This window comes from Pan paniscus, chromosome 1, assembly GCF_029289425.2.
Source record: "Pan paniscus chromosome 1, NHGRI_mPanPan1-v2.0_pri, whole genome shotgun sequence".
NCBI lineage: Eukaryota > Metazoa > Chordata > Mammalia > Primates > Hominidae > Pan > Pan paniscus.
Genome location: NC_073249.2, coordinates 102228437 through 102355117, shown reverse-complemented (window position 1 = coordinate 102355117; position 126681 = coordinate 102228437). Strand labels below are relative to the sequence as shown.

General features: G+C 38.5%; 3 pseudogenes; all 3 read left to right on the top strand.

The window, feature by feature from the left end:
* Positions 1-22766: 22766 nt before the first annotated feature.
* On the top strand, positions 22767-52943 carry LOC129397476 (olfactory receptor 5J3-like; annotated as a pseudogene).
* A 25670-nt stretch (positions 52944-78613) lies between these two features.
* LOC129397470 (olfactory receptor 5V1-like) lies at positions 78614-79163 on the top strand (annotated as a pseudogene).
* Positions 79164-97869: 18706 nt separating this feature from the next.
* Positions 97870-98650, top strand: LOC129397465 (olfactory receptor-like protein COR9; annotated as a pseudogene).
* Positions 98651-126681: the final 28031 nt, after the last annotated feature.

Below are 126681 nucleotides of genomic sequence, written 5' to 3'. Positions count from 1 at the left end.
TATCTTCCAGTAGTTATTCCTCTCTGGATATGGAATAAGAAGATTTTTCTCTTTGCATTTTACTACATTTTATTTACTACAATTAACATACACTGCTTTGTTTAACCCTTTTAAATTTATTTCTCTCTAACTGACATACACTACAGAAAAGAAACTGGAAGAGCCCAGGGTGGTAGTGATGGAATTGGCATTAGCAGGTGAGAAATTTCAACAAATTCATAGATGTGAGGAGTTTTGATCTAGAATAATCTATTTCCTGGTCCTTTTATATCAATAGCATTCAAAAATTTTTATTTGCAGACCACTTAAATAGGTCAAAATACGTGACATCCCATCCATCCCACTTTCTGAAGTAAAAAGAACTTGCTGATAGCAGATTTGAAAGGATCAAAGAAACATGCTGCCATAAACATTTTTAGCAGCATTATGAATCAAGTATTACTTACTTTATAAGTTATACTTATAACACAAGGCTCTAGAAATTTAAAAATCACCTAGAAATTATACTTACATTGAGTATATACTGTAACTTCCTTAAATGGCAGAAATGTATAGATAACGTATCATCAATGAGGATTTACTGTACTAGCTAATGATTTTGGATTATATATGTACTTATTTAACAATAAGGAAATGGGTAGTACACACTTCTCATTACTTTTAATATTGAAAAGTTGCTTTCATATGAAACATATATACAGATAGAAAAAGTTTAAACAAGGTTTATCAGAGTTTCATTTTAAAAAACCGTATCACAAAAATTCCAGAAATTGCAATGTTCTCCATGTCATTGTTTCTTCAGAGTAATTTGCAAGGGGTTTTCAAACATGTCTGCAGTCAAAATTTTTTCACTAAATTTCTTCAGAAAATTTGTCATACATTTTAATTGTTTTTGGTGAAAACTTTAAAAATTTGTGGTGGCTTGGGATTTTCAAGTTCCTGTGGGGTGTAGTTTGTATCTCCAACCCCTGTGGCATTATATATTCCCCGCATATAAACTGTAGAACCTAAATAAATAATAGTTGCTCTATCATTGTAATGACAGAAAAATAGAACTTGAGTTCTTCCTCGCTAAAAGAACCTGTGTGTATAACTAGGAGTTCTTTGAATTAACTGTTACGTAGAAGATAATGTTTATGAAAGGATAAAAACACGTTAACTGGAGGTTAATATATATTATGAAAAAGTAGTAATTACAGTGATTATTTAGATTATTAGATGCACAAAGGTTTTTTTTTTTCAGGAAAGAGTATTTTATCACTGGCATTTTTTACAATTCCTAACCCACAACAATAATAAAAAGCAGATGCATGTCCACTAATTTTATCACTGCTTTAAATTATCTGTAGTTAATATAGCCCCTTACTGCATATCACCAGGTTGGACCATTCTCACTGCCACAAAAATACGGAAATTAACACATTCAAACAACCAATGGATCAAAAAAGAAATCACAAGGAATATTAGAAAATACCTTGAGATGAAAGAGACTGAAAACATGAGATTCTAAAATTTATGGGATGCAGCAAAAGCAATGCTAAGAGAAAAATTTATAGCTGTAAATGAATACGCTTAAAAAGAAGAAATATATCAAATCAATAACCTAACTGTGCATCTCAGGAAACTAAGAAAAATAGCAAACTAAACCCAAATCTAGCAGAAGGGAGGAAATATTACCCAAAGTGATCTATAGGTTCAAAGCAGTTACTATCAAAATCCCAATGGTATTTTTTTCAGAAATAGAAAAACCAGTCCTGAAATTCATGTCAAATTGTGACGTGTCCCAAATAGCCAAAACAATCTGGAAAAAACAACAAAGTTAGAGGACTCATACTTTCTCATTTCAAAATTTACTACAAAGCTACAGTAATCAAGACAGTGTGATCCTGGAATAAGGACAGACATATGGAGCAATGCAATAAAATAGAGAGCCTAGAACTAAATCCTTGCAGATATGGTCAAATTATTTTTAATAAGTGTTCCAAGACCATTTAATAGGGGGAAAGATGTTTTTTCCAATAAATGATGTTAGAAAAACTGGATATCTACATGCAAAATAATGAAGACCAACTAACTCTTCGGGTAGTTAGAACAAGAACAAGAACAAACACTCGGTAGCCCTCATAGCCTTCTCAATAGTATTCAGAATTGCAAGCTCAAATATAACTAGCCACATGCATATTTTAGGAGGAAGAAAAGCTCACATTAAAATGTGAGCTCCTAAAAATGTGAGATTTACTGGTAGAGTTTATCAAAGACAGAGATAACTGTATTACCCCAGAATGAACTGGTCAACATAAATTATTTTTTAAACTTAAAAAATAAAAATAAACAAAAAATATTTTTAAACTTAAAACTAATTTAAAAATTTAAAATTTTTATTTTAAATTTCTAATATTTTTCTGAAAGATCTTCTAAAATAGTCTTAGATATTTCACTGCTTTCTTTAAAAAAGTAGGTTAAATACAATTTAATAATTTATTGATAGCTAAGAATTATCTTTTTGGGAAAAAAATGTATCCTTTTATAATACAGTGATCTCCATAACCACTGTTGAGGTGTGGAAAGTTTGGTCCTTTAATCCATCTTGAATTAATTTTTGTATAAGGTGTAAGGAAGGGATCCAGTTTCAGCTTCGTACATATGGTTAGCCAGTTTTCCCAGCACCATTTATTAAATAGGGAATCCTTTCCCCATTGCTTGTTTTTCTCAGGTTTGTCAAAGATCAGATAGTTGTAGATATGCGGCGTTATTTCTGAGGGCTCTGTTCTGTTCCATTGATCTGTATCTCTGTTTTGGTAACAGTACCATGCTGTTTTGGTTACTGTAGCCTTGTAGTATAGTTTGAAGTCAGGTAGCATGATGCCTCCAGCTTTGTTCTTTTGGCTGAGGATTGACTTGGCAATGCGGGCTCTTCTTAGGTTCCATATGAACTTTAAAGTAGTTTTTCCCAATTCTGTGAAGAAAGTCATTGGTAGCTTGATGGGGATGGCATTGAATCTATAAATTACCTTGGGCAGTATGGCCATTTTCACGATATTGATTCTTCCTACCCATGAGCATGGAATGTTCTTCCATTTCTTTGTATCCTCTTTTATTTCCTTGAGCAGTGGGGTTTGTAGTTCTCCTTGAAGAGGTCCTTCACATCCCTTGTAAGTTGGATTCCTAGGTATTTTATTCTCTTTGAAGCAATTGTGAATGGGAGTTCACTCATGATTTGGCTCTCTGTTTGTCTTTTATTGGTGTATAAGAATGCTTGTGATTTTTGTACATTGGTTTTGTATCCTGAGACTTTGCTGAAGTTGCTTATCAGCTTGAGGAGATTTTGGGCTGAGACAATGGGGTTTTCTAGATATACAATCATGTCATCTGCAAACAGGGACAATTTGACTTCCTCTTTTCCTAATTGAATACCTTTTATTTCCTTCTCCTGCCTAATTGCCCTGGCCAGAACTTCCAACACTATGTTGAATAGGAGTGGTGAGAGAGGGCATCCCTGTCTTGTGCCAGTTTTCAAAGGGAATGCTTCCAACGTTAGACCTAAAACCATAAAAACCCTAGAAGAAAACCTAGACATTACCATTCAGGACATAGGCATGGGCAAGGACTTCATGTCTAAAACACCAAAAGCAATGGCAACAAAAGACAAAATTGACAAATGGGATCTAATTAAACTAAAGAGCTTCTGCACAGCTAAAGAAACTACCATCAGAGTGAATAGGCAACCTACAAAATGGGAGAAAATTTTTGCAACCTGCTCATCTGACAAAGGGCTAATATCCAGAATCTACAATGTACTCAAACAAATTTACAAGAAAAAAACAAACAACCCCATCAAAAAGTGGGCAAAGGACATGAACAGACACTTCTCAAAAGAAGACATTTATGCAGCCAAAAAACGCATGAAAAAATGCTCACCGTCACTGGCCATCAGAGAAATGCAAATCAAAACCACAATGAGATACCATTTCACACCAGTTAGAATGGCAATCTTTAAAAAGTCAGGAAACAACAGGTGCTGGTGAGGATGTGAAGAAATAGGAACACTTTTACACTGTTGGTGGGACTGTAAACTAGTTCAACCATTGTGGAAGTCAGTGTGGCGATTCCTCAGGGATCTAGAACTAGAAATACCATTTGACCCAGCCATCCCATTACTGGGTATATACCCAAAGGACTATAAATCATGCTGCTATAAACACACATGCACACGTATGTTTATTGCGGCACTATTCACAATAGCAAAGACTTGGAACCAACCCAAATGTCCAACAATGATAGACTGGATTAAGAAAACGTGGCACATATACACCATGGAATACTATGCAGCCATAAAAAATGATGAGTTCATGTCCTTTGTAGGGACATGGATGAAATTGGAAATCATCATTCTCAGTAAACTATCGCAAGGACAAAAAACCAAACACAGCATGTTCTCACTCATAGGTGGGAATTGAACAATGAGAACACATGGACACAGGAAGGGGAACGTCACACTCTGGGGACTGTTGTGGGGTGGGGGGAGCGGAGAGGGACAGCATTAGGAGATATACCTAATGCTAGATGACGAGTTAATGGGTGCAGCACACCAGCATGGCACATGTATACATATGTAACAAACCTGCACGTTGTGCACATGTACCCTAAAACTTAAAGTATAATAATAATAAAATAAAAATAAAAAATATATAAAAAAGTTTGGTCCTTTGCCGAGTGGCTCATATTGCTGTACTTTTTGAAATAGTTGTCCTCAGTTTTTAAAGTTTTTTTGCTCTTACTTTGTTGTCATGCTGTCAGCTATCGCTGTGTCTGTGTGTGTACTGGCAACCAGCAGAGTTCTGCATTTCATGTCAGCTCTTAGCATCATTTCTTTGTTGGGGCGGGGGCGCGTGGGGTGATTGTGGTGGTTTGGTAATTTCATTGTCTTTTTTCTTTTTTTTTTTTTTTTTTTTGAGACGGGGTCTCGCTCTGTCGCCCAGGCTGGAGTGCAGTGGCGTGATCTCAGCTCACTGCAAGCTCCGCCTCCCGGGTTCACGCCATTCTCCTGCCTCAGCCTCCCGAGTAGCTGGGACTACAGGCGCCTGCCACAATGCCCGGCTAATTTTTTGTGTTGTTTGTAAAGATGGGGTTTCACCATGTTAGCTAGGATGGTCTCGATCTCCTGACCTCGTGATCCGCCCACCTCGGCCTCCCAAAGTGCTGGGATTACAGGCATGAGCCACTGCGCCCGGCCTCATTGTCTTTTTAAAAAATACTTCTTTTCTCAATTTTGTTATGGATATATGAGGCTGGGAAGCTGATCACCAGAGAAATAAAATGTAATTGAGATTCTATGATATTTGTTTCTTTTTTATCACAAGAAAAGTGATTAAAGAAATCCAGCTGTAAGTGGGATGTACAATACATATACATGGTACATATGTCTTGTACATATTATATATATTGTATCTTTTATAGCTTGCTACAAAAGGGGAAAAAACTTGAGGTACACCTTAGAGAAGCTGAAGAAACACACAGTGTCATGAGTGGAATGATTTTTCTAGTGATTTCCAGATGTCTTTTTAAGGGTAACATTGACTTGTCAGGAATAGGCACAAGCTGTGTATTCTAACAGAGACCACTGCCGTAGATGAGGCTGCAGGGGAGATGCCTATGCTAGGACACACACAATGTCAGTCAGAAGATGATTAGAGGGAAGGTTCCCTCTAATTTTTGTATGAATAATGCAGTTGTAAGGAAGATAAGCTGGCATTCAAATCCAGTCCTATCTGACCGCTAGGTTTGAGTGCTTTCTACAGAAACATGTGACCTCCACAAACAACATGCACATCCTACATGGGCCACTGTTTGCTTCCTGGGAGTTCAGTCCTGGGCTGAGCTGCCAAACATAAAACCTTCTTCCTCCAAGAGCCACAGAAGTGTGGCCAAGTCTCTTTCTTAGTAATACTATGGTTAAAAATGAATACACAGTGTTAGTGACAAAGCTGGTCTCCCAAAAGATGGGGTCTTTTTCTGTTCAGTGTCATGAAGCCAATACACAAAACTGAAAATGAATGTCAAGCAGTTCGGGCTTCATTTCACGGCCATGGAACGGAGAAGTGGGAACATGGCTCACAGATCAACTTCTCAACAAGTGATGGGTGAGGAGGTTAAAATATAGGATTTCTCTAATGAAGGGGTTGGATATTAAAAACAAGGAGAGGAATATTCCTTTCTTTTCCAGAAATGTGTAGTGAACTTTCTGGAGCTGGACTGCTGCCTTTCTTTTTGTCCTTTTATGGCTTCTTCTGGTCATTGTCATGTAATTGTCAACTGTCATAGCACTGCTGGGAGTGTCATTTAGCATGGAAATGAGATTATAATGAAGCCCGAGATCTTTCTGAAGTTGTTTGGTCAGCTATCTTGGTTCTAGCCAGACTCAGCTGGTCTGGTTACAAAGGGAACTTTCTATCGAAGGCATCCTGTTTCTTAAAGATAAGCAGAGTTAGGAAAGGGTAGAAATTCAGCTCTGTCATGTAGTAACAATAGCAACATCAGTGTGGATAACCTAAACTCAGGGGCAAAGATGACCAGCTTGGCTTGCAGCTTGGACTGAAAAACAAAACAAACAAAAGCCCTATTTCTATGGCTTCATCTGAGGAGCTTAAAAGCAGGAATTACCTCACCTAGTTGTTTTGTCTATAACCCTATATGTTTTTCCTCATTCCGTTGTACGCACTGAGAAGCTGGGTTAACATTAAGTCATAACAAATTCGGTGACAGTGAATTTTGAGAGACTTACTTCCAGATAATTTACTGCCAAATTAACACAGAGCAGTTAATCACTTTTAATGTCTCTTTTCATACATCTACTTTCATCAAAAAGGTCCTTTCTGTTTAATTACTCTGACCCAAATATTTAGAATAAATATTGCTGCCATCACAGATTCCCTCTAGGGAGGAATTTAATGGGAGTAAAAACCCTCACATGAAAAATAGCATTCAGAAATACAGAAGGAAAAATATATAAGTAAATGTGATATAATATTTATTTCACTCAGAAAGATCACTCAGGCAATTTGTATATATATCAGGACTCTAAAAAGTAATTTTCACTGTAACTCTTGGTCAAAACAGCCAGTACTATTTGCTTACATGATAATGGGATTAGGACTAACCATACATTATGACCTTCGCTGACTGTACAACTTTGCAAATACACCATTCTGGAAGACACACAAAGCTACACTTTCACACAGGACACCCAACCAATTTTCTGACACCAAATGGGTGTCCTGCAATTCAATTAAATTCCAACACTCTCTACCTGGAGTTAGCATCAGATCTCACAAGTTAAGGGCTGTCCCACAAATCTACCCCCACTTCAGACGCCAATCTCAAGCCTAGCTATAATTCAGGAGTTCCCGCAATCCCCTCCTTGGGTTCAATAATTTGCTAGAATAGCTCACAGAACTCAGGGAAACTCTTTATTGTATTTCTTTGGTGGGGGGTGGGGTGATTGTGGTGGTTTGGTATTTTCATTGTCTTTTTAAAAAATACTTCTTTTCTCAATTTTGTTATATGAGTTATATATGTTAACTAGTATATTATGTTAACCAATATATTATAAAGAATACAACTCAGGAACAGCTAGATGGAAGAGATCATAGGGCAAGGTATGCAGGGGAGCTTCTCCAGTGTGCCACCCCTGAGCACCTTGATGAGTTGACCAATGCAGAAGCTCATCAAGTCTCATTCTTCAAGAGTTTTTATAGAGCTTGATCATTAGCTCCACCACCTACTTTCAGGAGGTTGGTAGGTGGAGGTGAAAATTTCAACCTTCTAATTTCTTAACCTTTCTAATGACCATTCCCATCCTGAGTCTATCTTTTTCGCATAAACTCTATGACCCCACCTAAGTCATCTTATTAGCATAAACTCAGGTACGATCAAAACTACGTCATTATGAGTAACAAAAGACATTCCTATCACTCAGGAAATTCCGGGGTTTTAGGAGCTCTGTGCTAGGAATCTGGGACAAATATCAAATATATTTCTTATTATGCCACAAACATGTTGACAGGAAACTTAAATAGGGAACCCTTTTATAGAAGAGGCAACTCAAGACAACTTGAAAACTGATGATGCCCTAAGGAAAGTCAGAGGAGACTTGATTGCTTTCTTACAAAAAGTCACAGCTTTTGACATTTTGCACAACCTGATTCAAAGTTTCTGGTTCAATTGTACTGAATTCTAGTCAGTTCTCTTCCTCCTTCTGCTCCTCCTCTTTCTTACTTGATGCAATTGGACCTAGAAAACCTTAGGCCTAGAAGACACTTAGAACTAAATTTGAATGTTGGCTTTACCACTTACTAGTTGTGTGCTCTTATGAAGTTCTTTAAATTCTTTGATCCTCAATTTCCTTATCTATATACAGCCCTGCATTTCTTAACAACAGGGATGATTCTGAGAAATGCATTGTTAGGCGATTGTGCGCTATGATAACATCATAGAGTATAATCACACAAACCCAGAAGGTATGGCCTACTACACACCTAGGCTATATGATATCGTCTGTTGCTTCTAGGCTACAACCCTGTACAGCATGTCACTGTTCTGAATACTATAGGCAGTTATGACACAATAGCATTGGTATATCTAAACATATCTAAACATAGAAAAGGTACAGTAATAATATGGTATTTAAAATAAAAATTCACCTGTATAGGGCACTTACTATAAATAGAACTTACAGGACTGCAAGTTGCTCTGGGTGGGTCCCTGAGTGAGTGGTGAATGAATGTGAAGGCCTAGTACATTACTGTACACTATTGTAGACTTCGTAAATACTGTATACTTGAGCTCCACTAAATTTATTAAAATTTTTTTCTTCAATAATAAATTAAACTTATCTTACTATATCTTTTTTACTTTATAAATTTTAATTTTTTAACTTGTTGGCTTTTTTGTAATAACATAGCCTAACATGCAATATGGCTGTACAAAAATTTTTATTTATATCCTTATTCTACAAGTTTTTTTCTACTTTAGAAATTTTTTATTTTTATTTTTTACTTTTTAAAATTTTTTGTTAAAAACTAAGACACAGAACATATCTTGTCCCACTGGGAGGTCTTCAGGGGCAATAACACGCATGTAGCTGTCATCTCCTAGAATAACAATGCCTTCTTCTGAAATACCTCCTGAAGGACCTGCCTGAAGCTGTGTTACAGTCACCTTTTTTCTTTTCTTTTTTTTTTTTGAAACGGAGTCTTGCTCTGTCGCCCAGGCTGGAGTGCAGTGGCATGACTTCAGCTCACTGCAACCTCCACCTCCCGGGTTCAAGCAATTCTCTTCTTCAGCCTCCCGAGTAGCTGGGAGGCACCCGCCACCATGCTCGGCTAATTTTTGTATTTTTAGTAGAGATGGGGTTTCACCATCTTGGCCAGGCTGGTCTTGAACTCCTGACCTCGTGATCCACCTGCCTCGGCCTCCCAAAGTGCTGGGATTACAGGTATGAGCCACTGCGCCCGGCCACAGTGACCTTTTTTTCATAAGTAAAAGGAGTACACTCTAAAATAACAGTAAAAAACTATAGTATAGTAAATATTATATATAAAGCAGTAACATAGTCATTTGTTACCATTATCAAGTATTAGGTACTGTTTATAATTGTATGTGCTATGCTTTTATGTGACTGGCAATGCAGGAGATTTGTTTATATCATCACCACAAACATGACTAATGGGTTGTGCTACAACATTATGATGGCTACAACATTACAGATGATAGAAACTTCTCAGCTCCACTATAATCTTATGGGACTACTGTCTTAAATGCAGTCCATCACTGACTGAAACTATGTGGTGCATGACTATATATTGGGGAAAATAATAGTATCTACCACATAGTATTGTTGTTAGGATTAAGTGATATAAAGCATATATGAGTACACAAAGGCATACAGAGTGATATAATGGACTTTGGAGAATCAGAAGTGGGAGGTTGGAAGAGGTTCTCAGGATAAAAAAAAACTACCCATTAGGTACAACGTACACTACTTGGGTGACAGGTGCACTAAAATCTTCAAATTCACCACCGTATAATTCATCCACGCCACAAAAAACCACTTGTACCCCAAGAGCTACTGAAATAAAAATTTAAAAATATAAAGTACTTAGCATGAAGCCTGGTACATGGTAGGGGCATTATAAATATTAACTATTATTTGTATTATTAACAAATACGGATAATTAACTTTACCAATCTATGGTTCTTATAAGTGCCATTTTAGTTACCTTTTCAGATTGATTGCTGACTTCTGGAAACTGAGATAAGTACGATGAGCACTTGAGGAGGTCACTGTTCTGTCCTGATTTGTAGGATTTACATGTAGATGGTCCCAATGTCAGTCAGTAATACAAATTTATAGCAGTACAAGCTACAAAAATCTTGCTTACTGTGAATTAATCTTTCTTGCACATCTTACTTAGTAATGATAGTTTTCCTTGTCCTGAGTAAATATCAGTCAATAGCCAGATTAACTGTTCCTGCAATTAATTGCTCCCCAGATGTTATGGCTCTACCAAAAACAAGTTAAAAATATGTTAATTATTTTATTGATACATAATAGATGTACATATTTTGAGGGTACATGTGACAATTTAATACATCCATCCATATAGTTTGTAAAGATCAAATCAGTGTAATTGGAATACATGTGTTCATTTTTTATATACATCATATGCGTGCTGTAACAAGGTGCTCCGCAGGCTCATCTCAGGCCAGGAGGCTCATTGCTGAGTTTTCACATGAGACCCAGGTCCAGAAGGCTTTGCACCGTGGCTCCTTTACAATTCTCGGAAAAGTGCTCCTGTTACGTGCATGTGGACAGATCTTGACCTTGGTTGATGAACCCAGAGTAAGACTGAGGGCCAGCTTCAGAGAATAGTCCGCTCATTAAAGAGTTGAAACAAGGCTGGTATTCAAGAAAGCACACTGAATATTCTAGTTTCTCACACATCATAGAAAAAGAAGTTGATGAAAATATAAAGTTGGAAACAGGACATTTCTAGTTTCAGGAAAACAAAATTGTTGGGTTTGGGTAGTTACTAATAATCTCTAAAACCAATATGACCGACACCTGTGGCTTGAGAAGCTCCAAGAGAGTAAGAGAAGGGCGCTGTAATGGAACGTGATGATTCCCCACATTGTCTCTCTAGGTTGTGTCGCTCCCTCCCAGGTCACTGTCGTCACCAGTGGCCACTTTTTCAGTTCTGTGGGCCCCTTTTTCCATTGGTATTAATTCTATCATCAAATTTCCACACCTGTACTTGGCTGTGGGTTGAAAATTCTCAGGAGAGAATGTGATTATTTCTGTGCCCAAGGTAGGTATTCAATAACTGTCTATTAATAAGTTCTGAAAATGAGCAAACAAAAATCCCTTCCTATAGCCTTCTAAAACCCACAGAAACATGAAATTCTTTCTCTCTTTCTCTCTCTTGGTAAAGGGGTGCATACTGCAGGAAACAGTGGGTTAAGCTATATGGAGGAATTTATAGCCAAGACATTCTAAATACATTCAACTCAGTCTTATTCATCATCAATTGACAAAGCAGATGAAGGTATCTCTCTAAGACTAAATGACTTCTATCTGTGCATCTGTAAATTCCACAGGAATCCAAGGATGAAAATGGAAGATGTGGCCTACTTCTGCATCACGAGATCAGAGAATTACAGATGTGACCCTCACTTACAGGTGAGGCCCACTGGTGAATCTCCCCTCCGTACCAGGCAAGTTGAACAAAATTAGACAATTCAAGACTAAAACAGAAATAACCAATTTCCACTACAGCAACATGGACCCTGAATTCTTGGAGTGAATAAATAGGCAAATAAAGGAAATAAAATTCAGTGCATGTAAATTTCTTGGATTTTCAACCTAGAAAGACAGTGCAGGCAATTGTCACATTCCATTGTTGCTCTTCTGTTACTCTCTTAGAGCTTCTCAAGACATAGGTATTGGACATATTCGGTTTTAGGAATAATTAACTACCTGTACCCAACAACCTTGTTCTCCTAAAATCAGTATCTTTGGATACTCGTGTAATTATTCAAGATTGCTCAAGAATCCATTCTGGGGCAGAGTCTGTTGAATAGGTTTATAAATGATGATAAGGAAGGAGTACATAGTGAAGTCTCAGACTCCAAGATATACAAATCTCCCCAGAAAGAAGACACCCCAGAGAAGACAGACATTATAGAATAATCCTGAGATTCGTGTCAATGGGCAGAGCCTTAAGAGATGTTATAATGTGTGCGAGGAAAAAGTAATGAATTTATGAATAATCTAAAACACATCTATAAAATGAAAGACTATCCCTTAGATTCTGCTCAAGAAAAAGACCCAGAGTCATTAAATGTTGACCCCAGCATATGTACCAATATTCTGCATCAGGCAAAAAGACCTAGAAAATGAAGAAAATCATTAAGGACTGTACTGGAAAGCAAGCTTTATACTGGTATATCTCTGTTTGAAAAGATTTATGTAGTTCTTGCTGCTATGCCTCAAAACCAAGTTTGCCATAACTTGAAAAGATCCAGAGAGGACAAGCTCAAAATAATTGGAGATATTGAGAATTATAAAAAGAATTTTTTGTTTAAGGTTAGATTTGTACTTCCAATATGGAAATCTAATTAGAAGTAATTAAATCTACATAACCATAAATAGTACAAATAAAGTGAACAGAGATTTGCTTATTCAACAACTTTAAAGACCTGGGACAGGGAGATGGTAATTTTTGAAACTCATAAAATGAATGCATTAGCCAAAGAGGTAGGTGTGACAGGAAATAGAAATGCATTTCAAAACATTTGGACAAATTTTGGCTGATGCAGTTATCAATGACTTTGAAATTGATTCAACTCCTGGAATTAAGATGGCTTCAGAAGGGGCAGTAGAAGTATTTCCTTGACATTTTTGTGGGCAGGATAATTCAGATGTGGATTGACCATATGCTCAAATATTCCCAAACAGCTCATGAGTTATAAAAGTTTGAAAACTATTGATATAATCAAAATATTACCTTTAATCCATTCAGCATACCACTTTTTATCCTTCTTCCTTTTAATTTCAAGGAAGTTGAATACCCAGTACAGTGAAGACAAACCTTCAGTAGTGAACGCTTCCCTTTGATCGATGGCCAGAGGTCAGGACTCTCCAGCAATTCTGATGAATGTATGTAACTTCTTGGTTCTTTCTCTATTGTTTCATCTTAAATTCTGCAAAGGAGATGATGCAGATGAGCAATGCTGCAGTTCCTTCTCATTTGCATTTTACTAGCTTTATGACAGTTTCCTTCTTGCATGATATTACCTAATTACATCCTTCAAGGAAGCACTAACATACCACTCTCGACTTTCAATTACTCACTCCAACGAAGGAAATCATGAAACACCCATCCCTTCTCAGAAAATTCACCCAGCAACTGGGTCACTGTGGGACAAAGATCGTGTGAAGGAGTGGAACTACAATCTCAGTCAGGAGGTCCTAAGACAAGCCAAGCTTTGGCCCTGTTTCCCTTCAAGCCAACTTCCTAGCCATACAATAATACAAGTCTCAGACCCATATATGCCCAGATGGTACTACCCAACTTACTGCTCATGTACTTCAATGAATTTGTTCCAAAAACAGCTTATTTCAAATAACTTTGGGATGTTTCCAAAAATCATCCATTTACAAGAAATCATCTTTTCCCAATACTTCAAAAAAAAAAAGGGCTGTAATCTCTGAAAACCTTTGGAAAGAGAAAATCCAGACTAATGTTGAGCAGCTTGTGTTGCAGTTGGTGTGTAGCTTCCTAGGGGTTTGCTACACCTTTTACATATGGATGATCAGGCCTATGTAAACTTGTGAAGATGTGTCTTTGATGCCTGATTTTCCTTCCTTGACTCACTTTTATTTTTTTTTAAAGTTCTGGGGTACATGTGCAGGATGTGGAGGTTTGTTATGTACATAGGTAAACATGTGCCATGGTGGTTTGCTGCACCTATCAAACCATCACCTAGGTATTAAGTCCAGCATGCATGAGCTATTTTTCCTGATGCTTTCCCTCCACCTTCCCCATCACTGCCCTACAAGCCCCAATGTATATTGTTCCCCTCTATGTGTCCATGTGTTCTCACTGTTCAGCTTCCACTTATAAGTGAGAACAAATGGTATTTGGTTTTCTGTTCCTGTGTTAGTTTGCCGGGCATAATGGCTTCCAGTTCCATCCATGTCCCTGCAAAGGAAATGATCTCATTCCTGTTTATGGCTACATAGTATCCCATGGTATATATGTACCACATTTTCTTTATCCAGTCTATCATTAATGGGCATTTTGGTTGATTCCATGTATTTGCTATTGTGAACAGTGATGCAATTAACATATGCGTGCCTGTATCTTTATAACAGAATGACTTATATTCTTTTGGGTATATACCCAGTAATGGGACTGCTCAGTCTATTGGTATTTCTGTCTCTAAGTCTTTGAGGAATTGCCACACTGCCTGCCACAATGGTTGGGCTAATTTACATTCCCGCTAACCGTATAAAAGTGTTTCTATTTCTCCACAGCCTTTCCAGCATCTATTCTCAACCTCTTAATAATTGCCATTCTGATTGGCATGAGATGGTATCTCAATTTGGTTTTGATTTGTATTTCTCTAAGGATCAGTGATATTGAACTTTTTTTCACGTTTGTTGGCCACATAAATGTCTTCTTTTGAGAAGTGTCTGTTCATGTCCTTTGCCCAGTTTTTAATGGGGTTTTTTTTTTCTTGTAAATTTGTTTAAGTTCTTTGTGGACTCTGGATATTAAACCTCTGCCAGATGGACAGATTGCAAAAATTTTCTCCCATTCTGCAGGTTGTCTGTTTGCTCTGATGATAGTTTCTTTTGCTGTACAGAAGCTCTTTTGTTCAACTAGATCCCAATTTTTGATTTTTCTTTTGTTGCAATTGCTTTTGACTTTTTCATCATGAAATATTTGCCTGTGCCTATGTCCTGAATGGTATTGCCTAGATTTTCTTCTAGGCATTTTATAGCTTTGGATTTTACATTTAAGTGTTTAATCCATCTTGAGTTAATTTTTGTATAAGGTGTAAGGAAACAGTCCAGTTTCAATTTTCTGCATATGGCTAGCCAGTTTTCCCAGCACCATTTATTAAATAGGGAATCCTTTCCCCGTTGCTTGTTTTTGTCAGGTTTGTCAAAGATCAGATGGTTGTACATGTGCCATCTTATTTCTGAGATCTCTATTCTGTTCCATTGGTCTATGCGTCTTTGTACCAGTACCATGCTGTTTTGGTTACTGCAACCTTATAGTTATAGTTTGAAGTTGGGTAGCATGATGCCTCCAGCTTTGTTCTTTTTATCTTGATGGCATCTTTCTTTTATTCTGCTGTTCTCAACTCATAGGTCCTATTATACTGGACTCCCCTTTTGTTCTATTTAATTTCTACCTTATTCAGTTAATGTACTCTGGTTTTTGCAAGGAAATATTTATGGTTCAATTTTTCATTAATCTGTCTAACCCCCTTTCATTCTGTCAACCTACACTTCTCTTAAGTATTGCTTTATTGGGAGTAATGAATGTATAATCTGTTGTACTAAGTCAAGAGATAACTGTGAGTAGAGTAAAAAGCACACTGTAGCAGAAGATATGGCTCTGTTACTTGGTGATTGTATGATCCTATTAATTTAACTTCTATAAGCCCTAGTTTCCTTATTTGTAAATAAGGGTTACTAATGCTTAGTTTGTCTTCTTTACTAGGATTTCTTTAGGCCACAAATGTCAAATGAGTCTATGATCACTTTATCCATATGCTTCATGGTTTGATAGTTTTTAAATCATGTCTCACGGTTTGTCTCATGTCCGTCTCCTCATCCTCCAGCTCATTTTTCTTGTCCTTTACTTATTCCATTTTCTCAGCATTGAGGATCAGCAGTCAGAATGTAACACACTGTCCCAGGGGTTATAGTCTCTGAACATTCTGTATCTTATTTCCAGTTTCCTTTTCGTTGATGACCAATATTTTGTTTATTTCTTTCAAAAATCAAAGCAGTCCACAAAATGAGTCCTTAGAGAATAATGCCCAGTTGCTTCTGAAAACTTTTCTTGGCACATACGTAATATTAGAGACCCCTTCAAAAAGAGTAATATGCTGTTGACTCACCTGCATCCTGGCAAGAACCTGTGAAATGTTCCTGCAGTCTATTTTGAAATCTTGACTGATTCTTTACTTCCGGATAGAGTTTCATGCCATTATCAGACTTAGAGACACTTGTGCACCATTTATTGTGTTGTAGAATAAATCTAAAGCTATGAAATGAGATCAACCCAAACACGGGTTCTTGACAGATCCTCAATCAAAACTGCTACTTGCCAGGGCAGTGGCTCATGCCAGTAATCCTAGCACTTTGGGAGGCTGAGGTGGGCAGATTACTTGAGCCCAGGAGTTCGAGGCAAGTCTAATCAACATGGCAAAACTCATCTCTGCAAAAAATACAAAATTTAGCTGGGCGTAGTAGCAGGCACCTGTAGTCCCAACTACATGGGAGGCTGAGATAGGAGGATTGCTTAAGCCAGGGAGGTTGCAGTGAGCCAAGACTGTGTCACTACACTCCAGCCTGGGTGACAGAGAAAGACCCTGCTTCAAAACAAACAAACAAACAAATAGTTCCCTACTCTGAGAAGTTTCCTTTATTCATTCCTTGCCAATGTCAAAGTTCCAACAGTCCGAAGTAGTTCAGTTTTTAATAATCTTTAACTTAAAAAACTTTTCAAAGATACTTTTAGAATCGGAGTGGTTTCCAATGATCTAATTGCTAGGGACATATTAGATGATTAATATTCTTCTGAATCATGGGTTTCTCTAATCTACTTTCCTCATTCCTCACTCAGAGAATAATAAATTAGTAACACATTGTTTTTTCTGCAGAGATCATATTGCTCTTATTTCAATAGGTTACTTTTGTAAAAGTGTTGAGCAATTGAGATATGCTTACTTTAGAATGGCAAGGGAACAGCAATCTGAAATATATTGAGGTCTCACTGGAGTTTACTATACATGAAAATTATAGGCGCAACTCTCTAAATTCCTAACGCAGTTTAAGACAACAAATTATAGAAGTAGTCTAGAGATTCCTCAATTCCATTCTTCACAATCTGTAAAACATCAGTGTTGGAAATTTACCACTCTTTTTTTTCTTTGCCAATTTTCCATAGAATACAGTACTTACTCACTTTTTTTTTTTTTTTTGAACTCATGAGGTAACACTGGGCACATGTGATGAAATAAAGGTCATAGGAAAAGCTAAAGAGATCTAAGTTCCCAGGCAAAATGAGTATATCTCAACAGTGGCTTACCTGAGAGAAGCTTTAAACTTGGTTTTCTGATCTATTAGGAAAATTTAGGCAATATACGCATGTTGGTGAAGGAGATATTTAGGAGACTTTCTGCATTTCACATCATACAGTATGGATAAATATTTTCTCTATTTCCTTGTTCAGCCAGGCCTGTGTGCTTTTGTCTGGCCTAAGCCATGAATACAGTTTGTTTGGGCCTAGGTCTTTCATGCAAGCTTGTGCTACTCTGTATAAATTACTTACTTCCTCTAGTGATTCTTCCATGTTGACTCTTTCTCTGTCCCTGGACACTAAGGTGTTCCATGGCAAGATTGTTTTCTACTTTATGTGTATCACCATAGCAGCTGGTGCAGAGCTCAGATGTTTAGAATATTCATTATTTGCTAGATGACCATTATTTCTATTATCTCTACACCAGTCTTTTCAAGAATGCTTTAAAATACAAAGAAAGAACTTTATTTGTCTAATAGCTTTATTGAGGTGTAACTGAAATACAATAAACTGCACACATTTAAAGTGTACAAGTAGATGCATCTTGACATATTTATACACCAGTGAAACTATCACATCAAGATAGTGAATATTTCCATCACCCATAAAAGATTCCCTATACCCTTTTCCTTCCTGCTAATCCCTAGGAAACCACTAATCTCCTTTTCTTCCCACTATCTGTTAGTTTTTTTTTTATTTTTTTAGAATTTTATATAAGTGGAATCATATAGTACTCAAAAAAATCTGGCTTCCCACACTCAGCATAATTATTTTGAAATTCATTTATGTTGTTGCATATATCAATAGTTTGTACTGTTTTTTTTCTCTTTGTTTTTCATTTTAACATTCTATTGTATGGATATACCACAGTTTGTTTCACCATTTACCTGTTGATAAACATTTGAGTTATTTTCAGTTTGAGGCTTTACAAATAAAGATGTTATTAATATTAATGTACTAGTCTCTGAGTGGACCCATACTTTTCTTTCTCTTTGGTAAATACCTACAAGTGGGTTTACTAGGTCATATGGTAGGTATGTGTTTAACTTTTTAAGCTGCTGCCAAACTGTTTTCTAAAGAGATTTGTTATTTTACATTCCTAATAACAACATATGAAAGTTTCAGTTGTTCCATATCTTTGGCAACACTTGGTTTGGCCCTTTAAATTTTAGCCATTCTAGAGGAAGTTTACTGGTATCTTATTTTAGTTTTAATTTGTGTGGCCCTAATGAATAATGATGTTGAGCATATTTCATATACTTATTTGCTACTTATACATCTTCTTTGGTGAAATGTCTGTTCAAATTTAACTATTTTTAAATTTGGTTGTTTGTCTTATAGTTGAACTGTACATTTTTTTGTACTAGATACAAGTCCTTTTTTGGATATCTGTTAGCAGATATTTTCTCCCAATCTGTGGCTTTGCTTTTCACTTCCATTACAGTATCTTCTTGAAGAGCAAAAGTTTTTAAATTTTGATGATGGCAAATATATGAGTATTTTCTATCTCATGCTTTTAGTGTCTTATCTATGAAATCTTTGCCTCACCAATGTCATTAAAATTTCTCCTATATTTTTGTAGAACTTTAATAGTTTTAGATTTTATATTTAGGTCTATGATTGATTAGAAGACTATGTAGTACACAGAAATTTCATTAGCTATTCTAGGTTTTTCAAATTTCCACATAAATTTTAGTATCAAATTGTCATCTTTTAAAAAAAAAGAGAAAAACCCTGCTATTATTTTGAATGGTATTATATAGAATCTATAGAACAATTTGGAGATAAGTAACATGTTAATATGGAGTCTTCCTATACATGAACAAGTTCCCAGTTTTGTTTTTTTAAAATAGTTTCTGCTATTCTGAGTCTTTTGAGTTTTCACAGAATTTTTAGAATCTGCTTGTTTGTCTCCACACAAAATCTACTGGAATTTTGAATGGCACCAAACCCATAGATCAATTTGGAAAAAATTGCCATCTTAAACAATATTGAGTTTTCCAATCCAAAAACATTGAAAGTTTGTACATTTACTTAGAGTTAAAAAATTATCTCTACAAGGTCTTTTTTTTTTCTTTTTTCAACTTTTATTTTAGAATCAGGAAGTACATGTGCAGGTTTGTTATTATACAAAGGTATATTGCATGATGCTGACTCTACAATGTTTTGAAACTTTCCATGTACAAGACTTGCATACTGTCTATTAAATGTATTCCTACATGTTGTATTCTTTTTAATGCTTTTATAAATTCATAATTCCATTTTCAGATTGTTTATAGCAGGTAGACAGAAATACAACTGATTTTTGTATATTGATCACATATCTTGTGACCTTGCTAAATTCCCTTATTAATTCTAGGATTTGTTTTGTTGTTATTGTTGTTTCTTGCGTAGACTCCCTAGGGTTTTCTACATGGACCACTGTGTCATCTGCACATAGGTATAGTTGTTTTTTTTTTTTTCCTTTTGATCCATATGTCTTTTCTTTCCTTTTATTTTCTTTTTGCATGGGCTACAACCTCCCATAGAGGTTAGAATGAATCGAAGAGGTTAGAGTGAACATCCTTGCCTTTTACCCAATCTTAGATGGAAAGTCTTCAGCCTTTTATCATTAAGACTGATGTTTGCCATAGGTTTTTTTGTAGATGGCTTTCACCAGACTGAGAAAGCTATCTTTTATTCCAAGTCTTTTGAGATTTTTTTTTTTTTTTTTATTGATCATTCTTGGGTGTTTCTCGCAGAGGGGGATTTGGCAGGGTCACAGGACAATAGTGGAGGGAAGGTCAGCAGATAAACAAGTGAACAAAGGTCTCTGGTTTTCCTAGGCAGAGGACCCTGCGGCCTTCCGCAGTGTTCGTGTCCCTGGGTACTTGAGATTAGGGAGTGGCGATGACTCTTAACGAGCATGCTGCCTTCAAGCATCTGTTTAACAAAGCACATCTTGCACCACCCTTAATCCATTCAACCCTGAGTGGACACAGCACATGTTTCAGAAAGCACAGGGTTGGGGGTAAGGGCACAGATCAACAGGATCCCAAGGCAGAAGAATTTTTCTTAGTACAGAACAAAATGAAAAGTCTCCCATGTCTACCTCTTTCTACACAGACACGGCAACCATCCGATTTCTCAATCTTTTCCCCACCTTTCCCCCCTTTCTATTCCACAAAACCGCCATTGTCATCATGGCCTGTTCTCAATGAGCTGTTGAGTACACCTCCCAGACGGGGTGGTGGCCGGGCAGAGGGGCTCCTCACTTCCCAGTAGGGGCGGCCGGGCAGAGGCGCCCCCCGCCTCCCGGATGGGGCGGCTGGCTGGGCGGGGGGCTGACCCCCCCACCTCCCTCCCGGACAGGGCGGCTGGAGATTTTTTAAAATCATAAATAGGTATTGAATTTTGTCAAATATTTTTCTGCATATATTGAAATTATCATGTGGTTTTTGTCCTATATTATTTTAATATGATGTATTTCATTAATTGTTTTTTGGATGTTAAACAGCGTTGCACTCCTGGGATGCATCTTACCTAGTCATGGTGTATAATTCTTTTTCATATTCTTAGATTTCATTTTCTAATATTTCCATTTATATTCAGAAGAGATGTTGGTCTATAGTTTTCTTTTCTTGTAATATGCTTATCTTACTTTGGTATGAGGATAATATGGCCTCATAGAATGAGTTGGAAACTGTTCCTTCTGCCTCTATTTCCTGGAAGAGCTTGTGGAGCAGCAGTTTTATGTCTTTGTTAAGTGTTTGATGGAATTCACTTGCAAAGTCATGTAAGTCTGAGTTTGTATTTGTGAGAAGGTTTTAACTACAAATTTCTTTACAGATTTTGGATCTATTCAGATGTTTCATTTCTTCTTGAGTTAGTTTTGGTAGTTTATGGGGTTTTTTGAGAATTTGACTATTTCACCTAAGTTGTCTAATTTGTTGGCATAAAGTTCCTCATAATATTCCCTTATGATGCTTTTCATTTAATTTGAAATATTCTTTTTCTTTTCTAATATAGGCATTTAAAGTCATATGAATTTTTCTCTGTGTTGCTTTAGCTGCATCCCATAAATTGTAATATGTGTGGTTTTCATAGTGATTCAATTTAAAATACTTTCTAAATTTTTGGTAATTTCTCCCGATTCATTCATAACATAATTCATTCAGAAATATATTGCTTAATTTCCAAATATTTGTGGAGTTTCCAAATTTCATTTTGTTGTTGGTTTCTAATTTAATTCCACTGTGGCTGGGGAACATACTTTGTATTATTTAAATACTTTCATGGAAAGGGACAAAATGGCTGACTAGACACAGCCAGGAAATGCCTCTCCCACAAAGAGAATCCAGGATTTCAAGTAAAACATCATAGTTCAAACAGATCATTTGAGAGAAAACATAAAAAGTTGATAGAGAGGTGACAGAGACACTGAGGGTGAAGGAGGAGGAAGCTAGGCGCCTGCATGGAGTCACTCAGAGTGCCAAGACCAGCTGCTGAATCTGAGCAGGTCCTAGGGAAGGAGTGAGTGAAGGAACTCCCAGGCACCACACTCCCGCCACACACCTCTGGGATCCAGACTACAAGAGATCCCATGACCCCCACAGGCATTTGAACTGATAGAGGAAACTGCCTTGAAGCAGAACTGGAACCTGCATGGAGTCCAGAGCTACAGCAAAAATGTGACCATAGGCTCCCATTCCCCAAGGCTCTCCATTTTGTTCTGTGTGGCTCTAGCGCCTGCTGACTGCTGGGCTGGGAGAGAGCAGAGCTACCTTTCCCGTGGGACAGGGGCACATCTGATACACATGGCCCTTGTACACCAGCTCCTCCCAAGGCCACATGCCTGGCTGCTCCTGCAACAGGGAGCACAGAGCACAGCCTCCAGCCTCCACTGCTCCACCTGAGTATTTTTGCCAATAGCCTGGGAGCAGTTTGGCTCCCCGGAACACAGCCAGTGCTCAACCCCAAGAGGCCAGAGGGCAAAGCCATGGGCCTGGTCCCCAACCCCCAGGGATTGTGCACACTGCCCAGGGGCATCAAGCTGAGATCTGTGACCTGACCTCAAGCAAGGGAGAAGCCTCCACTCTCAGAACACTGAGAAGAGTGAGGCGTGAGTTTGTGGGCATGTGCTGGCGTGGGACTTGAGCATCTCTTCCTATGCAAAGCTGGCCTGGGAAGAGCCTAGCCTGTTGACCAGCTGCAGCTTCTGCCCAAGAGGGCCCCAAGGCTTGGAACACCTGGAACAACCCAGCGATCTGGATGCAGAATGCTTGAGATAAATCTAGCTGGTCAGGCCTCCTCCTGGGGCAAACACCTGAGGGAGGCTCAGTTGGGGGAGTGCAAGCTCAGTAGACCCCATAGCCATCTCCTGGGCAAAAATAAAAAACCCAGGCCATGGACGCCACACCAGCTGCACACTCGTGGCACTACCACCCTGCCCAGGGATCCTCCGCCCATGATCCACTGCATCACCAGGCCAACGCGGACATAGCCCACAACCCTCTCTGGCTCTGCCAAACACAGAGAATCAGCAGGTTCCCTGGAGTGGTGGGTCTCTTGTTGACCCAACCTGTGGATCTGACTGCCCCTAACGGAGGTGGGAGTGCAGGCCACCAGGACCCCCACTGGAACTAAGGAACATAGACACAGTGCTAGTGATTGGAGGGGGGTCCCTCAAGGCCCAGGAGCAGATACCACGAGGGAGACATCTCTTGCCCTCCCCTCTCCCTCTTCCCCTAAGCACTGCTGCTAATGCACATAGCTAACAGCATATCTGCTGGCTCTTACTCTTAAGTGCCATCTACTGGATCATGACATGAATTACACCACCAACCAAAAGTAAATTTGTAGGGCAGGCAAAGCCTGTGAAACCCAGTGCAGGAAACTAGCCACAATTAAGGAATGCCCACAGACCCTTTACCCTTTGAAAGCACCCAGAAATGAAGCCAATCGACTATACACAACATACACCACAGTCAAAACCTCAAGGGGAAAAAAGAATATAAAAACAAAAAGCCCCACTCAATCAACAGCAACTTTAAAAAGACAAAGAGACACCAGCCCTCTCAGATGAGAAGGAATCAGTGCAAGAACTCCAGCAATTCAAAAAGTCAGAGTGTTTCCTTACCTACAAAGTATCGCCCTAGCTCCCCAACAACGTGTCCTAACCAGACTGACATTTCTGAAATGACAGACATAGAATTTAGAATCTGAATGACAAGGAAGCTCAATGAGATTCAAGAGAAAGTTGAAACCCAAACTAAGAAAGGCAGTAAAATGATCCAAGAGTTGAAAGACAACATAGCTATTTTAAAAAGAATCAAACTGAGCCTCTGAAATTGAAAAATTCACTACAGGAATTTCAAAATACAATGGAAAGCCTTAACAACAGAGCAAACCAAGCTGAGAAAAGAATTTCATACCTCAACAACTCAACCAGCAAAAAAGAAAAAACTCCATTAAATAGTGGGCAAAGGATATGAACAGATACTTCTCAAAAGAAGACATACAAGTGGCCAAAAAACATATGAAAAAATGCTCAACATCAGTAATCATCAGAGAAATGCAAATCAAAACCACAACAAGGTACCATCTTACACTAGTCAGAATGGCTATTATTAAAAAGCCAAAAAGTAACAAATGCTGGTGAGGCTGTGGAGAAAAGAGGATGCTTATACACTGTTGGTGGGAATGTAAATTAGTTTGTCCTCTGTGAAAAGCAGTTTGAAGATTTCTCAAAAAACTTAAAAAAAACCAAAAAACAAAAAACGACCACTTAACCCAGCAATCCCATTACTGGTTATATACCCAAAAGAAAATAAATCATTCTACAAAAAAAAGACACATGCACTCGGATGTTCGTCACATCACTTTACAATAGCAAAGACATGGAATCAACGTAGGTACCCATCCATGGAGGACTGGATAAAAAAAATATGGTACATACACACCACGGAATACTACACAGCCATAAAAAAGAATGAAATCCTGTCCTTAGCAGCAAAAAGGATGCAACTGTAGGTCATCATCCTAAGTGAATTAACACAGAAACAGAAGACCAAACACTGCATGTTCTAAGTGAGCACTAAACATTGGGACTCATGGACATAAAGATGGGAATAATAGACACTGGAGACTACTACAGTCGGGAGGTAAGAAGGGAGGCAAGAGTTGAAAAACTATCGGATACTATGGTCATTACCTGAGTGTTTGCTATGGGTATTGCATGAAATCTGTGTCTTAATCTAAACCTAAAAAGTTCAGATTAATATTAACTTAATTCCCATTATAAACTCATTAACACAAATTTGTAAGTATTGTTTTATCTTTAAAACATTTTTTATTTGATTTTTTTGGGGGGGGGAGCAGTGGGGATGGAGGCTTACTTTGTCACCCAGGCTGGAGTGATGAGATCAATCATACACCAAACCTCAGCATCATAGAATATGCCCGTGTAACAAACCTGCACATGTACCCCTTGAATCTAAAGTAAATGCTGAAATTTTTTTTTTAAATAAAAATAAATAAACCCTTTAAATTCATTATTGCTTTGTGGTCCAGTATGTGATCTATCCTGGAGAATATTCCACATGTGCTTGAAAAGAATGTGTATTCTACTGTTGGATGGAGTATTTGATAGAGGTCTGTTAGATGAAGTTGGTTAATAGTGTCTTAAAGTCTTTTATATCTTTGCTGGTTTTCTGTCTATTCTATCCATTATTGACAGTGGAGTATTGAAACATCCAATTATTATTGTATTATCTATTTCACCCTTCAATTTTGTCAGTTTTTGTTTCATATCTTTGGATCTTTGTTCTTAAATGCATATATGTTTGTAATAATTAAAGCCTCCTTCTGAATTGACCTTTATGTCATTACAAAATCTCCCTCTTTGTCCGAAGTAAGCTTTTTTGTCTCAAAGTCTATTTTTTTCTGATATTAATATGGTCATTCCAGCTCCTTTACTGCTTGCACAGTGTATATTTTCCATCCTTTTACTTTCAATGTATTTGTACTTTTGAATTGAAAGTATGTCTCTTAAAGAAACACTTATCATATAATTGGATCCTGCCTTTTTTTTTTTTTGAGGTGGAGTCTCACTGTCACCCAGGCTGGAGTGCAGTGGCATGATCTCGGCTCACTGCAGCCTCTGCCTCCTGGGTTCAACTGATTTCTCCTGCCTCAGCCTCCCAAGTAGCTGAAATTACAGGCACCCACTATCATGCCCAGCTAATTTTTGTATTTTTAGTAGAGACAGGGTTTCATCACGTTGGCCAGGCTGGTCTCAAACTCCTCACCTCAGGTGATCTGCCTGACTTGGCCTCCCAAAGTGCTAGGATTACAGGCGTGAGCCACTGTGCCTGGCCTGGATCTTGCTTTTTAATCCAATCTGAATCCCTGCCTTTTATTTGTAGTGTTTAATCCACCTACATTTAATGTAGTTATTGAAATAATAGGAGTTACATCTGCTGTTTTGCAATTTGTTTTCTATATATTTTATGTATTTTTGTTCCTCTACTACTGCTATCTTTTATGGTATACAGAGATTTTCAAATGTAGCATTTAAACTCCCTTATTAGTTTTTTATTGTTTTGGTGACTCACGTTTAAACACAGACTTTTTTTTTTTTTTTTTTTTTTTTTGAGACGGAGTCTCGCTCAGTCGCCCAGGCTGGAGTGCAGTGGCGCGATCTCGGCTCACTGCAAGCTCCGCCTCCCGGGTTCACGCTATTCTCCTGCCTCAGCCTCCCGAGTAGCTGGGACTACAGGCGCCCGCTACCACGCCCGGCTAATTTTTTGTATTTTTAGTAGAGACGGGGTTTCACTGTGTTAGCCAGGATGGTCTCGATCTCCTGACCTTGTGATCCGCCCGCCTCGGCCTCCCAAAGTGCACAGACTTTAAGCCAGGTGTGGTGGCTCACCCCTGTAATCCCAGCACTTTGGGAGGCCAAGGCAGGCAGATTTCTTGAGGCCAGTAGTTGGAGACCAGCTTGGCCAACATGGCAAAATCCTGTCTCTACTAAAAATATAAAAGTTAGCCAGGCATGGCAGCACATGCCTGTAATGCCAGCTGCTCAGGAGGCTGAGGTAGGAGAATCACTTAAACCCGGGAGGCAGAGATTGCAGTGAGCCGAGATCATGACACTGCACTCCAGCCTGGGTGACAGAATAAGACTCCATCCTGAAATAAATAAATAAAAATAGACTTTATTTTTTAGAGCATTTTTAGGTTTACAGCAAAATTGTACAGAAGGTACAGAGATTTCCCATATACTAATGGTTTTCTACTATATATTTTAAAGTTTAAGTGTTTGCAATGGGTATTGCATGAAATCTGTGTCTTAATCTAAACCTAAAAGGTTCAGATTAATATTAATTCCAGTAGTTTATAAAAACTTTGCTTCTATATAACTCCCTTCCCATTATAAACTCATTAACACAAATTTGTAAGTATTATTTTATCTTTAAAACATTTTTTTATTTGATTTTTTTTTGGGCAGTGGGGATGGAGGCTTACTTTGTCACCCAGGCTGGAGTGCAGTGACACGATCTCAGCTCACTGCAACCTCCGCCTCCTGGGTTCAAGCGATTCTTCTGCCTCAGCCTCCCAAGTAGGTGGCATTACAGGTGCACACCACTGCGCCTGGCTAATTTTTGTATTTTTAGTAGAGACGGGGTTTCACCATGTTGGCCAGGCTGGTCTTGAACTCCTCACCTCAGGTGATCCATCTGCCTTGGCCTCCCAAAGTGCTGGGATTACAGATGTGAGCCACTGTGCCCAGCCATAAGTATTATTTTAAACAGTAGTCTTTAAAATCAGTTAAGAGAAGAAAAAATTTAAAATATAAGTTGGTAATGACTTTTATATTTACTCCACTTAATTACTTTTACTTGTGTTCTTTAATTTTTTCATGTACTTTTGGATTACTCTCTAATGTTCTTTCTTTCAAGCCTGAGGTAATACCCTTTAGTATTTCTTATAGGGCAGGACTGCTGGTAATTCATTATTTGTTATTGCTGAGTAGTATTCCATGATGGATGTACCATAGTTTGTTTAACTATTCATTAACTGGAGGACATACTGATGTTTCCAGTTTGGGGCTATATAATAAAATGTTATATATATATAGTTATATAAAATATAGCTTATATACCACTATATAATTTATTTTATGTAATAATGCTCATCTGAACAATCATGTACAAGCTTTAGTATGGATGTCAACATTTATTTCTCAGGGATAAATGGCCTGGTGAAAAGTTGATGGACTGTATAGCAGATGCACATTTAGTTTGTAAAGAAACTATCAAACTATTTCCCAGAGTACTTGTATTATTTTATATTCCCATTAGCATTGTGACAGAGATCCAGTTTCTCCATGTCCTTGCCAATATTTAGTAGTATTTATCTTTATTTGAGCTATTCTAATGATTATGTTGTATCTCATCATGGTCTTCTGTTGCTTTTCCCTAATGGCTAGTGATACTGAATATCATTGTTATCTATATAACTTATTTTATGAAATGTCTCCTTGTGTATATTGACAATTTTCTAATTTGATTTTTTATTGTTAAGTTTGAGACTTCTTTATAATTCTAGATGAGTCCTCTGTCAGATATATGGTTTGAAAATATTTTCTCCAGATCTGTATCTTGTTTTTTTGTCCTCTGATCTTCCACAGAGAAAAAGTTTTAAATTTTGGTGATGTCAATTTACTATTTTTTTCCTTTTATGGATCAAGCCTTTGGCATTATGTCTAAAATGTGTTCATCAAATCACTGGTCCACAAAATTTACTCCTATGCTTTTCCCTAAAAGTTTTATAGTTTTATGGTTTAAGTTTAAATATATGATGCATTTTGAGTTAATTTTAGTATAAACTGTAAGGTTGAGGTTTAGTTTTTTTAATATGGATATCTAAATTCTTCATCACCATTTACTTGAAAGACTAAATTGATTTTACACTTTCATCTTAAATTAGTTACCCATGCCGCATTGAGTCTACTTCTAGGTTGTTTATTCTGTTCCATTGATCCAAGTGTCTTATCCTTACACTAATACTACACAGTCTTGTTGTAAGGTACAGTACTTTTTCCCATTTTATTTTTTTAAAACATAATTGCTTTAGCTATTCTAGTTCCTTTACCTTTTCATTTAAATTTTGGAATAATCTTGTCTATATCTGTTAAAAAATCTTACTGGGATTTTGATGGAAAATGTATTAAACCTGTAAATATCAATTTGGAGAGAACTGATATGACTATATTAATCAATCCATGAACACATATGCTCTTCCACTTATTTTTAGATCTTCTTTGATTTCTTTCATGAGCATTTTGTAGTTTTCAGTGTACAAGTTGTGTGTATGTCCCATTACATTTATACCTAAGCATTTTTTTTAACAATTGTAAATGGTATTGTATTTAAAATTTTTGGTTTCCACATGATGCAAGATAGCTGAGCCCCACAACTGGGGCTTAGCCCGGGAGGGTTCTTAGCTTAACCCTGGAAATAATTCAAGGGTAAGCTGGTGGTGTCAGGCATCAATTTTTATTGAAGCAGCAGTGTACACCAGCAGTAGAGGTACTACTCCTTGCAGGGCAGGGCTGCCCAACAGGCAGTGAGCCCTGAGTAGTAGCTCAGGGCAGTTCTGCCATCACATTTATATCCACTTTTAATTATATGCAAATTAAGAGGCAGATTATGAAAATTTTTAAGAAAAATGGTGGTAACTTCCAGGTGTTCCCATGCCACTGGTAAACAGGTGGCACACTGGTGGGCATGTCTTAGGGGAAGGTGCTCCCACCCCATCCCTGTTTTAGTTAGTCCTCAATTTGCTCTGGTGTCTGAGCCCCACTTCCAGAGTTGAATCCCACCTCCAAAATCAAGTCCTGTCTCCTACTTCACACGTTCTCATTAATAGAATATACATGTACAGTTGATATTTTGTTTGCTAATCTGTGACCTTGCTGTACTCATTTACTGGTTCTATGATTTTTTTTGTAGGCATCTTAGGATTTTCCACATAGACCATTATATCATCTGCAAATAAGAACAGTTTTATTTCTTTTTTCCTGATCTACCTGCCTTTAAAAAATTTTCCTGCCTTATTGCACTGCCTAGAACTTACAGCACTACACTGAATTAAGAGTAGTCAGAGCAGACATCCTTGTCTTGTTCCTGATCTTTTACCACTAAATGCAATGTTAGATGTGGGTTTTTCTTGCAGACTCCCTTTATCAAGTTGAGAACAACCCCCTCTATTCCTATTTTTCTAAGAGTTTTGCCATGGTTGTGTATTGGATTTCGTCAAATGCTTTTTCTGCATTGATAATACCATCGGATGTTTGGCCCCTCCAAATCTTATGGTGAAATGTAATCCCCAGGGTTGGAGGTGGGCCCTGCTGGGAGGTGTTTGGGTCATGGGGCACATCCTTCATGAATGGCTTGGGCTATCCTCATGATAGTGGGTGAGTTCACAAGAGATCTGGTTGTTTAAAAGTGTGTGGCACCACCCATCTCTCTCTCTTGCTCCCACTCTCATCACATGATGTACTGGCTCCCCCTTTTTCTTTCACTGTGATTGGAAGCTTCCTGAAGCCCTCACCAGAAGCAGATGCCAGTACTATGCTTCAGGTACAGACTACAGAGCTATGATCCAATTAAACCTCTCTTCTTTATAAATTACCCAGCCTCAGGCATTTATTTACAGTAACACAAAAAATGATGTAATACAATTAATATAATCATGTGACTTTTCTTCTTCAGCCTATTAATATGCCAAATCACATTAATTAGTTCTTAATATTGAACCAGTCTTGCATTCCTGGAATAAATCCCATATGGTAGTGGTGTATAATTCTTATTACATATTGCTGAATTCTATATGCTGATTGGTTAAGAATTTTTGTACCTACACTTATGAATAATAATGATTTATAGTTTTCCTTCCTTTTGATGTCTTTGTCTAATTTTGGTATTGGAGTAATATTCACTTCATAAAATGATTTGGGAAGTTTTCCTTTTTCTTGTATTTTTTGGAAGAGATTATGTAAAATTGATGTTAATTCTTTAAAAGTTTGGTGGAATTCTCCAGTGGACCCATCTGGGCCTGGAAGTTTCTTATACTGAATTTTTAAAATGAAAAAGTTGATTTTCTTAATAGTTATGGATAGGGCTATTCAAATTATCTATTTTATATTAGGTAAGTTGTGACAGTTTGTGCTTTTCAAGAAATTGGTCCATTTTCATCTAAGTTGTCAAGTTTACATGTGTAGAATTATTTGTTGGATTTTCTTACTATCCATTTGTTATTGGCAGGGTCTCTAATGATATCCCCTGTTCATACTGATATCAGTATTTGTGTCATCTCTCTTTGTCAGTCTTACCAGATGTCTATCAATCTTACTGATATTTTCAAAGAACCAGATTTTTTCATAAACTTTCTCTATTATTTCCTGTTTTCAATTTCATTGATTTCTGCATCATTTTCCTTCCTTCTCTCCTTGCTTATTTTTCTCTTTTTTCTATGTGTGTGTGTGCGTTTGTGTGTGTGTGTACGTCTGTGTGTGGTGAGAGTTTAGACTAAGAATTCTAAACTCTTCCTCTTTCCTAATGTAATTTAGTGCTTTAAATTTTCCTCTCAGCACTGGGTTAGCTATATTCCAAAAATTTTGATATGTTGTATTTTTATTTTCATCCCATTCAATGTACTTATCAATTTCCCTTAAGGCTCTTTCTTTCACTCATGGACTATTTAAAAGTTGTTTGGTTTCCAAGTGTTTGGAGACTTAACTGTTATCTTCCTATACTGATTTCTAGTGTGATTCTATTATAATCAGATAATATACTCTGATAATTTTAATTCTTATATAATTTTTGATTTGTCAATTTTTCCTTTTAGCTCCCTCAACTTTTATTTAACACGTTTCAAAGCTCTGTTTTTTGGTGTTTATACATTTAGAATTACTTGGTCTTCTTGGTGGATTGACTCTTATCACTAAAGTTCCTCTCAATTCTCTGTTTTTAAATATGATATTAATATACCCACTCCTGCTGTACTTTTTTTTCAGGCTTTTACTTTCAGTATACCTTGATTGTTTTATTTAATGTAAATTTCTTGTAGATATATATAATTAGTGGGCCATTTTGTGGTTTTTGGTGGTGCTGGTGGTGGTTTGTTTTTTAAAATCTACCAATCTCTGTCTTCTACTTGACATGCTTAGACCATTTACATGTAATACGCTTGTTGATATATTAGGGTTTAGGTCTGCTGTTTTATTTTTGTTGTCTAGAACAAATAGCTCTTTCTGCTGTTAACTTCTCTGTAGTATTTTTTCCCTGCCTTCCTGGGGGTTACCTGAACATTTAATAAATTCTACTTTGATTTATTTGTAGTCTTTTGAGTTTATCTCAATGGAATATTTTTAGTGGCTGTTCTAGGTATTATACAGTCTACCTCTATAAACATTTTTTCAATTCAAGAGATGTGTAGAAAATTTACCTCCTTTTACATCTTTTTACTCTCTCCCATTTATTAAATCATTTATTAAATATTTGCTCTACATACACTGAGTGATACATGAGACAGTGTTATAATTTTGCCTTAATCATAAAACTTAGAAAACTCCAGAGGAAAAGGAAAGTCTATTGTATTTACCCATATTTATACTCTTTTCATTGCTTTTTCTTCCTTCCTGATGTTTCAACATTTCTTCTTTCATCATTTCCTTTTTCTTCAGAGAAGTTTTGTTTTAAAAGTTTTTTAATAGTAGATCTTCCGGTGACAGTCTTTTGGTGTTCCTTCATCTGAGAATATCTTAATTTTTTCTTCATTCCTAAAGGGTTATTTTTGCTGGATCTATTCACTGGAGTTAGAGTTACAGTTCTTTTCTTTCTGCACTTGAAAAATGTTGTACCACTTCCTTCTGGCCTCCATGGTTTCTGATGAGAAATCCACTATCAGTGAAGTTTTTTTTTCCCTCTTGTCAAGATATCATTTTCTTTCACTGCTTTCAAGATTTTTTTCTCTTTCGTTTTCTGTAGCTTGTCTATTGACTCTTGGCATGGATTTCAATGAGCTTATCCTACTTTGGCTTTGCACATCTTGATTGATAGGTTTATGTCTTTTGCCAGATTTGAGAGGTTTTCAGCTATTATTTCTTTGAATATTTTTAGCCCCACCCTCTCTCTCCTCCCCTGAGACTACAATATGAATGCTAGATCTTTTGTTATAATTCCACAGGTCCCTGAGGCTCTGTTCATTTGTTTTCAATCTGTTTTCTCTCTGGTGTGCAGATTATTTAATTTCTATTATTTTATTTACATGTCCTCTGATGCTTTCCTCTGTACCCTTTATTCAGCTTTTTAACACATCCACTGATTTTTTTCATTTTGGTTATTATATTTTTTTAAATTTCCACCTTTTTTAAGTCTTCTCTTTCTCTGCTGAGACGCTATTATTTTCATTTGTTTTGAGCATTTTATAATTTGTTGAAGCAGTTATATGGTGGCTACTTTAAAATCCTTGCCATAAAATTTTAGCATATATGTCATGTTGGTTTTGGTTTTTATTGACTGCCTTTTATCATTAAAATTGAGATCTTCCTATATTTTGGTATAACTGAACTTTTTATTAAAATCTGGACATTTGAGTATTATGAGACTCTAGATCTTTTTTAAACCTTCTGCTTCTACAAGCCTCCTCTTACACCACCCCAGCAAAGGATGGGGGATGGTGCTGCCTTATTACTGCCAGGTAGGGGTGGAAGTCCAGATTTCTCACTTGACATCCACTAACACCTGGTTATGGAGAAGAGAATCTTCATTACTGTTGGTGGGAATGGAAAATCTGGCTCCCTACTAGACTTCCATTGATACCACCCTGGCTGGGAAAGGCAGGCATGCCCCAGAACTGCTCTTCACATGAACTTCCCTGGCACGGTGGTGGGTGACCTTTTTACTGCTGGGTGATGGTGATAGTCCTGACTTGGCCTTCCCTAACACCACCCCAACAAGAATGGGAAAGTCTCATTACCGTTGAGTGGGGGTGGATGTCCAAGCTCCTCATGAGGTCTTCACTGATACTGCAGGGAATATGGTGAGGAATAGTCTCACTTGGGGATATCTATTCTCCCCACTTGGCCTTTGTTAACAGGTGTGGAGTTGGAGCTTGTTTTTTTCTGTGGTGTTTGGCTAAAGTAGAGCAGCTATTGTCTAAATGTTTTTCTGTCTTGCTATGCTGCCACCTTTCTGATCCTGTGGCTGAAGACAGCAGGCGTTTTCCCCCTTTGTCTGTACCCATTGGTATTTCTGGGTTGCCAGCATGTAGATATATAAGACAAAATTAAAACAGCTAACTCACTACCATGTTTTTCCATGCATCCAAAGTTCCAAGGTCCCTGACTCGTCTGCCTTCTTCACTCCACCTTTCAGAGTTTTCTCATGTTTTCTAATATAGAATGTCCAGAGTTTTGAGCTTTAGTTAGAGGAAGGCATAGAGAAAAGCATTTCTACTCTATCTTTCAGAAGAAGAAATACCTCTCTCTTTCATTTAGAAGATGGGATTCTTATTGTTTTATACAGATTTCTTGATTGACATTCTTTTTCTTTCAGCACACTGACCATGTTATCCCACTGCCTTCTGACCTCGATAGTTTCTGATGAAAAGTCAATTGTAGATATTTTTTATAAGAACCTGTATGTGATGAGTCATTTTCTCTTGCTGCTTTTATGTTTTTCTCTTTGTCTTTGGCTTTTTACAGTTTGACAATGACATATTGAGGTATGGATCTTTTAAATTTTCTTTTAATTGGAGTTTTTTGAGCTTTTTGGATATGTATGTGTTAATTTCCTACTGCTGCCATAGTAAATTACGACAAATAGTGATTTAAAATAGCTCTGGAGGTCAGAAGTCTAACGTGTTCACTGGGCTAAAATCAAGGTGTCAAAAGGGCCACATTCCTTCTAGAGGCTTTAGAAAAGAATTATTTTCTTGCTTTTTCAAGCTTTAAAAGACTGACTATATTTCTTGGCTTGTGGCCTCTTCCAACATTTTCAAGTCTAGCAATTGCCTCTCAAGTCTTAATCATACAGCACTTCCCTGATACTCCTTCCTCTGTCTTATAAAGGCCCTTGTGATTACACTGGGCTCATGCAGATAATCTAGGATAACCTTCTCATCTCAAGATCTCTAACAATTATATCTGCAGTTTCTTCTGGTAACATATTCACAAGTTTTGATGATTAGAATATGAACATCTTTGAAGGGTCACTGTTCTCCCTAACCACAGTATCAAATGTTTTTTAAAATCAAATTTGGGAAGTTTTAAAATATTTATTTGAAGGTGGAAAAATCAACTCAAGAAAAGGCGGATTAGTAAGAGAAAAAGCATATAACCTTATTAACATGTGCACAGAGAGAACCACAGGATGTCTTCCCACCTCCAAGGGGGTGCAGAAGTTTATATAACATCTGGAGGTTACAGAAAGAATGGGGGCTCAGAGTATGGCCAAAATCAGGTTTTGGTGATAAATCAGGTTATAGCAGCATCTGGTTATGGGAGGAAAAGAAGATACTTGGCTAGCAAAGATGATCTTATTATATAAATGAAACCTCACAAGCAGCAGCCCTCAGAGATACTAGATGGTAAATGTTACTTTCAGACATTTAGAGTGTGTCAGACCATCAGTTAATATTTTCTAGCTCCAGACAAGGGAAGTCCTGGCTGCATCAATGCAGATTCTCCACAGATATAAATTTTCTCCACAAAAGACAGATTTGCAGGACTACTTATGTTTGCTGGCTTTTTGACAGCCATCTCAAAATATGCTAAATAAATATATTTTGGGTTAAAATATTTTTATGTCTTTCAACTGGGTGGAGGGATAAGGAGAAGTTGGTTGAACGGTACAAAAATACACCTATTATAGATTGAAGGAACATGTTCTAATATTGGATAGTACAATAGGGAAATTATAGTTAATAATCACAGACTGGGGACCTCGGGGGGAGGAGCCAAGATGGTTGAATAGGAACAGCTCTGGTCTACAGCTCCCAGCGTGAGCGACGCAGAAAACAGGTGATTTCTGCATTTCCAACTGAGGTACTGGGTTCATCTCACTGGGGAGTGCCAGACAGTAGGTGCAGGACAGTGGGTGGAGCGCACTGCGCACGAGCAGAAGCAGGGCGAGGCATCACCTCACCCGGGAAGCGCAAGGGGTCAGGGAATTCCCTTTCCTAGTCAAAGAAAGGGGTGACACACGGCACCTGGAAAATCGGGTCACTCCCACCCTAATACTGTGCTTTTCCAACTGGCTTAAAAAATGGCACACGAGGAGATTATATCCTGCACCTGCCTTGGAGGGTCCTATGCCCATGGAGTCTCACTCATTGCTAGCACAGCAGTCCGAGATCAAACTGCAAGGTGGCAGAGAGGCTGGGGGAGGGGCGCCCGCCACTGCCGAGTTAGTTGTTTGATTAGGTAAACAAAGCGGCCAGGAAGCTCGAACTGGGTGGAGCCCACCACAGCTCAAGGAGGCCGGTCTGCCTCTGTAGGCTCCACCTCTGGGGGCAGGGCACAGACAAATGAAAAGACAGCACTAACCTCTGCAGACTTAAATGTCCCTCTCTCACAGCTTTGAAGAGAGTAGTGGTTCTCCCAGCACGCAGCTTGAGATCTGAGAGCGGGCAGACTGCCTCATTAAGTGGGTCCCTGACCCCCGAGTAGCCTAACTGGGAGGCACCCCCCAGCAGGGGCGGACTGACACCTCACATGGCCGGGTACTCCTCTGAGACAAAACTTCCAGAGGAACGATCAGGCAACAGCATTTGCAGTTCACCAGTATACTCTGTTCTGCAGCCACCGCTGCTGATACCCAGGCAAACAGGGTCTGGAGTGGACCTCTAGCAAACTCCAACAGACCTGCAGCTCAGGGTCCTGTCTGCTAGAAGGAAAACTAACAAACAGAAAGCACATCCATACCAAAAACCCATCTGTACATCACCATCATCAAAGACCAAAGGTACTTAAAACCACAAAGATGGGAGAAAAACAGAGCAGAAAAACTGGAAACTCTAAAAATCAGAGCACCTCTCCTCCTCCAAAGGAACACAGCTCCTCACCAGCAATGGAACAAAGCGGGACGGAGAATGACTTTGACGAGTTGAGAGAAGAAGGCTTCAGACGATCAAACTACTCCGAGCTACAGGAGGAAATTCAAACCAATGGCAAAGAAGTTAAAAGCTTTGAAAAAAAATTAGATGAATGGATAACTAGAATAACCAGTGCAGAGAAGTCCTTAAAGGACCTGATGGAGCTGAAAACCAAGGCACGAGAGCTACGTGACGAATGCAGAAGCCTCAGTAGCCGAGCGATCAACTGGAAGAAAGGGTATAGTGATGGAAGACGAAAGGAATGAAATGAAGGGAGAAGAGAAGTTTAGAGAAAAAAGAATGACAAGAAACAAAGCCTCCAAGAAACATGGGACTGTGTGAAAAGACGAAATCTACATCTGATTAGTGTACCTAAAAGTGATGGGGAGAATGGAATCAAGTTGGAAAACACTCTGCAGGATATTATCCAGGAGAACTTCCCCAATCTAGCAAGGCAGGCCAACACTCAAATTCAGGAAATACAGAGAACGCCACAAAGATACTCCTCGAGAAGAGCAACTCCAAGACACATAACTATCAGATTCACCAAAGTTGAAATGAAGGAAAAAATGTTAAGGGTAGCCAGAGAGAAAGGTTGGGTTACCCATGAAGGGAAGCCCATCAGACTAACAGCTGAACTCTCAGCAGAAACTCTACAAGCCAGAAGAGAGTGGGGACCAATATTCAACATTCTTAAAGAAAAGAATTTTCAACCCAGAATTTCACATCCAGCCAAACTAAGCTTCATCAGTGAAGGAGAAATAAAATACGTTACAGACAAACAAATGCTGAGAGATTTTGTGACCACCAGGCCTGCCCTAGAAGAGCTCCTGAAGGAAGCACTAAACATGGAAAGGAACCACTGGTACCAGCCACTGCAAAAACATGCCAAATTGTAAAGACCATCAAGGCTGGGAAGAAATTGCATCAACTAATGAACAAAATAACCAGCTAACATCATAATGACAGGATCAAATTCACACATAACAATATTAACTTTAAATGTAAATGGGATAAATGCTCCAATTAAAAGACACACACTGGCAAATCGGATACAGAGTCAAGACCCATCAGTGTGCTGTATTCAGGAAACCCAACTCACGTGCAGAGACACACATAGGCTCAAAATAAAGGGATGGAGGAAGATCTACCAAGCAAATGGAAAACAAAGAAAGGCAGGGGTTGCAATCCTAGTCTCTGATAAAACAGACTTTAAACCAACAAAGATCAAAAGAGACAAAGAAGGCCATTACATAATGGTAAAGGGATCAATTTAACAAGAAGAGCTAACTATCCTAAATATATATGCACCCAATACAGGAGCACCCAGATTCATAAAGCAAGTCCACAGTGACCTACAAAGAGACTTAGACTCCCAAACAATAATAATGGGAGACTTTAACACCCCACTGTCAACATTAGACAGATCGAGACAGAAAGTTAACAAGGATACCCAGGAATTGAACTCAGCTCTGCACCAAGCGGACCTAACAGACATCTACAGAACTCTCCACCACAAATCAACAGAATATACATTCTTTTCAGCACCACACCACACCTACTCCAAAACTGACCGCATAGTTGGAAGTAAAGCACTCCTCAGCAAATGTAAAAGAATAGAAATTATAACAAACTGTCTCTCAGACCACAGTGCAATCAAACTAGAACTCAGGATTAAGAATCTCACTCAAAACCGCTCAACTACATGGAAACTGAACAACCTGCTCCTGAACGACTACTGGATACATAACGAAATGAAGGCAGAAATAAAGATGTTCTTTGAAACCAACGAGAACAAAGACACAACATACCAGAATCCTGGGATGCATTGAAAGCACTGTGTAGAGGGAAATTTATAGCACTAAATGCTCACAAGAGAAAGCAGGAAAGATCTAAAATTGACACCCTAACATCACAATTAAAAGAACTAGAAAAGCAAGAGCAAACACATTCAAAAGCTAGCAGAAGGCAAGAAATAACTAAAATCAGAGCAGAACTGAAGGAAATAGAGACACAAAAAACCCTTCAATAAATTAGTGAATCCAGGAGCTGGTTTTTTGAAAGGATCAACAAAATTGATAAACTGCTAGCAAGACTAATAAAGAAAAAAAGAGAGAAGAATCAGATAGATGCAATAGAAAATGATAAAGGGGATATCACCACCGATCCCACAGAAATACAAACTGCCATCAGAGAATACTACAAACACCTCTATGCAAATAAACTAGAAAATCTAGAAGAAATGGATAAACTCCTCGACACATACACTCTCCCAAGACTAAACCAGGAAGAAGTTGAATCTCTGAACAGACCAATAACACGCTCTGAAATTGTGGCAATAATCAATAGCTTACCAACCAGAAAGAGTCCAGGACCAGATGGATTCACAGCTGAATTCTACCAGAGGTACAAGGAGGAACTGGTACCATTCCTTCTGAAACTATTCCAATCAATAGAAAAAGAGGGAATCTTCCCTAACTCATTTTATGAGGCCAGCATCATCCTGATACCAAAGCCGGGCAGAGACACAACCAAAAAAGAGAATTTTAGACCAATATCCTTGATAAACATTGATGCAAAAATCCTCAATAAAATACTGGCAAACTGAATCCAGCAGCACCTCAAAAAGCTTATCCACCATGATCAAGTGGGCTTCATCCCTGGGATGCAAGGCTGGTTCAATATACTCAAATCAATAAATGTAATCCAGCATATAAACAGAGCCAAAGACAAAAACCACATGATTATCTCAATAGATGCAGAAAAAGCCTTTGACAAAATTCAACAACCCTTCATGCTAAAAACTCTCAGTAAATTAGGTATTGATGGGACATATTTCAAAATAATAAGAGCTATCTATGACAAACCCACAGCCAATATCATACTGAATGGGCAAAAACTGGAAGCATTCCCTTTGAAAACTGGCACAAGACAGGGATGCCCTCTCTCACCACTCCTATTCAACATAGTGTTGGAAGTTCTGGCCAGGGCAATTAGGCAGGAGAAGGAAATAAAGGGTATTCAATTAGGAAAAGAGGAAGTCAAATTGTCCCTGTTTGCACATGACATGATTGTATATCTAGAAAACCCCATTGTCTCAGCCCAAAATCTCCTTAAGCTGATAAGCAACTTCAACAAAGTCTCAGGATACAAAATCAATGTAAAAAAATCACAAGCATTCTTATACACCAATAACAGACAAACAGAGAGCCAAATCATGAGTGAACTCTCATTCACAATTGCTTCAAAGAGAATAAAATACCTAGGAATCCAACTTACAAGGGACATGAACGACCTCCTCAGGGAGAACTACAAACCACTGCTCAAGGAAATAAAAGAGGATACAAACAAATGGAAGAACATTCCATGCTCATGGGTAGGAAGAATCAATATCGTGAAAATGGCCATACTGCCCAAGGTAATTTACAAATTCAATGCCATCCTCATCAAGCTACCAATGACTTTCTTCACAGAATTGGAAAGAACTGCTTTAAAGTTCATATGGAACCAAAAAAGAGCCCGCATCACCAAGTCAATCCTAAGCCAAAAGAACAAAGCTGGAGGCATCACGTTACCTGGCATCAAACTATACCACAAGGCTACAGTAACCAAAACAGCATGGTACTGGTACCAAAACAGAGATATAGACCAATAGAACAGAACAGAGCACTCAGAAATAATGCCGCATATCTACAACTATCTGATCTTTGACAAACCTGACAAAAACAAGCAATGGGGAAAGGATTCCCTATTTAATAAATGGTGCTGGGAAAACTGGCTAGCCATATGTAGAAAGCTGAAACTGGATCCCTTCCTTACACCTTATACAAAAATCAATTCAAGATGGATTAAAGACTTACATGTTAGACCTAAAACCATAAAAACCCTAGAAGAAAACCTAGGCAATACCATTCAGGACATAGTCATGGGCAAGGACTTCATGTCTAAAACACCAAAAGCAATGGCAACAAAAGACAAAATTGACAAATGGGATCTAATTAAACTAAAGAGCTTCTGCACAGCAAAAGAAACTACCATCAGCGTGAACAGGCAACCTACAGAATGGGAGAAAATTTTCGCAACCTACTCATCTGACACAGGGCTAATATCCAGAATCTACAATGAACTCAAACAAATTTACAAGAAAAAAACAAACAACCCCATCAAAAAGTGGGCAAAGGATATGAACAGACTCTTCTCAAAAGAAGACATTTATGCAGCCAAAAAACACATGAAAAAATGCTCATCATCACTGGCCATCAGAGAAATGCAAATCAAAACCACAATGAGATACCATCTCACACCAGTTAGAATGGTGATCATTAAAAAGTCAGGAAACAACAGGTGCTGGAGAGGATGTGGAGAAATAGGAACACTTTTACACTGTTGGTGGGACTGTAAACTAGTTCAACCATTGTGGAAGTCAGTGGGGCGATTCCTCAGGGATCTAGAACTAGAAATACCATTTGACCCAGCCATGCCATTACTGGGTATATACCCAAAGGATTATAAATCATGCTGCTATAAAGACATATACACACGTATGTTTATTGCGGCCCTATTCACAGTAGCAAAGACTTGGAACCAACCCAAATGTCCAACAACGATAGACTGGATTAAGAAAATGTGGCATATATACACCATGGAATACTATGCAGCCATAAAAAATGATGAGTTCATGTCCTTTGTAGGGACATGGATGAAACTGGAAACCATCATTCTCAGCAAACTATCACAAGGACAAAAAACCAAACACCACGTTCTCACTCATAGGTGGGAATGGAACAATGAGAACACATGGACACAGGAAGGGGAACATGACACACTGGGGCCTGTCGTGGGGTGGGGGGAGGGATAGCATTAGGAGATACACCTAATGCTAAATGACAAGTTAATGGGTGCGGCACACCCACATGGCACAAGTATACATATGTAACAAACCTGCACGTTGTGCACATGTACCCTAAAACTTAAAGTATAATAATAATAAAATTAAAAAAAATAAAAAAGAATCTGGGACCTCCCCATTCTCACTCTCTTGCTCTTGCTCTCACCATGTGACATGTTGGCTCCCCTTCACCTTCTGCCATGACTGTGAACTTTCTGAGGCCCTCATCAGGAGCTGAGCAGATGTTGGTGCCACGTTTATACAGCCTGCAGAACCATAAGCCAATTAAACCTCTTTTCTTTATAAATTACCCAGTCTCAGATATTCCCTTATAGTAATGCAAAAAAGGCCTAATACAGAGTTATTCAAGTCTCTTGAATAACTAGGAGTGGAATGGCTGGGATGTCTTGTAGGTACATGGAATTGTGTCATTTTTTATTCCCACAAGCAGTGTATGAGAGTGTTTATTTCCACATGTTAAGAACCAATTCATTGCAATTTTCTTTTTTTTAGTAGGACATAGGTTGAATGTTTTCAAAGGCTTTTTAAGCATCTGTGGAGGTAACCATGTGATTTTTTTCTTACTGCTATTAGTATTGTGCACTCTAATAGTAGGTTTCCTAACAGAATGCTAACAGGTTCTTGCATTCTTCGTATAAATATCAAGTCATGGTGTGGTGTTTTTTTTGAATGTTGCTTGGGAATCTATTTCTAAATTGTATTTCAGATTTTTGCATCAATTGTCATAAATGATATTGCTCTATACTTTTCTTTTTTGTGCTACCATTACCAGGATTAGGTGCTGATGTTATATTTATATCATTAAAATAATTTAAAAATTCAAAAAAAATAACTGACTGTATATGTCAAAATAGAATAGAACAAGTGTAATGTTTCCAGTGCAAAGAAATGATTAATGTTAGAGGTGATGGATACACCAGTTACCCTGATCTGATCATTACATATAGTATACAGGTATCAAATATCACATGTATTCAAAATATGTACAACTATTGTATACCAATAAAAATATTTTTATGTAGGCATGTAATTTTTGCATCCTTTTCTATATATTCTCTTTTTGGTACTTTCATTATGCAAATTTGTTATTTTTGTAGTGTTCCACAGGTCTCTGAGGCTCTGTTCATTTTTTCTCATTCTTTATTCTTTCTATTCCTCAGACTGCATAGTATCTATTGGCCTAGTTTCAAGTTTCCTGAACATTCTTCTGAAACTGCCTTTGCAAAAATTTTAGCAGTGAGAAAAATCTAATCTGACTCCATCTTGCTTCTAACCTCACAAGCTAATTGCCTCTGTTAACTTTAAAATAAAGATGTTAACAGTCCCTTCCTGAAACTAACCCCTTCCTTGCTAAGGGACAAAAACCACTTTTGTATGACTAACGAAAGGCCACAAAATTAGGACTATGGGAGTAGCTTGAATTCTGCTAAAATATACACATAGTTAATGATAACAAGCCATTGTTCCCTAGCTTGCCTTTCTATATAGTTGTTTACTGCTCTGGAGATCACAAGATTTGTAACTTCTCCAATTGTTCCTGTAGATAACATGACTATTGCCAAAACCTAAAATTGGTGGTTGAAATATTTTTCAGACTGCGTATTCTGGTGACAAACTGATTCCACCCAGACCCATGACTTACAACAAGGAACTGGCTCAACTAGTCATGTGAGCCCCCACCCAGAAACTGATTCAGCATGTGAAGATAGTTTGTACACTCCTATGATTTCATCTCCAACCAATCAGCAGTACCCATTCCCTAGAACCCTGCCTACCAAATTATCTTTAAAAACCCCAGCCTCTGAGCTTTTGGGGAGGCAGATTTGAGATTATCTCCTGTCTTCTCATTTGGCTGGTCCTGTGATAATTACACTTTTACTGCTGCAATACCACTGTCTCAGTGAGTTGGCTTTTCTGTTTAGCAGGCCAGAAGAACTCATTGGGTGGTTACACTTGTCTCTGCTAAAACTACTGGTTTAACTCATATAGTGAATTTTTCATTTTCGTTATTGTACTTTTCAACTCCAAAAATTCTATTTGGTGATTTTTATAACTTTTATCTCTTTATAGATACGCTCTATTTGGTGAAACATAGTTTTTACACTTTCCTTTAGCTATTTTAACATAGTATTTTCTTTTTTAACTTATTTTTAATAGCTGCTTTAAAGTCTTTGTCTACTAAATCCAACAGCTTGTCCCCCTCAAGAACCTTTCCAATCAAATGCAGTGTTTTTCCTATGTGTGGGCCATACTTCCTTATTTCTTTGCATGTCTGATTTTTTGTTTTTGTTAAAACTGGACATTTTAGAGGAGAAGATATTGTAGCAACTTTAGATTCAGATCCTCCATCTTCCAATTTTGTTGTTATTGCTTTGGGGTTTTTTAATTGACAAAGAGTATATATATTTATCATGGACAACATGATGTTTTGAAATATGTGTATGACATAAAATGGCTCAATCAAGCTAATTTTAAAAAATAAAATCCTGCTTGATGCTTGTTTTTTTCCATGACTTTTCTAAACCAATTCTGTAGATTTTGTATTTCCTGGAGTGTACAGCCACTGAGTTTTCTGATTACTTTTTAAAAATTCTCATTTTTACTTTCAAGCCTGTCTTTTTAGGGGTCACCTCTAGGTCAACATAGTTGCATTATCCAATGATTGGTCAGAAGATTTTCTTAATGCTTTGATCCAGGGTCTTCAACGTTTTGCCAAGGAGATTTGTATGTGAAGGCACATCTTCAAATCTAAAGGGGTTTATAAGTCAGCATTAACATTTACTTCTTGCTTGCACAGGGCTTCAAGTTTGCCCAAATATAAGTTACTGGATCCCTCTCTGGTTTTCCCTGGCCATGCACTTGGTCCTGTGCAGCATGTGCAGCCTTCTGGATCTCCAGGAATATGTCAGAGCTTTACAAAGTCCTCTGTTATCATATGACTTGTTCCCCAAGTCATCCTTTTAGATTTTTGGCCAGGCTCTTTTTTGTTATGGGCTGAATTGTGTTCCCCTCAAAATGGTGAAGTGCTCACCCCCACTGTCTTAGAACATGGCTGTTTTTGGAAACAGGGATTTAAAAAAGGTAATTAAGTTAAAATGAAGTCGTTAGAGTGAATTCTAATCCAATGTGACTGGTAATCTTACAGGAAAATGAAATTTGTACACAGATATGCACACAGGGAGGACAATGTGAAGACGGACAGAATGGCCATGTGCAAGTCAAGGAGAAATATTATAAAAATATTGACAGTGCTCTGAGGATGGGGGTTTTCACAAAGCTCAAAACAGGTCAAACTTCTTCACTGGCTGCCAGCTCTTCACAGCTACCACCCTGGTACTAGGGGTTGGGTACATGGGAATAGTTCCAAGTTAAAGCACCATAGACCCCACTGTTCTTATGAAGCTCGGCAGTTATATTTGAGTGAATGCTTTTCAGTGTGTTCTGTGCCTTTGGTTAATTTTCATAGTTTTAAAATGGTTGGTTTCTATTGGTGTTTTGCCAGTATTTTTGTTGCTTTTGTGGGAAGAGGATTCACTGAGGTCCTCACCCTGACATTCTGAAAGTGTTGTCCCTAACCTTGTTTTTGAAATATATTTATGTTGGTTAGACTTTTAGGTTGACAAGTTTGTTTCCTTTCAAGCCGTTGCTCCTTAAAACATTGGAAGGAAACAAATAAACAATACAGTCTTTTGGCTTGCATTGCTTGGATGAGAAGTCAGCTGTCATTCTCATCTCTATTCTTCTCCATGTAATGTGCATTTTTTCCTAGTTGCTTTTAAAATGTTCTATCACTAGTTTTGACCAATTTGATTATGATTTGCATGGTGTAGTTTTCTTTCTGTGCCTTGTTTGGGGTTTGTTAAGCTTCTTGAATTTGGGGGCTTAAAAATTTCATAAAATTGGAAATTTTGGCTACTGTTTTTCCACATTTTTTGTTCCCTTCTCTTTCTTGGGCTCCAATGCATATTAAGGCACTTGCTGTCCCCAAGCTCACTGATGTTCTGCTCATTTCTCTTCAGTCCCTTTTTTCTTTTTTTTTTTCTTTTTTATTTTTTGAGACAGAATCTCACTCTGTTGTCCAGGCTGGGGTGCAATGGCGTGATCACAGCTCACTGCAGCCTTGACCTCCAGGGCTCAAGCTATCCTCCTACCTCAGCCACCCAAGTAGCTGGAACTACAGGCACAGGCACGTGGCTGGTTAATTTTCATATTTTTTTGTACAGATAAGAGTCTTTCCATGTTGCCCAGGATGGTCTCAAACTCCTAGGTTTGAGCAATCTTCCCACCTCAGCCTCTCAAAGAGCTGAGATTACAGGCATGAGCCAATGTGCCCAACCTCTTATTTCATTTTGGATATTTTCTATTAGTATGACTTCACATTCACTAACCTTTTTCTATATCTAATTTGCTGTTAATCTCATCCTGTGTATACTGTATCTCAGACATTACATTTTTACTTTAGAATTTCAATATTTTAATATCTTCAATGTCTCTCCTTGTCATATACATAATTTCCTCTACTTTCTTGAACACATAAATGTATTTATAGTAGCTATTTTAACATCATTGATTTATAAGTCTATAATCTGTGTCATTACTGAGTCTTTTAAATTATATTTTCTTTTTAATATAGGTTGTATTTCCTTCCTGCTTCTTTGTATGCCTAAAAATTTTGGATTGACGCCAGACACTGTGAATTTTACATAGCTAAATGAAGAAGTTTTAGTATTCCTTTAAGGATTTTTGGACTTTGTTCTTGGACACAGTTAAATTACTCAGAAATAATTTGATCCTTTTAAGACTAGCTTTTAAGCTTTGTTAGGTGAGCTTAGAATAGCCTTTTGCCTAGTGTCAATTTTGCCTCTCTACTAAGGCACCTAATGAGTCTACTTTGTATGTGTTAGGATTTCTTTGCGCACTGATTGGTGCAAAGACTAACTATTCCCAGCCCTGCGTGAGCTCTCCAGATTATTCCAACTGATCCTCTCTAATCTTTTCCTTGGCTCTCATGTGCTGATTAGCATTCTGCTGAAGAGGGAATTCTGTGGATCTCTGAGACTCTCTTTTTATGTGCATCTCCTCTCCAGGGCTCTGCCACGCAAATTCTAGGTACCTTGATCTCCCCCAAACTCTGAATTTTCTCTTATTAATAAAGGGAGACTACTGGGCTCCACTTATGTACCCCCTCCTTGTGCTGTGGCCTGGACACCCTCTCCATGCAGTGAGCTGGTGCATTCATAGGGTTTACCTCATTTGTTTACCTTGTCTCAGTACTCTCTGTCCCATTCCACTCATTGTTTAATATCTGAAAACACATTTTGTTTTATCTTTTCCCCCAAGTTTTTAGTTATTAAGACAGAAAAGCAAATCTGGTTACTTTTATTCCATTATGGAAGAAGTTCCAAAACCTGATTTTTTTATTTTTTATTTATTTATTTATTTTTTTGAGAAGGTATCTCATTCTGTCACCCAGGCAGGAATGCAGTGGCATGATCTTGGCTCACTGCCACCTCCGCTTCCTGGGTTCAAGCAATTCTCTTGCCTCAGCCCCCCAAGTAGCTGGGATTACAGCCACATGCCACCATGCCCAGCTAATCTTTATATTTTTAGTAGAAACGGGGTTTCACCATGTTGGCTAGCCTGGCCTTGAACTCCTGGCCCCAAGTGATCTGCCTGCCTTGGCCTCCCAAAGTGCTGGAATTACAGGTGTGAGCCACTGCACCCGGCAAAAACCTAATTCTTAAAATGGACAGTTGAACGCTTGGATTGGCATTCAAGGGGCTTCAATTACAGGAAAGTAAAGAAGGGCCAGGAACATTGTTTGTTGCTCTTTAAATCAAATGAGGATTTAAGATTCAACCGTCCATCCAGATGTAATGTTCAGAAGTCCAAGCAGTAGGGAATATAGATAGAACTCAAATATGTCTCATGTATGATAGAGACTAAATATGTCCTGAGTACCCCAGCTGAGAAACTATAACAAATTATCACAAATTTAGCAGCTTTAAACACCACAAATTTTATTATCTCACAGTTCTCCAGGTCAGAAATCCAAGTACAGCATGGCTTGACTTATTCCTTGGCTTGGTTTCTCAAAAGACTACAATTAAGGTATTAGCAGGATTGCATTTCCTTCTGAAGGCTCTAGAAGAGAATCTTTTTCTAGGCTCATTCAGGTTGTCAGGAGAATTTAGTTCTATGTAGCAGAAGGACATGAGCCCTACTTGCTTTTCTGGCTGTCAATCATAGGTCATTCTCAGCTTCCAGAGGCTGCCAGGATTCCCCAGCTCATGGCTCCCTTCAAAGACAGCAACGGCACATTGTGTCCTTCGTGTTTTGGATCTCTCTGACTCTGCTTCTTCTGTTTCATCTCTTTTGCTGTATGTCTTCTCACTCTAGTTGGGAAAATGTGTCACTTTTAAATGCTCAAGTGATTAGATTTGGCTGACCCACATAACCCAGAATAATCTCCCCATATCAAGGTCCAAAGTCTTGAGTACATTTGCAAAGTCCACTTAACAGAAAACATTCTCAGGATCCAGGGTTTGGGGCATAGACCCCTCTCTGGGCATTGGAGGGGGTGGTGGTAGAATTATTTAGTCCACCACATCAGTGTACAAGATAAAATCCCCAACTTATCCTTGACCTTTATATCCCATGAAGACAAATGAATAAACAACTATAGTATCCCTGGGAGATCTTTGACTTTTTACCCTTGCTCTGTTACATGGTTTCATTTTGGAGACTGGGAAATATGTAAATACCAAATATCATCACAGAATATCAGAGGTGGAAGGAATGTCGTCAATCTTCTAGTCTAGCTCTGTTTTACAGATGAAGAAATTCATGTCCAGAGACAGAAAGATTCTTTGATGAGTTAATAGAGCTGAACATTTATTCTGGATCTCCATATCTTTGCCAATATGTGGTTTTATTAATTACATGACTATGGGCATTTACCTACCCTCTCTAAACTTCAGTTTACTCATATAAAATTAAGGATAATAATGGTACTTCTTAAAGGTGTTTTAAGCATTAAAGGAAATAAATATACGTAAAGGAAGCATGTAGTACAGTAACTGTACTTGGCATTTAGTAAGTACTGAAAATACCAGCTATTATTATCATTGTTATTATTATATTATTATTCTAAAGGTCAAAGCTGCATCAACACATAGACCCCTTCTTTTGACTGAATTGATTGGTTAATAATTTACTCCAAGCAATTGTGAATTTGAGGTTTTATGTTATGTCACCACTTTTTCCAACATGATGCTTTCTGCTTGACTGATTTGAACATTTAGATAGGTGAGAAAATCTATGCTACCATGACTGAACTTTTATTTTAAGGTGATAAAGTAATACAATATTTATTTTCCATTTTAATAAATCTGGTAATTCATTCATTCATAAAACCAATGTTTATTGAGTGTCAATTATCGGTCAGGCAGTGAACAAAGTAGTCATGATTCTTGTTCACTCAGCTTATTCACCAGGGAGAAACTGGTAGCCAATGAATAAACAAACACAAAAATAAATATTACTTTAAATTCTTTGAAGGAAAATAATAGGATGCTGCAAGAGATTTAATTAAAAAAACAACTATGCTAGATTAGTGATCACAAGGCTTCTCTGAGATATATTCAAGCTGAGACACAAAGAATGAGAAGGAATAAGCCATGTAGAGAATGTTCGTGTGTTTGACGATGGAGAGGGAAATAAATACATACATTTGAAATATACTTGAGACAGAGAATCAACAGGATTTGCTGAAAAAATAGATATAGGCAGGGGATGAAGGAAGGAAGGACTCAAAGATGACTCCCAGGTTTCTGACCAGGAGTTAGGGAATATTGTGAGAAGGAAGTTTAGAGGCAGTAGGTAATTTTATCAACCACTTGTTGTTATTTTTATCAAACACTTGGTAATTTTATCAAACACTTGGTGTTATTTGCATCCTCATGATATTCAGCTATTTTAATTTTTAGTTTCAGAGGAAATTTTATCTAAAAGTATTGACAAAATATACTTCCTTACAGAATTCCTGTAAAAATATGTTCAAAAATGTAATTATAAAACAAAAAAAAAGCAGATACAACTGTAAGGGTAGACCATAGTACTTATTTTATGAGAAATATGTGAATTCAATTATATACCAGTTGCTTAAAAGTGGATTTGGTAAAGTTGGTGAAAAAGAATTAGAGAAGGCAAGCCCATAAATAGAAAATAACGTCATATTCTTATCATAAATAGCATTTGAGTCAACATGAAGAAATATGCAGGGGAAATAACATTTCTGTTGTTGTTGTTCTTAAGTAATTTATTTTAAAATTTAAAAAATATGGAAAGCTTCACGAATTTGCATGAAACTTGAAATTTAAAGGGAAACTTGAAATGGGAGCAGTGGCATAATGGGGAGAATGTGTGTTGTAGATTAACTATGTTCACTGCTCTCTTACATATTACTTATTTAATCCAAACAAAACCTCTGTAATCCAAACATTCCATATTACACATGGTCAAACTAAGGCATATAGAAGCTAAATAACTTGCTCAAGGTCAAAGCTGACAAGTGACAAAGGCATGATTTAAACCCAAGTCTGTCAAACTCCCAAACCCAATTGCTTACACCAGGGGTTAGTAAACTTTTTCTGTAAAAGAACATAAAGTAAATGGTTTAGGCTTTGGGGGTCATATGTTCTCTTTATCAGCTACTCAATTCGGCCGTTGTAGTATGAAAGCAGTTATAGACGATACATGAATGAAAGGGTGTGGCTGTGTTCCAGTAAAACATATAGGTGGAGTGCTGGATTTTACTGCTGACCACTGGTTTACACTCAGGAAAAAAAGACAGCTTAGCAGTTTCTAAAGAAAACTGGGAATCCAAGATACACAAAGCTTCGTTTAAGGACAATCCACCAAGAAAATAATTTCAGATGCAAATGAATGAGCTCTCAAGATTCCTAGAATTTGGGATTGTTATGGCACAGTCTAGCATATGTTTGTTGTTTCTGGTAAAGAGGGGGAAAGAGATTAATTAAAATTTTTAAATAATCCAGAAATATCACTCTACTCAGTTCCAAATTTGTCTTTCTCCCAACCTTTTACTGGAGCTACTTACTGGGAAACTGAATAGTATAAGTTTGATGTTTTCTTTTGTATTCTATTTGTTCTCTGAGGGATAGAAGAAGCCACTGGCAGCACAAAGGAAAAGAGAGCAAAGACGAAGAGACGGATGCTCAAAGATTTGAGAGGGTATAGGATGAATTCACTTCTGATGCTTCTAGAGTGGTGTTCTGTCATAATTACCCCAAATGATCAGAAGTTTCTTACACAAAATGGGATGCTCGGTGTATTTGTTTTCTATTGCTACCATAACCAATTACCACAAACTTAGCAGTTTAAACAACCATTAATTATCTCACCATTCTGTGGTTCAGAAGGTCAGGTGTGGCATGGCTCAGCTGGGTCCTCTGCTAAAAACAAGGTGTCAGCTGGGTAGGACAGAGTGAGACTTTGCAGAAGATTCTACTTCCAAGTTTATTCAAGTTCCTGGCAAAATTCAGTTTCTTGTGATTGTAGGACCAAGGTTACCTTTTCTTTAACAGTGGCCCCCTCCATCTTCAAGCCAACAATGACATGTCAAGTTCTACTTGTGATGTGAAACTCTGACTTTATCTTCAGCCCAAGAAAGATCTCCGCTTTTAAGGGCTTATGTGATTATCCCTTAAAAGGGCCAGTCAAGGAGTTTGAGACCAGCCTGGCCAACATAGTGAAACCCTGTCTCTACTAAAAATACAAAAATTAGCCAGGCCTGGTGGCACATGCCTGTAATCCCAGCTACTCGGTAGGCTGAAGCAGGAGAATTGCTTGAACCCGGGAGGTGGAGGTTGCAGTGAGCCTAGATCATGCCATTGCACTCCAGCTTGGGCAACAGAGCGAGACTCCGTCTCAAAAAAAAAAAAAGAAAAAGAAAAAGAAAAAAGAAAGCCAGTCAAATAAGCCAAGATAATCTCTGTATTTTAAAGTCATGTGACTAGTAACTTGAGTTACAACTGCAATTTCTTTCTGTCATGTATTTGAATAACACTAGAGGGTAAAGATCATTGAGGCTACCACACACTTGGTAAGGTAGAATTTGGTATTGTGACTTTTCTCACGGAAGAGAGAAGCTGGGAGAAAAAGTTTGGGGCTCTGGTATAATTCACCAACTGTTGTTTTTGCAACATCAATGCTGACTAGATTTCCTTCCTTACATCTGAAAAAAATTTTCTGGAGAGCATATGGACTAAGGAGAGAGAAAAATTCCTAAGAGAATTTTTCTGGTGGAGGTGAAGCGCGGGCAAACAAGTTAATAGACAATAGTGATATGCATGACAAGAAGACAGGGCAGAGAATCAAGAGAATGAGGGGAATACAAAACGCTATTCTCAGAGTCAAGCTACACAATCCAGAAGAGATGTCATCTAATCCAAGAACTAAAGGATGAGTAAAAGTTAATCAGCTCTCCTGATGTCTGTCATCATATCACATTATTATTTTATTTATCTCCCAATATTCATTTCAGTTGAGAAAGAATTCAAAGTAGAAAATCAAATAGTGGTCACTGAATTCATCTTTTTAAATTTTTCCAAGCACCCTGCATTACAAATGGTTTTCTTCCTGTTCTCCTTGGTCATTTATCTGATATCTCTTCTGGGAAATGCAGTCAGGGTCAGTCCTGCCTTCTATACTCCAATGGGTTATTTTCTTAGCCACTTGAGCTTCCTGGATATCTGCTACATGTCTACCACCATCCTGGTCATGCTGGTGAACTTCTTCCAGGAGACTAAGACCATCTCCTATGAGGGCTGCCTTTCCCAGATCTTCTTCCTTGCATTATGAGCCAGCACTGAGGGGATTTTGCTGGCTGCCATAGCTTATGACCACTGTGTGGCTATTTGCCACCGTCTTCAATATAGGCTCCTAATGAGTGGAAAGGTCTACGTTTGTTTGGTGACTGGGTTTTGGATGTGTGGGCTACTCAATTCTGGGACACACACAGCACTGACAGCCACACTCACTGCGTGAACTCAACCCCATCAGCTACTTTCTCTGTGCCATCCCATTGCTCCTGAAGCTCTCCTGCTCAGACACCTGTCAGTGAGTCTGTGCTCCATGTTGTGAGGGCCACCACTGGCCTGAGCCCCTGCCTGTTTATGGCAACGTCCTACATATTCATCATCTCTACCATCATTAGGATTCCCTCTGCTCAGGGCAGGAGCAAGGCCTGCTCTACCTGTGCCTCCCTCCTCACCATGGTGGTGGTCATCTTTGGAACAGACCACTTCAACTATGACAGGCCCAGAGAAGGGTGCTCCCTGGACACAGACATCCTGGTCTCTGTGCTCTTTTGTATTGTGACCCCAGTGTTGAACCCCATCACCTACAGCCTGAGAAACAAGGAGATCAAGGGTGCAGTGATGAGGCTGACAGGAAAACATGAATTCTCTAGTGAGGTCACTGACTAGATAATGTTTCCCATTCTGGAAAATTTCTTAATTAGAGAAAAACATGAACATTCCAGTGACTATTATAAGAGGTTGCACTCCGTATAGCATCTCTTGACAATTTTGGTGCCCCAAACCAAAATTTATTTTGGTTTGTGCACCAGGACAAACAATTGCATCTGCGCTGAGAATTTCATACATTGCGATCTCATGTACATTGTGTTCTCTCCAATGAACTGATATTTTAGAACATTTCATCATCCACAAAAGAAGCCCCATACCCATTAGCAGCCACTAATAATTTTCCCTAGAAACCTCCAACTTTAGGCGACTATTATTTCTTAAGAAGAGTCAAGTGAAACAGTGGGAGTGGAGAAGGAACAAAGAAATCTCTACCTGGTTCTGATCAAGTAGTTATACACACCACTGCAATTGGAACAGCCATTAGGCAACTATTAATGTACTTTATGTCTCATGGATTTGCCTGTTCTGAACATTTAACATAAATGGAAATATACAATGTGGTGTCTTTTTAAGACTGGCTTCTTTCACTTAGCTTAGTGTTTTCAAGTTTCACCCATGTAGCAGCATGTTATCAGTACTTCATTCCTTTTCATGCCAAATAGGATTTCATTTTATGAGTATACCAAATTTTATTTGTCAGTTCATCAGTTAGTGGACAAATAAAAATACGTACAATATGTTATCAAACTTTTTTTTATTTTTGAGACAGAGTCTCGCTCTGTTGCCAGGCTGGAGTGCAGCGGCATGATCTTGGCTCACTGCAACCTCTGCCTCCCAGGTTCAAGTGATTTTCCTTCCTCAGCCTCCTGAGTAGCTGGGACTACAGGCACGTGCCACCATGCCTGGCTAATTTTTTGTATTTTTAGTAGAGACAGGGTTTGGCCATGTTGGCCAGGATGGCCTTGAACTCCTGGCCTCAGGTGTTCCATCTACCTTGGCCTCCCAAAGTGCTGGAATTACAGCTGTGAGTCACTGTGCCCAGCCATCGTATGCTTTTAAGGGGTAGATATATCCCGACACTGGGTACAGTTCTTCTCAATTGTGAGAAATAAATAAACTACTGGTAAATAAAGTTACCATACATTTATTCATGGTAAATAAATAAACTACTTACCACAAAGTCTCACTGAAAGGCTTGGATTTCTGGCTTTGGGGGGGTGGGGCTTGTGCTCCCCAAACTCCTATGGAAAGAATACTCTTTGATACAACTGGCTATTGACCTCCATGCATCATGAGGCAGACCTGCCCTTCCAGGAGCTGCCTACGGCGTAGTCATTGCCTAACGCAAAATCACTCCACAATTCATTCTTTTAGGGCCATCTATAAACACTTGGGGACTGTCCTTTTGGGAGTTGGTGTTTCCACTTTTTGTATATTATGAATAATGTTGCCAAGAATACTTGTGTACAAGTTCTTAGTGGACTTATATTTTCATTTCTTTGGGGTACGTACCTCGGAGTTGAATTGCTGGGTCATATGGCAACTTCCAATTTTTTCACATTCTCGTCAATATTTGGTATCTGTCTTTTTCATGATAGCCATCCTAGTGAGTAAAGTGGTATCTCATTGTTTTTGATTTGTATTTCCTGGATAGCTGCTGATTCCAAGGCCTTTAACAGGCACCATCTTTGGGCTTCTTCACATCTGGAAAAACCCATGTTGCTAAGGGATTTTTGAGCTTTAAACACATAACTCTTAACATTACGTAATGTTTTTATCTTAATTTTGGTGCAGGAAAATACTGCAAGATTTTCAGGCTTATACTTTCTCCACATCTGGGCCCTACAGAGCTGTTTGATGGCTCTGCCTTTTTCCCCTTCAGTAACTCCACAGCAAGCAGTGCCATCAGCAGGTCATGAGCAATGGCAGGACCAGAAATCAGGGGCCACGAAAGTCTAAGGGGTGCTTGTGGGAAAAAAGGGAAGCACTGCATGCAGGGGGCAGCCCTAACTAGGAACCGCTTGGAGCTGAGACAGCAGACGTGCTATAGTACCGTGGCTCCAGATACACGTCCCTCTGGTGGGGCATGTGGCATGAAGAGGCTAGGTCCAAGCAAAGCCCATGGCCATGGCCACCAGAACAAACAGAGAAAACTCCCTCATGTGTTGTAAAATCCAACCAAATAAGCCCACATCCATGCATACGCCTTCACTCACTAACTAGGAGGAGGACAAGGCTGTCTTTCAGGCTTTAGCCTCCACAACTCCTGACTCCATTCACAAATGTCCCCAAAGAGATAGAAAGCTGATCTCCTCATTGCGTGCTGGGAAAAGATGATTGCCACGACCTTAATGAATCCGAGAGAACTAATTGCTCTTCATTTCTACACTTTCTAATCAAGCTGTTGACCTTGAGTTGTGTTTGTATTTGGAGGAGTCCCAGAACATCTACTTAGAGAGAGATTAGATGGATACTCCCCAAAGGACAGTCCACAGGCGTTTATACATGGCCATCCTAGAAGAAGGAATCATGGAGTGATCAAAGGGGATTTTTGGTTCCTGCATTAAGCAATGACTACGCCGTCGGCAGCCCCTGGAATGGCAGGTCCCCCTCACAATGCATAAAGTTCAATAGCCAGTTGTACCAAAGAGTATTCTTTCCATAGTAGTGTGGGAAGCACAAGCCCCACCCCCAAAGACAGAAATTAAAGCCTTTCAGTGAGACTCAGTGGTAATAGTTTATTACCATAAATAAATGTATGGTAACTTTATTTACCAATCATTTATTTATTTCTCACAATTGAGAAAAACTGTATCCAGTATCAGAGTATATCTACCCCTTAAAAGCATAAGATATTGTGCATAACTTTATTACCATTTATTACCACTTACGTAATGACATAGGCTTACCATCATTTCCTGCATTATTCATTTCTGAAGTAGTAATGATAAAACCAGAGTTGAAATGACCTTAGAGATTATCTACTTGAAAGCCTGATAGATGCCTGAATTCCTCAAGTGGTATGGGTGGAAAATATATTTATAGTTAATAATATGCAGTATAATATAAAGTATTACTCCTACTCTAATTTTGACAATCAGGATAGTAGCAATAGCTTTCAGGGAAAAAGCACAGGGTTACATTTCTCCTTTGATACATTGTAGTATGACAGCAGGGGCACACAAAAATTTGTTTAAAGAAAATGTAATTAAATTTTCCTAACACTTTTATTTGGATACCTTTGTTCACTCTACTAGGGGTTCTTATCTTTACGTTGTAACACCTCAGTGCTTGCCAGGTGTGTTACAGGCCACTTTGGAATAATCAAGCTCTGAAGTTTGTGAATGATTTACTTCTCTCACAATCCCTTTTAAAAGAAACCTTGGGGGAGGAGCCAAGATGGCCGAATAGGAACAGCTCCGGTCTACATCTCCCAGCGTGAGCGACGCAGAAGACGGGTCATTTCTGCATTTCCATATGAGGTACCGGGTTCATCTCACTAGGGATTGCCAGACAGTGGGGGCAGGTCAGTGGGTGCATGCACCGTGCGCAAGCCAAAGCAGGGCGAGGCATTGCCTCACTTGGGAAGCGCAAGGGGTCAGGGAGTTCCCTTTTCTAGTCAAAGAAAGGGGTGACGGAGGCACCCGGAAAATCGGGTCACTCCCACCCGAATACTGCGCTTTTCCGACCAGCTTAAAAAACGGCCCACCACGAGATTATATCCCCCACCTGGCTCGGAGGGTCCTACGCCCACGGAGTCTCGCTGATTGCTAGCACAGCAGTCTGAGATCAAACTGCAAGGCAGCAGCGAGGCTGGGGGAGGGGCGCCCGCCATTGCCCAGGCTTGCTTAGGTAAACAAAGCAGCCAGGCAGCTCGAACTGGGTGGAGCCCACCACAGGTCAAGGAGGCCTGCCTGCCTCTGTAGGCTCCACCTCTGGGGGCAAGGCACAGACAAACAAAAACACAGCAGTAACCTCTGCAGACTTAAATGTCCCTGTCTGACAGCTTTGAAGAGAGCAGTGGTTCTCCCAGCACACAGCTGGAGATCTGAGAACGGGCAGACTGCCTCCTCAAATGGGTCCCTGACCCCTGACTCCCGAGCAGCCTAACTGGGAGGCACCCCCCAACAGGGGCACACTGACACCTCACATGGCAGGGTATTCCAACAGACCTGCAGCTGAGGGTCCTGTCTGTTAGAAGGAAAACTAACAAACAGAAAGGACATCCACACCAAAAACCCATCTGTACATCACCATCATCAAAGACCAAAAGTAGATAAAACCACAAAGATGGGGAAAAAACAGAACAGAAAAACTGGAAACTCTAAAAAGCAGAGTGCCTCTCCTCCTCCAAAGGGACGCAGTTCTTCACCAGCAACAGAACAAAGCTGGATGGAGAATGACTTTGACGAGCTGAGAGAAGAAGGCTTCAGATGATCAAATTACTCTGAGCTACGGGAGGACATTCAAACCAAAGGCAAAGAAGTTGAAAACTTTGAAAAAAATTTAGAAGAATGTATAACTAGAATAACCAATACAGAGAAGTGCTTAAAGGAGCTGATGCAGCTGAAAACCAAGGCTCGAGAACTATGTGAAGAATGCAGAAGCCTCAGGAGCTGATGCGATCAACTGGAAGAAAGGGTATCAGCAATGGAAGATGAAATGACTGAAATGAAGCGAGAAGGGAAGTTTAGAGAAAAAAGACTAAAAAGAAATGAGCAAAGCCTCCAAGAAATATGGGACTATGTGAAAAGACCAAATCTACGTCTGATTGGTGTACCTGAAAGCAACGGGGAGAATGGAACCAAGTTGGAAAACACTCTGCAGGATATTCTCCAGGAGAACTTCCCCAATCTAGCAAGGCAGGCCAACATTCAGATTCCGGAAATACAGAGAACGCCACAAAGATACTCCTCGAGAAGAGCAACTCCAAGACACATAATTGTCACATTCACCAAAGTTGAAATGAAGGAAAAAATGTTAAGGGCAGCCAGAGAGAAAGGTCGGGTTACCCTCAAAGGGAAGCCCATCAGACTAACAGCGGATCTCTCGGCAGGAACCCTACAAGCCAGAAGAGAGTGGGGGCCAATATTCAACATTCTTCAAGAAAAGAATTTTCAACCCAGAATTTCATATCCAGCCAAACTAAGCTTCATAAGCGAAGGAGAAATAAAATACGTTACAGACAAGCAAATGCTGAGAGATTTTGTCACCACCAGGCCTGCCCTAAAAGAGCTCCTGAAGGAAGCGCTAAACATGGAAAGGAACAACTGGTACCAGCCGCTGCAAAATCATGCCAAAATGTAAAGACCATCAAGACTAGGAAGAAACTGCATCAACTAATAAGCAAAATAACCAGCTAACAACATAATGACAGGATCAAATTCACACATAACAATATTAACTTTAAATGTAAATGGACTAAATGCTCCAATTAAAAGACACAGACTGGCAAATTGGATAAAGAGTCAAGACCCATCAGTGTGCTGTATTCAGGAAACCCATCTCACGTGCAGAGACACACATAGGCTCAAAATAAAAGGATGGAGGAAGATCTACCAAGCAAATGGAAAACAAAAAAAGGCAGGGGTTGCAATCCTAGTCTCTGATAAAACAGACTTTAAACCAATAAAGATCAAAAGAGACAAAGAAGGCCATTACATAATGGTAAAGGGATGAATTTAACAAGAAGAGCTAACTATCCTAAATATATATGCACCCAATACAGAAGCACCCAGATTCATAAAGCAAGTCCTTAGTGACCTACAAAGAGACTTAGACTCCCACACAATAATAATGGGAGACTTTAACACCCCACTGTCAACATTAGACAGATCGACAAGACAGAAAGTTAACAAGGATACCCAGGAATTGAACTCAGCTCTGCACCAAGCGGATCTAACAGACATCTACAGAACTCTCCACCCCAAATCAACAGAATACACATTTTTTTCAGCACCACACCACACCTATTCCAAAATTGACCACATACTTGGAAGTAAAGCTCTCCTCAGCAAATGTAAAAGAACAGAGATTATAACAAACTATCTCTCAGACCACAGTGCAATCAAACTAGAACTCAGGATTAAGAATCTCACTCAAAACCGCTCAACTACATGGAAACTGAACAACCTGTTCCTGAATGACTACTGGGTACATAACGAAATGAAGGCAGAAATAAAGAGGTTCTTTGAAACCGACGAGAACAAAGACACAACATACCAGAATGTGTGGGACGCATTCAAAGCAATGTGTAGAGGGAAATTTATAGCACTAAATGCCCATAAGAGAAAGCAGGAAAGATCCAAAATTGACACCCTAACATCACAATTAAAAGAACTAGAAAAGCAAGAGCAAACACATTCAAAAGCTAGCAGAAGGCAAGAAATAACTAAAATCAGAGCAGAACTGAAGGAAATAGAGACACAAAAAACCCTTCAAAAAATTAATGAATCCAGGAGCTGCTTTTTTGAAAGGATCAACAAAATTGATAAACTGCTAGGAAGACTAATAAAGAAAAAAAGAGAGAAGAATCAAATAGATGCAATAAAAAATGATAAAGGGGATATCACCACCGATCCCACAGAAATACAAACTGCCATCAGAGAATACTACGAACACCTCTACGCAAATAAACTAGAAAATCTAGAAGAAATGGATAGATTCCTCGACACATACACTCTCCCAAGACTAAACCAGGAAGAAGTTGAATCTCTGAATAGACCAATAACAGGATCTGAAATTGTGGCAATAATCAATAGCTTACCAACCAAAAAGAGTCCAGGACCAGATGGATTCACAGCTGAATTCTACTAGAGGTACAAGGAGGAACTGGTACCATTCCTTCTGAAACTATTCCAATCAATAGAAAAAGAGGGAATCCTCCCTAACTCATTTTATGAGGCCAGCATCATCCTGATACCAAAGCCGGGCAGAGACACAACCAAAAAAGAGAATTTTAGACCAATATCCTTGATGAACATTGATGCAAAAATCCTCAATAAAATACTGGCAAAACGAATCCAGCAGCACATCAAAAAGCTTATCCACCATGATCAAATGGGATTCATCCCTGGGATGCAAGGCTGGTTCAATATACTCAAATCAATAAATGTAATCCAGCATATAAACAGAGCCAAAGACAAAAACCACATGATTATCTCAATAGATGCAGAAAAAGCCTTTGACAAAATTCAACAACCCTTCATGCTAAAAACTCTCAATAAATTAGGTATTGATGGGACATATTTCAAAATAATAAGAGCTATCTATGACAAACCCAGAGCCAATATCGTACTGAATGGGCAAAAACTGGAAGCATTCCCTTTGAAAACTGGCACAAGACAGGGATGCCCTCTCTCACCACTCCTATTCAACATAGTGTTGGAAGTTCTGGCCAGGGCAATTAGGCAGGAGAAGGAAATAAAGGGTATTCAATTAGGAAAAGAGGAAGTCAAATTGTCCCTGTTTGCACATGACATGATTGTATATCTAGAAAACCCCATCGTCTCAGCCCAAAATCTCCTTAAGCTGATAAGCAACTTCAGCAATGTCTCAGGATACAAAATCAATGTACAAAAATCACAAGCATTCTTATACACCAACAACAGACAAACAGAAAGCCAAATCATGAGTGAACTCCCATTCACAATTGCTTCAAAGAGAATAAAATACCTAGGAATCCAACTTACAAGGGATGTGAAGGACCTCTTCAAAGAGAACTACAAACCACTGCTCAAGGAAATAAAAGAGGATACAAAGAAATGGAAGAACATTCCATGCTCATGGGTAGGAAGAATCAATATCATGAAAATGGCCATACTGCCCAAGGTAATTTACAGATTCAATGCCATCCCCATCAAGCTACCAATGACTTTCTTCACAGAATTGGAAAAAACTACTTTAAAGTTCATATGGAACCAAAAAAGAGCCCGCATCACCAAGTCAATCCTAAGCCAAAAGAACAAAGCTGGAGGCATCACGCTACCTGGCATCAAACTATCCTACAAGGCTACAATAACCAAAACAGCATGGTACTGGTACCGAAACAGAGATATAGATCAATGGAACAGAACAGAGCCCTCAGAAATAACGCCGCATATCTACAACTATCTGATCTTTGACAAACCTGACAAAAACAAGCAATGGGGAAAGGATTCCCTATTTAATAAATGGTGCTGGGAAAACTGGCTAGCCATATGTAGAAAGCTGAAACTGGATCCCTTCCTTACACCTTATACAAAAATCAATTCAAGATGGATTAAAGACTTAAATGTTAGACCTAAAACCATAAAAACCCTAGAAGAAAACCTAGGCATTACCATTCAGGACATAGGCATGGGCAAGGACTTCATGTCTAAAACACCAAAAGCAATGGCAACAAAAGCCAAAATTGACAAATGGGATCTAATTAAACTAAAGAGCTTCTGCACAGCAAAAGAAACTACCATCAGAGTGAACAGGCAACCTACAGAATGGGAGAAAATTTTCGCAACCTACTCATCTGACAAAGGGCTAATATCCAGAATCTACAATGAACTCAAACAAATTTACAAGAAAAAAACAAACAACCCCATCAAAAAGTGGGCGAAGGACATGAACAGACACTTCTCAAAAGATGACATTTATGCAGCCAAAAAACACATGAAAAAATGCTCATCATCACTGGCCATCAGAGAAATGCAAATCAAAACCACTATGAGATACCATCTCACACGAGTTAGAATGGCAATCATTAAAAAGTCAGGAAAGAACAGGTACTGGAGAGGATGTGGAGAAATAGGAACACTTTTACACTGTTGGTGGGACTGTAAACTAGTTCAACCATTGTGGAAGTCAGTGCGGTGATTCCTCAGGGATCTAGAACTAGAAATACCATTTGACCCAGCCATCCCATTACTGGGTATATACCCAAAGGACTATAAATCATGCTGCTATAAAGACACATGCACACGTATGTTTATTGCGGCATTATTCACAATAGCAAAGACTTGGAACCAACCCAAATGTCCAACAATGATAGACTGGATTAAGAAAATGTGGCACATATACACCATGGAATACTATGCAGCCATAAAAAATGACGAGTTCATGTCCTTTGTAGGGACATGGATGAAATTGGAAATCATCATTCTCAGTAAACTATCGCAAGAACAAAAAACCAAACACCACATATTCTCACTCATAGGTGGGAATTGAACAATGAGATCACATGGACACAGGAAGGGTAATATCACACTCTGGGGACTGTTGTGGGGTGGGGGAAGGGGAGAGGGATAGCATTGGGAGATATACCTAATGCTAGATGACGAGTTAGTGGGTACAGCGCACCAGCATGGCACATGTATACATATGTGACTAACCTGCACAATGTGCATATGTACCCTAAAACTTAAAGTATAATAAAAAATAAAATAAAATAAAATAAAATAAAAAATAAAAGAAACCTTGAGGTTATTCCTAAATAATTTTATTCCCAATCATTTGCCTTAGAGATTATTGATTGATTGGGAAAGAGGCAGGATTGCTGCTCTCTGGCTGGGAACTGAGCAGAACGTGCCACATGGTCTCCATTGCAACCATTGCTCTTACAGGGCCATGGTGCCACATTTATGCCCCAGCAGGCTCATCTTTTCCTCAGGTCTCTAAGATGTTTTCACCAGAACTGCTGAACAGAAATGCCCTTCAGAGGTCAGCTGAGATGTTCCTTCTTAATTTTCTTTCTCTGCAGGTCTGACTAAAGTGCTGGATTATTTTATCTTTCCTGTTCCCCTGACTTCCACCTGACTTGTTTGTGAACAGCGTTTGTGCCTCAAGCTTTGGGTCTCTATTCAGCTTCAGTAGCCAGGGAGTCTGGATGCCATTAGGAGTATCAAGCTCTGTGATGCCAGGGTCAAGGATGTGAGGCACCTCTCATAGGTAGGGCGTTGGAGGCCAGTCCTTCTCCACTCTGACATACATGTTCATGAGAAGGGGCTCAGAATTTGACAGTGGTTCTATGCTGTCAAGGTCACAGGCTGGATAAGAAGTGCAATTTTCTGTGAGACCCCTATAGAGTTACCCTCCTCTCCAAGCTGACACTAAGTACGCAGGTTAAGAAACACCAATCTATGTCATGTTCGAGGCAGAGACAGATGTTGAGAAATCCGTGCCTGATAAACACTACATACTATGATGCTGGGGCTCCCTTGGGGTAGGGACAATTGGTGGAAAAATAAAATAGCTAATCATTTAAATCATTTTTATAATTATAAATCCAAGAACTTGGTTTAACTGATCTTATGAGTAACTTCTTTTCATAGTGTGTGGCTTTTTTGGTGCGAATTTGCTTGAACTTTTAGGAAATTAAAAAGTTGTAGATATTTCCCTGATTTGCTCCTCTCTTTATTTCTTACTCCACAAAACATTTTTTTTGCAGGACAGTGAACTGGAAAAATTATGTTCTTCAATGTCAGATGGACAGGATTAAATTCTAGCATCTTGTAATTGCAGTTGTACAGCCTTAAGCATCAAATTCCTCACTTGCTAACCCTAATAAAATCTATATTATGATAGATAAGAGATAATGTGTTCAAAGCAGCCAGCATCAATAAACAGCAGCTACCGTTATACTTGGGCTATTGTTATCATCAATCCCAGGGCTTTTGAAGAGGGCTATGAAAGGATGCAAAGAATGTTGGAAGTGTTGGTGAAGCTGGCTTTTTTTATTTGCTTTGTCATAAATGCATGTAAACGAAGTACTGAATGGACATACACCAAACTGTGAATAGTGGTGCTGGGCAGATTTTGGTATGATGGTGAAGATACTTCATTTTCATTTGATATGTCTTTGACTCAGATAAATTTTTCAGTGAGTATGTGCTATTTAAAAATGTTTAAACCCCATAACAATTTTCATTTTAAAAATATGAGGGAACTTCCCTATATATTTCTTTATAACTTCCTGTGAATCTGTAAGTATTTCAAAATTTTCTAAAATGTAAATGATAAATAAAATGTTGAATCTATGTATTTATCTATCTGTGACAGACCAAGTAGGCGTGTGTGTGTGTGTGTGTGTGTGTGTGACAGAGTCGCACTTTGTCACCCTGGCATGATCTTGGCTCACTGCAGCTTCAGCCTCCCCGGTTCAAGAAATTCTCATGCCTCAGCCTCCCGAGTAGCTGTGATGACAGGCGCCCACCACCATGCTTGGCTAATTTTTGCATTTTTGGTAGAGACAGGGTTTCACCATATTGGCGAGGCTGGTCTCGAGCTTCTGGCCTCAAGTGATCTGCCCGCCTCGACCTCCCAAAGCCAAGGAGGCTTTCAGTCATGTGAAATATTTACCATTCCAGAATATGTTCATAGATACTAAAAAGGGATTTTCTCAAGTTGGATGAATACAAAGGAGGGCATTTATATGTTAGGTTTGATCCAGTCATATGAAACATGAAATTTTCATGATCTTAATAATGCCAAGTTTTTGCCTGTGTAATGACATGGATAGAACAATGGAATCTCAGGGCTGAAAAAAAAAACAGTAAGAATTAACTCAAATGATCTTCACTTGAGACTTGAGTCAGTCTTTTTGGTAGGTGATCTAGCTAACATTTGAGCAACTGCAGTAATGGAATCCCATTACTCTCTCAATATTGTAAAATGCTTGCTTATCTAGCTTACATTCAGTTAGTGAACCAGAAGTTTCAAGGCTAAAAAAGACAAAAGAAGAATAGATATCAGGCCAATTAGGCCCAAGGGAAATTTCAGTTCAAGTTGATTTTTGACAATTTGGCCAAGTGAATTTCCAAGAAGTACTTGGAATGAAACAAGTATGTAGAGTTGTGAGCAGGTAACCTGATATTCATACAGCAGGAAGTGGGAGGTGGTATTGCTCAGTGGTCAAAATCAAGGCTCTGAATTTAGGCTACCAGTGCATCCTCTTGAAGCCTCTGTTTTCTTATCTGCAAAACAGGACTAATAACAGTACTAACCCTATCAAGTTTCTTTGAGAATGAATGGGGCAATCCATGAAGAGTTCCTGGCACATACATCATGTTCATCAAGTATTAAATAGGAGGCACAGTGATGGTGTTAGCAATATGTGCCGGTGGATAGGAGAACACAGTGCCCTACTTTTAGGCGGCCTTGACTGTGTAATCACAAATTTTGTAGGAAGTTTTCCAAAGCTGAATGGGTGAGAACAAGGTAAACCTTAACGTCATTAGTATAGACTGTTTGAGATGAAAGGGACCTCAATCCATCTCACTTCACGAAAATACTCTTGATTTGCACACATATCAAGGTTTGAGAAATACACGTCTATTTGATAACCTCTGAATATTTCATGTGGTCCTTCTTGCCCATATTATGTGGAAGTGTACAAATAGTAACCTGGGGCAAAGAAGAGCTTATATTCCATAGCCACAGATTAACTTTGCCACAAACACCTCAAATCTTCTGGACTTGCTATTAGAAAAATTCTCCTGAATGCTATTATTAATTGTTGAGAGAGAGAGAGAGAAAGAGAGAGACAGTGTTTGTTTTTGTTTGCGTGTGTGTGTGTGTGTGTGTCTGTGTGTGTGTCCATGTTTTAAGTATATAGGCAATTTACTAGGCTACATGAAAATTAGATTTAAATTTTTTAATTATTGCCTTGTATTACTGAAATCAAATAAGAATAGATATGCTGTTTTTCTTATGTGTTATCAGGATTTTCATAATTACATCAACTACCCTGGTTTATTTTATGCCCATCCTGTTTCCTTTAAGAGAGTAAATTACTAAGGTTAGTCAACAAAACATTCCCTAAAGGTTAGCTTTTATTATATAATGTGTATTTCTATTTATTATTTAGTTTGAAAAATCCCAATTGAATTGAGGTATGTAAAAATGTTGTTTCTTTTCAAAGTAACTCATTGAGTTTTGTTTTGTTTTGTTTTTTGATTGGATAGGTTATCATAAAGCTATCTTCATCTTTAAAGAAAAACACTTCCTTTAAACTAAATTCAGCAAGATTTCTTTCAAGCTAGACAATTTTGTGTATAGAATCAGCCAAAGAAAACTTATTCTCCATCTATTTTTCCTATGAAATCTATCCTCACTCATCAGTGGGAAAAAAGATCATTACTATAAGGCAGAGGGTTTGAGATTGAGGTTGCCTATTCATATACAGTATGTATAAATCCCAAGAGGCAAGAATCTAGAGTATCACATAAGCTATTATGTATAAGTGGCACTTGTTAATAATGGATTTTGATGATGATGATGATGGTGATAATTCACCATTGTTGTCCTATGCAAACAGTATGAGCATGAAAAATATGGAAAATAAAATAGACATCACTCCTCACTTCATCCTCCTGGCCCACAAAAAGACTAGCCAATCAGAAGAAAAAAGTTTAGTACAGTTCTGATTCTACGTAATATATATATTATATTCTACGAGTATGTTTCTCAGGAATGGGCTTCAAGTCATATTTAAAACATGTAAAATAAGCAGTGTGTGCAGCTTCAGAAACCATATTTTTAAAAATCCCTAAACATTTAAAAATCACTTTTACAATTTGGTTATACACAGATCAGTCCTTGTTTTCTTTTTGTGTGGCTACCTTTCATGAAGAATTTTATTTCTTTCTATGAATAAATCTAGAGATCTGCCTATAAAAGAGATTGTTGTGTCAACCTTTTCCATATCATGAGTTAAATGCATGTCACCGTGTAATTGATGAAGAAAACAAACAATAGTACACACATTACATACAAATTTTCTGAGAGGACATGCAGATTCCCAGCCCAAACAAAATGTTGCTTTACTGTTAAGCAATGCCTACAGCTAACCTAGAGAAGTGCTGAGTATCAGTAAACCTACTTCTTGGATGCATCTTACACCATACTTCCTATAAACTTCAAGGATCACAAGTCCCACCTTAGCCCTCTCTTCTCACTCCATTATTCTCCTTGGTGGATTCCATGTACATCTATGGCTTCAACAGCCTTTAAGGCAATGACACCTTTAAGGCAATGACTCTCAAATCTATACCTAGAATAGGTATATCCTGTCTCCTGAGGACAAGTCCTGGATTTTTGACTGCCTGTTGAGACTCTCCACATGGATATCCCATAGGTACCTAACACTCAACATTACTTAAATCTCCACTGTCTTCTATCCCAAAACTGTTGCACCTCATTTATTTCCTGTTTTAATTAATGATCCCACCATCCACTCAGGCTGCCCAAACTGATTTGGTGTCCTCACCACCCATAGACTTTAATGTGCTTCAAACTTGGCCCCTTTTCCACAAACTATTGCTTTAGTGGTTTTCTCCAAGCTCCAAAGCCATCTTTACGTCTGTACATCTTCAATTACAGACCATTTTACTTGATCTGGTGTTAGCTCTCAAACTACTCCTTGAACTAAACAAAGACGTTTTAACCTGAGGAACATGGACTATAAGGGACTTATTATATGACCCCTTTGAAATCACAGATACTCCTCGACTTATAATGGGGTTACATCCCAATAAACCCCTCAAAAGCAGTAAATACCGTAAGTCAAACATGCATTTAACATACCTAACCTACTGAACATCATAGCTTAGCCTAGCCTACCTTAAACATGCTCGGAACACTTACATTAGCTTACAGTTGAGTAAAATCATCTAACACAAAGCTTATTCTATAATAAAGTGCTGAATATCTCATGTAATTTATTGAACACTGTACTGAAAGTGAAAAACAGAATGGCTGTATGTATGGGTACACAAAATATGGTTTTTACTGAATGCATACAGCTTTTGCGCCATCACAAAGTCGAAAAATTCTGAATCAAGCCATTATACGTCAGGCACCATCTGCACATTGAAGATTCCGTGCATGGGTACACATGCATTTCTGGATCTGTAGATTCTTATCAGTTTCTCAGAGCTACTGATTTTCTAAAACCCAGGCATCTACCTCCATATACTCCCTGCTTCTAATCTGCCCTTACCTAAAATGTAATTTACGGGCCATTGTTGATACTCTGCAGTCATCCTGGTCCATTCTCACACCAAAGCCTGGCTTCCTGCTGCCTCATGAGGGGAGGGATTATTTTCTGAAGCCCCTGTTGAAGGACTACTCAGCTGTTTTTTTTCTAAGGACTTTGCTCAGAGGGCAGACCTGACATAGCCCTCACATCTCAGTCTTATTCCCCAAAGGCAGCTGATTCTCTGCTACCTCTTCTGGGGTAGCTAATGAGCTTGTGCTTGAAATGAAAATAATCAGGCTCTTTAGGATTAGTCATGGGGTTTGGTGGAACCACCCAGGGCTGACCTACTAGCTCTCTGCAACTAGCAGAAATCTCCAGGGACTGGGGACACAGCTGTAGGTGACGGGGTTGCCAGCAAAGCTCAGAACTCTGCAGTTTTCCTTCCTCTAACAGAAACAAAGCTCTCAGCAAAGTTCACTAGGATCTTGAGGCCTACTGGATGCTTTCTCCTACAAACATGAGAACAACATGAGTCTTTTGAGTTTTCTTGCCCTTGGCTGGACAGATGCCTATTTTATTTGAAATTTCTGCCACCAATATTGCCTGGGATGCTGACCTGCCATCTTTTTGCTTATGGAAAAGAGTTTTCACACATGCTTACCTCCACAATAAAACACACATCCACACACACACACACACACACACATTGTGAGCATGGCTTTTCATCTGTGTTCCAGGGTTCATAGGACCACCAACCAGGCTGACTCCCCCAAATTAATCATTATGAGGAGAATGAATTGTATTTGCATATGCATGAAGGGGCAAGGCTGTAGGCAGGGAAACAATTTAAAGGCAGTTGCAATAACTCAGATAAAAGGTGATAAAGTATTGAACTATAATTCTGGTAGAGAGGAAGTAGAAAGATGAGAAAAAGGGAAAAATATTTAGGAGGTCCCGTAATTTATTGGACTTAGGTCTGACCAATCCTAAAATAATCATTGTGTGAAAAACGCCTCTTGCTTTTATCTTCCTCCTTATTTTATTTTTAAAAAGTGAATTCTATTTAACATATAGTAAAATGCAAAAATCTTCAGTGTACAAGCTGATGAATTTTTACCTATATATGCAACAATGTAACCACTACCCAAATGAAGATATAGAACATTTCTGTCAGTTTAGAAAATTTCTTCAGGCTCCTTTTCAAACAATGTCATTCAGAAGGGTAATTACTATAAACCAAAAACAAAATCCTAAGTCCCCAACCAACTGAACAGACACCCTCTGGGCCAAGGGGATCCCATAGAACATGAAAAACTGAATTCCCAGCCATTATGGGAAGGGAGGTTGGACACATCTCATTATACTCCCTCCTTTTTGGAGTTTAGGCACAACTGACCAGCATTAACATTAAGATGGAGATCATAAGACTGACAAAATAGACTATTGCAATAAGATACCAAATTCCAACATGACTCTGGGACAGCATCATGTGACAGATAACAGTCCCTGAAGGAAATAAAAATATTTTACTGCAAAATATATTTCTTTGAAATATTTTGAAATGACCCTGCAAAGCCATCTTTTGTGGGGAAAAAAATGCATTCTTAGAGAATCTCCATTACCGCAGCCAGGCCTTTCATGGATCTAGGAAAGATTGATTAAGAGTCTGACACCTTTTAAGGTCTGAAAAGAGACATTTGCCATCTATTCTCTCTGAATGCTGCTGCCTGGAGGCTTCATCTATATAACAAGAACCTTGGTCTCCACAAACCCCCTCCCCCTTATCTTAACTCAAGCATTTCTTTCTACTGTCTTCAAGTCTTCAGTCAAAACTTACCTCTTTCAACCAATTACCAATTAGAAACTCTTTGAATCCACCTATTACCTATAAGCCCCAAGTTCAAGATATCCTGCCTCTTTAGGCTGAACCAGTACATCTTTCATGTATTGATTTATGATTTTACCTACAATCCCTGGCCCATGGTCACTCATATGGGCTCAGAATAAACCTCCTTACGTATTTTACAGAGTTTGGTTTTCGTGTTTACACTACTATGCTTGCTTTATCACCAGAGATTAATTTTGCCTATTTTTGAACTTCCTTTAAATAGAAACTACAGTACAAATTCTTTTATGTCTAACTTCTTTCATTTAAAAGAATATATTTTAGGTTTGCTATCCAAAACACCACCAGGATGACTAAACAGTAGAAAGGAGAGCTTTATTGGTAGTAATTGTTTGCAAGCTGGGAAGAGAAAGTCTCCATCGTGGACTGAAGGTCTCTCTCTCCAAAGAGGGTAGGGACAGGTTGGGTTTTATGCCTTACAGGGCCTCTGTCATAGATATTCAGCAGGTTTGGAAGAAAAGTTATACATATTTATGATGGGAGTTGAGTGCATGCATAATGGATAAATACACATGTAACATATACCCCATGTTCACTTTGGGGGCAGGGCTTTAGCATTAAAATGAGATGAAATTTGACTCTACATCGAAAGGTAAACTGTAGGGCACAAAGGCAGTCTGTGTGCAGCCTCTATAAGCTGGGTGAAATTGGCTTTGGGCCTGCAGTTGCTTATCAGAGAAGAACGTTTGTTAAGGCCAGTTTTCTATCCAATCGGAGTTGTAGTGGTCTGGGCTGTAAATCAGAGCTGATTGCTCTGATTTGTTAGAGAGTTTAGCCGTAAGAATTTAGAAATTTGTGAGGCCAGCCAGGCCCAGAGCTTGACTAGTAAGGAAACTAACTTTGTTTTCCTAACCCTTGGGTCATCCTAATTGATAAAGGGGCATCTATTTTGGTGTCTTAGATCACAGATTTATCAATGTTTTCAAATGTATCAATATTTTAATTAACCGTATAGTATTTCCATATGTATATACCATACTTTTGTATCCATTCTCCTATTGATAAGCATACCACTGATTTCTAGTTTGTGCTTTATGAAGAAATTTGTTTTGAACAGTTTTATACAAGTCCTTTTGTATGCATATACACTTACTTTTCTTGGGTATATACCTAGAAGTGGAATTTCTGAATCACAGAGTAACTATGTTTGACTCTTAGAAACTGCCAAATAATTTTCAAAAGAGGCTGAATTGATTTCCAGTTTTGACTCGTAGGTTTAGATAGCTGGAAGAATGTTGCTCCCAGCATTATAGCAACAAAGCTGGACATAATGTGAATTCATGACTTTTCTTGAACCCATCAGGGAAGTGAGATTGCAAGGCAAATGACTAAATAGAAAACTGGGGAGATTAGAAGCATGTAGGGAGAAACGGCCTAAACATTTTTTAACCTGAGGTAGTAGCCATCAGATGCCATAGAACTGGTAAGAAGACTCAAAGCTTTTTTGTGAATTTAATTAATTGCTAAGGAGTGAGCAAAGTCCCTGGGGGCCACAGACATAAGGTTTGCACCCTTTTGCTTTTCCACCATGAACTCCACCAGATGCTCACAGTGAAGACCAAGCAGTATTCTGAGAAAGCTTCCCTAATGCTGCAGCGTGGTAAGGGTGGGGGAGGAGCAGTCACTGCCAAAACTTCTCCGTGACCCATTTCCCATATTTTTCCTGCAGAACAAAAGCCACAATCCGCAGAGCAAAACCAGAAAGCTGTCACCTCAGGACACTGTGGAAACTCATTCTAGCTGGGAAAGGGACAGGGACCAAAAAGTCTGACCCATCAGGGAGGGGCAGAAATGTGTGCTAGGCCCACACTACAGCTGGAAGAAGGGCAGGATCACTGTGAAAATCATGCCCCAAGGCCCAGTCACAATACCTAAGACTGACGCTTACCCAGAACACGACAGAACACCTTCGCCCTCCTCCCTGGTAGCCAGGCTAACAAGCGATGAGTAAAATTAATAGTGGAATACATCTCGAAATGTTTAAGAAAAGTGTTATCTCTGGGGTTAGCCATGTAAAGGTCCGAAGACCCAAAGACAAGCAGGGAGTAGAAATTAAAACAAACAAACAAAAACCTCTGGCAAACTTTCCTATGGCCTAAGCACAAGGTATCACTGGAGAAATTTGAAGTCTGTAGCGCACTGAGGGTAAACACCTCAACACAAACTCCAAATTCAGCCCACCCCCTGACTAGATTAGCACATGCTCCAACATTAGAGGTCTAGCAGAAGAAGAGACATACTCATCTCTAAGCAAAAAAAAAAAATGTTTTTACCTAATTCTCTACTGTCCTATATAACATTTGTAATTTCAGCAAAAAGTTATGAAGCATACAAAAAGGTAAGAAAATAACAGTCTGAAGAGACAAAGCAAACATCAGACCAGACTAAGATGTTAAAGAGATATGAAAACTATGAGACAGGGAATTTTAAATTACTATGATTAACAGGTTAAGGAATGTGGAGGAAAAGTAAGCAACATGCAAGATCAGACAGGTAATTTCAGCAGAGAGATGGAAACAATGAGAAAGATCAAATGAAAATGCTAAAATAATAAAAAAACAGAAATAAAGATGAACACCTTTTATGGGTTCATCAGCTAAAAAAAGAATCAGTAAACTTGAAAATATGTTAAAGAAATCATCAGACCAAAACACAAAGACAAATAATAGTAAAAAAAAAAAACAAAAAGAAAATCCCAGAGTATCAGACAGCTATTGTACAATATCTAACACATACACAAGTTGAGTCCCAGAAGTAGGATTATAAGAAAATATATCTCAAAAGATCCAGAAAAATCACTTAACAAAATTTAATACCTATTCACAATAAAAACTCTTAGTAAAGAAGAGATAGATAGTAACTTCTTTAACTTTTAAGGAACATCTAGGTCTTTGAGGAATCGCCACACTGTCTTCCACAATGGATGAATTAATTTACACTCCCACCAATAGTGTTTGTTTTTCTCTACAACCTTGCCAGCATCTGTTATTTTTTGACTTTTTAATAACAGCCATTCTGACTGGTGTGAGATGGTATCTCACTGTGGTTTTGGTTTGCATTTCTCTAATGATTAGGGATGTCGAGCCTTTTTTTCATGATTGTTGGCCGCATATAAAACAGAAATACCATTTAACCCAGCAATCCCATTACTGGGTATATACCCAAAGGAATATAAATCATTATATTATAAAGACACATGCATGCATATGTCCATTGCAGCACTATTCACAATAGCAAAGACATAAAATCAACCTAAATGCCCATCAATAATAGACTGCATAAAGAAAATGTGATCCATATTCACCATGGAATACTATGAAACTATAAAAAGAATGAGATCATGTTCTTTGCAGGAACATGGATGGAGCTGGAGACCATTATCCTTAGCAAACTAACACAGGAACAGAAAACCAAATACCACATGTTCTCACTTCTAAGTGAGAGCTAAATGATGAGGACACATGGACACATAGATGGGAACAACAGACACTGGGGCCTATTGGAGAGTGGAGGGTGGGAAGAGAAAGAAGATCAGGAAAAAAGAGGATCCGTACTAAAGGATACTAGGCTTAATACCTGGGTGACAAAATACTCTCTACAACAAGCCCCCATGACACGAGTTTACCTATGTAACAAACTTGCACATGTATCCCTGAACTTAAAATAAAAGTTAAACTTAAAAAATAAAATAAAATAACATCTGAACAAAACTCTACAGCTAGTAAAATAGTAAAATACTGAATGCTTTCCTGAGATCAGGAATGAGGTAAGGATATCCTAAGTGCTCCTATTTCACATCGTTTAAATTTGCATTTACCTGATGTTGATGCATCTTTTCCTAAGTTATTGGCATTTAAATATATTATTTTGTGAAGTCCCTGTTCATGTCTGTTGCAGGAGTCTGGGCAAGACAAAATGGTGACTTGGACTGGGGTATCACTAGTGATGGTGGTGAGAAATGACAGTATTTGTAAAATTTGGAAGGTAGAGTCGAACAAAATATTTTATCCTGAAATATTTTACATGGACTACAAAATAATAGCATTGACAGCTTCAGTTGATTGAATACCTCTAAGTACCAGGTACATTATTTATTTTATATCACATTACTTCTTCCAACAACTCTGATATAGGCATGAATAAGATCAGAATACAATGAACAAACTGAAGAACCAGGAAGTCAGCTAACTTATCCACCATCTACACCTAGTAAGCAGTAGAAGTAGGATTTAAAAATCCCCATCTATCTGATTCAAGAGCCCACTCTTTCCAACATATCACCTCCTCTCTAAGATTGAAAAAGATGAGAAAATTACAGTTCATAAAAATGGTTGTGAGCTTATTAGAATGGATAGCTTAATAGAAAGTGGGTAATTCTATCAATTTTTTTCAAGAAATATGTGATGTTGGGCTGAGGATAAATCTTGGATTAATACAATTTAATAAGGTAACATATCTAAGTACATGTTTAAAATTTTTATACCTTTTAAACTCTGAAAAGATAAATGACCCAAGTGATTTTTTAAAATTAGTATATTTCAAAACAGAGTCTTAAATTTTTATTCTGAAGAGATAATCAGAGATGCTTACATTTATGTGCGAAATTACAGCATTCATAGGGAATGGAGACAACCTGAATGTTTAACCAGAAAGGAGATATGAAGTTTATTTCATATAATGAAATACAATGCATCCCTAAGAAATGAAGCTCATAACTTTTTGTCATTTATTTTTAATTGTGGTAAAATACATATGTTTATTAGTTGACCATTTATAAGTGTACAATTTTATGGCATGAAATACATTCACAATATTGTATAACCATCACTGTTATCTATAACCAAAACTCTTTCATCGTCCTCAACATAAACTCTGTACCTATTAAATGGTAACTCCCCATTTCAACTCACCTTCAAGCCCCTGGTAACCTCTATTCTATTTTCCGTCTCCATTAATTTGCATGTTCCAGGTATTTCATGTAAGTGGAGTACAAATACAATATTTATCTTTCTATATCTGGCTTATTTTACTTAGCATAATATCTTCAAGGTCTATCCATGTTGTAGTATATATCAAAATTTCATTCCTTTTTATGGCTAAATAACAATTCGTTGTATGTATACACATTTTATATTTGCTGATGGACACTGGGGTTATTTCTGGCAATTGTGAACAAGGATGCTATGAACTGGGATGTACAAATATCTGTTTGAGTACCTGCTTTCAATTCTTTCAGATGTAGTCCTAGGAGTAGAATTGCTGGATCATATGGTAGTTCTATGTTTAACTTTTTGAGGAACTGTCAAAATGTTTTCTAAAGCAGGTGCACCATCTTATATTAACATCAGCAATTCACGAGGGTTAAAATTTATCCACATTGTTGCCAACATTTGTTATTTTCCATTTTCTTTATTATAGCCATTTTAGTAAATAAAAACTAGTATCTCATTGTAGTGTTGACTTGCATTTTCCTAATGACTAATGGTGTTGAGCATCTTTTCAGGCCCTTATTTGTATATCTTCTCTGGAGAAATGTCTACGTCCAGTGTCCACGTTTGAATTGGTTGGTTTTTATTACTGTTGTTGAGTTGTAGGAGTTCTTTATATTATGAATATTAATGCATTACTAGATTTCTGATTTGCAGATATTTTCTTCCATTCTACAGATTGTCTTTTCACTTTATTGATGGCAACCTTTGGATGACACTTTCTTAATTTCAACGAAGTAAATGTTACCTACTTTTTCTTTTGTTGTCTGTACTTTTGGTGTTATTTCTATGAAATAATAATCCAAATTCAAATCCAATGACATGAAGATTGTCCCCAATTTTTTTCTGAGACTTTGACAGTTTTAGCTCTTATATTTAGGTCTTTGATCGATTTTTGAGTTAATTTTGTATATAGTGTAAGTTAAGGGCCCCACTTCGTCCTCTTGCATGTGGATATATAGTTTTCTTAGGACCATTTTCTGGAAAAACTGTTCTTTCCCCATTGAATAGACTTGACATGCATGTTTAAAATCAATTAACCAAGGGATGTGAAGGACCTCTTCAAGGAGAACTACAAACCACTGCTCAACGAAATAAAAGAGGACACAAACAAACGGAAGAACATTCCATGCTCATGGATAGGAAGAATCAATATCGTGAAAATGGCCATACTGCCCTAGGTAATTTATAAATTCAATGCCATCCCCATCAAGCTACCAATGACTTTCTTCACAGAATTGGAAAAAACTATTTTAAAGTTTATATGGAACCAAAAAAGAGCCCACATTGCCAAGTCAATCCTAAGCCAAAAGAACAAAGCTGGAGGCATCACGCTACCTGACTTCAAACTATACTACAAGGCTACAGTAACCAAAACAGCATGGTACTGGTACCAAAACAGAGATACAGACCAATGGAACAGAACAGAGCACTCAGAAATAATACCACACATTTAAAACCATCTGACCTTTGACAAACCTGACAAAAACAAGAAATGGAGAAAGGATTCCCTACTCAATAAATGGTGCTGGGAAAACTGGCTAGCCATATATAGAAAGCTGAAACTGGATCCCTTCCTTACACCTTATACAAAAATCAATTCACAATGGATTAAAGACTTAAATGTTAGACCTAAAACCATAAAAATCCTAGAAGAAAACCTAGGCAATACCATTCAGGACATAGGCATGGGCAAGGACTTCATGTCTAAAACACCAAAAGCAATGGCAACAAAAGCCAAAATTGACAAATGGGATCTAATTAAACTAAAGAGCTTCTGCACAGCAAAAGAAACTACCATCAGAGTGAACAGGCAACCTAAAAAATGGGAGAAAATTTTTGCAAGCTACTCATCTGACAAAGGGCTAATATCCAGAATCTACAAAGAACTCAAACAAATTTACAAGAAAAAAACAACCCCATCAACAAGTGGACGAAGGATATGAACAGACACTTCTCAAAATAAGACATTTATGCAGCCAACAGACACATGAAAAAATGCTCATCATCACTGGCCATCAGAGAAATGCAAATCAAAACCACAATGAGATACCATCTCACACGAGTTAGAATGGCGATCATTAAAAAGTCAGGAAAGAACAGGTGCTGGAGAGGATGTGGAGAAATAGGAACACTTTTACACTGTTGGTGGGACTGTAAACTAGTTCAACCATTGTGGAAGACAGTGTGGCGATTCCTCAAGGATCTAGAACTAGAAATACCACTGGACCCAGACATACCATTACTGGGTATATACCCAAAGGATTATAAATCATGCTGCTCTAAAGACACATGTACATTTATTGCAGCACTATTCACAATAGCAAAGACTTGGAACCAACCCAAATGTTCATCAATAATAGACTGGATTAAGAAAATGTGGCATATATACACCATGGAATACTATGCAGCCATAAAAAATGATGAGTCCATGTCCTTTGTAGGGACATGGATGAAGCTGGAAACTATCAGTCTCAGCAAACTATCACAAGGACAAAAAACCAAACACCACGTTCTCACTCATAGGTGGGAATGGAACAATGAGAACACTTGGACACAGGAAGGGGAACATCACACTCTGGGGCCTGTTGTGAGGTAGGGGAAGGAGGGAGGGATAGCATTAGGAGATATACCTAATGTAAATGATGAGTTGATGGGTGCAGCACACCAACATGGCAAATGTATACATATGTAACAAACCTGCATGTTGTGCACATGTACCCTACAACTTAAAGTATAATAAATAAATAAATAAATAAATAAGAAAATCAACCATATACGTGGAGGTTGATGTCTGAGCTCTCTGGTCTATCCCATCAGTCTATGACTGTTCTTATTACAGTACCATAGTGTTTCAGTTTAGTGTATCATTATTGTAAGTTTCAAAGCCAGGAAGTATGAGTCCTCTAACTTTATTCTTCCTTTTCAAGGTTATTTTGGCTATCCAGGGCCCCTTGCAATTCCATACAAATTTGAGGAGGGGCTTTTACATTTCTATGAAAATGGCTGCTGGAATATGATATGGATTTCATTGAATCTGTAGATCACTTTGGGTAGTAGTGATAACAAAGTTAAGTCTTTCTATCAATGAACTTAAGACATATTTCCGTTTATTTAGGTTTTTCTTTATTTCAACAATGTTTCGTAGTTTTCAGCGTACAAGTTCTTCACCTCCTTTGTAAGATTTATTCTAACTACCTAATTCTTTTGTGTACTGTAAGTAGAATTGGTGTCTTAATTTCTTTTTTGAATTGCTATTGCTAGTATACAAACACACAACTGATTGTTGTGTGAGCAACTTTGCTGAATTTGCTTATTAGGGCTAGTAGTTTTCCAGAAGATTATTTGATATTTTCTCTATATATGATCATGCCATACTTGTATAGAGGTAGTTTTAGTTCTTCTTTTCCAATCTGGAAAAATTGTTAATATTTTCAAGCTATAGAGATCAAGATTTATGTAAAACAAAAAAAACTACAATGAAATACACTGAAAGGTAGTATTGACTGATTCTGCAGATGACTGAATTATTTATAGCTTTCTGCATGTTCTTAAATTTTTGTAATAAAATTTGTTTTATTACTTGCCAGGCACAGTGGCTCATGCCTGTAATCCCAGCACTTTGGGAGGCCAAGGCAGGCAGATCACAAGGTCAGGAGATCGAGACCATCCTGGCCAAAATGGTGAAGCCTCATCTCTACTAAAAATACAAAAATTAGCCAGGCATGGTGGCACGCGCCTGTAGTCCCAGCTACTCGGGAGGCTGATGCAGGAGAATCGCTTGAACCTGGGAGGCGGAGTTGTGAGTGAGCCGACATTGTGCCACTGCACTCCAGCCTGGCGACAGAGCAAGGCTCTGTACGGTTTCTTTTTTCTTTGTTTTGTATCTGTGACACCACTTGAAATAAGCAATCAAACATATGTCACCAAATTCATCTTTTGGGTATTTTCCAACCACTCCAACCTACAAGGCTTGTTCTTCCTGGTCTTTCTGGTCATTTACCTGACACTCTGGGAGAATATGCTCATAATGGTGGCCACCAGATTTAGCCCTCCACATTCCACTGTATTATCTCCTCAGTAACCTGAGCTTCCTGGATATCTGCTACATGTCTACCACCATCCTGGTCATGCTGGTGAACTTCTTCCAGGAGAAGAAGATCATCTCCTACGAAGGCTGCCTTTCCCAGATCTTTTTCCTTGCGTCATGAGCCAGCACTGAGGGTGTCTTGCTGGCTGCCATGGCTTATGACCACTGTGTGGCCATTTGCCACCCTCTTCAATATAAGCTCCTAATGAGTGAAAAGTTCTGTTTGGTGACTGGGTTTTGGATGTGTGGGCTGGTCAATTCTGGGACACACACAGCACTGACAGCCACATTCATTCTGTGTAAACCCAACCCAATCAGCCACTTTCTCTGTGTCATCCCATTTTAATTATCCAGTCCCAAAAAATAGCAGTCACTCCCTATTTGCCCCCAATTTTGTAGCTCTAAACAACCACTAATCTGTTTCTGTGTTTTTGGATATTGCTATTCTGGATGTTTCATATAAAGGAAATCATATAATATGTGCCTGGTATGTCTAGCGTCTCTCACTTGATATAATGTTTTCAAGTTTCATCAACATGACAGCATGTATCAGTACTTCATTCCTTCCTACTGCTAAATAATTTCCATCATATAGATATACCAGATTTTATTAACCCATTTATCACTCGATAGACATTTTGGTTATTTTAACTTTTTATGAATAATGCTCCTATAAAAATTTATGTACGAATTTTTGGTAGACAAATATTTTTATATATCCTGGGTGTACAGCTAGGAAAAGAAGTGTTGGATCATATGGTAAATCTATGTTTAACTTTTTAAAGAACTTCCAGACAGTTTTCAAAGCAGTGGCACTGTTTTACATTACTAAAAACAGTGGATGGGGTTTCTAATTTCTCTAAATCCTCACCAATACTTATTGTTATGTCTGCCTTTTATTATAACCATCCTGGTATGTATGAAGCACTACATCAAATACGATTTTGATTTACATTTCCCTGAAGGATGATGACCCTAAGGGTTTTAAGAACCTCCATTTCTGTGCTACTTCTTCACACATGGAAAAACCCGTTGCTAGGGGATTTTTGAGCTTTAGTGACTTAACTCTTAACACTGTCTAATGTTTTTATCTTAATTCGGCGCAGGAAAATACTGCAAAATTTTCAGACTTATACCTTCTCCATATCTAGGCCCTACAGAGCTATTTGATGGCTCTGCCTTTTTCCCCTTCAGAACTCCACAGCAAGCAGTGCCATCACCAGGTTATGAGCAATGGCAGGACCAGAAATCAGGGGCCACAAAGGTCTAAGGGGTGCTGGTGGGAAATAAGGGATGCACTGCATGCAGGGGGCAGCCCTAACTAGGAGCTGCTTGAAGCTGAGACAGCAGACGTGCTGTAGTACCGTGGCTCCAGATACACGTCCCTCTGGTGGGGCATGTGGCATGAAGAGGCTAGGTCCAAGCAAAGCCCATGGCCACCAGAACAAACAGAAAACACTCCCTCATGTGTTGTAAAATCCAACCAAATAAGCCCACATCCATGCATACCCCTTCACTCACTAACGAGGAGGAGGACAAGGCTGTCTTTCAGGCTTTAGCCGCCACAACTCCTGACAACAAATCCAGTACCAAATTCCATTCACAATGTCTCCAAAGAGCTAAAAAGCTGACCTCTTCATTGCATGCTGGGAAAAGATGATTGCCATGACCTTAATGAATCCAAGAGAGAACTAATTGCTCTTCATTTCTACACTTTCTAATCAAGCTGCTGCCCTTGAGTTGTGTTTGTACTTGGAGGAGTCCCAGAACATCTACTTAGAGAGAGATTAGATGGATAGTCCCCAAAGGACAGTCCACAGGCACTTATACATGGCCATCCTAAAAGAAGGAATCATAGAGTGATCAAAGAGGATTTTTGGTTCCTGTGTTAGGCAATGACTACGCTGTAGGCAGCTCCTGGAGTGGCAGGTCCCCCTCATGATGCATGGAGTTCAATAGCCAGTGGTACCAAAGAGTATTCTTTCCATAGTAGTGTGGGGAGTACAAGCCCCACCCCCGAAGCCAGAAATCCAAGCCTTTCAGTGAGACTCAGTGGTACGTAGGTTATTTATCATCACAATTGAGAAAAACTGCCCAATGTCAGGATATACCTACCGCTTAATAACATACTGTATATTGTGCATATTTTTATTACCATTTTGGTAACATTTATGTAATGACGTATTTTTAACATCTTTTCTGTGTGTATAAATTTCAACAGTACAACTTATAGAATTAGAGTAGAACTTACTTTAGAAATTATCCACTCCAGAACCTAAGGAATGCCTGAGTTATTTAAGTGAGATAATATAAGTGAAAAAATTTTTATGGCATAATACAAAATGCAAAGTATTAGTATTCTATTTTTGACAAGCAGGACAGAAAGGAATAATTTTTCGGGAGAAAGCATAGGGATATATATCCACTATTACACATTACAGTACAACAATAGGTGCAGACAAAATAATTGTTTAAAGAAATTTGATTAAATTCATACAAAACATATATTTGGAAACATTTATTCGCTAACCAGGGGTTCTCATCTTTATGTGGCAACGCATTGATGTTTGGGAGAGGTGTGTTGCAAGCAATTTATTGACTATAATAAAGGCTTGAAGCTTGCGAATGATTTACTTTACCTGTGATTCTTTTTATTATAAATATACATTTAAAGTTATTTGTAAATAATTTCATCCCCAATCATTTGCCTTAGAGATTATTGATTGGGAAAGAAAGAAGCAGGATTGCTGCTCTCTGGCTGGGAACTGAGCAGAACGTGCCACATGGTCTCCATTGGGACCATTGCTCTTACAGGGCCATGGCGCCACATTTATGCCCCAACAGGCTGTTCTTTTCCTCAGGTGTCTAAGATGTTTGCACCAGAACGGTTGAACAGAAATGTCCTCCAGAGGTCAGCTGAGATGTCCCTTCTTAACCTTTCTCTGTAGGTCTGACTAAACTGCTGGATTTTCTATCTTTCCTGTTCCCCTGACTTCCACCTGAGTTGTTCGTGAACACTCTTTGAGCCCCAAGCTTTGGGTCCCCGTTCAGCTTGGATGCCACTGGGAGTATCAGGCTCTGTGATACCAGGGTCAAGGACCTAAGGCACCTCATAGGCAGGGCATTGCAGGTCAGTCTTTCTCCACTCTGACATATGTGTTCATGAGAGGGGGCTCAGAATTTGCCAGTGGCTCTATGCTACCTCTGGCATAGGCTTGGGAGGAGTGCAATTTTCTGTGAAATCTCTACAGAGTTACCCTCTTGTCAAAGTTAACACAGGTTAAAAAATGCAAATCTATGTCATGTTTCAGGCAGACACAGATATTGAGAAATATGTGCCCAATAAATACTATATGGTCTCATCATGAGACTGATAGGGTAAATATAATTGGTAGAAAAATAAGTCAATAATTTCATCCTTTTTTAATTCCAAGAAATTCATTTGATCAGTGTTAGCATTAACTTTAGTTTTGACTTGTTTTGTTTCGTTGTTGCTGCTGATTGAACCAATTCTCAGGAGATTGAAAAGAGGTAGGTATTTTTCTTATTTGGACCTTTCTCTCTCTCTTTATTTTATGGAACTATGGAATGCAGAACAGGGAATTGGAAAGAGTATGACCTTTAGAGTCAGATGGACATGGGTTAAATCCCAGTCCCTAATATAGTAGCCAGGTAACTTGAAGCATCAGTTTCCCTACCATCAGAGTGAACAGGCAACCTACAGAATGGGAGAAAATTTTTGCAATCTACCCATCTGACAAAGGGCTAATATCCAGAATCTACAAGGAACTTAAACAAATTTACAAGAAAAAAATCAAACAACCCCATCAAAAACTGGGTGAAGAATATGAACAGACACTTCTCAAAAGAAGACATTTATGCAGCCAACAGACACATGAAAAAATGCTCATCATCACTGGCCATCAGAGAAATGCAAATCAAAGCCACAGTGAGATACCATCTCACACCAGTTAGAATGGCCATCATTAAAAAGTCAGGAAACAACAGGTGCTGGAGAGGATGTGGAGAAATAGGAACACTTTTACACTGTTGGTGGGACTGTAAACTAGTTCAACCATTGTGAAAGACAGTGTGGTGATTCCTCAAGGATCTAGAACTAGAAATAACATTTGACCCAGCCATCCATTACTGAGTATATACCCAAAGGATTATAAATCTTGCTGCTATAAAGACACAGGCACATGTATGTTTACTGTGGCACTATTCACAATAGCAAAGACTTGGAACCAACCCAAATGTCCAACAATGATAGACTGGATTAAGAAAATGTGGCACATATACACCATGGAATACTATGCAGCCATAAAAAAGGATGAGTTCATGTCCTTTGTAGGGACATGGATGAAGCTGGAAACCATCATTCTGAGCAAACTATCGCAAGGACAGAAAACCAAACACCGCATGTTCTCACTCACAGGTGGGAATTGAACAATGAGAACACTTGGACACAGGGTGGGGAACACCACACACTGCGACCTGTCGTGGGGTGACAGGGATAGCATTAGGAGATATACCTAACATAAATGACGAGTTAATGGGTGCAGCACACCAACATGGCACATGTATACATATGTAACAAACCTGCATGTTGTGCACATGTACCCTAGAACTTAAAGTATATTAAAAAAAAAGCATCAGTTTCCTTACTTGCAAATCTTAATCAACACCTACTATATAAGGTTGTTGTGATACATACATGGGACTGTGTGTACAAAGCACCCAGTACAGTTCCTGGTACCTCGTAAGTACTTAATAAGCAGTAGCCACCATTATATTTGGGGCTATCATTACTGTCAATCACAGGGTTATGTAGGGATGGAAAGGAAGCTGGGATTGTTTGTTAAGCCGGTTTCTGTTATTTGGTCAATCACACACAAATAACACACTGTGAACAGTGATGCTGAGCAGAGTGTTCTGTGAAAGGGAAGACATTCCATTTACATTTTATGTATTTTTCACTTATGTGAAATTTTTCAGTGAGCATGTGCTACTTTTGAAATTTAAAATTCCTATATAGTTTTTATTTAAAAAATGAAATGTAAGTACAAGACTCCCTGTATAGTTCCTTAACTTTTCCTGTGATTCTATAATTGTTCCAAAATAAAAAATTTTTAAATCTCTATTTGATAAATAACATAAAATAAGGGATACACATATATATTACATAATATTGGAGCCAAGGAGGCTTCTGGTCATGCGAAATGTTTACCTTCCTGGAAGATGTTCATAAACACCAAAAGTGGATTTCCACAAGGTAGGTGAATGCTAAGAGATGACTGATGCACTTGGTCTGATCTGATCTTATGAAATATGAAATTTTTGTGGTCATAAAAATGCTATGTTTTCACATTGACAGAACAATGGAATCTTGGAGCTAAAAAGGACTATAAGAATCAACTCAAAAGATCTTCACTTGAGACATGAGTTAATCTTCTTTGCAGGAGATGCAGCAATCCAGCCTCTATTTGAGTATCTCCAGTAAAGGTATCTCATTACTCTCTATATATTACAAAATGCTTGCTTAAGTAGCCTAAATTCAATTAATGAGACAAGAAGTTGCAATGTTACCAAAAAAAAGAAAGAATAGTTATCAGGTCTCTATACTTATATTTACACACTTCAATTAAGTAGAAAGGTGGAGATTTCAATTCAATATGCCAAGTGGATTACTGAGAAATTCTTGGAATGAAGCAAGTAAGTAGAGTTGTAAGCATGTAACTGAATATTCACACATTGTTATGAAAAGGGGGTGTTGCTCATTAGTCAAAAATGAGACTGAATTCAGAATACCAGGATAAACTCTTAAAGTCTCAGTTTTCTTATCTGCAAAATGGGGTTAATAACAGTATTTACACTTTTTAGTTGTTTTGAGAATAAATGGGATAATCCATGAAGATTGCCTGGCACATAGCACATGCTCAACAAGTATTTAATAAGATGAACAGTGTTGGTATTAGCAATATGTACAAGAGGATAGGAAAACACAGTGCCTTACTTTGAGGTGGCCTTGACTGGCTAATCACATATTTTCCAGGAAGCTGTCCAGTGCTGAATAGGTGAGAACAACAAGGTCATCTTTTTATCATCGCCATAGGCTGCTGAGATAGAAGGGACCTCAGAAGTCAACCAGTCTGGATCTTTGTTTAGGAAACAATGAAACAGAAGCCTAAATCATACTCTAACAGAAGTAAATCTCTAGGTTACTCCCTTCATAATTTTTAAAGAATATGTGATTTGAGACAAACAGGAGGGGGCCAAAAGTTGGAGCAACTCAGAAGGAAAGAGCCAATCCTGGGCACCAGCCTCCATGGCTTTGCTTCTCTGCTCTCTTTACCTCAAATGATTATCCCCATATTTCTGCCTGTTTAAGTCCTTTAAGGTCCACCACAGTGCTACGTCTTTAAAAAGCTTTTGATATCTCTAATCCCATAGACGTTCTTTACCATGCTTCTATATTCATCAAACATTTATTGAACGCATGCTTGTACATGAGGCTCCAGGCTACATTTTCATATAGAATTGAAAGGCTCAGACTGTAACTTCAAGGTATGTGTATTTAAGATGGAACTGGGGGCTTTGAGCAAGCACTGAGTGTTCTATTCCTACAAGTGTTCAGCCAGGGGCTATCTGACCAAAGATTAGTAAAGAAAAAAAAAATAATAAATTTTAAAATGTCACAAAGCTCTCTGCCTCATATTGTAGTTTACCTTCCCATTAGATTGTTTGTTTACTGAAGACAGGAATTAGGTCTTACTCCCCTTTGGGTCTCTTTATAATACCTGTTACAGAGCTGTATTAGACCCTATGGAGGAACTAAATTGGTTTGAATTGAAAACTAGCCACTACCAAAGAAAGATTATTGGAAAATGCTGAAAGTAAGAATTTCATAGCTTGAAGAATTTTATAGCTAGAAGGCACTTACATGTCATAAGAGGTAGCAATTTGTCTTTCCTTTTTCCTTTACACTAGAAGTGCAGATGAGATATAAAGCAATGAAAGAAATATTAAATGCTAGAATAAATTTCTGAGATGCAATGGAGAATTTTTCTTGACAAATAATTATTAAGACAAGACTTAACCTACTAATTTTAGAGGTAAACGTAGCTCTGTCGGGTGGAAAGAGCTTACACTTGTCGCTCAAGTGTGGTCCCTGGGTCAGCAGCATTGGTGTTGCCTGGGAACTTACTGGAACTGCAGGTTATTTACATGCACGTTCAAGTTTGGGAACACACTGGCCTGCACAATGACCTCGGAATATGCCATCTGGTTCTAGGCACTCATATTATGGGAGAGCTTACAAACAGAAATCTAGGCCAGGTGAAAATAATTCATATATTCATGGCAATAAATTAACTTCACCACAAGCACCTGAAATAATTTGGTTTTCTTTTAGAGAAATTGTACTACATACTGGTATTCTGAGTGTGTGTGTGAAAGCATGCATGCACATGTGCGTGTGTGTGGTTTAAGTAGATCAGCAATTTACTGGGCAACATGAACATTTGATTTAAAAATTTTAATCATTGCTTTGTGTTATTGAAATTAAATACAAGTAGATGTTTCCCTGATGTGCTGTAAGGACTTTCAAAATCACATCAGTTACTCTAGTTTATGCCCATTTTGTTTCTTTTGAGGAAATAAACCCCTTAAGGTTAGTCAACAAAACATTTCATTTATTGCCAAAGCAAAAAAAAAAAAAAAAAAAATTCCTCTTTTAAGACCCCTATGCTTATTTTCCAGAGTTTATACTTACATTTTAAAATTATTTATGCTTAACTTCAGTACCAACTTTCTATTGAAATTTAAATACTTTAAGCTCCTGAAGCCCCTGAGATTTGGAATTTTTAATGAAAGCTGTACTGGCATATTAATCACATGCCTTGAATTCTCAGAATCAAAGATAAGAATGCATGGGCTTTCCAGACTATAGAGCAGTTTGCAAATATAAGATATTATCAGGTATCACTATTAATAATTATTATATGACTTAAACCCTCTGTGCCTCAGTTTATTTATCTCCAAAATGGGTGTGGTAGGTTGTCTTATAGGTTATTATGTGAATCAAATAAGTTAATACATGTAAAAAGCTTAGATGTAATACATGTAAAAAGTTAGCACATAATATAAATTTAACTAGTGTTAGCTATCATTATCTAATGTTTGTTTCTATCCATTACCCAGTTTGAAAAATACTGTTTGAATTCAAGTATGTAAAAATGTTGCATCTTTTCAAAGCAACTCATTGGGTTTTGATTGGATGCATTATACTAAAATCAATTTAATCATTAAAGAAAAACATACTTTGAAACTATTAAGCAAGATTTTTTTTTTCTGAGATGGAGTCTTACCCTGTTGCCCAGGCTGGAGTGCAGTGGTGTGATCTCGGCTCATTGCAACCTCCGCCCGCCAGGTTCAAGCAATTCTTCTGCCTCAGTCTCCTGAGTAGCTAGGATTACAGGCGTGTGCCACCACGCCCAGCTAATTTTTGTATTTTTAGTAGAGATAGGATTTCACCATGTTGTCCAGGCTGGTCTCCAACTCCTGACCTCGTGATCTGCCCTCCTCGGCCTCCCAAAGTGCTGGGATTACAGGCGTGAGCCACCACGCCCGGCCTAAGCAAGATTCTTTTAAAGCCAATTTTTTGGTACAGAATCAGTCTAAGAAAAATCACCCTCAAATTATTTTTTTCTATGAAATCTATCTATCTCCATGTGATCATGGAGAATAAAGTCATTATTGTACAGGAGAGGGTTTACAATGAGGCTACCTATTCCTAGGAATAAGAATCTAAATTCTAAGGGACAAGTGTATATTGTATTACAGAAAGTGTCATGCATAGGTGGTGATTGCTAATAATAAATTTTAATGACGATGGTGGTGATTGTCTCAGTCCTTTTTGCATTGCTCTAAAGGAACACCTGATGCTGGGTAGTTCATAAATAAAAGAGTTTTATTTGGCTTACAGTTCTGCAGGCTGTACAAGAAGCATGGCACCAGCATCTTCTGGTGAGGGTCTCAGGAAGCTTCCAATCGTGACAGAAAGGGAAGTGGAGCTGGCATGTAAAGTGGCGAGAGAGAAAGAACGAGAGAGAGGAGGAGATGCCAGGCTTTTTGACAATCAGTCATGACGTGAACTAATAGAATGAGAATTCACTCATTACTGCAAGGATGGCACCAAGCTGTTCATGACAGATTTGCCCCCATGAGCCAAACCTCCCACTAGGCCCCACTTATAACATCTGGGATCAAATTTCAACATGAAATCTGGAGGGTGAAATATCCAAACTATATCAGGGATGATGAGTAATAAGATAAAATAAGGCTGGGCACAGTGGCTCACCCTGTAATCCCAACACTTTGGGAGGCTGAGGTTGGCAGACCACTTGAACCCAGGAGTTTGTGATCGGCCTGGGAAACATGTCCAAATCCCGTCTCTGCAAAAAATACAAAAAATTAGCCAGGTGTGGTGGTGCATGCCTGTGGTCCCAGCCACTCAGGAGGCTGAAGTGGGAGGATTGACAGCCTGGGAGGTTGAAGCTGCAGAGAGCCAAGATTGCACCACTGCACTCCAGCCTGGGCAACAGAGCCAACAGAGCAAAACCCTGTCTGGAAAAAAAAAAAAAGAAAGAAAGAATAAGAAAAAATAGATTCACATTACTACTTATCCCATCTTATCCCCCTGGCCCACAAGAAATTAGATTAGCCAGTCAAACTAAGGAAAAAAAGTTATAGGTAGACATATATAGAGAGATTTTTTTTAATGCCCCATGAATATGTTCCTCAGGAACTGACTTCAACTAATACGAAGTCACATTTCAAGGCGTTTATAATAAGTAGTGTGTGCAACCTCAGAAACCATATTTTAGAAAATCCCTGAAAATTTATATTCACTTTTCTAATTTAGATATCCATAGACTGGGTGGTGTTTGGATCAGTTTCCCAAAGTAAACTCTTACAGAACCACCTTCCATGAGGAATTTCATTTCTTCCTGTGAATACATCTAGACAGCTACCTATAAAAGAGATTTTCATATCTACCTTTTTGATATGAGGAGTTAAAAAAAAACCATGTCACTGATTTTCAAATGACTCGAAGTGTATGCAGTTAACAGAGAAAACAGAATAAAACACGCACATAAGAAATTTCCAGGAGTACATGCAGATTCCCAGCTCAGTTCCAGTGCTGATTTATTGTAAATCATTGCTAATAAGAGACTAATAAGGGAAATGCTTATTATTTAGGGAAATTACTTAGGAAAAGCAATGCCTACAGCTGACCTAGATAGGGTGGTATTTTCAAATCCTTCCTGGATACCTCTTCACCACATTTCCTGTAAACATTGAGAAGCACAAGATTCCCACCTTAGCCTTCCTCTCCTCTCACTGTATCTATTCTCCTTGATGGAATTTATGTACACCTGTTGCTGCAACAGTTGTCTTCAGGATGACTCCCAAATTAATATCTGCAGTTCTAGCCTGTCTCCTGAGACCAAATCCTGTATTTTGAACCACCTATTAGGAATTTCTGCATGGAGATCCCACAGTTACTTAACATTCAACATTATTTGAATCTAATCCACTATCTCCTCCCGCCAAACCTGCTCTATCTCATGTATTTCCTGCCTTAATTAATGATTTCACCATCCAGCCTGCCTGCCCAAATTGACTCCATATCCTCACATGTCCTCACCACCCATAGACTTTAAAGTGCTTCAAACATGGCTTCCTCTCTGTGAACCAATACTTCAGGGATTTTCTCCAAGCTCCAAAACATCTTTGGCTATAAACCATTTCATTTTAATCTGTTTTTAGCACTCAAACTACACTTTGGGACCAAACAGAAGTGTTTTAACCTGAGGCACATGGACTATCAACAACAGGCAGACTCTGCAAATCTTCTTGCTCATTCTTACACCAAAGCCTGGCTTCCAGGCAGACACATAGCAAGACCCACATCTCTGAAAAATACTTTTTTAATTGGCCCAGCATGGTGGTGTATGCCTATAGTCCCAGTTACTTATGAGGCTATGGCATGAGGATTGCTTGAGCCCAGGAGTTTCAGGCTGCAGTAAGCCATGATCACACCACTGCACTCCAGCCTGGGCAACAGAGTGAGACCCCATCTTAAAAATAAAGTTAGGAAAAAATACAGCCTGAAGAGACAATACAAACATCAAAACCAAACTCAAATATGAGAAATATTTTTAAACTATCAGACAAGGAATTTAAAATTATAATGATTAATAGCTTAAAAGCCCTAATGGAAAAAGTAACCAATCTGCAAGATCACATAGTTGATTTCAGCAGAGAGGTGAAAGCTATAAGAAAAGATCAAATGGAAGTGCAATAAATGAAAAACATGGTAACAAAAATCAAGAATTTATTTAACAGGCTCTTCAATAAACTTGATACAGCTGAAGAAAGAATTGGTGAACTTGAAAATAGGTCAACAGAGGCCGGGCGCAGTGGCTCACACCTGTAATCCCAACACTTTAGGAGGCCGAGGTGAGTGGATCGCTTGAGGTCAGGAGTTCGAGGCCAGCCAGGCCAACATGGTGAAACCCCCATCTCAGGCCAGGCATGGTGGCTCATGCCTGTAATCCCAGCACTTTGGGAGGCCGAGGCGGGTGGATCACAAGGTCAGGAGATCAAGACCATCCTGGCAAACACGGTGAAACCCCATCTCTAGTAAAAATACAAAAACAAAATTAGCCGGGCGTGGTGGGGGGTGCCTGTAGTCCCAGCTACTCAAGAGGCTGAGGCAGGAGAATGGCGTGAACCCAGGAGGGGGAGCCTGCAGTGAGCCTAGATTGTGCCACTGCACTCCAGCTTGGGTGACAGAGCGAGACTCCATCTCAAAAAAAAAAAAGAAAAAGAAAAAGAAAAAAAAGGAAACCACGTTCTATGAAAAATTACAAAAAAAAAAAATAGCTAGATGCAGTGGTGGACACCTATAATCTCAGCTACTCAGGAGGCTGAGGCAGAAGAATCTCTTGAAACTGGGAGGCAGAGGCTGTGGTGAGCCAAGATCATGCCACTGCCCTCCAGCCTCAGTGACAGAGTGAGATTTCATCTCAAAAATTAAACAAAAAGGAAGAAGAAAATAGGTCAATAGAAATTACACAAATCAAACACAAGGAGAAAAAAAGAGTTAAAAACAATTTTTAAGCCAGAGTATCCAAGAGATATGGTACAGTACCAAACTGTCTAACATATACAAAATTGGAATTTGAGAAGGAAGAGACAAGTAGTAGGAGAAAAAAAACAACCAATACAGCATCACAAATAAGAATTACAGCAGACTTCACATCACAAACTACACAGTTGCTAAATGAAGTGGTGTGACCTCTTTAAAGTGCTAAATGGGAAAAAAGAAAAAAATAACCTGTTAACCTGAAGACATCATTCAAATATTGAGAGAAATAAGGATTCTCTCAGACAAATAAAAACTGAAGGAATGCGTTGCCAACAATATACTCTAAACAAATGTTAATGAAAGTTTTTCAGGTATAAGAAATATACTGTAAGTCAGAAACTTGGATCTATACAAAGAAATGGAGAATGTTAGAAATGAATTAAATTAAGATAAATATATTGGGTTGAATAGTGTTCCCCTAGCATTAATGTCTAACCAGAATGTGATATTATTTGGAAATAGGGCCTTCGAAGGTGTAATTATTTAAGATTAGATTATACTGGATTAAGGTGGGGCCTAAACACAATTAGTGGCATCATTATAAGAAAAGGAGAGGACAAATAAAGGCACACACAAATGAGAGTGCCATGCAAAAATAGAGGCAAAGATTGGAGTGATGCAGCTACAAGCCAAGGAACAATAGGGATTGTCAAGAACCACTAGCTGTTAGGAAGAGACAGAAAGGTATTCTTCCCTAGAGCCTTCAAACTGGGTTTTAAAAGGCAATATCCAACTATATACTGTCTAAAAGAAACCCACTGTAAATACAAAGAGAGGGGAGAGTTGAAAGTAAAAGAAGAGAGAGAGATATACTATGCATATGTTGCATAGTAAAAGTGGACAAAGGATATATTAATTTTAGACAAAATAGACTTCAGAATGAAGGAAGATCACCAGGAATTAAAAGGAATATTGCATAAGGATAAATCACATCTCCAAGAAGACATTGTCCTTCATGTATAAACACCTGAAAAAGAACTTCAAATTACATGCGGCCAAACCTCACAGATCTGAAAGGAAAAATAGACAAATGCACAATTACAGTTGGAGACTGCAACACTCCTTTCTCATCAACAATAAATATCAAGCAGAGCATATTCTTTGGCCATAATAGAATATTAGAAAGATATCTAGAATATTCCTAAATATTGGCTATTAAACAATACATTTTAAAATAACTTATGAAGCAAAAAAGTCTCAAAGGAAATTTTTAAGTATTTTGAACTGAATGAAAATAAAAACAATAAATCAAAAATTCTGAAATACAGCTAAAGCAGGGTTTAGACAGAAATATACACCACTTAATGTGTATATTACAAAAGCTTGTATCTATAATCATTAACCTATACTTCTGCCTTAGAGAAAGAGTATATTAAACCCAAAGCAAATAAAAGTAAAGAAACAATAAAGATGTGAGAAAAAAATCAATGAAATTGAAACAGTAGAGAAAAATCTGAGAAAATAAACTAGTTCTTTAAAAAGAGCAATAAGATTAATAAACATCTAGGCAGGCTGACTAAGAAAAAAAGAAGACACAAATTATAAATATCAGGAATAAAACAAGAGCAATCAATACTGACCCTACATTATTCAACATAGTGTTGGAAGTTCTGGCCAGGGCAATTAGGCAGGAGAAGGAAATAAAGGGTATTCAATTAGGAAAAAAGGAAGTCAAATTGTCCCTGTTTGCAGATGACATGATTGTATATCTAGAAAACCCCATTGTCTCAGCCCAAAATCTTCTTAAGCTGATAAGCAAATTCCGCAAAGTCTCAGGATACAAAATCAATGTACAAAAATCATAAGCATTCTTATACACCAATAACACACAAACAGCCAAATCATGAGTGAACTCCCATTCACAATTGCTTCAAAGAGAATAAAATACCTAGGAATCCAACTTACAAGGGACATGAAGGACCTCTTCAAGGAGAACTACAAACCATTGCTCAATGAAATAAAAGACAATACAAAGAAATGGAAGAACATTCCATGCTCATGGGTAGGAAGAATCAATATCGTGAAAATGGCCATACTGACCAAGGTAATTTATAGATTCAATGCCATCCCCATCAAGCTACCAATGACTTTCTTCACAGAATTGGAAAAAACTACTTTAAAGTTCATATGGAACCAAAAAAGAGCCTGCATCACCAAGTCAATCCTAAGCCAAAAGAACAAAGCTGGAGGCATCATGCTACCTGACTTCAAACTATACTACAAGGCTACAGTAACCAAAACAGCATGGTACTGGTACCAAAACAGAGATATAGATCCATGGAACAGAACAGAGCCCTCAGAAATAATGCCACATATCTACAACTATCTGATCTTTGACAAACCTGAGAAAAACAAGCAATGGGGAAAAGATTCCCTATTTAATAAATGGTGCTGGGAAAACTGGCTAGCCATATGTACAAAGCTGAAACTTGATCCCTTCCTTACACCTTATACAAAAATTAATTCAAGATGGATTAAAGACTTAAACGTTAGACCTAAAACTATAAAAACCCTAGAAGAAAACCTAGGCATTATCATTCAGGACACAGGCATGGGCAAGCACTTCATGTCTAAAACACCAAAAGCAATGGCAACAAAAGACAAAATTGACAAATGGGATCTAATTAAACTAAAGAGCTTCTGCACAGCTAAAGAAACTACCATCAGAGTGAACAGGCAACCTACAAAATGGGAGAAAATTTTCACAACCTACTCATCTGACAAAGGGCTAATATCCAGAATCTACAATGAACTCAAACAAATTTACAAGAAAAAAACAAACAACCCCATCAAAAAGTGGGCTAGGGATATGAACAGACACTTCTCAAAATAAGACATTTATGCAGCCAAAAAACACATGAAAAAATGCTCATCATCACTGGCTATCAGAGAAATGCAAATCAAAACCACAATGAGATATCATCTCACACCAGTTAGAATGGCGATCATTAAAAAGTCAGGAAAGAACAGGTGCTGGAGAGGATGTGGAGAAATAGGAACAGTTTTACACTGTTGATGGGACTGTAAACTACTTCAACCCTTGTGGAAGTCAGTGTGGTGATTCCTCAGGGATCTAGAACTAGAAATACCATTTGACCCAGTCATCCCATTACTGGGTATATATCCAAAAGACTATAAATCATGCTGCTATAAACACACATGCACACGTATGTTTATTGCCGCACTATTCACAATAGCAAAGACTTGGAACCAACCCAAATGTCCAACAATGATAGACTGGATTAAGAAAATGTGGCACATATACACCATGGAATACTATGCAGCCATAAAAAATGATGAGTTCATGTCCTTTGTAGGTACATGGATGAAACTGGAAATCATCATTCTCAGTAAACTATCACAAGAACAAAAAACCAAACACCACATATTCTCACTCATAGGTGGGAACTGAACAATGAGAACACATGGACACAGGAAGGGGAACATCACACTCTGGGGACTGTTGTGGGGTGGGGGGAGGGGGAGGGATAGCTTTAGGAGATATACCTAATGCTAAATGACAAGTTAACGGGTGCAGCACACCAGCATGCCACATGTATACACATGTAACTAGCCTGCACATTGTGCACATGTACCCTAAAACTTAAAGTATAATAATAATAAAAGAAAAAATAAATAAATAAATAAACAAGGATAATTATGGAATACTACCGCTTGACAGCATAGATGCAACATAACACTCTTGAAGACACCAAAAGGTCCCAAAACTCACTCAAGAAATGGATAGCCTGGATAGTTCTATGTATGTTAAAGGAATTGAATTTTTAGTTTAAAACATTCCAGAAAAGAAAAGTCCAGGCCCATATGACTTGTTTTTTTTTCCTTATTTTTTTTTGAAACTTGATAGATTTTTCTTCAAATAATAAATCACTAAAACAAAAAAAAAAAACCAAAAGGAAAGGAAAAAAGGACAGGATAATTGGAAAAACTTGAACACACTGACTTGATAATGCCTTAGTAGACATTAGTTCCTTTTTTTATTTTAATTTTTTAAGTTCTGAGGTACATGTGCAGGATATGCATGTTTGTTACATAGGTAAATACGTGCCATGGTGGTTTGCTGCACCTAACAACCCATCACCTAGGTATTAAGCCCAGCATGCAAACAACCCCCATTAAAAAGTGGGCAAAGGATAGACGCTTCTCAAAAAAAAGACATACGTGCAGCCAATGAACATATGACAAAAAGCTAAACATCACGGATCATTAGACAAATACAAATAAAAACCACAATGAGATACCATCTCACACCAGTCAGAATGGTGATTATTAAAAAGTCAAGAAACAACAGATGCTGGTGAGACTGTGGAGAAACAGGAACACTTTTACACTGTTGTTGGAAATGCAAATTAGTTCAACCATTGCGGAAGACAGTATGGTGACTCCCCAAAGATTTAGAACTGATGCCATTTGACCCAGCAATCCCATTAACTGAGTACAGATCCAAAGGAATATAAATCTTTTTTTTTTTTTTGAGATGGAGTCTCACTCTGTCACCCAGGCTGGAGTGCAGTGGCACGATCTCGGCTCACTGCAACCTCTGCCTTCCAGGTTCAAGCGATTCTCCTGCCTCAGCCTCCCAAGTAGCTGGTAGCTGGGACTACCGGCACATGCCACCACACCCACCTAATTTTTTTTTTTTTTTTTTGTATTTTTAGAAGGGACGGGGTTTCGCCATGTTAGCCAGGATGATCTCGATTTCCTGACCTCGTGATCCACCCGCCTCAGCCTCCCAAAGTACTGAGATTACAGGTGTGAGCCACTGTGCCTGGCCTAACTCATTCTGTTATAAAGATACACGCATGCATATGTTCATTGCAGTATTATTCACAATACCAAAGACATGGAATCAACTCAAATGCCCATCAATGACAGACTGGATAAAGAAAATGTGGTACATATACACCATGAAATATTATGCAGCCATAAAAAGTAATGAGATCATGCCATGTCCTTTGCAGGGACATGGATGAAGCTGGAAGCCATTATCCTCAACAACTAACACAGAAACAGAAAACCAAACACTGCATGTTCTCACTTATAAGTGAGAGCTGAACAATGAGAACACATGGACACAGGGAGGGGAACAACACTCACTGGGGCCTGTTGGGGAAGGGCAGAGCGAGGGGGGAGAACATCAGGCTTATATGATTTCACTGTTGAATTTGACCAGGCATTTAAGGAACAAATTATACTAATTATATACAATGTCTCATAGAAAATACAAGAGGAGAGAAACTTCTGCACATATTTTATATGGCCAGCATGACCCTGATAACAAAACTAGACAAAGATATTACAAGAAAAGAAAACTATAGATCATAAATATAGATGTAAAAGTCCTCAACAAAATATTAGCAAATTGAATCCAGAAGTATATAAAAAGGATAATACATTGTAATTAATTGAGATTGACTCTAGGAATGCAAAGTTAGTTTATCATTCAAAAAGTCTATCCATATAATTTACCATATTAACAAACTAAATAAGAAAATACATATATTATCTGTGTAGATGCAGAAAAATCATTCAAGAAAATTCGACGTCCATTCATGATAAAACCTATCAATAAAGTAGGGATAAACTGTAACTTTTTAACCTATTAAAGAGTATTGAGCACATATAATGCACCAGGCATATAACTTATATTGTCTCATATTATTTTTTCCAACAATTGTAAGATAGACACCGTTAATATCAGAACACAATGAGCAAACTAAGAACAGAGATCAGCTAACTTTTCCACTGTCTACATCTAGTAAATGGGAGATGTAGATTTTCAAACCACATCTTTCAGGCTCAAGAGCCCGCTGTTTCTACTATATCATCTTCCTTTCAAGACAGAAAAAGAAATAAAAATTACAGTTCACATTAATGGCTCAGAGATTCGAAAGCATAGCTTAATACAAATTTGGCAATTGTATCAATTATCTTTTCAGGAAACATAATCGTTTCTGAGCTTAAATCTTAGACTACTAAAGTTTACTTTAATAAGGAAAAAGAAAAATATCCAAGTAAAATATGTATTATTGGTTGAAATTTCTTACATCTTATAAACCCTGAAAAAAAATTTTTAACTCTTATTGAGAGAAGTAAAACTATGTAAAAACAGGCTGACTTAATATTTAATTCTGAGAAATAATCAGAGATGTTCACAGATACTCATGTCTGAAAATTTTCATTCCAGGATTTATAATAGCAAAATGAATGGAAGCCATCTAAATGTTCAATCAGAAGAGAGATATTAAATTTATTTTGTGTGATAGAATAATAAAGTGTAATTTTGGGAATTTGTGCTCCTAATATTTTAAACTTATAACCAGAGATCAGGATTCATATATAGAGAAAAAGACTGGAATGGATATACTGAAAGGTAGCATTGATTCTGTGGATGATTTTATCCTTCTTTATATCTTTCTGCATTTTCTTAATTTTTCATAACAAAAATGTGTTAAATATCTTATAAAAAATAAGATATTTACAAAAAGGAATTTAACACAGTGGAATGCAATTTTAGAAAGGAGCTAATGCAGAGCCAGTAAGAAATGAGCTTACTCTAACACGGGGGTTAATAGCTTGTCGCCGATTTTAAAAGGTCTCCATTTATTCTTACCAGCCAGAAGCCATACAAAACCCTGTGTGAAGTTGTGATCTTCCTGAAGGTACTCCTGCATACTTCTTCAGGTTCCTGTGTATACATTATTTGACATGGCTCTGCAAGTTCAGAAACCCAATTGTGGTGCTTTCAGGAGTTCTCATTATAGTTTATTTTTTCTTATCATTTTGTAGCTGTGACATCATTTGAAATGAACAAACAAGTGTCACTGAATTTGTCTTCTTGGAATTTTTCAACCATCCAACTGACAGGGCTTGTTCTTTCTGGTTTCCTGATCATTTACCTGACAACCTGACAACTCTCCTAGGGAACATGCTCATAATACAGGCCACCAGGGTCAGTCCTGTCCTCCAAACTCCAATGGGTTATTTCCTCAGCAATCTGAGCTTCCTGGATATCTGCTAAGTGTCTACCACCATCTTGGTCATGCCAGTGAACTTATTCCAGGAGAAGAAGACCATCTCCTGTGAGGGCTGCCCTTCTCAGATCTTCTTCCTTGTGACATGAGCTGGCAGTGAGGGTGTCTTTTTGGCTGCTATGGTTTATGACCACTATGTGGCTATTTGCCGCCCTCTTCAATATGGGTTCCTCATCAGTGTGAAAGTCTGTGTTTGTTTAATGACTTGGTCCTGGTTGTGCAGGCTGGTGAATTCTGGGACACACACAGTGCTGACAGCTACAATTACTCTGTATGAACCCAAACCAGACCCACTACTTGCTCTGTGGCATCCCATTGCTCCTGAGGCTCTCCTTCTCAGACACTTCTGTCAATGAGTCTGTGCTCCATGTGGCCAGTGCCACTGTTGGCCTGAGCCCCTGCCTGTTTACTGCAGCATCTGACATACTCATCATTTCTGCTATCCTTCAGATTCCCTCTCCTCAGGGCCAGAGAAAGATCTTTTCTACCTGTGCATCACACTTCACTGCAGTAGTGGTCTTCTTTGGGACATCCCCCTTCAACTATGACATGCCTAAGTAACTCCTAGCTACTTATCTAGGAACTTTGCTTTCAACAAAATTGAAGAAGGACCTAGTTCAGTAGTCAGATGGTATATCACTTTTTATATTTACTTAGACATTTACCATTTCTGATTATTTTTATTATTTCATAAAGATTCTAGATTCCATCTGACATCATTTCTCTTCAGCCAGAAGAATGTTGTTTAGCATGTTCTATTATACAGCTCTTCCAGCAACACACTCTCTTAGTTTTCTCTCATCTGAAATTGTCATTATTTTACCTTAATTCTAGAAGAATACTTTCTCTAACTACAGAATTCTGGGTTGATAGTTTTTTTCTTCAACTCCTTTAAAAATTTTGTTCCACTGTCTTCTGGCCTGCATTGTCTATGACAAAATGGCAATAAAAATTTAAATTTCTCTTGGTCCTCTGGCTATAATGTATCATTCTTTTCTAGTTGCTTTCAATGTATTTTCTTTATCTTTGCTTTTTGACAGTTCAGTAAGAACCTTAAACACAAACAGATCAAACTCTTCTCTTAAAAAGTTTAGAATGGCTAAATGGATAAAAATCAACATGATCCAACTATATGCTGCTTGTGAGAAACTCACCTTGCCAGCAAAAACACATATAGACTGAGAAGAAAGGAATGAAAAAAAGATATTCCACACAAGCAGAAACCAAAAGTGAGCAGGAGTTGCTATACTTATAACAAATAAAACAGACTTTAAGTCAAGACAGTAAAAAGGACAAAGGTCATGATACAATGACAAAGGTATCAATCCAGCAAGAAGATATAACAATCTAAATATATATGCACCTAACACTGGAGCATCCAGATTCATAAAGCAAATATTACTAGATCAAAAGAGAGAGAGATAGACTACAATAAAACACTGGGAGACTTCAGCATCCCACTCTCAGCATTAGACAGATCACCTAAACAGAAAATAAACAAACATGAGATTTAAACTGGACATTAGACGAAATGGAGCTAACAGACATTTAGAGAACATTCTATCCAACAACTGCAGAATACACATTCTTTTCATCAGCACATGAAACATTCTCTGGGGTAGACCATATGTTAGGTCAGAAAACAAATCTCATCAAATTTTTAAAAATCAAAATCATATGAAGTACCTTCTCAGACCACAATGTGGTAAAACTAGAAATCAATACCAAGAGGAACTCTGGAAACTATACAAATACATGGAAAGTAAACAACATGCTTCTTAATGACTATTGGGTCAATGAAGAAATTAATATGGAAATTTAAAAATTCCTTGAAACAAGCATACCCAAAATGAAACACAGCATACCCGAAACTGTGGGATAAAGCAACAGCAATGCCAAGAGCAAAGTTTATAGCAGTAAATGCCAACATTGAAAAAGCAGAAACGTTACAAACAATGAACCTCAAAGAACTAGAAAAGCAGGGGTGGAGCCAAGATGGCCGAATAGGAGCAGCTCCAGTCTGCAGCTCCCAGTGTGAGCGATGCAGAAGACGGGTGATTTCTGCACTTCCATCTGAGGTACTGGGTTCATCTCCCTGGGAGTGCCAGAGAGTGCAGGCAGGACAATGGGTGCAGTGCACCATGCGTTAGCCGAAGCAGGGCAAGGCATTGCCTCACTCGGGAAGCACAAGGGGTCAGGGAGCTCCCTTTCCTAGTCAAAGAAAGGGGTGACTGACGGCACCTGGAAAATCGGGTCACTCCCACCCTAATACTGAGCTTTTCCAACAGGCTTAAAAACGGCACACCAGGAGATTACATCATGCACCTGGCTCAGAGGGTCCTACGCCCACCGAGTCTCACTGATTGCTAGCACAGCAGTCTGAGATCAAACTGCAAGGTGGCAGCCAGGCTGGGGGAGGGGTGCCTGCCATTGCCCAGGCTTCATTAGGTAAACAAAGCAGCCAGGAAGCTCGAACTGGGTGGAGCCCACCACAGCTCAAGGAGGCCTGCATGCCTCTGTAGGCTCTACCTCTGGGGGCAGGGCACAGACAAACAAAAAGACAGCAGTAACCTCTGCAGACTTAAATGTCCCTACCTGACAGCTTTGAAGAGAGTAGTGGTTCTCCCAGCACACAGCTGGAGATCTGAGAATGGGCAGACTGCCTCCTCAAGTGGGTCCCTGACCCCCGAGCAGCCTAACTGGGAGGCATCCCCCAGTAGGGGCACACTGACACCTCACACGGCCGGGTAGTCCTCTGAGACAAAACTTCCACAGGAACGATCAGGCAGCAGCATTTGCGGTTCACCAAGATCCACTGTCCTGCAGCCACCGCTGCTGATACCCAGGCAAACAGGGTCTGGAGTGGACCTCTATCAAACTCCAACAGACCTGCAGCTGAGGGTCCTGTCTGTTAGAAGGAAAACTAACAAACAGAAAGGACATCCACACCAAAAATCCTTCTGTATGTCACCATCATCAAAGACCAAAAGTAGATAAAACCACAAAGATGGGGAAAAAACAGAGCAGAAAAACTGGAAACTCTAAAAACCAGAGCACCTCTCCACCTCCAAAGGAACGCAGCTCCTCACCAGCAACAGAATAAAGCTGGATGGAGAATGACTTTGACGAGTTGAGAGAAGAAGGCTTCAGACGATCAAACTACTCCGAGCTACAGGAGGAAACTCAAATCAATGGCAAAGAAGTTAAAAACGGTGAAAAAAAAATAGACGAATGGATAACTAGAATAATCAATGCAGAGAAGTCCTTAAAGGAGCTGATGGAGCTGAAAGCCAAGGCTCGAGAACTACGTGAAGAATGCAAAAGCCTCAGGAGCCAATGTGATCAACTGGAAGAAAGGGTATCCGTGATAGAAGACAAAATCAATGAAATGAAGCAAGAAGGGAAGTTTAGAGAAGAAAGAATACAAAGAAATGAACAAAGCCTCCAAGAAATATGGGACTATGTGAAAAGACCAAATGTACGTCTGATTGGTGTACCTCAAAGCAACGGGGAGAATGGAACCAAGTTGGAAAACACTCTGCAGGATATTCTCCAGGAGAACTTCCCCAATCTAGCAAGGCAGGCCAACATTCAGATTCAGGAAATACAGAGAATGCCACAAAGATACTCCTCGAGAAGAGCAACTCCAAGACACATAATTGTCAGATTCACCAAAGTTGAAATGAAGGAAAAAATGTTAAGGGCAGCCAGAGAGAAAGGTCGGGTTACCCACAAAGGGAAGCCCATCAGACTAACAGCGGATCTCTCGGCAGAAACTCTACAAGCCAGAAGAGAGTGGGAGCCAATATTCAACATTCTTAAAGAAAAGAATTTTCAACCCAGAATTTCATATCCAGCCAAACGACGCTTCATGAGTGAAGGAGAAATAAAATACTTTACAGACAAGCAAATGGTGAGAGATTTTGTCACCACCAGGCCTGCCCTAAAAGAGCTCCAGAAGGAAGCACTAAACATGGAAAGGAACAACCGGTACCAGCTGCTGCAAAAACATGCCAAAATGTAAAGACTATCAACGCTAGGAAGAAACTGCATCAACTAACGAGCAAAATAACCAGCTAACATCATAATGACAGGACCAAACTCACACATAACAATATTAACTTTAAATGTAAATGGACTAAATGCTCCAATTAAAAGACACACATAGGCTCAAAATAAAGGGATGGAGGAAGATCTACCAAGCAAATGGAAAACAAAAAAAGGCAGGGGTTGCAATCCTAGCCTCTGATAAAACAGACTTTAAACCAACAAAGATAAAAAGACACAAAGAAGGCCATTACATAATGGTAAAATGATCAATTCAACAAGAAGAGCTAACTATCCTCAATATATATGCACCCAATACAGGAGTACCCAGATTCATTAAGCAAGTCCTTAGTGACCTACAAAGAGACTTAGACTCCCACACAATAATAATGGGAGACTTTAACACCCCACTGTCAACATTAGACAGATCGACAAGACAGAAAGTTAACAAGGATACCCAGGAATTCAACTCAGCTCTGCACCAAGCGAACCTAATAGACATCTACAGAACTCTCCACTCCAAATCAGCAGAATATACATTTTTTTAGCACCACACCACACCTATTCAACAATTGACCACATAGTTGGAAGTAAAGCACTCCTCAGCAAATGTAAAAGAACAGAAATTATAACAAACTGTCTCTCAGACCACAGTGCAATCAAACTAGAACTCAGCATTAAGAAACTCACTCAAAACCGCTCAACTACATGGAAACTGAACAACCTACTCCTGAATGACTACTGGGTACATAACGAAATGAAGGCAGAAATAAAGATGTTCTTTGAAACTGACGAGAACAAAGACACAACATACCAGAATCTCTGGGACACATTCAAAGCAGTGTGTAGAGGGAAATTTATAGCACTAAATGCCCACAAGAGAAAGCAGGAAAGATCCAAAATTGACACCCTAACATCACAATTGAAAGAACTAGAAAAGCAAGAACAAACACATTCAAAAGCTAGCAGAAGGCAAGAAATAACTAAAATCAGAGCAGAACTGAAGGAAATAGAGACACAAAAAACCCTTCAAAAAATTGATGAATCCAGGAGCTGGTTTTTTGAAAAGATCAACAAAATTGATAGACTGCTAGCAAGACTAATAAAGAAGAAACGAGAGAAGAATCAAATAGATGCAATAAAAAATGATAAAGGGGATATCACCACCAATCCCACAGAAATACAAACTACCATCAGAGAATACTACAAACACCTCTACGCAAATAAACTAGAAAATCCTAGACACATATATCCTCCCAAAACTAAACCAGGAAGAAGTTGAATCTCTGAATAGACCAATAACAGGCTCTGAAATTGTGGCAATAATCAATAGCTTACCAACCAAAAAAACTCCAGGACCAGATGGATACATAGCCGAATTCTACCTGAGGTACAAGGAGGAGCTGGTACCATTCCTTCTGAAACTATTCCAATCAGTAGAAAAAGAGGGAATCCTCCCTAACTCATTTTATGAGGCCAGCATCATCCTGATACCAAAGCCTGGCAGAGACACACCAAAAAAGAGAATTTTAGACCAATATCCCTGATGAACATTGATGCACAAATCCTCAATAAAATACTGGCAAACCGAATCCAACAGCACATCAAAAAGCTTATCCACCATGATCAAGTGGGCTTCATCCCTGGGATGCAAGGCTGGTTCAACATATGAAAATCAATAAATGTAATCCAGCATATAAACAGAGCCAAAGACAAAAACCACATGATTATCTCAACAGATGCAGAAAAGGCCTTTGACAAAATTCAACAATCCTTCATGCTAAAAACTCTCAATAAATTAGGTATTGATGAGACGTATCTCAAAATAGTAAGAGCTATCTATGACAAACCCACAGCCAATATCATACTGAATGGGCAAAACTGGAAGCCTTCCCTTTGAAAATTGGCACAAGACAGGGATGCCCTCTCTCACCACTCCTATTCAACATAGTGTTGGAAGTTCTGGCCAGGGCAATTAGGCAAGAGAAGGAAATAAAGGGTGTTCAATTAGGAAAAAAGGAAGTCAAATTGTCCCTGTTTGCAGATGACATGATTGTATATTTAGAAAACCCCATTGTTTCAGCCCAAAATCTCCTCAAGCTGATAAGCAACTTCAGCAAAGTCTCAGGATACAAAATCAATGTACAAAAATCACAAGCATTCTTATACACCAACAACAGACAAACAGAGAGCCAAATCATGAGTAAACTCCCATTCACAATTGCTTCAAAGAGAATAAAATACCTAGGAATCCAACTTACAAGGGATGTGAAGGACCTCTTCAAGGAGAACTACAAACCACTGCTCAAGGAAATAAAAGAGGATACAAACAAATGGAAGAACATTCCATGCTCATGGGTAGGAAGAATCAATATCGTGAAAATGGCCATACTGCCCTAGGTAATTTACAGATTCAATGCCATCCCCATAAAGCTACCAATGCCTTTCTTCACAGAATTGGAAAAAACTACTTTAAAGTTCACATGGAACCAAAAAAGAGCCCGCATCGCCAAGTCAATCCTAAGCCAAAAGAACAAAGCTGGAGGCATCATGCTACCTGACTTCAAACTATACTACAAGGCTACAGTAACCAAAACAGCATGGTACTGGTACCAAAACAGAGATATAGATCAATGGAACAGAACAGAGCCCTCAGAAATAACGCCGCATATCTACAACTATCTGATCTTTGACAAACCTGAGAAAAACAAGCAATGGGGAAAGGATTCCCTATTTAATAAATGGTGCTGGGAAAACTGGCTAGCCGTATGTACAAAGCTGAAACTGGATCTCTTCCTTACACCTTATACAAAAATCAATTCAAGATGGATTAAAGACTTAAACGTTAGACCTAAAACCATAAAAACCCTAGAAGAAAACCTAGGCATTACCATTCAGGACATAGGCATGGGCAAGGACTTCATGTCTAAAACACCAAAAGCAATGGCAACAAAAGCCAAAATTGACAAATGGGATCTAATTAAACTAAAGAGCTTCTGCACAGCTAAAGAAACTACCATCAGAGTGAATAGGCAACCTACAAAATGGGAGAAAATTTTCGCAACCTACTCATCTGACAAAGGGCTAATATCCAGAATCTACAATGAACTCAAACAAATTTACAAGAAAAAAACAAACAACCCCATCAAAAAGTGGGTGAAGGACATGAACAGACACTTCTCAAAAGAAGACATTTATGCAGCCAAAAAACACATGAAAAAATGCTCATCATCACTGGCCATCAGGGAAATGCAAATCAAAACCACAATGAGATACCATCTCACACCAGTTAGAATGACAATCATTAAAAAGTCAGGAAAGAACAGGTGCTGGAGAGGATGTGGAGAAATAGGAACACTTTTACACTGTTGGTGGGACTGTAAACTAGTTCAACCATTGTGGAAGTCAGTGTGGCGATTCCTCAGGGATCTAGAACTGGTAATCCCATTTGACCCATCCATCCCATTACTGGGTATATCCCCAAAGGACTATAAATCATGCTTCTATAAAGACACATGCACACGTATGTTTACTGCGGCATTATTTACAATAGCAAAGTCTTGGAACCAACCCAAATGTCCAACAATGATAGACTGGATTAAGAAAATGTGGCACATATACACCATGGAATACTATGCAGCCATAAAAAATGATGAGTTCATGTCCTTTGTAGGGACATGGATGAAATTGGAAATCATCATTCTCAGTAAACTGTCGCAAGAACAAAAAACCAAACACCGCATATTCTCACTGATAGGTGGGAATTGAATAATGAGAACACATGGACACAGGAAGGGGAACATCACACTCTGGGGACTGTTGTGGGGTGGGGGGAGGCGGGAGGGATAGCACTGGGAAATATACCTAATGCTAGATGACGAGTTAGTGGGTGCAGCGCACCAGCATGGCACATGTATACATATGTAACTAACCTGCACAATGTGCACATATACCCTAAAACTTAAAGTATAATAATAAAAAAAAAGAAAATATTTTCCCACTCATTTTTCTTGTCTTTTTTTCTTTAACTTCTTAGATTCAGTGAAAAATTCCTAGAGTGCTATGTGCATTCAAAACAATTGTTTATCACATAGTTATTCGGTGTCACGCTCTATAAATATCAATTAGCAGAGGTAGGTTGCATTGCTGAAATCTTCAACTAAAATTATGGGTTTGTCTATATCTGCTTTTAGTCTATTAATTTTTGCTTCATGTAGCTTGAAACTAGGTTATTAGGTGTATACACATTTCTTAAATACAGTCCCATATTTATATTTTAAAGAGTTCAAGTTTTAAAGGATGTGTTAGTCAATATCATATTTTTAGTAGAATCTATATTACTTGATGTGATTTTTAAACAGTTTGAGACATAACTCACACAATAAAATTCACCCTTTTAAATTGTATAATTCAATGCTTTTTAATAAATTTATAGAGCTGTGCAAATATCACCAAACCCAACATTACCAACATTTTCATCAGTTCAAAAAGATTTCTAATTTCCACTTGCAATCAGTCCCCATTTCTATTTCCAGCTCCAAGCAAGCACTAATCCACGTTCTGTGTCTGTAAATTTCATATTCTGGACAATTCATGTAAATTGAATCATATAATATGTGGCCTTTTGTGTCTGGCTTATTTCACTTAGCATAATGTTTTCAAGGTTCATCCACACTGTAGTATGTATCAGTACTTAATTCCTTTTTATTGCCCAATAATATTCCATTGTATGTGTACACCTCATTTTATTTATCCATTCAGCAGCTGTTGGACATTTCGACTGCTTGCACTTTGAAGTATGAATGATGCTGCTATTAACATGTATGTATCAGTTTTTGTTTGAACATGTTTTCATTTCTCTTAGGAACATACCTGGGAGTGGAATTTCTGGGTCATTTCCTTTTGAAGAACTGCCAGGCCATTTTCCAAAGCAGCTATACCATTTTGCACCCCCAACAACAATGCATGAGGATTCCAATTCCTTCCCATCCTTACCAATGTTAATTAGCTCTCTTTTATATTATAGCTATCCTACTATGTATGAAGGGATATTTCATTGTGGTTTTGTTTTGCATTTCTCTGATGACTAAGGATGTTGAGCATGTTTTCATGTGCTTATTCGCCATTTATGTATCTTCTTTTTAACTTTTATTTTAGGTTTGGGGGTACATGTGAAGGTTCATTAGATAGGTAAACTCATGTCATGGGGGTTTGCTGTATAGATTATTTTATTGCCCAGGAATTAAGCCTAGTACACAATCATTATCTTTTCTGCTCCTCTCTCTCCTCCCACCCTTCACCCTCAAGTAGACCCCAGAGTCTGTTGTTTCCTTCTTTGTGTTCATAAGTTCTCATCATTTAGCTCCCAATTATTAAAAGTAAGAACTTGCAGTATTTGTTTTTCCTGTTTCTGCATTAGTTTGCTGAGGATAATGGCCTCCAGCTCCATCCATGTTCCCCCAAAAGACATGATCTCATTCTTTTTTATGGCTACATAGTATTCCATGGTGTATATGTACCACATTTTCTTTATACAATCTGTCATTGACGGGCATTTAGGTTGAGTCCACGTCTTTGCTATTGTGACTAATGCCACAATAAACATTCATGTGCATGTGTCTTTATAGTAATGGTAGAATGATTTCTATTCCTCTGAGTATATACTACTCAGTAATGGGACTGCAGGGTCAAATAGTAGTTCTGCTTTTAGCTCTTTGAGAAAACCACTGCTTTCCACAATGGTTGAGCTAATTTACAGTCCTACCAACAGTGTATAAGTATTTCCTTTTCTCTGGAACCTCGCCAGCATCTATTATTTTTTGACTTTTTAATAATAGTCATTCTGACTAGTGTGAGATAGTGTCTCATTGTGGTTTTGATTTGAATTTCTCTAATGATGAGTTATACTGAGCTTTTTTTCATATGCTTGTTGGCCACAAACTATGTCTTCTTTTGAAAAGTATCTGTTCATGTCCTTTGCCCACTTTTCAATGGGGTTGTTTGTTTTTCTCTTGTAGAGATGTTTAAGTTTCTCATACATGCTGGATATCAGACCTTTGTCAGATGCATACTTTGCAAAATTTTCTCCCATTGTGTAAGATGTCTGTTTACTCTGTTGATAGTTTCTTTTTCTATGCAGAAGCTCTTAAATTTAATTAGATCCCATTTGTCAATTTTTGCTTTTGTTGAGATTGCTCTTGGTATCTTTGTCATGAAATATTTGCCCATTCCTATGTCCAGGATATTATTGCCTAGGTTGTCTTCCAGGGTTTTTATGGTTTGGGGTTTTACATTTAAGTCTTTAATCCATCTTGAGTTGATTTTTGTATATAGTGTAAGAAAGGGATCCAGATTGTCTTCTGCAAATGGCTAGCCAGTTATCCCAGCACCAATTATTGACTAGGGATAGTCTTTTCTGCATTATTTGTTTTTGTTAGCTTTGTCAAAGATCAGGTGGTCATACGTGTGCAACTTTATTTCTGGGCTCTCTATTCTGTTCCATTGGTCTATGTGTCTATTTTAGTGCTATTATCATGCTGTTTTGATTACTGTAGCCCTGTAGTATAGTTTCAATTTGGGTAATGTGATGCCTCCAGTTTTGTTCTTTTTGCTTAGGATTTCCTTGGCTATTTGGGCTCTTTTTTGGTTCCATATAAATTTTTAAATTGTTTTTTCTAGTTTTGTGAAGAATGTTTTTGGTAGTTTGATAGGAATAACATTGAATCTGTAAATTGCTTTGGGCAGTATGGCCATTTTACTGATATTTTTTCTTAATATCCATGAGCATAAAATGTTTTTCCATTTGTTTGTGTCTTCTCTGATTTCTTTGAGCCGTGTTTTGTAAATCTCATTATAGAGATCTTTCACCTCCCTGGTTAGCTGTATTCCTATTTTATTCTTTTTGTTGCAATTGTGAATGAGATTGCCTTTCTGATTTGGCTCTCAGCATGGCTGTTTTTGATGTACAGGAATGCTAGTAATTTATGTACATTGATTTTGTATTCTGAAACTTTGCTGAAGTTGTTTATCAGCTGAAGGAGCTTCTGGGCAGAGACTGGGTTTTTTAGATAATCATGTTGTCTGCAGATAGCAATAGCTTGACTTCCTCTCTTCCAACTTGGATGCCCTTTATTTCTTTCTCTTGCCTGATTGTTCTGGCTAGGATTTCCTATGTTGAACAGAAATGGTGAGAGAGGACATCCTTGTCTTGTACTGGTTTTCAAGGGAAATGCTTCCAGCTTTTGCCCATTCAGTATGACGCTGGCTGTGGGTTTGCCATAGATGGTTTTTATTATTTTGAGTTAAGTTCCTTCAATACCTAGTTTCTTGAGAGCTTTAAACATAAAACGGTGTTGAATTTTATTGAAAGCCTTTTATGTGTCTATTGATATAATCGCATAGTTTTTGTCTTTATTTCTGTTTATGTGATCAATCACGTTTATTGATTTGTGTATGCTGAACAAACCTTGCATCCCAGTGATGAAGGCTACTTGATTGTGATGGATTTATTTTTGATGTGCTGTTGGATTCAGTTTGCAAGTGTTTTGTTGAGGATTTTGGCATCAATGTTCATTGAGGATAATGGCCTGAGGTTTTATTTTTTGTTGTGTCTCTGCCAGGTTTTGGTATCAGGATGATTCTGGCCTCATAGAATGGATTGAGGAGGAGTCCCCCATCCTCAATTTTTCTGTAAGAATGCTACCAGCTCTTCTTTGTACATCTGGTAGAATTTGGCTGTGAATCCACCTGGTTCTGGGCTTTTTTTGGTTGGCAGGCTATTTATTACTGATTCAATTTCAGTGAGTGTTATTGGTCTGTTTAGAAAATGAATTCTTTCCAGGTTCACTCTTGGGAGGGTGCATATGTCCAGGAATTCACCCATCTTTTCTATGTTTTCTAGTTTGTGTGCATAGAGGTGTTCATAGTAGTTTCTAATGGTTATTTCTATTTCTGAGGGATCAGTAGTAACATTCACTTCATTATTTCTAATTGTGTTTGTTTGGATCTTCTATTAGTTTTTTTCACTGTTTTCTATTAGTTTCATTTTATTGGTTTTTTTCATTTGTTTTTCATAGTTTTTTATTGTTTTTTGAAAAAAAAAACAACTCCTGGATTCACTGATCTTCTGAATGGCTTTTCATGTCTCAATTTCCTTCAGTTCAGTTTTGACTTTGGTTTTTTCTTGTCTTCTGCTAGCTTTGGGGTTGACTTGTTTTTGATTCTCTAAATCTTTCTGTTTTGATGTTAAGTTGTTAATTCAAGATATTTCTAAGTTTTTGATGTAGGCATTTAGTGCAATGAATTTCTCTCTTAATACTGCCCCAGCTGTGTCCCAGAGATTCTGGTATATTGTGTCTTCATTCTCATTAGTTTCAAATAACTTCTTGATTTCTGCCTTAATTGGGTTATTTACCCAAAAGTCATTTGGGAGCATGCTGCTTAATTTCCATGTAATTGCATGGTTTTGAGTAATTTTCTTAGTCTTGACTTCTATTTTTATTGCACAGTGGTCCAAGACTGTGTTTGGTATGATTTCAGTTCTTTTGCATTTGCTGAGGATTGTTCTATGTCCAAGTAAGTGGTCAATTTTAGAGTATGTGCCATGTGGCAATGAGAAGAATGTATATTCTCTTGTTTTGGGGTGGAGAGTTGTATAGAGGTCTGTCAGATCCATATGGTCCAATATTGAGTTCAGGTCTTGAATGTGTTTGTTAATTTTCTGCCTATTACAGTCAATACACTCAATGATCTGTCTAATACTGTCAGTGGAGTGTTGAAGTCTCCCACTGATACTGTGTTGAAGTCTATGTCTCTTTGTAGGTCTCTAAGAACTTCCTTTATGAATCCAGGTGCTCCTGTGTTGGGTGCATATGTATTTAGAATAGTTAGATCTTCTCATTGAATTGAACCCTTTACCATTATATAATGTCCTTGTCTTTTTTTCATCTTTGTTGAAGTCTGTTTTGCCTGAAATTAAGATTACAACCTCTAATCAAATTACAACCTTAGTAATCAAATTACAACCTTACTAAGCAAATGATTTCCTCCATCCTTCAATTTTGAGCCTATGGGTGTCATTTCGTGTGAAATGTGTCTCTTGAAGACAGCATACCATTGGGTTTTGCTTTTTTATCCAGGTTGCCACTCCGTGCCTTTTAAGTGGGGGCGGTTAGCTCATTTACATTGAAGGTTATTACTGACAGATGTGAATCTGATCCTGTCATTGTGTTGTTAGCTGGTTATTGTGTTGACTTGTTTGTGTGGTTGCTTTACAGTGACATTGGTCTATGTGTTTAAGACTGTTTTTGTATTAGTTGGTAGCAATCTTTCCTTTCTATGTTAAATGCTCCTTTCAAAATCTCTTGTAATGCAGGTCTGGTGGTAATGAACTTTTTCAACATATGCTTATCTGAAAAGGATATTATTTCTCCCTTGCTTAGGAAGCTTAGTTTGGCTAGACATGAAATTTTTGGTTGAAGATTTTTTTCTTTAAAAATGTTGAATATAAGCTCCCCAATCTTGTCTGGCTTACAGGGCTTCAGCTGAAAGATCTGCTGTTAGCCTGATAGTGTTCTCTTTGTTGGTAACTTGCCCTTTCTCTCTAGCTGCCTTTAACATTCTTTCTGGCATTTTAACCTTGGAAAATCTGACAATTATGTGTCTTCGAGATAATCTTGTATAGAGTCTTGCAGAAATTCTCTGTATTTCCTGAATCTGACTATTGGCCTCTCTAGCAAGGTTGGGGAAGTTTTCGTGAATGATATCCTAAAATGTTTTCCAAGTTATTTGCTTTCTCCCTCTCCTTTTCAGGGATGCCAATGATTTGTGTAGATTTGGCCTCTTTACGTAATCCCATACTTCTTAGAGGATTTGTTCATTCATTTTTACTCTTTTTTATTTTTGTCTGTCTTACTTCCGAGAACTAGTTTTCAGATTCTGAGATTCTTTCTTCAGTTTGGTTTATTCTGCTGTTAATACTTGTGACTGCATTGTGAAATTATTGTATTGTGTTGATCAGCTCTGTCAGACCTGTTAGGTTCTTTTTTATACCACCTACTTCATCCTTCAGCTCCTATATTGCTTTATTGTGATTCTTATTTTCCTTGGATTGGGTTTCGCTGTTCTCCTGAATCTCAATGATCTTCATTCCTATCCATATTCTAAATTTTATTTGTTATCCCAGCCAGTTCTTGTTGGAGAACTGGTACAGTCATTTTGAAGCCATACAAAACTCTGGTCATTTGAGTTACCAGAGTTCTTGCATTGGTTCTTTCTCACTTCCGCATATGGGTGTTCCTTTAACTGTAGTATAGATTGATTACAGTCAATAGACTTCTGGATGTTTTCACCTGGCTGAGGCCTTGTGCAGGGTCTCTATTTGAAGCTGATTTCTTGTCTCTGGTTTCAGAGGGGGGTATGTTAGTGAGGCATTTTTTAAGTTGAAGCTTTGTGGTGTGATCAAGTAGGTGGCATTTAGGCTTACTGGTCAGTTGGTAGACTCACTCAGTTGTGTAGCTCCCCTATGTTTCCCCACAGTGGCAGCTATATTTCCTCTCAATCCTCTGGGAACGTGGCTTCCTTTCCCCCTTAAGTGCTGACTGTAGATCACGGCTTGTCACTCCTGGACTGCCCACTGTAGCTCTGGGATGATCTCAGCATTTATGATTCTTCCCCAACTCAGAGGCAGCAGAGGAAGGGACCTTAGTAGTGGTTTTGACCAAGGGTCTTTTGCTTGTCTCCTGAGGGCTCCACCCGAAAGATGGAAGATGAACTGACCTCCTCTTCTTAAACTGACTGCAGCCTGTTGGAGGTATGGATAAAGCACTTAAAGCCTTTGTTTCTTCATTAGTCTGAGGGCAGCAAGGGCAGTTCTACTGCAGAGGCAGTGGCAGGGAAGCTTTCAGTCGCCCCTGGAGGCTCTGTCCAGGGAGTTGCTGAGTTGCTACTGGCTCAATAGCTCTGGCAGTGGGTGGCTGGAAGCCCTGGAGAACCTGCCCAGTGAGGAAATATGGGAATAGGCACCCATTCGTTCTGGCCAGTTTTCCATAGGGCTGCTGTGGTATGCTGGGGTCCCTCTCCAGTTCCTAGTTGCCTTGAATTTTCCAGTACGTGGAGATATCATCAGTAAAGGCTGCAATACAGCAAAGACGGTAGCCTGCCCCTCCCTCTGGAAGCTCCATCCCAGGAAGGTATGGGCCTGTTGCCAGCCCAAAAGTGCCTGTAGGAGGTGGCTGGAGACCCTGGTTAGGAGGTCCCACCTACTGAGGAGGAAGAGGATCAGGAACCTACTTTAAAAAGCACACTGGCCATGTTTTCATAGAGCATCTGTGCTGTGCTGGGGCTCTGCTTCAGCTCCCAGTCACCTCAGACACTCCAAAACCACCCAAACAGCAAAGACAGTGGTCCACCCTTCCTCTGGAAACTCCATCCCAGTGAAGTTTGAATCTCTGTCAGCCAGGGAACACTGGTGAGGGTAGCTGGAGACCCTGGTTGGGAGGCCTCACCAAGTGATGGGGAATGGGATTGGATACCTGCTGAAAAATGCAGTCTTGCCATGTTTTTGTAGGGAAGCTGTGTTGTGTTAGAGGTCCACTTCAGACTCGGGTCAGCTTGGACTCTCCAAAGCCCAAAGGCTGGAAAGGCTAAGTTACCCAAACAGCAAAAATGGTGGCCTACCCCTTCCCTGGGGAGCTCCGTCCCAGGAAGGTGCAAAACTACTATCGGTGGCTGGCTGGAATTCCAAGCCAGTGGGTCTTATCCTGTGAGATGGCCGTGGATGCAGGGCCTGCAGACTGTAGCTGATCAGCCCCCTGGATTCAGTCTCTTTCCTAGGGGTATATATGGGGTCTATCCTCCCACTTTGCCCGAGTTTCAGCTACTTTTCCTAGGAAGCCCAGATAGCCTGAGTATCTAGGGCTTCCAGGTCTCTGGAAGTGCTGACTGGCTGCTCTGACAAGACTCCATGTAACTCTATGTGTCAGACTGAAGGGCCTGGTGGAGTGGGTTCATAAGGGGATCTCCTGACCTAAGGGCTGCAAAGATCCATGGGAGAAGTGTGGGTTCCCAGGGTCACACATTCACTCATTACTTCCCTGGGTAGGGAAGGTTCTCTTGGCTCTACGTCCCTCTTGGGTGGGCCACCATCTTGCCTTCTCCATTCTCCATGAGTCAAGTTGTTTCCTTGATTAGTCCCAGTGCTAGTACCTAGATGTTTCAGTTGAAGGTGCTGTATTTACTTGCCCCTTCCATTCCTCTCCATGAGAGCCATGCACACTAGCTGCTTCTAGTTGGCCATCTTGGCCACCTCCCCAATGTGTGTGTCTTCTTTGGTGACATGTCTACTTAGAACTTTGCTCATTTTTAAATAGAAAAATTTGACCTTTTATTATTGAGTTGTAACAAATCTTTATATAGTCTAGATACAAGTCCATTACCATATATACGTTTGTAAATATAATCTCCCATTCTCTTGACTGCTTTTTTAATTCCTTGGTGTTGTCCTTTAAAGCACAAAATATTTTAATTTTATGAAGCCTAATTTATTCATTTGTTCTCTTGTTGTATGTGTTTTTTGTGTTACACCTAAAAAACCAATGCCAAACCCAAGGTCATAAAGTTTTATTTCCAATAAATCTCTGTCTGACACACAGAGCTAAGTGGAGTCTTGGCAGAGCAGCCACTCAGTCACTTTCAGATATCCAGGAGCCTTCCCTCTGACCTGGAGGCACAACTTTGCCCTGAAGAACTGCTAGGCTAGTTTTCTTTTTTTTTTTTTTTTTTTTTTCCCTAAGAATTTCACAGTTGTAGCTCATACATTTAGGTCTATTATCCATTCTGAGTTAATTTTGTGTATATTACTTATAAATCCTACAAATGATATTTTGTAAACAAAAATCATTTGTGAACTGGGAACTGCCTATAACACATGACCTTTTGAATAACATAAGATTTCACCTTGACATTAATTGTGATGAATAGAAATATGTCAAACAACTGCCTTGGTGCTTTTGTTTTGGGAAGTAGGCAAGGAGGGTTGTTCTTCACAAAATCTATTGGTAAACGTATGTTAGTAAAATGGACCATTCATTCGGGTGCGGGCACTTTTTAAAAAATAGGCAGCTGGGCTACAAAAGTTGAATCTCGCTACAACGTTCCTATTTTGTATGCCTGTTGGCTATGCCCAGATTTCATGCAATTTACATGTCTGTATTATGACATTTCTAAGGTCTCCTAATAAGCAATATTGCTCCTTAGTGAGTAGAAATAACATAAATTACTAATGATGTCTGCATCTTTGATATATAAATCTGACACTGTCAGATATTTTTGTCCTAGTTTTGTTGCAGCAAAATATTGCAAGATTATTCAAGCCTACTGCCTTCCCTCTGACCTGGAGGCATAACTTTGCCCTGAAGAGCTGCTGGTTTTCTTTTTCTTTTCTTGTATTCCAGAGGCAATTGCTGTTAGTACCAAGTCTTGGGAAATGGCAAGCAGAACATCAGGGGACCTATGAACTGCAGGAAGCTGGGGGGACGCCAGAAGGCACAGAATTTAGGAAAGCATTTTCAATCAGAGCATGGGTTGGTACTAAGAAAGTGGTGTATTGTTAGGACCATACCTTTGGTGCCAAAGCACAGGTCAGTGTAGGTTGGTAAGTCAAAAGAAAGGGAAGGTGTGATATGGAGCCCAAGGTGGTCTGTGTCCAAGGACACCAGCCCAAATGGAGGAAAAAGTCCATGTGTGAAGTCTAAGTAAGTACATGGGCTATGATTGGTATACTGAAATCCAGGCAATAAATACATCAGAGAGGTTTGTGTAATCCCAGCTTTGGGAGGCCAAGGCAGGTGAATCGCTTTAGCTCACAAGTTCGAGACCAGCCTCGGCAACATGGCAAAACCCCATGTCTACAAAAAATACCCTTAGCCAGGCATGGTGGTGCATGCCTGTAGTCTCAGCTATTTGAGAAGCTGAGATGGGAGGGTGACTTGAGCCCGGGAGGCAGAGGTTGCAGTGAGATTGTGCCACTGCACTCCAGTCTGGATCATAGGGCCAGACTTTGCCTCAAAAGAGAGAGCGAGAGAGAGAGACTGAGATAGTGAGGTCTGCTAGCATGTATAACCATGGGAAGAACATGGAGGGTACTCAGACTGGCCTTGAGGGAAACGGGTGAGGAGCGGAGTTCAAAAAAAGCAAGAAACAGAAATTTGGATCATAGAACCCCAGAGCAGCATAACCAGCATTACGGCTGTGAGCTTCTTAAGGCTGGGAATTGTGTCTTTTCATTTCTGTTACTCCAGTGTCTAAAATGGACCGGACATAAAACAAGTGCTCAGTGCGTGCTGTGGAATTAATGAATACATGAATGTTTATAATAGGATTGAAGTTGTCTGCTCCTAGGCTTAGTTGTTTTTGTGGATGTCTAAGGTTGTTGGGTATGCACAATTCTCTAGAGAGGGGAAGGACTCTGTAGATGATTAAAGTTGGAGACCATAGCTTACGGGGTGCGCTGACTTTGGTCCACTGAAGAGTACTCACTCTCAATACCCAATAGTCAGAAACACAGTGGTTAAGACAAAGAGGAAATGCAGTAAGGTGCAAGTTTGCATAAATTAGGAAAAGAGTCAAGAAACGATGACAATTTAGGTGGCCTGACCAAAGTTATACTAATGAGCTTCAACAATCAGCCATTCACAGAGAGTCTGATTTGAAACTTAAGTTATGGAGAGTGGCATATTTTTGCTATCTCTGCCCTCTTACAGCCTAAAAGAGAGCTTCAGGGGAGCTGAGATGGAGAGCTAATCTGTTCACTACGTGTGTGGGATGACCAACACAAAAAAATTCCTGTGTTCCTTGCAAATGTGAGGATTTAATCAGAGAATTCTCAACCCTGGAAATAACAGACCAGAGGATGATTTGAACCAGTGTCAGGAACACCCTAGTCTCAGGGACTGTCTACTGCTCATCAGAACTAACTGAGTTAATCCACTGAGAAGAAATGTTTGGACTCTTACGGTATTATAAATAATATCATATTTATATTACATAAGCATCTGAGCATGACAATAAACACTCATGATTGGTAGGAGCTGTTAAGAGTGATCTCACTGGATGTAGCAGTCCAGTTCAGCCATGAGGAGCTCATTACTCCCTAAAAGCTATAAAATGCTTGTTCAATTAATAAAACATGGAATTGAAAAGCAAAAACAAATATACTAACAACAACAAAGACAAATTTTAAAGACCAAGCCTCTATGACAACACATACTTGCCTCAATTAAACACGAGAACGAGATTATTACAATTCACTACCAACTTACCAGCTTCTCCAAATGCTAATCACACATTCTCTGGGAAAACTTGTGGATTTACAAGTAAAGAAAGTAAGTTCTGAGTTGAAACCTGAACATCCTGACATTTAATATGGGGAGAAAGTTTAAACTTCTAAGGTTACTCAACAGATATTTCATATTTTGTCATAGCAAATTATTGACAGGCATACTCATTGTGCTTCACTTTATTGCACTTCACAGAGATTGCATTTTTTACAAAATGAAAGTTTCAAGCAAGTCTATCGGCAAAATATCAAGCAATTCTATCGGCTCCATTCCAGCAGCATGTGCTCACTTCATGTCTCTGTCATATTTTGGTAATTCTCATAATAGTCAAATTTTTTCATTATTATTTTGTCTGCTATGTTAATCTGTGATTATTGATCTTTGGTGTGACTATTTTAATTGTTTGAGGTGCAAAAACCACACTCTTATAAGATGGCAAACTTAAATTGATTAATGTTGTGTGTGTTCTGACTGTTCTACCAACTCACCATTCCCCTGTTCATCTCTCCCCCTCTCCAAAGGCCTCCTTATTTCCTAAGACGCACCAATATTGAAATTAGGCCAATAATAACTCTCCAATGGCCTCTAAGTGTTCAAGTAAAAGGAAGTGTCACATGTCTCTCATCTTAAATCAAAAGCTAGAAATGATTAAGCTAAGTAACTAGTAAATGATTAAGCATGTCAAAAGCTGAGATAAGCCAAAATCTATGCCTCTTGCACCTAATAGTTAGCCAGGTAGTGAATGCAAAGGCAAAGTTCTCAAAGGAAATTAAAAACACTACTTCAGTGAACATGTGAATAAGAAGAAAATGTCATAACCTCATTGTTTATATGGAGAAAGTTTTAGTGGTCTGGGTAGAAGATCAAACCAGCCACAACATTCCCTTAAGCCAAAGCCTAACCCAGAGGAAGGCCCTTACTCCCTTCAGTTCTATGAAGGCTAAGAGAGGTGAGAAAGCTGCAGAAGAAAAGTTTGAAGCTATCAGAGTTTGGTGTTTATAACATAAAAGTACAAAGTGAAGCAGCCAGTGCTGATGTGGAAGCTGCAGCAAGTTGTCAAGATTAAGCTAAGATAATTGAGGAAGGTGGCTACACTAAACAACAAATTTTCAATGTAGATGAAACAACCTTCACCTATACTGATGAAGATGGAAGAAGATGTCATCTAGGACTTTCATAGCTAGAGAGAAGTCAATGCCTGGCTTCAAAGCTTCAAAGGCCGCGCTGATAGTCTATTGCAGCTGGTAACTTTAAGCTGAAGCCAATGCTCATTTACCATTCTGCAAATCCTAGGGCTCTTAAGAATTATGCTAAACCTGGCCAGGCACAGTGGCTCACACCTGTAATCCTAGCACTTTGGGAGGCCAAGACGGGAGGATCACGAGGTTAGAAGATCGAGACCATCCTGGCTAACGCGGTGAAACCCCGTCTCTACTAAAAATACAAAAAAATTAGCTGGGCGTGGTGGCGGGCGCCTGTAGTCCCAGCTACTTGGGAAGCTGAGGTAGGAGAATGGCATGAACCCAGGAGGTGGAACTTGCAGTGAGCCGAGATCGCACCACTGCACTCCAGCCTGGGTGACAGAGCAAGACTCCATTTCAAAAAAAAAGAATTATGCTAAACCTGCCCTGCCTGTGCCCTGTAAATAGAACAACAAAGCCTGGATAATAACACATTTGTTGACAGTGTGATTTACTGAACATTTTAAGCCCACCGTTGAGACTTACTGCTAAAAAAAAATCTATTCCAAAATATTACTCATTGACAATTCACATGGCCATCCAAGAGCCTGATAGAGATATATAAGGAGATCAGTGTTGTTGTCATGCCTGCTAACACAACAACAATTTTACAGCCCATGTACCAGGGAGTAATTTTGCCTTCAAGTCTTATTATTTAAAAAATACAGTTTGTAAAGCTCTAGTTGCCATAGATAGTGACTCCTCTGATGGATCTGGGCAAAATAAATTGAAAGTCCTCTGGAAAGGATTCACTATTCTAGACGCCATTAAGAACATTTGTGATTCTTAGGAGGTCAAAAATGTCAACGTGAACAGGATTTTGGAATAAGTTTATTCTAACTCTCATGGATGACTTTGGAGGGTTCAAGACTTTGATGGAGGAAGTAACTGCGGATATGGTGGATGTAGCAAGAGAACTAGAATTAAGAGTGGAAACTGAAGATGTAACCAAATTGCTTCAATGTCATGATAAAATTTGAACGGACAAAAAGTTGGTTCTTACAGATAAGCAAAGAAAGCAGTTTCTTGAGATGGAATCTACTCCTGGTGAGGATACTATGAACATTGTTTAACTGTAATCAAAGGACTTAGAATGTTACATAAGCTTAGTTAATAAAGCAGCAGTAGGGTTTCAAAGGATTGACTCCAATTTTGAAAGGTGTTCTCCTGTGGGTAAAATGCTATCAAATGGCATCATATGCTACAGAAAAATCTTTTGTGAAAGGAAGAATCCATCAATGTAGCAAACTTTATTGGTCTCTTATGTTACCAAATTGCCACGGCCACCTTAACCTTTAGCAACCACCACCCTGATCAATCAGTAGCCAACACCGAGGCAAGACTCTTCACTAGCAAAAATATTAAGACTTGCTGAAGGCTCAGAAGATTAGTATTTTTAGCAATAAATTAAGGTATGTACATTGTTTTTATACATAATGCTACTGCACACTTAACAGACCACAGTATAGTGTAAACATAACTTTCATATGCACTGGAAAACCAAAAAATTCATATGACTCATTTTATTGCAATATTTGCTTTGTTGCAGTGGTCTGAAACCAAACCTGCAATGCTGTTGAGGTATGCCTGTATTTCTTAGGACCTTCTAGGCTTATTATATTTCTACCATTTAAATTTAGCTTTAGGAATTGTTGCATTTTAACTTCAGTATCAAGTTTCTATTGAATAATAAATACTTCAAAAGATCCTGGAGACTCTGAGATTTGGAATTTTTAATAAAAGCTACGTTTGCCTATTAATCATGTGTCTTGAATGCTTGGAATAAAGAATAGTGTGCATTATTTTTCATGTGCTTTAAATATTTCAAAGTATTTTTAAAACATATCGTTTCATAATTATATAATATGGCATATTATCTAATAATTCATAACATTATTATAGCCACTTAACCCCTCTATGCCTTGAATTTCTCATCTACAAAATGAGAATAACGGTATGACCCCAGTGTTGTAAGGATTAAATAGCTAATACATGTAAACCAATTTCAACAAATTCTGGCATCTAGTAATCAATATGTTATTATTATAATACTGTCTAATATGTATCCATACACAACACGATTTGGAATATCCTGGTTAAATTCAGGCATGTGAAAAATGCATGTTTTCAAATTAATAGCCTAGATTTTATTTGCGTATTTGTCAGTTTATAATGAACTCAATCTAGAGGTGACAAGTCAGGATAGAGGATACACAGCACAGCATTGACGGCATAGACTCTAGAGTCTTATAAGCTGGGTTTATATCTCACTTCTGACACTTAGCTGAGTGAACTCGGGCACCTTATTTAAACTTTCTGTGTCTCGTTTTTCTCAGTTGTAAAATGAAGTTCATAATAGTATCTATCTTCTAATGTTATGGTAAAGATACCCGAATTAATATACATAAGATATTTAGAGCAGTGAACTCCATATAAGGGTTTACTACTATTATGTCTACTACTATTTTTCAGGGCCTACCTTCAAGTAAATAAAAGTCACGTATCAAGGTATTTAAAATAAGCAATGAGACTAATTCCAAAGACAACCAATTTTGACCCTGAATATCTGTATCCTTTTTGTTAATTTGGTTATTCAAAAACAAGGCAAGTGTCTCTCAGAGAAACTATAGAAAGTGTCCTTTTTTCTTTTCCTTCTATAAATACATCTACATCACGTTGGAATATTTATTTAGGATTTTCTATATCATGAGATAAAGTAATATACCAGCTCCCAAGGGAGGAGGAACTTGAGGTTTATCATCAGAGATGATAAAAACCACAAAAAGCAGCACCCTCATTACAGAGGAATTTGTAACAAGTATACTCAGATTCCTAACCCATTTAAGGGGTGTATTTGCTGAAAAATCAATGCCTAAGCCTTGGGGATTTCAGTGCCTGCAGCCAACTCTGGAGATTGAGGTATCTGGAAACCCATCACAGATCTTCCTTGACAACTTTTCCTACCTTTTAAATATATGAGGACCCCATCCTCAACTTCTTCTTTTTGTAACTACTCTCCCTGGTACATTTCATACACAGTCAATGGCTTCAACACTCACTTTCATGCCAATGACTCCTAAACTGATATCTTCAGCCTTTCTCCTGAGTACCAACCCTGTATTTTCCATTATTGACTGGGCACTTCCTCCTGGAGTCCCACAGCACTTTATATTTCCAAAATGCATTCATTATCTTCTTTCCAACACCTGTTCTTTCTCAATAATTCCCACTATCATTTAATGACACTCCTAGACTGTCCAAATTGGCTCAACAAATTCATACCTATCCATGGACTCTAGGATGTTCAAAAAATGGCTTCCATGCACTGAACTATACCTTCAAGGACTCTCTCCAAACTCCAAAACCTCTATCTTCACATCACAGACCATTCTATTTTTTTGTTTGTTTGGTTTTTTTTGAGACAGAGGAGTGCAGTGGTGTGATCTTGGCTCACTGCAGCCTCTGCCTCCTGGGTTCAAGCGACTCTCCTGCCTCAGCCTCCCACGTAGCTGGGACTACAGGTGCACACCACCACGCCCAGCTAATTTTTGTATTTTTAGTAGAGACGGGGTTTCACCATGTTGGCCAGGATGGTCTTGATCTCTTGACCGCATGATCCTCCCGCCTCGGCCTCTCAAAGTGCTGGGATTACAGGCGTGAGCCACTGCACCCGGCCCAGACCATTCTCTTTAAATATGGTTCTAGGTCTACCCACTTCCTGGTCTAAATGAGGAATTTTGAACCCCAGGATCTACTGACTGCTATGAAAACTCAACAGGTTTTGTAATTCTGAAGTTCCTTCTTGAAATTACATGCAAAATGCCATGAATGTAGGTAAGTTCATTTTTCTTAGTCCTTGAATTGCATTATGCTTTGCAATCCATCTGTAGTCTATGGACCGTTGACTCACCAAACAGATTCACTACTCAAAACAAATTATTGACTCTCGCTTTTGAAAGAGATGTCAGTCCTTACATATACACATGGGCACCCTACTGTTATTCATAAAGAAAAATAATGATAGTCAAATGTGGCAGACTGCCACAGTTACTACTTGAGACCGTCACTGTGACAGTTTCTACTGTTACTACTTGAGACGGTCATTACGACAGTTACTACTGTCACTACTTGAGACTGTCATTACAAGACTGAACAAAGGGACAAACGCAGAAATGAAAACTTAAGACAAAAGAAATCTGTTTTAAAGAAAGGGCCAGGGGAAGAAGAAGAGAGCTCCCTGCTTCTAGTGAGCAAGGGCAGCCCCCTCCTCCCGGAGCTTCTACAGCCCTTTGTATTTATTGGGTAACAAGAGCAAGGAGGCGGCGGTAACAATTGGTTGGCTGCTTAATTGATCACAGGTTCATATTATTACCAACAGGCTTCAGATGTACCTAATCACAAGAAACGTTGCACTTGGGGTATGACTGCACTCAGCACTCCTTCTGGGTGGCATACACAGTTTGTCAGTTTGCCAACATTCTGCATTTATGAGAACAGTTTGCTGTTTACTCATATAGCCTCCAGTGGTATACTAAGTTAATCACGACCCTCAATCTTTTGGCCTCCAACAGTCAAATCTCTGCCAAGCATCACTGGCCACAGTGTAGTCATCCTTTGGGGCCATTACCAGTTTCTCTGAGCACCAGGCTTTAGGGCCTTCTCTGTCATACCATTCTTCATGAAGTAAAATGTCTGGAATAGCTTTAACCTCATCTTCATCCAGGGAGTGGAAGACAGCCTTCCAGATATGTCTTTATCAGTGTGAGTTCACCGTGACATCCTCTGGGCTCTGCAACATACCAACCAATGTCCTTACATGATAAGCAGCATTTTGAGTGGCCTTGGAGTAGGATCTATTAGTACTTAAAACACATGCTAATATCTTCTCCTATGCTGACATCTCATGGACCCCTGGGCAGCACTTAATTACCGATTTCAGAACTGCCCCCAAATCAATTGTAAGAGCATTTAAGATTCTGGACACAGTATCACTAGCCATGCAGTCTATGTGATAGTGAATGTATTAGCTTCCTCTTGCTACTATAACAAATTACCACATACTTAAGGGTTAAAATAACACAAATATATTGTCTTCCAGTTCTGGAAGTCAGAAATCCTAAAGTGAAGATATCGTTAGGGCTGCGTTCCTTGTGAAGGCTCTGGGACCGAATCTGTTTCCTTGCCTTTTCCAGTTTCCAGAGGCTGGCTGAATCCCCTGACTCAATGGCCCCTTCTTTACTCTTCAAAGTCCATCATTCCAATCTCTGCTTCCATCATTACATGTTCTTCCTCTAACTCTGACCCACCCATCTCCCTCTTGTAAGGATACTTGTGATTACATTGGGTCTACCTGCTTAATCCAGGATAGCGTCCTCATTTCAAAATTCTTAATTGAATCACACCTAAAAAGTCCCTTTTGCATTCACAGGTTTGGGAATGCTTATTCTGTCTACCATAGTGAACAAGGTGGCAGTCTTTTTAGGGTAAAAGCCTTCCCTTATTTCTGCTACTAAGAGTGTTAAAGATATCTAGGTTTACCAGTTACTATCGTCAGCTCACTTTCTGCTTTTTCACCCTGACATCTCCAATACTGACCCCTTTCAGAAAGGTGATTTTTTAATAGGTGGAAGATGATGCAGTGTTTTCTCATATTTCTCTCTGCCGTGACTAAACCTTGCTCTGACTATGCACGGTCTCACTGGTAGGACCATATACCTTCCCCAGGTGAATCCTAGTCTCTCCTCAGCTTATTTAGTACAAAAGCTAACCTGGATAAAATTTAATACCTGATTTGGTAGGTGGGCCCAGTGTGCTAGACATGTGTAAGAGCAGACAGTAGATTGGTGCAGTTGCAACAGAGTGAGCAAAAGGTAGAATAGTTTAAAACGAGGTCAAAGAGCAGCCATGAATATCTGAGGACTTTGGACTTTACTCTGCTTGATGTGGAAAGCTGCTAAATGGTTTTTAGCCAAGAACTCCCCTTTCCAATCTATGGGAAGCATGGGGATAGAACAAAGGTGAAATAATAGAAAACAGCAGGCTATTGCCAGTAGGTGAAAGATTTTTTTTCTACAGGTGATGAGAATGTATTGAAAAACTGAGCACAGGTATGAAATAAAAATATTTATATCTATAAAGAAACACCCTGGCTGCTGTGAGAAGAGAAGACTAATAGAGGTAAGGATAGAGGGTAGGAGATCAGTGGAGAGGCTATTGGATAGTCCAGGGGAAAGAAGATGGTAGATTGGACTAGGGTGTTAGCAGCAGAGCTGGTGAGAAAATAGGTAGAAGGCACTCAGAAGAGAGTGCTTTCTGATGAGACTATTGTATTTTAAAAGCTTTTTACATGGACTGATACGTAATCTAATTTAATCCTTCTAAAACACATATGAGTTAGATACCATGATCTTTATCATTCAGATGAATAAACTGATACTCAGGGACGACAGTTTCTAGAACACACGGAGACAAAGCCAGGATTGAAATCTACCTGGCACCAAAGCCCACCCTTTCCATCATAGTTACACTGACTCCAATTCTAGAACAGATACACTGCAAAATAACCCAGCATGGGTTCAAAGTTTAAGTTAATAAACTAGTAGAAAATTGGTGGTCGTATTGACTGCTCTGTTAGGAAAGAGAAAATATTTAACAGAGGATGTCTGGGGTTAGTAACAGTTTATATCAATGAGAAAATATTCCAGAAGAAATTGGCATAAAATTAATTGGTTGATTAAAATTTCTAAGAACTTATGCACTCTGAAAAAAGAAATCATATTATTAGGAAAAATGAAGTCTATACAAAAGAAAAAAAGTTTTCTCAAAAAAATTCTCAAGAAACCTTTTAAAAAACACAGAACTCGCTGGGGTCACCCCTGTAATCCCAGCACTTTGGGAGGCCAAGGCGGGTGGACGACCTGAGGTCATGAGTTCGAGACCAGCCTGGCCAACATGGTAAAATCCCATTTCTACTAAAAATACAAAATTAGCTGGGCTAGTGGCGCATGCCTGTTAATCCCAGCTACTTGGGAGGCTGAGGCAGGAGAATCACTTGAACCCGGGAGGCGGAGGTTGCAGTGAGCCAAGATTGCGCCATTGCAGTCCAGCCTGGGCAACAAGAATGAAACTCCCTCTAAACAAACAAACAAACAAAAAAAAACCCACCGAACTCAAACTATTTATCTTAAGGAAATTAGCAAAAGATGGCATATAATAATATAAAAAATGCTCATCACAATACTTCTATAAAAGAAAAATCATGAACACAACCTAAATATTTAACAATGTGGAATAATTAAATACAATTTATATGTATTTCCATATAATGGAACATTACACAGCCACTGGAAATTGTACATTCAAATATACTGAAAGCTATGGAAAATGTTTGTGCTACAATATTAGTTCTTTATGATGAGATTGGCGTGCTGCCCACTGTGCTGAGGGTGAAGATACTAGTTTTTAAAAGATACAAAAATTAAATATAAAAGTATCTATTTTGTGAAGATATGGACACATATACAGATATAAATGAAGACAGAGACACAGAAAGAGAATAGGAGAGAAGAGAGGGCGAGAGGAAAAGAGAATGAGAACATAACAAAATACATTGAAGTGAAACATTAATTCGGAAGATGTTAAGCATCTTTTTGTATAATTTTTATTCATAAACATCTATTATATTCATGAGACCTTTATATAAATAAATTTAAATAATATAGTGAAAGCAATGCTAAGAGGGAGGTTTATGTAGCCTTTGGAAAGCGAGCTCACTCTAACACACAGATTCACACAGGTTTGAACTAGCGCATTCATACAAACATGGGAGCTGCCTGAGCCTGAGATGGCAAGGTCCATCCTGTCAGGAGAAGTGGTGGTCTTCCTGAAGGCAGCCCTGCTTGCTTTTCTCCACAGTCCAGGCTGCTTTGCTCCTAAAGTCATTTGGCATAACCCGACAAGTTTACAAAAC